Here is a 142,386-nt window from a genome sequence, read left to right on the forward strand (position 1 = left end):
TTAGACTTCTTTATAATCCCACTATTTCTCTAATCCGGTTGCCCTTCAAACAATAAACCCATTTTTTGCCTTTTCAATTTACCGGGTTGCCTATCTAACATCATCTAAAAATTATGGCCAGAAGTTGACCGTTTCAATTTGAGCGTAACGACACCATTATGCTAGCAGCTCTCTTCTCAAAACCACTTCGTCTCGTGCATAATCACAAATTGACACCTCTCACTCCAACTTCATTCTCTGTTTATGAAGGTGTAGATATTGATGTTCAAAAAAAATTTGTGAGATAAGAACAATAAAAGTGCCACAATCTTTTTTTTTCGCTCACTTCAATGACACAAATTTGAAAAATTGATTATTCAAGTATTATAGTGATTTATTATCAGAAAATCCGACGTGGCATTAAAAAAAATTAAACAAACTGATGTGGCATTAAAATAAATTAAATGAATTGACGGGGCATATTGACAAGCTAAAAACAACACTTAGAGATGTTAAACGACATTGTAGGACTCATCTAATTAAAGAACACTGGCCTTACTTCAACAAATTGGGGCAAACGACATCGCTTCATGTTCCGCTTGCTTCAGACCATCGCCGGTGTCACTTCAGCAAGCTTCCAGCTTCTTCCCACTGCCCGTTGCTTAGATCTGCAACTCCATACAAAGTAGCTCAGGCGATCTCAGGGCTAATGACAATATGCGACAAGATCAGCCTAGCACTCCACCGGCGACTGGACCAGCCCAGGCATCTTCCACAGGTTTTCCACATCACTCGCAGCACTCCTCCTCCTCCTCGCGTTGGCCCTGCACATCCTGCTCGTCCTCGGCCGCAACAACCGTGTCCCACCGTTCTGACGACCGCCACAATGACGCAATAGACCAGTCCCTGAGTTGATTCCAGCAAGCGGCAGTCCTCCACCGTCATGCTGCTGTTGCCGGCTCTTACCGGACGTACCAGCCGTGTTTAGTAGCCGTCCCTGCAAATTTCCTGCGCCTAACTGTTTCCTTTGCAGGTTTCTCCGGTGATCATCAATCCGTTTCATCACCTAGTAGTCACCGTTAGCTCTCCATCGCACCTGGCACCTCCTCACCAAGGATGTGTTGAGGAAAATTGAAGCCCTAATTTGTAATTAAAGAGAAAGATCGAGGGATTTTGGGCGCTCAGAGACGAACAAAAGGAAGGGAGCGCGAGTGAAACGACGTCTTTTCTGTTAAAAAAGAGAGCCAACAGATTGTATGGAAATGATGTCGTTTCTCTTCGGGTGAACCAAAAATTCCAAGTTGGGATGGAAAATTAAGTAAAAAATCCACATATTTGCTGAAAATGACACTCAACTGAATGATTTTACTCTAACGTGGCACTTCAATGAGTGAAAAAAATTATGGCCTCAAGTGAGCGCCATATAAAGTTATGACATTTATGCTATTCTTATCACCAAAATCTGCACAGACAAGTTGATGAGTGCCCAATTAGTCATGTTGCGATAGTCAATGAGTGATTCTATTGGTGGACAAGCCAGCGATTTGTGTGAGAACAAGACACGTGGAAGTCCAACATCATTTTGTACAATAGACAGTGTTAGGGAACTAATTGGTTAATAGTTTTTTTAATTTACTAGAACAATGATAGTCTATTATAAACCATGAAAAACTAAATAACAAATAATTATAAATCATTACGGAGCCCATTTCGTCAAGAATTTGTGCCTCATAACAAGTTGTTATTCTCGAATTAACCTAAAGACTGTTATGTTAGTAAAGTTTTAAGTTTTAAGTAGTGAGGACGCATAGGATCAAGTGGTGAAGGTACATGAAATGCTTTTGCATGTAGTGATGCTGTGTTGGACAAGCCCTTGCATATTGTGCCGTATCCTTAAGATCGGGAGATAAAATGGCTCCTTCACATCTTGGTAACAAGTGGTGCTAAGTGCCCCAAGAAAACTGATTCCTACCACGATGATAAGTTCTTCAGGCAGTCCAATTATAAATTAAACTAGTGTGCCACGGAGATGACGGTAGGACGGTGAGAGAATTAGAGAGAGGCGTGTCTTTAAGAGCAACTAGCTCGTGTCTTCAGGCAGTCCAATTATAATTGTTTAAGTGTCCTTGTATAATTTCAATATAGTTGTGGCGTTTATTTGCATATTATACCTTTTTCAGGTTTTATTACTATTGAGGTGTGGTTCATACTCTCCATCGACAGAAAGGTAGATGATTCTACTCCTCAGTGCTTGGACAGGGGTTCGAAAGCTGCCTTGGCGAGGTTCTTAGGGTGCAATGCCTGAGATTTTTATAGTTTGTTTGTGTCCAATAATAGTCATTGAAATATATAATCTATTTTTCGTGTAATTGAGAGTTGTGACAAAGAGGTGTTAGATGCTAATTATAGTAAAACTCTTTGCTGGATGTTGCCCTAGTTTATGGGTGAATTGGGATAAATTTTGTATCTCGATTTTTCTTTCACCTTTACTATCTATTTTATTGTGTTTGTGCGCTTAATCTCACTTACGTCGAGAATTTCTCCTCATACATTTGATATTACCTAAATGATGACCAAACTTTAAAAAGAAATTGTCATGCAGGAGACGTAAGTTAGATAGCCCGCGTCCCAACACGAGGAACTATTTGTTCTTCGTTCTTCGCGATTACCAACATCCGTTTTCGCTTGAAGCGGATGTCATCGTTCAATGTCACTTATGCGTACCTTTTGGTAAAGCCCATTCGGACCTATCGAAGTAAATTAAATTTCGCACACTTTTCTTTTTACATGTTTGGGTGATATGATAGAATGAAATAAAGTGGAACGGGATCGCTCTCCTGCCTTCTATCCCCGATCTGGTGGCCGGTAACTTTGGAGTCGGAAGGATGAGCACAGCCTTTTCTGCAAAAGAATTTCTCTTCTTTCTTCATCTTTAAATGCATGCAATTTCAACTACCGTGTTTCTCATATATACCTTTTCATAAAGACATTTGTTTCGATATTGAACATTTTTGACTTAGGGTTTCTCTGTCTTGCAAACGGACATGCGTATTTGAAAGACTCACTTTCATTTATTTAGTCCTTTTCCCACGTTCCCTTGTTATCACTGTATTGCACTTTATTGTGCCAAATCATGCCGAGCGAAAATGATGACTAGACTAAAAGGAAAAGGTGGATATGGAGATGCATCAATCGATTAATTGAAACTTTGTTTTTTTTTAATTAATTAATTCAGAGACATAAGCGCAGCGGCTGAACTACAATAAGATCCATACAAGACTGCGTATGCCTTTGGCTCATGATTGATCTTGATTCATAGCAATTGGCACGCAGTCGACAAAAATATGAATAGATTTATTGCATTTAATCAATATCAATTTAATATAAAACATTTCACCAAAAAAAAAAATATATAAAACATAGCTTTTCTTCAATATGGAAAGGCATCATTCTAAGGTGCATAGTTTTTGACAATTGATCATGGGATGCATGTAATCTATCCATCTCTCATTAATTCCACTCGCCACAAACTCTTCCTTATCCTATATAGGCACTAGGGACCGTATTGAATTAACTCGAGATTGTGAGATTTTAACTTGGTTAGCTTCAACCAAGCCAAAACTATACTATAACAAGTTTGTATTCTCATTTGAATAAGATGTCTCACATCTTACATTTGGAATAGAATCCAAATGATTTGTTTGGCCTCGATTGAATCGCTATATCAATTCAATCTATCTAGCTTTTGCTAACTTTTGTTACCCAAATCTATGAAATCATTTCCCAGAATTCAACATGTCGAGGTCACGTACAAAAGTGGTTCCCGAAAAGGGTTCGAATTCTGCTCATACAAAACTGCCGATTAACGCATGAAACCACTAAAGAAAAGAGTAAAAGTCAATTTCATAAGTTAGGCAAAGAAAAGCGTGAACTTTTCCGAGACAAGGGGTTTCTATATGATGTTGCTGTGGGGGCGTGCAAGAGATGATAGATTTTAACCTGATCACTTTGTTGCTCAACAACACGTACACGTAACAAGTTCGGATTGCATGCAACGCGCAAAGACAATCCTCGCATTTCTAGTTCATCGCATGTGGCCAGCAATTTGTAACGTGATCTTGTATCGTGGAAAGTTGGGACCAGTTGACCGTCGCCATTTGGCCATTATAATAGTAAAAAGTATTAAGAGCTTGTAGAAGAAGCCCGATACCAACGTAGGGGAAGATTGTCAAAAGGGAGCCCAAATTCGAGCACATCAACATATACAATTAGGTTTACCTTCACTCAAAAGCTTATGCTGATTAGTTATGGGCCAGCTTAGAAAATATTAATTACTCCAAATCATAAAAATTCTTCGATATGAGACCTTTTTTTTAACACAACTCACACCGAACCATGAGCCCACCTTCATCCCTGATCTCTTTTGTCATACCGAACCATGAAAACTGCTTGAAATCGAGTCGGTCATGAGATTCCTTTTGAAATATTCACCAAACACCTTAATAGATTGGGGGCCTACCAATTTGCCAACGGTTCTAATAGCATTTGTTGGATTGTATTACAGAATCCTAATACCTTAGTTGAGGGAGATCATAATTTCAATAAATGGCTTATGGACAAATTATGATATATTAACAGAAAAATTACCCAAAAAGTCTTAAATCTATTACACTTTTGCTAATTTGGTCATAAATCTTTTTAATTTTTTCGATTAAGTTCTAAATTTTTTCATGTTATGGCATTTGAATTCATCCAGCGAATTTTGGTCGAAAATTGCTAACATAGAAACCTATCATCCTATGTGGACGATTGGCTTTGACATAGATAGTTTCTAATAATATTTTACTATTCTTTTCAATTATTTATATATTTTTTTCTTCCCTTCTTCCTTTGCTAACTAGTCACTAGGCCTCAATGATGGCCGACTAGAGGTGAGGTTGATCTTGTCAGCCTCTAGTGAGCCTTGCTCGCCCCTAGCAAGGCTCGACCTCACACTCACTAGGCAAGGTCAGCCTCACTAATCGTAGAAAGACGTAAAGCCTCACCGGTGGTAGAGCGAGGTCAACCTTGCAATGGCCAACGGAGGCAAGCTTTGCCAAAGGCTAGCAAGGTTGATCTTGTCGATCTTCGCCCTTTGCTCGAGTCATCGAGGCCTAGTGACTAGCTAGAGAAGGAAGAATGAAAGGAAAAAAAAAAAAAAAGGAAGGAAAAAGAAAAAGGAAAGAAAAAAAAAATATAATTCCCAAAAATATTATTAAAAATTGTCAACATCAGTGTCAACCATATCACATAAAAAGGCCGACGTCAACATTGGAGATTTTCGATTAAAATTGCCTAGATGGATTCAATTGACAAAATATGAAAATGTTTATAATTCAATTGGTAAAATTTAAAAATTTAAAATTGAATTGGTAAAAGTACAATAAATTTAGGACTTTTTAGACAATCTTCTAATATATTAATTGCTTTTATGACATCATGGGATTTTTTTAACACAATTTACACGTGCATCTCAACAAAGAGCAATAACAGTATCCATTTGTTTTTTTCCTTTTTCGCTTCTTCTCCTCGCGTAGCTTATGATCTTTCTTAGTTGAATTGGCACGATGGAGATGGACTGATGAGCTTAGGTATTATCATGAAATTTGACTTCGTGCGGAGACTATGGTTATGCGGTGTAAATAATTCAGGTCATAGTTTTGATTGCACGTTGGAGAATGTCCCAGCGTCCTTGTCACATAAGAGGAAGATGCTAAGTTTGATGAAATGGAAACCAAATTGATCAATTAAGTGATCAGTAGTAATTCGATATAGATTGCAGCTTATTTATTTAAATAACAACTTACAGTCAGTCACATCACTCTGTAAATCAATTTTGTGGATCAATTTTTGTAAACCCGTGTTTCCCGTCGTGGAACAGGGAGCGATGATGCCATGAAATCAACCTCCGATTGATTGGTTATTCACTCAAGGATCACACGTAACTTTTACAAAAGAAAAGAAAACTCTGCAAGTGCCACCAAAGAAAAACTAACCCATCCACTCTCTTTCTCTCTCTGCACCACCGTCACCCCCGCCTCCGCGTTGCCCTTTTTGACAAGCTCGTACATGGACCTCATATCCAAGGTCAACGACGCTGACCTATACATCGAGATTGTGATCATGCATGCGTACATACATAGAATAATATAGCATACACTGTCGGTATTTAGAATCGAGAAAATGAACGATTATAATCCTCAAAGAATGGGTGGACAATGTCTCGCGTAAAGTGTCCTGTACACCAATAGCATATGACCTATCTTTTCACATGTGTGTGTTTTGTGTGAGTGAGTTAGGAGATCGGAATGCAGAAGGGAAGGTGCAAGGCGAAGCAGATGAGCTCCCCTACTCTTGTTGATGCTTCCATTAAATGTCTCAATGATCGAAGCTATTAATCAACGCTATTAATCAACGCTAATAAGGATAGTTATCAAAATAATTAATAGTCGAGATTTCTTGAGATACCGATAAAAGTGCCAAGTGAGTTGGGAATCTCTTGAAAAAAAAAAAGAGGAGAGGTGGGAATCTTTATCCTAATTATTATTATTATAAAATTAGGGAAAATTCTAAATAAAGGCTTAAAGTAATATTGTTTTCTCAAATAAGGATCCAGAATGAGTTTTGTTTCAAATAAGGGTCTGAGTGGCCAAATTATTTCAAATAAGAGTATGAAGTGGTTAAATCGTTTCAAATAAGGGCCTTTGGCCTGCTGATGACTATTCTTGTCATGAGAGAAAGGGTATTTTGGTATTTTTTTTTCCTTTTTTCTTTTCATGTCATGGGAGAAAGGGTATTTTGGTAAAAAAAATATAACCATGTATTTTTTTCTTTTTTCTTCTTCCCTCCCCCGGTCATTACCGTTGATAGCTAGCGGAGGTCACCCGCCTTAGGTGAGGGCAAGGGTAGCCCTCGTCGGATTCGACGAGGGTCGCCTCACCTAAGTTGGGCGGGGCAAGGGTCGCCTCGCCCAACGTCAATAGGGGTTACCTCGCCCGAGTCTAGCGACTTCGCCATGTCCGGCAAAGAGAGGGGGAAAAAGAAGAAAGAAAAAGCAAAGAAAAATAAATAAAAAAGTAAATTAAAAGATGAAAATGCCCTTCAATCTGAGAGGTTAGACCCTTTTTTGAAATTGATATGGTCACTTCAAGTCATAATTTGAAACAAGTTCCACTTCTAGTTTCTATTTGGGATGATTTGGCTACTTCAGGTCCTTATTTGAAATAAGATTCACTTCGAGTCCCTATTTAATAAAATGATAGTATTTCAGGTATTTATTTGAAATTTTCTGTAGAATTAGGGAAGGTGTGTACGTATTGTGTGTGCATTATAAAAGATAAACTTGAAATATTCGTATATTGTACCCTCTCCCTCATTTGTTTATTTATCCAAGAAATACTTTATAAAAGAAAAGAAATACCTATACTCTAATTCATGCACCTATAAGATGTTTTATGAGTTTTTAGATAACCAGGGTTTCGTGCTCGTGTCCTTTAATAATCAAAAGAAAATATATCTTTAAGGTGTTTAGCTTGAGTTGAAAGAATGTATATTCAGGAAAACGATAACACACACACACGCACACACACACATATAAATAAAAATATCTCGGGCCGTATAATTTCCCTTCCTGCCGTATAAAATGGCAAGAGTTTCAGACCTGTCAACTATCTAAGTGCTATTTATACGCCTACCAAAAGAAATGCTATTTATGTCCTTTTCTGTTTGCAGAGGATTTAATAAGTAAGAACTCCAAAAACTTTGCACTTATTTGACGAAAATAAGAATTAAATGGGGTCCGGAGGAGCGAACAAAGGGAAGAGAAATATCATACACTAATCAATTATCTCATATTGAGATGAACACAATCTGGTCATTGCCCATATAAAATATATATTGAAAATTCTGAATGCGATGATATATTCTCTTATCCAAAGTTATTTCGATTCTCGATCATGACACGATCCACAATCACATTCTTGATAATTTTTAGCCACCAGACTTTTCGTAGGCTTTCTTTTCTCTAGAAACGGAACATACCAAGGAAGCTACCATCAAGCTTATGTCATCACGTTAATTTACTCATTTCCATCGCACGTGAAGTTTCGCGATGCTTCGACAAAAAAAAAAAGGTTTGGTGGCATTATTTACAGGTACATGTACATAATTCTTATGGTGTCCTATGTCTCATAATCCCTCAAATCTTGAGGAATATTTGGTTTACTTTTCTGGATTATATATGATAGATCCAACAGCATCGTTCCTTAACGAGCGGAGAGCCTAACATCGTATAAATGAATTATATAGCCACGCGTGGGCTACGCAAAGTTCTTCGAATCAGTATGTTATAGCAAGCACATTTCCCTCGTTGGTTCAATGTCCATGCACTTATCAGACGAAGACAGATTGGAGAACCTTTTGCTCTAACATATATGCCTTCCACTCTCCAGAAAGATTGTGGTTCTTCACCGGCTTACGAGCGAATCCGAATCGCTTACCATTCACCATCATGTTCTCCTCCTGTTCAGACGATCGAAGATGCACATGCGGAGCATATACTTGAAGAGAAGTAACTGTTGGATGGCCAGGGTTTTTTATTTTTCCAAGAACAGATAAAAGGAAAGATTCTGCAACAAGTATGACGTGCTAGAATGCGTACGTTTAGAATCGTAAAGGGTATTTAGCGCGAGCATATGCCGGATTTATTAGATCATCTCGAGCTTCCTTTGAGGAGGAGGAGGAGGTGAATCGATCCGTTTTTCAAGAGAGAGGATGGATATTACCATCATTTTTTGTCCTTAAGAATAGGCGTTGGATATTCTCGTTTCGTTTTTGGTTTAGAACCTTAACTATTCAAGGTTGGCGGTACAGAACCTCGTAATCTGGAATCACATTCTCTTTGACAATCGATGTTTATGGTATTTTAAAGGAGTATAAACCGGACCCCCAATTGAATTATCCGAGTTTTTGCAGTGTCGATTGACCATTGGAACAGAGTGGATGGAGAATGGCATCTTAATCTGAAGAGATGGGACGCTGTGATATTCTAAGATGCAATGTTTATGACAAGATTAGAGTACTGTGTCGGCAGTTTTAGATGTTAAAGACGCATTGCATTGGTTAGGTTCGACCTTTTCTCTTCGATAGTCGCTTTATTCAAGTATAAATGATACTTTTATTCTTCTGATGCTCATGGCTGAAAACTAGGGATGGTAGATATATGTCGTGGTGGGGGACCCTCGAGATAATTTAAAATTGATATGTATCACCGTAGTGAAAAGTATAATATTTTGCGCATTAATCATATCTTATCAGAAAGTGGCGAAATTCTATCGTTCCATGCCCAAAAGTACGAATTTTTTTTTTTCCATACTAATAAATTGCAATAAATATTGTTAACTGTCAAAAAATCGTGGATAGAAAAATATGACCAATGACTGGGGTAACTTGTTCAAAATTAACTAGTACTTTTTCACATACCAATACTTTTATGAAGTTGCCAACTTATATATAGTTTGCAAATTACAAATTCTTGTACTAACTCGTCAACCTTTGATAGTGTAGCTTACATAAATTTCAAAAATTTACCAACTCTTATATGCAGCGACCTATCAACTTTTATCCAATTAAATTATCGACTAATATGAGGTTACTGGCTCCATTTGAGTTACTTATCAAGGTCTAAGTGTTGTTTTTTTAACATGATATCATGGTTGAAATTCAAATTCTTGTAACATGATCCCGATTAAGGAGTTGCGACTAATATGACCACAGAATCATGAAGAATTCGACAAGCTGCTGAACTAATCCTTTTCCGGGAGGAGAAAAGCATCCTTCCTTTTTTGGCGGGATTACAGTTTACAGACGTCCATCTCCTTTTATTCTTCATTGCGACGAGGATTCGGGCAAAAAAATTATACTTCGCACGTTGTCGATGTTTAACGAACGGTAAGACTAATCAAAAGGGAATCGTCTTTGTACGCATTCGCGTGAGACGAGCGACGTGGACCGCCACACGCGTGACGCAATCATATTTCCTTGCTTTTACTTAAAGTCAAATGAAGATAGAATAGCAGGCACGTGAGGAGGTCTGGTGACAAATTCATGTGTCTGACCCAGCAAGGAATGAGAGATGACAGAGATCATCATCATCGGATCGGTTGCGTAGCTGCGAGGGCGCAACCACGTAATGCGATCCGCATCGACCCCCAATTTCCATACGCAGCTTCCGATTGGCTCCCCATTATTCTTATTTGGTTTCCTATCCTTTCAATCGAGTCTTCCGAATTGTAAAAATTAGATTTCTCGTCTCATCTTTGCTTCGGAAATGAAATTGGTGTCATGTGCCAATGAAAATTAAAAGCAAAGTTAGGTATCGCGGGCGTGGTGTGCCGGGGCTATGAAGATGTCTAGATTCTCTTCCTGACGAGACACATTGTAAACATTGAGATGCCTCGCTTGCATTGTAAGATAACGTGTTGACCCTGATAGGCGAATTGATTCGGCATAGCGACTATGCTTTCATGTCTCCTACTCAAAGACCCGACCTTATCAATGTTTGCACATATCACCTGATGATGCTTTATCCATTTGATTGTAGTTCCGTCTCCCTCGCCATCTTATAAGAATGTCAAGAGTCGCATCTTGTCTGAGCTCTCTTGTTACGACGATCACTTTATGTCCTTGTCAATTTGCATATAGGTCTAGTAGATATACTGGAGAGGGTCCCACTCGATACTATCTATAAAGATCTGACCCAATCTACATATGTCGACTCCCGAAACGCGCACTCGAGCTCACCATTTACGGTGGGTCTTACTTTTGAACGACAATGCGAGCTCTTGTCCAATCTCCTGTGAGGTCTTCAAGATGTTACGCTTGAACTAAATTTGAAAAATGGAGAGTCTCGTCCCTTAAAGCGAAAAGTTCATTTGAGTTTTGTTAGAGTCAGTACGAGTCACGAACCCAATTAAACCCGACCTTGTTTTAGTGCCTGTTATCTAATTGGCAAAGAGACACCAATAAGAGGAGACGGCAAAAGAGAGAGACAGAGAGGAAAAGCAAAATGGCGTATCTTTGAGTCAGCCAACTTAAGCACGCTGTCATTTTTCCACAATGATAGTGCCGATGTTACGGTCCACATTCACATATACCCCACAGAGACACAGAGAGAGAGAGAAAGAGAGAGAGAGAGAGAGAGACAACGGCTACGGATTTGGGAATTTTTCTCGTCAGACAGTTTGTGGAAGCTTACATAGATAAAAATGCAATCATGTTGACAAGTGGAGTGTGAGAGAGTGGGGGGCTGTTTCACTCATATGGAATTTTAGAACTAGGAACCTCCTTTCCCTCCACCCTTCTTAATAATTGCTTCTTTTCTTCAAGCAGCCTAGGCATATTTCCATCTCTAAGCTCCAAGCTTATCCTAAAAGTGCACCACACCGTCTCCCCCAAGATTCTCTCCCCTCATTTGCTAATCTCCCCCCTCTTTAGGGATAATCCATTGGCCGAACACCCCGTTCCCCTAAAAAGTTAGGTGAATCGCACCATGTGCACAATTCCGATCCATTTATTCTTCCTCAGTGGAGGAATATGATCACGTCCTTAGCCATTGTTTATGGGGGCGAAACATAGTTAATCGCGAAAAAGAGGGTGGCATGAGGAAAGTGTGGGAGATAATCGGCAATTAAGCGAGATATTTAGTGCTCGTTATTAGTGCTGAACGTACCAGTGCCTCGGCTAGGATATTTGGAGGGAAAGATCATCGATGCCCACTTAGGAGGAATCATGATTATAACTATGAGATAAGGCATGTTAATGATGGTACTTGTGATTGGTTCAAAGTGCATACATATGCATAGATCTAACATAATGGAAAACAATTATAAAGTAGCCACCCTCCAATGAGCTCAGCTTGACCTCGATCCTTCTCTCCGGAAGTAATCACTTATAAGAACAGAAATACTCACTTAGGAAAATTATGCATCTAGAGAAAAGACCGTCAATTCATTTTACTAGCTTATGTATATAAGAATTACTCGTTCAGGGATAGAAATTTTATGTATGGAATGCGATCGAGTTTTCAACTTTCTAACTAGTGAAGTCATATCATATCTTTTTTTGAGAAGTGAAATCAAGTGCTTTTGATGGAACAGTCTGGGATCTGATTGCACTCGTTAAAAAGTTTACAATTTAATCGCATTCCGCTCGAATTTCGACGATAAATAAGATTATCCCGAAAACATGAATATTGTCCATCAAATGATGTAGCAATCCAATCCGATACGCCGGCATTTAAGTACATATCTTCCATGTCATTCCTTTTTGATATGCAAAAGGAATGGGGCTTTCTGGTTATCCTCAACTAGTGGAAAATCAGGCTGGTCTAATGGCAGGCAACCTTTGTGCATGGCGTGCCGATACATTGATTAAACCAAATGACCATCCTTCCCGCAAGCAACTTACTCCTCTTTATACACCCACTTTACCCCCCAAAAAACAAAGCCGCCCATCATTTCTGTGCTCTTTCTAAACTAAAAGAGGTCAATACGTAATCTGAGGATGGAAATTAAAAACTTTGCAACCTCTACATTACATGTTATATAATCTCCCTCCAAAGGGCCTTTCTTTAAATTCCCATAGTTTTCGCACGATCTTCATAGAATGCATACGCCGGCCAAGAAGCTTTTCGCGGAGGCGGCAGTCCGGTCAGTTTCCGGCGAATCGCGACTCTGAAAATCACCCCTCCTCCCCCTCCCGCCTTTCCCCTGTCAAGTGGGACGAATCATAGGATCGAATTAATGCTAGCCGAGGGGGTATTATATGAAGGAATGTGCCCACCAGGAATCAGTACTTGCTACAGCATCATCACACATCTTGAGCTCACTCTTTTTTCTTCATATAAATACATGATCATGAGCTTCGACTGAACCACTCAAGCAGCTCACTCCCAAAACAGGGCCTTAAGACAACATCTGTCTTTAGGAGCACATAAGAGAGGGAGAGAGAGAGAGAGAACAAAAAGATGGTGAAGTTCTCTAAGCAGTTTGAGGCTGAGCTTGTGCCTGAGTGGAAAGAGGCCTTTGTCGATTATTGGCAACTCAAGAAGGACCTCAAGAGAATCCATCTCCTTAACTCAGACACCCCTAAAACTGATAAGCACCACCACGACGGCTCTTCTCAGGGCAACTTCTTGTCCTCTCTCAGGAAGTTCTCTGTGCTGGGCCACAGGCACAGAGAAAATGGAGTCATTCATGTAAAATCCTGTCCACCATACAGTCTAATTATATGCCTGCGCATTAGCATGAACTCATTTGCCTGTTGTTTTTGGTGGTGACTTTTAGGTGCACAGAAAGCTCGCGTCTTCGGCTAGCATGAATGACGTCTACGAGACTGAGCTGCACGAGCAGTTGGCTGATTCGGAGGCTGCCAAGGAGTTCTTCGCATGCCTGGATTGCCAGCTCAATAAAGTGAACAAGTTCTACAGGACAAAGGAGGAGGAGTTCTTAGGCAGAGGAGAGGCACTGAAGAAGCAAATGGATGTACTGGTCGAGCTCAAGGCCACACTCAAGCAGCAGCAAAGCGATGGGGCTTCGAGCCAGGATTTCAAGGAGGATGTTTCCATTTCATCTCACAACTCCTGTGGTATCTAATCTTTAGCCTTTGGCTTTTTTAAGTCATAATACAACCTTGAAACAGGACTGGCTCTTCTTGGAAACCATTACTCTAGGCCATTGCGACTACTCCCATGCTCTGTTTTTCCTCATTAAAGAAACCAATTTCACTAACATCTAGGACAGATCAGTGACACTTTTCAAAATATACTTTTATGGCATGCTTGTGCTAAGTATGTTCGGCACAGTGGTGCATCCGTAAATATGATCACTATGTATTTCGTAGGGATTTATTGTAGATGATTGTAAATAATATCGGATTTTCTCTATGACTTTGAATAAAAAAAATGTGAAGGGGTGAAAAGAACAGCATTTTAGTAAATTTGGAAGGAGAAAAACATAGGGTTCAGGATCATGGCGCTTAGTTTTGACATCTTTTTGGGAAAGACAATTGTAAAGCAAGCTACAAGGAGATGATCGCTCAAGTTTTTGCTTTTATCTTGAAACAGAGGAGGACTCAGTTAAGGACAGAGCAGAACAAGAGCAGCAGCAGCAGCAGCAGCAGCAGCAGCAGGAAGCTAACACAGATGGCTCAGAGGCAAGCGAAATGCCATTCTCAGAGTTTCCAAAAGCAGAGGACATTGGGAATTCGAAGAGAATCAAAAGAGAGGACAGCAAACTGCAATCACTCTCAACTCGCTCTTTCAACTGCCAAGGAAAGAACTTGAAGATCAATATCCCTCTAACTACACCGACTCGTTCGTTTTCTGCCATCACTTACCTAGTTCGGGAAGACTTGATCAATCAGTCCTCTAAAAAGTGCAATTCAGATGGCGGCAAACTGAATATCAACAAAACAAAGTTACGCAGAGCAGAAAAGATGATTAGAGGAGCATTTGTGGAGCTTTACAAGGGTCTGGGCTACCTCGAAACTTACAGGTAACTGGATTTTTTTATTCATAGGAAAAAGATCACAAAAAGTTTATCGAATTGCCTGATTCAGAAGAGCATCTTTCGTGTTAACCAAGATGACCATTTACCATCAGGAACTTGAACATGCTGGCTTTTGTAAAGATCTTGAAGAAGTTTGACAAAGTAAGTGATGTTGGACCATACTTTTGAGTCTCTCTCTCCTGTCTAAACAAATCTCCCGATAACTTTATGTATAAAAGAAACAAGAAAAGTAAAATGGGTATTGGTTTCTTAATTGATTCAGGTGACCGGAAAGCAAGTTCTTCCAATTTACCTGAGAGTGGTGGAGAGCTCCTACTTTAACAGCTCAAACAAGGTAAACGTTTTCAAATCTTTTAGCAAATTATTTATCATCTACAATTTCTGAAACAGAACACACCCCATGAAAAACATATATTGGAGACCGCTTAAGATGATGGCCACAACATTACATGGAATATTTGCCGACAGGACAAAGTGGCCCATTCGTCCTAGATTTCATGGGTGTCGTGTGTGCATAACGAATGGCCTGCTTTGGATTCTGTCGTTTCAGCTCAGATTTTCCTGTCTAAACATGAAAGAAAAGAAAAGTTGTTTGCTGAAGAATCTGACAAATGACAGGTGATGAATTTGTGCGATGAAGTTGAGGAGCTATTTATCAAGCACTTTGCTGAGGAGGACCGTACAAAGGCCATGAAGTACCTGAAGCCTCGTCAGCGCAAAGACTCCCATGGCAAGACCTTTTTCATAGGTAACCCTCCTGATCTTTCTTTGCTAGAAAACTAATATGGTCCACCATAAACAATAGCTCCAAACTCGATAATTATTAAAATGACCTCTTTTTTCGGTAGTTAATGGAGATTTTTTTAGCTATCTCTTCTAAGAAAAAGCAGGAAATTGGGCCCCATCGGGCTAGTAGCAGTGGCACTGAGTGGTTCAGTCTTTTCTTTTTCCTGGTGGGATAGAAAGTGAAAGTGAGAGGCCCCATGCAACAACGTAGTAATAGTATCGAACCATTAAATGACGAAATCATTTAGAAATGCATCTGCTAGATAATGGGAGGTGATGAAACTTGGGGGAAAAAAGGTTAACCAATTTAATAGGTTCTGTCTATTAGTGACTTAAAACAAAAATTCAGCATATGCATGAATTTTAAGCTTCAATGGAATTGTAATTAACGACGGCAGAAACTAACTCAAGCATTACTCTGTCATAATCAGGGATATTTACCGGCTGTTTCATTGCGCTTTTGGCTGGATACATAATCATGGCTCACATGACTGGGATGTACAGACAGCAACATGACCCGGTCTACATGGAAACTGTCTATCCAGTTTTAAGGCAAGTGCATAATCGAATTTATGAGAACTCTAGAACTTTGTGATATCCCCATTTCAACTAAGAATGGTGAACTTATTTTTTGGTTTGCGCTTTGCAGCATGTTCAGCCTTTTGTTTCTGCACTTCTTCCTATACGGTTGCAATATTTTTGCATGGAAAAAAGTGAGGATAAATTACAGCTTCATCTTCGAGCTGGCCCCTACCAAGGAGCTTAAGTACAGAGACGTTTTCTTGATTTGTGCGTCATCGATGGCTGTCGTTCTAGGCGTTGTGTTTGCTCATCTGTCACTACAACAGAAAGGGTATTCCTCTGCTCAAGTTCAGGCGATCCCAGGACTGCTTTTACTGGTAATTCTCTTTTTTTCATGATAGCAAGAATGAAAATAATTACTCGTTTGGATTCAAATTCTTCAAACTGATCAGCATATTGCTTTTATTTGGTAACGCAGGCATTCCTACTTGCCCTCTTGTGCCCATTTAACATTCTCTACCATTCTAGCCGTTACCGTTTCCTTAGTGTGATGAGAAACATAATTCTGTCCCCTCTTTACAAGGTACTAAATTTTCCTGCTTCTGATTATAAAACCTAAGATTTTGAGCCCAGATTTGTAGGGAAAAAGCATGTGATTCTTAGTGGTTCCATCTTATGACCTAATGCAGGTTGTCATGCTGGACTTTTTCATGGCTGACCAACTGTGTAGTCAGGTAAGGCTTTAGGACTCGACCCATCATCAGGAATCTGGTTCCCTGATGAAAAATTTGTTCTGAAGCGTAATTTGTGAATCAATGACAGGTTCCTTTGCTCAGAAACCTAGAATACGTAGCATGTTACTACATAAGCGGCAGCTTCAGGACTCAAAACTACCACTATTGCATGAGTTCTAAGAACTACCGGGACCTGGCATACGCGGTGTCCTTCCTCCCCTACTATTGGAGAGCAATGCAGGTCTGTTTGATCACTGTGCTTCCATGGTTGATATGAATTGCATATTAGTGCTGTGATTCTCGTATTTGGAAGGGATCTGATCAAATACTGAAAACATTTGTTTCGCAGTGTGCTCGCCGATGGTTTGATGAAGGTCAGATGAGCCATCTTGTGAATCTAGGGAAATATGTGTCGGCAATGTTTGCAGCTGGGGCTAAAGTTGCATACGAGAAAGAAAAAAGCACTGGGTGGCTGTGTCTTTTTGTGATCATTTCGAGTTCCGCAACTGTGTACCAACTATACTGGGACTTTGTAAAGGATTGGGGTTTGCTCCAAATGAATTCCAAGAACCCGTGGTTGAGGAACGAGTTAATGCTACGCCGAAAAACCTTATACTACGTCTCCATGGTATATATACACATGCTTTCCCAAGAGAATAGCAGAAATTATAAAATGTCAACTAAAATTTTGGATTGATAATGTGAGAAAAAGGCTCTTTTTCCCAAATCAGGGGAAAAACAAATCCTTGTTTAACATGACAAGAGAGATTTTTCCAAACACCAACTACGATTATGGCAGTTACTGGGTTCTTTGATTGAAACAGTGGTATGATCTTTGATTTCAACATCATGTTGTGACAAAAGTTATGGTATGTCATGCAGGGTCTGAACCTCATTCTCAGGCTTGCTTGGTTGCAAACGGTTCTTCACTACAATTTTCAGCATGTTGATTCCCAGGTGACGGGGCTATTTTTGGCAGCCCTTGAAGTTACCAGGAGAGGACTTTGGAATTTCTACAGGTAACTTTGGTTCCACATGTAATTCTCAGTCGTATGCATTCTAATAATTTGCCGAATATGCAAGTAGATAAGAATGGTTCCATTACAAATTGCAACATCCGATAGATGAATTTTTCCCACTTGTATGCAGATTGGAGAATGAGCATTTGAACAACGCAGGAAAATTCAGAGCAGTGAAGATAGTGCCACTTCCCTTTCATGAAGTGGATGAGGAAGATTGATGCCAATTTTAGCTACAATCGCTTAGAGAATTCGATTCTTTGCGAAATGCACGGTGGAAGAAACCTCTCCCACAAATTCCTCGAGTCTTTAATGTCTTTTTCGACAAACTGATGTCACACGTTATCAGAATCTTCTCATTGTTCGGCGGCATACGTAGATAATTTCCATAACTTGTACACAGAATTTTTCTTTCAACAAAGATAAACAAATTAATGCCCAGTTGTTATGTTCGCTCATTGGTTGCCGCACGACTTGCCATAGACATCGGATTCGCCGTCTGTTTGCCTCAGAATCTGAAACGTTCCTCCCGACAACGAACTATCGATGACATTCATTCCTCATCGGCAACCTTTTTAACATTTGATTGAAGTCCCTTTTCGCAAGTAGCAGCAAAACAAAACATGTACGCATTCTCGATCAGCCTGCTGTACCATTCATAGTAGCAATGAGAAAGGACACTAAATACAAGTTCCAAGAATGCAAACAGCCAGTTCTCATATGGATATTTTCTCTAAGCTCGGGATGAGGAGCCTGTGGGCTCGGTTATCCCCTGCGACGACGCCAATGACGACGCCCGCGATGATCACCAGAGTAATCCCCATGACGACGATGTTGGCTATGTCCTCCATGCGCTCGGATTCATCGAGTGCGTCCATTAGGAATGACTGAACAGAGAGAGCTGATGAGAAAGTGGGCGGGCGGGGAGGTGAAAACAAGAAACAGAGGCTCGCTTCTCTTCCCTATGCCTTCGGAAATGCGAGGAAAGGGAATAGCTCCGTCCCTCGGCCTACGTCGCTTGAAGCAGTTTCATCAAGATCAGATAGCGGAGGTTGGAAAGACAGCCAATCCGAGTTCCAGACCTCTCATGAAGACCAGACCCCGAACAACAACTAGTCGTTCCACGGACACTCGCATGGCTTTTCTTGGCAGGTTTCGGTTAGTATGTACGATCCCAGAACTGACGATGGTTTGAACGACCGAAACGTCCGTGGGCTTTGACGACCTTCTGCACGGACGAACGATCCCGGTCCGTGTCGATAAACCTTCGAGCTCTGTTCCGTTTTGGGCCCCCGTATCGAGCTCGAACTCCCGAAACAAGAAACCAGAACTTGCGGAGGCCATACCATCAAATGGCTCGAGCAACATCGTTGGGCTTTCGAGCATGGACGGCGTCGACAACGTACCAAAAACCATATCGAGCAACGCGCGTTCAACATTAAATTTTTTCGGGAAGAGAAGAGCACGCGTTTAGCTCGACCCGGATTCTCACTTTCTTCACCGAAACCTAATAATAAGCTAAAAAAAGAAAACATTTTCTGGTGCTATATTTCTTAAGCCGTCAATAAATTGCCGCCGTCATTGTAATTTGTAACGCGGCCTTCTTAATCACAAAGTTATATCTATGCAAAGCCAGGCCGGTCACATCCCATCCAACGAGACCTCACCAACCCCTAGGCCCTAACTAGGCAAATTCTTCCAAAATAAGCAGAAAAAATCTCACCTAAGATAATCAATTCGCGCCCCTAATTTTCAATTCCCATACTCCTACCATCGTGTGGCACTAAACCTTCCATCCCGAAAGTCAACCATCGCGAACGCGACATGACGAAAATGATGGACACATCTAATGGGATAACGCCAGTTGCTAACTTGCTACCCATCGATTGCGTCCCTGCGTTTTTCACACCGTGGCGACGGCGCTACGTGCCGTTCAGCAGCCTGGCCAGAGACGTTCACGTTCGTCACGTTCGTTTTCAAGTATCGTGTTCAATTTCATCGTCTTTACCACGCACGAAACGGGTGACGTTCCCGGGGGCCAGAGCGCAATGATGGAACGTCTATCGCTGTCATACCCAGTCGAATTGACAACCACGTTTGGCGCGAGCACGAAAGTAGATGAGCCACTTTGACAACGTTTTCCACGAAAGGAACCCCACAAACCAAAAACGCCCCCCTCGTTCTTAGATTGGGTTCTTTTTAAAGTTATGTAACTCTTCTCCATTTGCCGTAGTCGGTACGATTATGGTTTCTTGTGGCTGATAATTATTCGTACGCTAGTGCAGGTATCGCCTAACCCTGATCTAGCACTTGGATCTCTGTTCTTCCGGTCTCGATCCGGAACAAGGCCAACCGCTAGCATGGATGGTTTAATTATTTGGTCAATGGGTTACCATTGATATCATAATGTTTAATGTGGAGATGCAAGAATGATCAGTGTTAAAAAACGTCTCACACCGGAGAATCGTTAATATATCTTGTTAGCTCATACATTGCCCAGCTCAAGCTCGGAAACCGATGGTTGGTTGACTAGTGCTTCACCCTTAATTTTAGGAAAGGAATCTTGTGACCATATTGCGAGGAGAAAAGTTTATAAAGAGTCTATAAATTCCATTGGTAATTGATATAAGATATTTTATTAACACAAAAAAGAAAAATATCACTTAAGCAATTTTTTCCCAATTTTCTAAAAGATAATTTCTGGGTAATTATTGTACTTATGTACACAAAAAAATCAAGTTGTCACATGGATTCCTACATGACTAATGCAAAATTGTAGTCACCAACATGATGCATTGTTGATGACCATGATGATCAATATTAAATTTAGCAATCAGCACTAGCGTACATAGGTAACGCACTTTGATGATTACTTATAAAAACGAATGGTTAACGATAATCGACCGAGGTATCAGTGAATAAGAAGGAGCAAACCATCAAGGTCTTTGAATGGATAGAGAGCATCAAGGGGTTGCAAATCCAAGGTTATTAGGGATAAAGAAATTGAGATCATGAAGCAATCGAGGTTCGTTTTTATGAGAAAAACCACTCATGAACAAGATTGGAAGATCACGAGGGCATGGGCGCAAGACTTTCGGAATTGAAGAAATATGGATGCAATAGCAAGAAACGCTTGAGATGAATGCAAGTGCTGGAAACCATTCAAGAACAGTTACCAGACCGCTACTATAGATACCACCAGCTGTCTATTGAGTACTCCCGCACAAATCAAATGAATTTATTATCTTTTAAGTTATTTTTACTTTTTTTGTACTGTACTTTCATTTTACAAATTCGTGTTGTTGATTAAATTCTGATATGTTTCTTAGCTATAGTTTCTAGATCAACGTTGTCAATTAAATTTCAACATGTATCTTTATCTTAGCGTGTTCAAGCTTTGTTGTCAATTAAATATCAACAAAGTTTGTTTACATTTGGTTCGTTTGTAATACTCATATTTCTCAAGCCTCGTTGTTGATTAAATTTTGTTACGATTTGTGTTCATACAGTCTCGTTCAAATCCAAATTTGTATCCTTATTTGCCTGTATATTTCAATTTGGAGTTGGCACAAAACCTATCTCTTCTAACAAAAATCAAAAATGACTTTCGATGAAAGATATTTATCACGAGAGAAATTCCAGCAAAACAATACTTTTGAGTATAGCACTGAGTTCTTGTCCTTTACATTATGGTGGTATAAAGGTAGACTTGAATCTCTTCAAGAAACAACCAAGAACGACTCAAAAGTTCTCGAGTTGCCAATTTTGTCAACCGTGGAAGTTTTTCATTGGAGAAATTCGGATGCGACATTGTCAAAGTTGTTACATTGGGATGGTTATACATTATCAGCTTCGTGGACCGTCGGCATGTTAAGGTATTAGGTGAGAGGGGTGACGGAAGGTGGGGCTGAAATTGGAGAGAAAAAATAATTTGCAAATTGACAAAATAAGGGCCTGGTGCCTTAAGAAAAGAACCCCAACTTTAACCCCTATCCCAATTTTATCCTAATTTTTTTTATTATTATCTCATTAAAAATACACATAACTTTTACTTGAGTCCCATATCTACCTCGTTAGCCCTTTGTCCAAAATTGCTTTAGTGATCCTACGTGGCATTTCCACATTTTTGTTCTAATTTTTCCCCACATTTCATATTCACATAAATGTCTTTTGGAGATGAATTTACACGTCAACCCAAATGACGTCTTCTTGAATCTGAAATTTGGGTAAAAAATTAAAACAATTTTGATTAGCTTTCCTCAATTGCTCTTACTTTTAAAGAGTCTTTCTTCCATCTTACTCAAAATTCTTCGATTTTGCACTCAGTGTTCAATCTCTTGTAATTGGGACTCTTCTATCTCTCACGGTTGGAGAGCTTGTGCTCGAGAGCTTGCGCCTAGGACACCCAGCTCGAGACGCTTGAACAACTCGTGTTCGAGAATTTTCATCTCTTGATTGTCAATGAGAAATTTTGGGTAGAGAATTAGTGATGGTTGATTTGGGACTTGAATAAAAAGTTTGCGATTTTGAGACAAAAAAAAGTGTATGCTAGAATTATGACTGGATCTAAATTGGAAGTTCTTTATGGAACAAAACGAAATTATGGTAGAATTGAGATTAGAGCTAAAGTTCATGATCTTTTAAGGTATTAGTCACAAATCATGGGATTATAATGTGATTGATAAGTGTCTATTCTCTTTCCTCCTTGTTTTACTAATCTTGGATCGATGTCCAAATCGCATCAGCATATACGTCACACATAATAAACGCGTCATATCAAACTAAACTCAACCCACAAAGTCGTTCCGTCCTCCTCATTTGAATACAAAGGATCGAGCTGACCTAACAAGTATTAATATAATCTGCGTTGACCTTAATCGTTAGCCGACTGATCGTTTTCGATTCTTAAAAATAACATCGAATTAAAGTTATTGAGGATCGTACCATTATTTGTACGCGCACATTTGTGCATAAAGAGAAGAGAAAGGACAGAAGGGAGAAGTGTTGAAATTGTCAGAAGTCTTCCTCCACGGAGCCCCCCGCGGCCGGCAAGGTCGCCGCCATGAGGACCACACGACCGCGGCTTAGGACAAGGACTTTGGTAGTTATCTTCCCCGCACAAAAGAGACGCTCGATTTCGTGTTTGACCGGTTCGTTTTTGTATTAGGATCCGCGTTCTTCTTATCGATTTGCTCAAATTGACCCCCATTTTCGTTTTCATTGCGAGTGCTTATTTGGTCATTTTTTGACATGTCCCAATCTCGTCTTCTCCATAGCACGAGCCAAGAAGGTTGGTCAAGAAAGAGAAAAAAGAATCTTAGATGCGTTTGGTGCACGTGACCCGAACGAGGCTATCCAATACTTGTGCAATAGCATCTAGACCCTTGTGGTCCACTTGGCCCGTTCAAGTATGAATGTGCATCGCATGTCCCTCTTGGAAACATCTAATTCAGTTCCATTGAATGTGAGTTGCATGTCCCTATTGGAAACATCTAAATCAATTCCATTGTTGCAAATGTTATCGTCTCTCTCTCTCTCTCTATGACATGGCCTGATTGGCCTCCACTTTAGGTTGAAAATTACCTACCCTAATTGAGATGGTGGTGCCAACAACATTTGCGGCAATGTTAAATAACATCATAGTGAAAATGATGACTAAGACTGTGATTCGAATATGATTTCTTTTCTTTTTTAAGAGAGAAAGAGAATGAAATAGGTTGGAGGTAAATTTTTTTAATTAAATATAATTACATTAAAAGTTATGAAACTTGTTATAAAAATGCAATTATGTTCTAAAATTCATGAAAAGTATAATCGGGTCCTAAAACTTATCAAATTTGTGAAATTGACTCATTTTGTTAACTCCGTCCAACTTCATTGATGAAAAATGTTGACATGACTCTTTTAATGATATTATATATTCTACGTGGCTAAAACAAAAAGCATAAAGTTAAAACAACATCGTTTTGGTCCAAATTTGATTTTTCATGCAATTTTTATTTAAATTTCATTTTAAAAGCTATTTAAAAAAAAATGAGAAAACATCGCCAACCATCCCCACCCTTGTGGGCCTTCTCGATGAAGGTGGGGCGGCAAGGGTGACGGCTGTGCAATCCCTCGCCCCTTTAGGGCGCGTATGATAACCATTATGTTTGAAAAGGTTTAGAATAGAAATAAATTTTTCTATTTCTATGACAACCATTAAGCAAAAATAACCGTTTGATAACGACATTAAATTTCTACTCTAAAAATAAAAATTCGTTTAATAACAGCATAAAATTTCTTTCTTTTGAACGGCGGCAAACCGCCGGATAGTGATGACGGATGGTGGCGGATCGACGGATGGCGCCGGCCACCTGGCCGGCGGTGGGCGGCAGCCCGTGACTAGCGATCGGTGGCGATCAGCGACCATCGGCGATGGGTGCGGCGATCGGTGGCAATGATCGACGACGCAAACGGCGGCGGCGGGCGGCGGCGACCGATGGACGGTGGTCGGCAACAACATATGAAGGATCGGTTGACGAATGATAATAAAAATTTTATTTCTCATTTTTGTTCCAGAAATAGAGAAGTAGAAAATTTATATTTCGATTTTTATTCCAAATCTATTTCGAAGTAGAAAAACGGAATAAGTTTATCAAACAGATTTTTATTCCGAAATAGATCCGGAATAGAAAAATTGTTTCGGGAATGTAAATAGACAGTTGTCATGCACCTCCTTAGTTTCTCGACTCTTTTTATTATTTTAAATTTAGCTTATTTTTATTATTAAATAAGATTTGTTTTGAAAATCAAATTTAGCACTGGGAAAAAAAATATTAATAAGAAAATAAGAAAATAAATATTATTAAAAATTATTTTCGTTGATACCAACTATGCTGCTATGCAAGATAATTGGCATTCATGTTAGCGATTTTCAGCCAAATTAATCGAATTGAGTCAATTGGCAAAATGCAAAAATATTTAGGATTCAATTGGTACAATTAAAATATTTAAAATCGAATTTGTAAAAATATGATAGGTTTGAAACTTTTTAGACTATTTTTTTCAAAAGTGGGGTCAACCATTAGAGTCTCTTATATCACTTAATGTATTGAATATATAATCTGATTTTAGTACATTCAATGCTATTCCGGCTAACAATGTTTCAACATCCACACCTATCAAACCCAACTGATCACAACATCTAACATTATTAATAACCTTCAACCTGTGCCGTAGGTTGCCACGGTTTCAATAATCAATTGCACTTGTATAATCATTTAGGTTGAGACACCTTCACCGAGACATATCAAAAGCCTTTTTCAATTGGGAGGATTACTTGAAGCAAAGCTGGATTAGCTCCACAAGAAATGCATCCACCATCATAACATCTACTCAGACTGATTGTTTAATATAAATTTCAATTCCATTCAAAATCAACATGAGCGAATCAGTACGGTTGATTTGAGCGGTAACATTTTCCAAATCAAACCTATATTTTTTATATCTATTTTTTTATCATTTGCAAGGCACCGACATATTGACCCGGCTAAAACATCTATCCGTGACACCGTTCGCTTGTCTAGTCTAGACCTAGAGCAATGAATATGCGTGACCCAAAAGTAAATAATATCGCATCTTTCTCGATGATGCAAGGGAAGAGATGATCAGTTTCCTCATTTCCACAAGTTGGGTTATTTTTTTTATTTTTTTTTTGGGGGGTGGTTGGTGTTATCTCTCTGGCCCAAAATGATGATGAGAACAGAATATTCTAACATCATCATCCGGAAGTATTCTTTTTTTTTTTCTTTTGTCCGAACGTAAGATATACTTTGGAATATTTCCCAATAGAATATAAAATAATCCCCTCTCGGCATTAAAAGACAAGTAATGCCAAAACAGGGGAGGCCGAGTGACTCCGATCATGCCCATGCAAAAAATACGAATCCGCGCACGTCACGAAGCACTCGCCCCTCCCCTTAATTAATGGCTTAGGCCCACTTAATCACTGATTGGATCTCGAGGGAGGATTATCTTCCTATTACGTCATATGAAGGGCTTGGATTCGCTTGAAGTACGCGACCTTTTTTCAAGGCTAGCTTTTTTCGTGGGGAGGGTCGAATCTAATGTGCGTTTTGCGGGTTGGTCGCTGGGAAAACACCCAAAAAGTTTGACGTCGATCGAGGGAAAATGGCGGACCGGCTCGTGGTATGTGCGAAGAGGTAAGGCTAACGTGGGACAGTCAGGTGATTCCTCCTCTTCTTCTTCGTCATCCTCGTCATTGTCGTGGTGGTGGATGTTTACTGAAGTAAGTCAAGATCAGCGATTGGGTGGTATTGCACTGATTCAAGATTTAGGTAGCGATTATTAAATTATTTCTTTTGTGAGTAGCCAACAAAAGGGTAATTGTCGAAAAGTCCCGAATCTATTATACAGCAATCAATTTAATCACAAATTTTACAATTTTGACCGATTCAGTTCTAACTTTTTGACAATTTATCAATTTAGTCATTTTAACTTATTTTGATTGAAAATTGTTGGCATGGCTATCGATACTAATGCGAATGATTTTTGAACAAATATGATTTCAAAGAACATTTGACTTAGAGAAGAACCCATGACTTGAAAAATTTTAAGTTTCTTGTTTGTTTTAATTCTTTAATTTGGATGTTATGCCTCTCAAAATAGTCTATTTTAATAAGATGTGGTTAGAACTACTCGTATTAGAGAATCATCGCCCGGCGGTTGATTAGTGATTCCATATAGTGTGCTGAATATCAGTATAATTGGTGGCTGGTCCTTAAATTAAATTTTTTGGATTGTTAATCATGACGATAATGATGATGATGATCAGCTAATTAGTGTAGGTGGAGAAATTAGATAGCAACCGCATGAACTCATCGACTTGAAGTGACCCACAAATGATGGAGGAGAAATTTTAATTAATTTCGTGAGACATGTATGCTCCCCCCCTCCCCCTTTTTCTTTTTTTTTTTTGGATCCGAAATTCGATATTGCGAAGTTGATTTATGACCCGATTGCTCTATTGCCGGCTATTGACCGTCTTTCCGTGGACTTTGTCCGCTCCCCTCCTTCGGCCATCTCTCTGACACGTTCAGCATCTCGCGGTACGACACGTGGATTCGCTAAGGACGCGGTCGTGTGGGATGCTCGTTCTTGTCGGGTTCGCCAACGTTGGCGGGTATATTCTTTTTCTCCAGCGTGGATTTTACGGCTCTTGATCACGACGTCTCTATTTTATCATATTTTGTCGATTTTGATGAACTTTTTTTTTTTAAAATTATATTTCGTCAATTCTGGTGAACTCTTTTTTCCTCCTGCTTTCCGTAGAATAGGCGATCGAGACGGTTCCAACGGTTAGCTGATCTCTTCGCGTCGGCAAGAATTCTTTCTCTAGCAGGTCAGTAAAATCTATTCTTCTAAAATTGCCTTGAATAAATGTGCAGGCATGGTATGGTGATTCAAGAGTTTATATTTTTCTTCGGTGCAACCCCTTCTTTTTTTTTTTTTTTATTTTTTATTTTAGAATGACGAGTTCCTTTCATAACAAGTGACTTGCAAAGAAATATGTAATAAAGATCACGAAACTTCAATATTAATTTTGTAACTAATGCATTTTGGCTGGATTCCGAACAATTTTTCTACAAATTGTTCACATGGTGGATAAGAGGCCAATTTTCAAGATGCCACGTCAATGCAATGTCGACAGTCCGTCCTTCCCTTGTCGCACCTTGGATCCCTAAAAATTTGGTCGAATTCCAGCCAACATGCATTAATTGTAAAACGATGAGAGTTTGGTGATTAGGGTACTTAGTCAAAGGTCCTAGAATCGGTTTTCAGCAATTTATTTGCGAATTTCACTACACTTTAACTGACTGCAAGAAAAATTTAGCCATTCTTGTCTCTCTCTCTCCCTCACCCTAGAAATCAATCCTAGAACCCTGGACTAAGTGCCCTAACCACCAAACCCCTCTGCCGACAAGCCATATGCCCGTCAACTTAATTTTTTTTTATATTTTATTTTTTTACCTCACAAAGAATCGAAGGAAAATATGACCACTTGTAGAGCCTAACACACGCTAGGCTCGAAACGCTCAGGCCACCTTTAGGATCGCGGAATCACGATTATGAGATGATAATCCTAAGTGATCTTTAAATTGCCGCGTGTGGTCCTCTTGAATTTTTCCTAACCTTGACAACAACTAACGCGTAATCAGTAAAGGTACATTACTTTCTAGACGTTGCATGCACGCTGTTTTGTTTCGTCTTCTCATCGTGGTCAAAGTCTTTATTTCTAGCAGGTTTATTGATTGATCATGAAAATTTCAATTCTTAAGTTTCCAAAAAACAAAAAAAAAAAAAAAAAATTAAGCGAAAAGGCTCTTGGAAAAAAAAGGACGCGTTCGTGTCTATATGAATCCAAAGTGACTTTGACCTCGATTAGGAAAAGTCCGTCAGAACTTCCGCTACGCGGATAGACCACAACCAGAAAGTTTTGAGGTTGAAAATTCCTTTATATATAAATAAAATCACATGGACAAAACTTTCAATTAATAAATGGATTGACTTTCAACCAATTCAAATTGAAATCGTCCTTCAAAAGGGTGTTCACTTTTCTCGAAAAGATGGTCACTTGAAATTGATTTGTTCAAGAGTCAAGATGGTGTCCCGCGTGAATCATCTTTGGAAAGTAATCATTCCTCCATCCACATTGAATTGCTACCGCATAAACCCGCTAGTTGTGACAAATGTAACAATGATACTATAAGGACCGAAGTTTCATTAAAGGGATATATAATATCGATTCTTTCATAAATCACGTTAACATAGTATATATCACTAGGAATATACGAGTCACAATAAAATCACACTGCGACTTTAGAGAATATGAATGATTGGAGATCTGAATTCGAAAAATCCAGCGCTAGAGATGACACCCTTTGCCGCTCAACTAATCCAATTTGGGAATTTTCTCTTCGTTGTCTATCTTGATAACATAAGCTTGCCTGCAATCCCCCTGTTCTAGCACCTTCCTGGATATTTTATTTGCATGCGCGTCGCTTTCCCGGTTTTTTCCAATATTTTGGGCAAGTCTTTTCTTTCTAGAAGGCTTAAGTGATATATGATATGACATTACGCGGGAGGAAACAAGTAAAAGGACGATAAGACGGAAAAGCTCAGGCAGCAACCGGACCTTCCGCATTTACATCCATTCCCTTTGATTCCATCAAAATTCTTCTATCCGCCGGATACACCCTGCTAGAACACTCTTCAATTATGATTCGCCTCGAATTTAGTTGACTTCCACGCAATTCACCTCAAATTTATTTAATCTTTTGACAAGAAACCTCCTTTCGTTTGATGACAATTTATCACAAGATTTGTTGAAACTTGATGTAAAGTGATTATTTTCATGAGAAATTAAATATCCTGAGATTCGTATGGCCCAAAAAATGAATAAGGACGTAGGAAAAAAATCAGATTCACACCTAACGAGAAAAGAGGAAAATGATTAGTTTATCGAGATAAGAAGTGTCATTAGAAATAATTTAAGGAAAGAAAAATCGATAGGATCGGATATGCAAAAAAAGACGAATAAAAATTTCGACTATTCCAAAGCGTTGGTTGGCATTTGGGATTAGTTTTTTTTTGTTAGGGGGCCTTCATCTGGCCGGCTATCACGTTGCAACTTCCTCCACCTCCACGACAACGCATTGCTTTGATCGGTTCTCCTCTCTATAATCACTCACTCCCTTATTTGTCCTCGAACCCTTCATTATCGTATCCCCCAACCCACGCTAATCTCAACCACGAAAAACAATAATTAAGGGAGAGAATTTCGAAGAGGAAAGGACCCCAGAAACGAAAGAGGGGGGGATATACAGAGTGCAGCTCCCCTATCTTTCCTTTTTTTTTTTCTCTCGACAATGTCAATGTAATTCTAGTTAAATGAAATTTAAAGGGATTTTTACGGTGCGATATTACCCAAGGCTTCCTTTCAGTAAAGACCTTAGCAAGGAGACGACAGCCAAACTCGACTTGGCAGCTCCCCCACGGACAGCCTAGAACATGGGAAATTTTATTATGGGAAGCGAGGAAAAAAGGAATCTGGGTTTTTTTTGTCTCTTTCTTCTTCTCGGAGGAGACCAAAGGCCCGACGTCCCTGATGACGTCACGGGTCGTCGTCGGAGGGGGAGGAGGCCTTTCCCGCGATATTGAATAGTACGCGAATACCGCCTGTTGTATTTGTTGCTGTTTTTGTTTTTATTTTTCATTACATCATTTTCCAAGAACATCCTCTGCTTTTTCTTCTTCTTTTCTCCATGTTCTAATGGTAAATCTCCCACCTTTTTATGACTTTTCTTTGTCTGTCGAGGAAATGGGTTTGTATGGGATATCGAGTTTCTTCCTTTTGACCTTTTTCGGCGGGAGGTGACGGGAATTCGAGCTTCCGAGCTCGTTCCCGTTGCTGATGCATTTGCCCAGAAGGGGAAATAGGAGAGAGAGAGAGAGAGAGAAGGGAGAAAAATATAAGGAGTTGGAAAGTCAAATTTGTAGAGCCAAGCCAAGTCTACGTTCAACGCCTTACGTTTGCGCTTATGTGTTTGAGAGAGAGGGAGAGAGGGAGAGGGAGAGGGGGGGAGTTAAACAAGAGAATATTTATTCAAACCCATGTCCGTGGCAGCATTTTAATCTGCTCTCGAGAAGGTTGATGTGTCCTAGTTTAAAAGGCCTCCTCCTCCTCGTCCTCTCTCTCTCTCTCTCTCTCTCTCTCTCTGTGGTAGTTGTTACTGTTATATGCTGCAGCTTCTCTCCCTCCCTGTCCCTCTCTCTCCCCCTCTCTCATAGCTCTTGTTCTTGTTTTTTTATTTTTTTCCCAATTTGCTTGGGATCAGTATTTGTTCATCGGTTCATTCAGTTTCTGGGTACTTTTGAGCTTCTGGGTCGGAGTTCTTTTCTGGTGCTGTGTTTATCTGGAGCTAGATCTGTCTTCGGTTTCGAGCGTTTACTCTGGAATTTTTTATTTTTATTTTTTCGTGGAGGTGGTGACTTGATCTTGGTTGGAAGAAGCTGTTTTCAAGAAGAATCTTTATCCTGTTAATTGCGAAATTTTCTTTTTGAGGTCTTCAAGAACTCATTTCGAGTTCTGTTTCTAGTGAATTTCCTCTGGAATTTGGCGAAGGACTGTCGGACTGGGCTTTGTGCAGCCTGGAGAGCTGCATTATTTGCTGGGCAGGATCAGAATTTTCTTTTGGTTCTAGAGTTTCTCAAGTGTAGTATCAAGTTGGGATAGCGGTAGCTTCTCTAGCTGAAGGGAGGAGGTGGGAAGGAAAACAGAAATCGAATGGCTGGTGGAAGAAGAAGAAAGCTGCATTTTAGCAAGATCTACTCATTTAGATGTGGGAAGGCATCTTTCGAGGAAGACCATTCGCAAATTGGGGGACCAGGATTCTCTAGGGTAGTCCATTGCAATGAACCGGATTGTTTTGAGGCCAATATTCACAATTACACCGGCAACTATGTCAGGAGCACAAAGTATACACTTGCCACTTTCTTGCCCAAATCCTTGTTTGAGCAGTTCAGGAGGGTGGCCAACTTTTACTTCCTGGTCTCAGGAGTCCTTGCCTTCACATCCCTTGCGCCTTATTCGGCCAGTAGTGCCATCATTCCTCTTGTCCTTGTTGTTGGCGCCACCATGGTTAAGGAAGGTATAGAAGATTGGCGGCGGAAACAGCAGGTAGTACTATTTTCCTTACTCCCCTTAATTCTGTCCATCAAACTTATTGTTATCATACTTCTGAATTCTCTCTCTTGGTTAGTGTAATCGAGCGAATTTGGTTGGTTCTGGGTCACTCTGGAATTCCTGGAAAACCGATTAAAATGAACTTTGTTTTGGACTTGAAAATAACGAATTTTTGGAACCTTACTAAGTACACTTGTGTGGAAGTACATTCAGATGTGAAGTAGATTGATCTTCTGGGACCTTATGCTTGCAATTGGTTGTATCAAATAGCTTCCGCTCTTGCTTAACTAATAGTGCAGTTCATACTCTAAATCTCTATGCTGCTTTTCTCCTTTTTTTGAAATCAATCAGAAAATAGAAAAGGCCGTACATTTGTTTGTGTGATTGTGTAATTTTGAATGCATTAGGAATTAAATAGAAAATATTGTTACTTGCTGATGTAGATTTCCACTTCTGCAACATCTTTGTTTCATGCCTGTGATTTCATTAAACTTCCAAACCTCCAATCTATTCACATCACCAATACAGTCTGTATCAGTTCTTTTGGTTTTGGTTGTATCTGTGGGTATTTTGTTTAACCCTTCACATATCATCCAGGATACTGAGATTAACAATAGAAAAGTCAAAGTTCACCGGCAAAACGGAGTTTTTGACTACACTGAGTGGAAGAATCTGAGAGTAGGAGACATAGTGAAGGTAGAGAAGGATGAATTCTTTCCAGCCGATCTCCTCTTGCTATCATCTAGTTATGAAGACGCTATCTGCTATGTTGAGACCATGAACCTTGATGGTGAGACAAACTTGAAAGTAAAACAAGCATTGGAGGTAGTAACCTTACGTTTGCATGAGGACACAGACTTCCGGGACTTCCGAGCAACTGTGAAATGTGAAGACCCAAATGCAAATCTATATTCGTTCGTTGGAAGTATGGAATTTGAAGAGCAACAGTACCCCCTTTCTCCTCAACAGCTTCTTCTTAGGGATTCGAAGCTGCGAAACACGGATTTTATATACGGGGCAGTTATCTTCACAGGGCACGACACGAAGGTTATACAAAACTCCACTGAACCACCTTCAAAGAGAAGCAAAATCGAGAGAAAGATGGACAAAATCATCTACTTCTTGTTCTTCATTCTATTCTTGATGGCTTTTGTTGGGTCCATTTTCTTTGGCATATATACAAAAGAAGATCTGCAAAATGGGAAAATGAAGAGGTGGTATCTTAGGCCGGACAGTTCGACAATTTACTTTGACCCTAAGAAAGCGCCAGTTGCTGCCATCTATCATTTCCTGACTGCACTGATGTTGTACAGCTACTTCATTCCAATTTCACTGTATGTGTCCATAGAAATTGTCAAAGTTCTTCAGAGCATCTTCATCAACCAGGATATTCACATGTACTATGAAGAAGCTGATAAACCAGCGCATGCCCGTACATCGAATCTGAATGAGGAACTTGGGCAAGTTGATACAATACTTTCTGATAAGACGGGAACTCTGACTTGCAACTCGATGGAGTTTGTCAAGTGTTCAATAGCTGGGACGGCCTATGGACGTGGTGTCACTGAGGTTGAGAGGGCTATTGGTAGGAGGAAGGGTTTTCCAGTGGCTCATGGGAAAGAGAATGGTGATGACCAATTTGAGCACTCAGCTGATCCAAAGCCATTGATTAAGGGATTCAACTTTAGTGATGAGCGAATTATGAATGCAAATTGGGTGAAGGAGCCTCATGCAGATGTTATTCATAAGTTCTTTTGTGTGCTGGCACTTTGTCATACTGCTATACCCGAAGTGGATGAAGAGACAGGAAAGGTATCTTACGAAGCTGAATCGCCTGATGAAGCAGCTTTTGTCATTGCCGCCAGAGAAATTGGTTTTGAGTTTTACAAGAGAACACAAATGAGTATTTCATTGCGTGAGCTGGATGTGGTAACTGGGCAGAAAGTTGAAAGGTCAGTGTCTTTTGCTTCATCACTAATTAAATATAAACCATGCTGCAGTCTACTGGTCATCACCAAGATTCTTGTGATCTTAGTGGTCTATACCCCTGAAGTATAAAATAGGAAACGAACTCAGATGCTCTAAAGTAGTTGGATTTTTCATCCCATCAAAGCTTGTAATTCAGAGGAATCGTGATAGATGGTTGAGCATTAGTGATGGTTCTTTTTTTCGCCCCTGGTAGGAGCACCTCTTTTCCTTGTCATTTTGTATGCTTGATTTTGAAGTCTACCCTTGCTGGTAAATATACAGATTTGATACCTCTACAGTTACTTTAATAAACCCACCTCTCCATGGATCAATCATATGATAATTGTTGGCAGGCTTTGCTTTTACCACTTAGTTATTTTCTTGACAGTATTAATTTCATCTGCAGGGTGTGCCAGCTTTTGAATGTTCTAGAATTCAACAGCTCAAGGAAGCGGATGTCAGTGATTGTGAGAAATGAGGATGGAAAGCTACTATTATTGTGTAAAGGGGCCGACAGGTTTGTTTTCAACTGCTTAATTCAAGGCTTTGTCCGATTCCTCATTCATGCACTTTACTGATGTCAGAATTTGCACTCTAAAATTCTATGCAGTGTCATGTTTGAAAGGCTATCAAAGAGTGGTCTGGACTTTGAAGAGAACACCAGGGATCATGTGAATGAGTATGCTGACACAGGCTTGAGGACATTAATACTTGCCTATCGCGAACTTGGAGAAGATGAGTACAGGGAGTTCAATGAGAAATTTAATGAGGCCAAGAATTTGGTTAGTGTAGAGCGTGACTCATTAATTGAAGAAGTGATGGAGACAGTTGAGAAGGATCTGATTCTCCTTGGCGCCACTGCTGTTGAGGACAAGCTGCAGAATGGGGTAAGACAAGAAATATCAAAATTAATGAGTTAGTCGGCCATCAAAGAAGTGAAAATGAATTTCCAGTGTCTTTGCTGGTAGGTTCCTGACTGCATCGACAAACTTGCTCAAGCTGGGATCAAAATATGGGTTTTGACGGGAGATAAGATGGAGACAGCCATCAATATTGGGTATAGTTTGCACATATTATCTTTAGGTCGATATCATTTGCAAAGTCCAACCTTGCTACAATGCTCTGTCCTTCTAATCTCTGAATACAATATATTGCAGGTTTGCTTGTAGCTTATTAAGACAAGGAATGAAGCAAATCATAATCACTCTGGAGAACCCTAAGATTCAAGCATTAGAAAAGGCAGGAGAGAAGACTGCACTAAGAAAGGTGCGCCAGAACATGGAGAGAGAGAGGGATAGAGGAGGGGAAAAGAGAAAAGGGGGGGGTTCGCAAGTCTAGAAAAGATATTCTTTTCCTAACATGTGCAACTCTTTGAAAACATTTAAGCCTTTCATTTACTGCATCAAGAAACACATTAGTATAGGGGATATGGACTTCTTTCATCTGTTTGCCACCTTCCTCTAAGTTAGTTTTTCCAACGCTGAAGTGGAAGTGAAATAAATTATATTTCTTACTGAACTATCACCAATTGATCCTTCAGGAATCGAAACAAAGTGTTCTTCAACGGATAAATGATGGGATGGCTCTGCTCAGACAATCAAGTGGAAGCTCTGAAGCATTTGCTTTGATCATTGATGGAAAATCACTTGCCTATGCTTTGGAGGATGATGTTAAGGATAAGTTTCTACAACTTGCAATCGGTTGTGCATCTGTTATATGCTGTCGTTCATCACCAAAGCAAAAGGCCCTGGTGAGTCCTTACGTTTAGTATGCATTTCTTACTTGGAGGGTTGCATCCCTTCGTAATTTTTTGCGCTTATGCCATTCCTGCAAACAATACGTAACCCAGTAAGTCACACATAACATTCAAAACTGGTAAATGCAGGTGACAAGATTGGTTAAAGCCGGAACTGGCAAAACGACATTAGCAATTGGTGATGGTGCAAACGATGTGGGAATGCTCCAAGAAGCAGATATTGGTGTTGGAATTAGTGGGGTTGAAGGAATGCAGGTAATCATCAGAATGTATAGAAATTATATTAATTTCTTTCCTTTTTCCAAGTTTACATCAGCTATCTTATCTTAATATTTCTTACGTATGTTATCTTTTCTCTGCTTCTCCAATAATCCAGGCAGTCATGTCCAGTGATATTGCCATTGCTCAGTTCCGTTACTTAGAGCGCTTGCTTCTTGTGCATGGACATTGGTGTTATAGGAGGATCTCAACAATGGTAATGCTCTTCTAAATCTAGAAACAGACATCAGTATGTCTACATTATGACCGATAAAATTATTGGAAACAATCCAATAAAGCCCTTTAATTTGTCCAATGATGATGCTGTCTTTCTGCTGCAGATATGCTACTTTTTCTACAAGAACATTGCGTTCGGCTTCTCTCTCTTCTTGTATGAAGCACATACCTCTTTCTCTGCGCAACCTGCCTACAACGATTGGTTTATGTCGCTTTTCAATGTCTTCTTCACATCACTCCCTGTAATTGCACTGGGAGTTTTTGATCAGGATGTATCAGCACGGTTTTGTCTCAAGGTATGTTCAAATCACAGGGAAAAGCAATGTAAACGCTTACCAATTTCTTGTGGCAAACACGTTAGATGAATATCACACGACTCTTGATAGTGACCTTATAAATTTAGTCCCCTTCTTTGGTGAAAGTTCTTTCCTCTTGCATTCTAATTCATCTCAGAGTTGGATAATTTTGGAAAATGCCTAAGGCTTTCTGCTGGAAACTCAAAACAAGATCAACTTAAGCCTTTGTACTGATCAGGAGCATCAAAATCTTTTAGGAAAGTGAGAGAACAAAGATAGTTATCTTGTTAACGAGTGAAGATAAGCAGAACGTGATGAAAATTTGCTATTTCCAATGCACTACTCTTTTGTTATGTGTAATCACTGCTTTACAAATCAAATATTCCTAATGGAATATGCTTAACTGGCACCCCGCGGGAAAGGACCTTTATGTTTCTTACAATACTTCCCCATGTAGTGGGAGGAAGTGGACCAAGTCTGATCATGGGGCATGACTTCTAGAGTCTCTGGATGAATCTTGCGGCGTAGAAATTAAATTCCACAACTGCAGCTCTCTATTTAATGGTTAACATATTTAGCCTGTCTGTTTGAAGATCATGATTTCGAATATGACTTTTCTCGCATTCATTTTGTTGTATCAGTTTCCTATACTGTACCAAGAAGGAGTTCAAAATATGCTCTTCAGCTGGCGTCGAATCCTTGGCTGGATGTTCAACGGGTTCATTAGTGCCATCATTGTCTTCTTCTTGTGCACAAATGCCCTGGAGCCCCAGGCATTTATCAATGATGGGAAAATTGTGGGGTTCGAAATCTTAGGAGCTACAATGTACACATGTATAGTGTGGGTTGTGAATTTGCAGATGGCGCTCGCCATCAGCTACTTCACTCTAATACAGCATGTCTTCATCTGGGGATCCGTTGCCATCTGGTATCTCTTCCTTTTGGCGTATGGAGCCTTACCACCTAAGCTATCAACCAATGCTTACCAAGTCTTCGTTGAAGCGCTTGCCCCTGCACCTTCCTTTTGGCTGGTCACAATCTTTGTGATGATCTCCGCCCTGATCCCTTACTTTTCGTTCTCAGCAATTCAGATGCGGTTCTTTCCCATGTACCATGGAATGATACAGTGGATAAGGCACGAAGGTCGAACAGATGATATAGAGTACTGCAACGTGGTGCGGCAGAGATCATTGCGGCCGACAACAGTTGGTCACACTGCACGTCTAGCCGCAAAATCTAGTCGTGTGCAAGATGGAAATCATAGCAGATGACTAGCCACCGTTACATCTTGGGTAGCTAAAGATTAGGATTTGGCAGACTGATGACCGGGAGTTCAAATACAAAACTCGCCCACTGTAGATGAGTTTCACAGGAAATATATGTTGATTAAATTGGCCTCCTTCAAAGCAGACCTTTGCCCTCGATATCACAATAAAGATGTATAGAAACACGGTTTGGTTGTACATTGTGAAATAGGCTGTACATTGTGAATTTTTTGGGGTGCAGCCTCCTGTATCATCGCCAAAATGTATGTAGCACCAGAGAGTATTCATTGTAGGTGTGAATAGTGTACAGAACATCTTATATGATTATCCAGAGGTAGTCTTTCATTTCTCCTTGGATGCTGCACTTGAAATTTCACATTGAGCTATTGAACTCCTGAAAGCGCTTTTGTGGACTGTAACATCATTACATGCGTTCATTGATTAGTTCTCCGTTTGAGTGAAGTTGAAGCAGAAAATTATGTGTAAGCGAGTGGACTGCAGAACTGCTCATAATATATATAGGAAAAAGGTAAATCATTGCAAGAAATAAAGCAAGGAGCATTATGGTTGGCAAACTTCCATGAGGTGTTGCTCCATTACTCATGGCAGTGCTGATGAACAGATCTGGAAATTAATTTAGGTTTCATTTGAATTTGCCGAAATGAAAAGGTTGTTGAGCATTTAATATCTTGCAGCATCATATCCGGTTGACCCATTAAAAGTCTTATGAGAATACTCTCTGAGGAATCAAAGCTTGGATTTGGTTTCAGAGAATATGCTTCAAATGATTGTCACTTGTGTTGACTTTTCGATGATCGTATCCATTCTTGATTGCAATACCTCAGTAACTTAATAAGCTGCCAGTGCTAAAACATCTGTCAACTGAGCTGTACAGAGTCGATGCAGAGGAAGTCAAAATCAGAATGGTCCAGGAACAGCCCTCATCGTGTATTGTTTTCCTGCTGAGCTTTCAAAAATCCATTATTCACGAACTCATAAGATATACTGTTTGACAGAGTGTGCACAAGCGATTCCTTAAGGAAGTAAACAGAATCATCTTGTTGGTGAATTAACTACTCTACTTCCGTTGTGCACTCATGATGTTTCATTTTTCTAAACTCGTGACCAACTTCTCTGGTCTCACGGACCTTGTTTGATGCGCTTAAGGAAGGAAATCTGAAAAATAAAACGAAGTGACTGAAGAAATAAGGAAAGTAGTATAGGAATGCTTTTTGTTATAAGTGGTTGTCCTAGCCTCTTGCATTGCTTTGATTTATTCTGAAGGAAAAAGGAAGACATCATCCTGACTAGCACATTGTGCCACCTTGCAAGGGAGGTGAATGCAATAGAAGATATCAGAAGCTTTGGCTGTCTTCTCAATGGAAAGAAGGTCGGAGATGTCGAAAAGAATTCATTGATTTGTGGCTCGTTGGCAAATCACGCATAAAGAATGGATTTACTTCCTCTGATATTTGTAGCTGCAGAACCAACAATTTCGATTAGATGAAGCTGAACAACGCTGGAATCAAATCCCTGATGATCACATACACATCCTGAGAAGCTCCCTCCAGATTCCCTGCCCCAAAAGCTCCCAAATCCAAACACACCCTTCTGAGACATCTCTTGCAATGCCTTCTCAACCTCCTCCATGCACCGCCCGCCTCTTTCCGACACGTCTATGAAAAACCCATCTTCCCCATCTCTCATAGAACACCCGGGCCCTTCCACGAGCTGACCTTCACTTAAATAACTCGTCTTTTCGAGGCTTTTCCTTCTTCTCCTGGAATGCCGAAACCTTTTCTTGGCGAATCGCTTTGTCTTTTGGAATAGCCGGCATGGAATTTTTAACAAGATGAAGACGGCAATCTGGAGGATCAGGCATTGGCAACAACACGACACAACGATGCAATCCGCAGCGAGCGCGTTCCAGTCTTCCATGACTCAAGGATGCGGTTTCGAGGCAAATGATTCGTGGAAGACATTATCTTAGGTTTAAGATACAAGGTTCTTTGTCTCTCTGGCGAGGTTATTGAGAAGGGTAAAGCAAACAAGCAGATATCATGTGGCTAAAGCTATTAAAGGTGGCAATGAGTCATATGGCTTTAAATTGCTTGGCAAATCTTAGGATGCAATCATTGCTTTCAGTTTTGCGTATCAAGGAATGAGAGGAATACTAAATTTCAAGGAAGCAACGTCTTTTTTGTTCCCTGTCAAGATCTAGTAATCTTGGAGTCTACTCTTCAGTTTCAGCTGCTACGGGATGATTCTTGGGTTGCCAGGTCTTTGCTTTGGTGTGATTCTCACGTCCTTTGTTTAAGGAGAATATAGTTTCCAAACAGGGAATGATGTAGCTATTACAGCTTTCGACTTAAAGATCACTGTTCTCATGTCTTCCTTCCAGTATCAAGCAACCATCTGTCCCATAACATTAACTTGATTAAATCCTGTCCGACGAAGCAGGATCATTAAGCGCTGTTCTTGTCTCTACTAACGAAAATATGAACATAATAGTATATTAAGCTTTTGTTAATACTTGATCTAATGGGTTCACAGCTGGTCAATGACTGGATTCTTGCAATTCAAGTTATTGACTGAGATACAGGCTTTGTCATGATTTCGATTACGCTAATCACACCAAAACTTTAAACACACGCAGATTTATAGGAACAGACGTAACAACTTGCGGGACTCATTGTAGCAACTAGAAGGAGCACCTCCTCATCCATGTCATTGTATTTGGCTTATCAATAGATGAATACGGATATGTCGTTTACAATCTCTTATTCTGTACAATAATAATCATACAGAAGAACATCAACCCGGAAAAAAACTTATGGCGACAAATTCCTTATAATACTAGCAAGGCATGTATTAAACGCATCTTTACCGAAGCGTCCATTGATAAGATCCCATGTACGTGAGTAAAAAAATTGAAATCACAAGAGAGATTTCCTAAATAAAAAACATACATCTCAAAGAAAAAACTAGAAGTCTTAAGATTTTGCACCATCAGTTCCATCAACCACCCAGGCAAAATTTCCTGCATATTAACCAAATGCCACTTTCATGTATACACTGGCACATGGAGCACCCCTCGTTTGCCCTTTTCTCCAGTGGACTCGGTTCTCATTCATTGTTTTAGCTAAACCAAGAAATCTCCTCAGAAACGTTCAGTTCAGAAATAGGTGCAACAATTCCGTGCCCTTAACTGGTTTTATGGACTTTCGAAGTACATTGATACAAAAGCGCAACCTCCTCCAGATCTCCAGATTATACCCATCATATAAACAGTAATGTTACAAATGCAAAACTATCGAGACTGATATTTAAAAGCTTATGCAATCATACATCATTCCTTGCAAACATGATCTCATAAGTTTTCGCATACAAGTCTTCAGACTCTTGTATATCAAACATTACTCATGCCAAAAAGAAGAAGAAGAAGAAGAAGAAGAAGAAGAAGAAGAAGTCTTCTTCTTGCAGATACAGTAATGTTATGGGATCTTCTACAAAATTCCCTTTTATACGGAGTCACAAGCTTGATTCTATTGATGCAGATGCCGTGACAGTTGGAGACTGTTCATTCACCGATGTGTAACATAATCTTCTCCCCCAATTTAAAGAAAGAGTGGGAAAAGGAACCCATTAAGATATTACAGAGATTAATTACACGAGTTTGAATTTGAATAAAATGAACAAAATTGAACCAATGAGATTTCACACCACCCTAAACCTCGGTGGCGATAGAAGATATGCAATAATACTGGCTACCCTAAAAAAAAATTGCGGTAAGGCAGTGCACAACTCGACTTTATGAAGAATCCTACTTACAGGCCCAAGAGAGTGAGTTTTGCCCTTTTCCAGCAGACAAGCCCTTGAGAGCCACAGCTCAGACAAGACAAACTCTCTCGATGCAAAATGAATCCTCTTGCAATATTTACCAAAGCCATCCTTCAACTATTCGAGCTACACCGGCTAAAGAATTCTGTACTGTAATCTTGGCTGCCAAAAGCCATCCTCTGAAACAATCTGATTTCTGCAGATTGTTGAGCAGAATTAAACACCTCGCTCTCTCCTAGTCTCATTCCATTAGTTAAGTCAGAAGCAGCCAAACTATCAAATGCTCTCACAATCTGCAAGGTATGATTTGACTCAGGATATCTTCACTGACAACGGATAATTCCAACCAGAATGTATATTTAGAACTTACCTGTCCCATACGAGGTCTCTTGGCAGCTGAATGTCGCACACAAGCAGCTGCAGCTTCCATCATCCGGAACATTTCGGCTTCAACATAATTTCTTTCAAGCTTTGGATCTGCCAAACCCTCAAATTCTTCATTGTCAAGTGCATGGCTCAGCAAAGGTCGAGCCTGGAAGATGGTAGGATATATTGGTTAATGAAGCAAATGTTTCATTTTTTACTACTATTCCATCGCCATGCTTGTGCATTCTGGATTAATCATTCATTGAGATGGACCTGAAAAACACTCAACATTCTAGAATAGAGGAGATGGTGATCCCATCATTCATGACAGGGTCCAGTCTACCTAAGTTCAAAGACAACCAAGATACATTTTTAGACTCGCATATGCTGTGAAATTATTATAAAACCCTTGATACAATGAGGTGAGACTAAATAAAAACGGTCATTGCCAAATAGAAGTAATCTAATATCCATTACCTTCTATGGAAAACAATAACTTAAGGGAAAGTAGACCTGCTAGTAGTTCCTAAATTTTACCAGAAGTTAGTACTTAGCAATTTAACCATGCGTACATAATAATTATAGATTAGGCACTTTTCCTGAGAAAAAGGTAAAAATGCTCAAATGTCATCTGCATTCTCAATCTTGAGGTGATTAAACAGGGTTGCATTGTTTTAAACCTTTAACGTATATAAGAATCTGTCCTGACTTGGGCCATAAACATTATATTACCAATTACATCATGTGATATTTCCAAAGTTCGACAAATGCTCAGGTCAAATGATGGACCTGCACAACTGATGTTGCTATGATGGTCTGTAAATTTCCCAAAATCTATTTTTTTAATTGTTTTCTTCCACTATGGACAGCAATGTCAGAATTGCAGTATAATATAAGAGTAAAGACACATCCCAACTATCATATCATAACGATAGAAAAGCATCATAGCCAATTCTAATAGATAAATTTTAAAGGATGCAAATAAATGCACAGTTAGATTGATCTGGCTAGGACATTTGTCTTATAAAAACTCCCACTGTTAAGGATAGACCCCTGATACATAAATTCTGTCCAAGTACTTGAGTAATGAACTCCTTCATAATTCAGGGCTATGAATGGCCCAACTCAGAGGATAACGAGTATGAACAAAACTACTAACAGATTCAACACATTGCTTCACGGGCTCCATAAAGACAGATGACCAGCGTCTATATTTGCTGTGCTAGATCTAACAGCTTTATCCAAGTCAATTTAATATGGCGAATCACCATTAGAAAACAAAAAGAGAAAACAAGGATTTATAACTAACCCATTCAACTAAACTCTCATCTCCCAAGGGTTGTGATGCATCCACAGGCTTCCGTCCAGTTATTAGCTCCAGAAGCACAACTCCGTAAGAGAAAACATCAGATTTCTCGGTCAATTTGCCACTTGTTGCATATTCAGGAGCCATGTATCTGAAATGTCACCATGAAGAATTTATGTTAATGAGAACATGCGCCGTAAGTGCATGGGCCAAACATGTGACAACTGGTTCTTGTAAAAATCAGATGGATGTCCTCTCTAAGCATCATAACTGAAAATGGACAACACTACATACCCGAAAGTTCCCATGACACGTGTAGTGATATGTGTATCTGCATCAAGAGCTAATTTGGCAAGTCCAAAGTCTGATACCTGTTAAGCAAAGGACTAGGCATCAGTACAACCAAACTTTCAGAAGAACCAACTAAAGCCTATCCAATAGGGATATTAGGCACACCCGAGCTTCGAAGTTATTATCTAGGAGAATGTTTGATGACTTGATGTCTCTATGGATAATACGAGGATGGCCTGAGCAAGACATCAAAATTCAGAAAAAATTACACATTAGTGAATCATGAGACAGAGAACATTCCATGATAAAATATACCAAAAGACATGTACTACTGCAAAAGTAAATCAAGCAAATTCACTCCAAGAACAAAAGCCTCTTGGAATTAAATCATTATACATCCTTTCATCTCTCAAGTGAATAAAACTTTGGTCAAGAAAAATAAGTGTATCTGTCAAGCTTATTTTCGTACTTTGCTTTCGATTTTAATGGATATCAATAACATGAACCTGATCCACAAGGAACAGTTGATTCTTTTTTTTTTCCCCTCCTTTTTCCAAATAAGATTGCAACAAGAAGAAAGGGATTTTACTTGTAATTCTCAGATTAGCTCAAGCTAATGTGCATTAAGTTGCCATTGACATTCAGTACTTCGTTTAATCAATGCTATTAGTGATCTGTCCAACAACAGTTTCTATGGTGAAATTCGTTGGACAACTGATGCTTACAGTCTTCATGAAGGTAAGCCAATCCACGAGCAGCACCAGCAGCAATCTTAACACGTGTTGCCCATTCCAGCACTGGCCTACCTTCTACTACTTGTCAGAAGGGAAAAACTTCAAATCAGAAGGGGCAGAAGACAATCTGCAAAAAGATACTTTGGGCATTGAAGCATTGAGAACTTTGAGATGAGTAATTACCGTACCATGAAGATGAAAGTAGAGGGTATTATTAGGCACATAGTCATACACAAGCAACCTTCTGGTGTCAGCAATGCAGTACCCGACTAATGACACCAGATGGCGATGGTGTATGCGACTAATGATTTCAACTTCAGCTTTAAATTCTCGATCCCCTTGCCCACCACCAACTTTTAGCTGCTTTACAGCTATCTCTCTCCCATCTGGAAGGAATCCTTTATAGACAGCACCAAATCCACCTTCACCCAATAAATTTTGGGATGAAAAACCATTTGTAGCCTTGCCCAGCTCTTCATACGAAAACAATGGCCTGGAATTTCCAATTCCCCCCTGCTCCTTTGGCGTGTAAGCATCACTCCCTGAACTACTTCCAAGGAGGGGTGCAGAAGAATGTGTCTTGATAACAGATGAATCTGGACACAGTTCATATTGTAAAATCAGTAAAGTTAACACCCACCACATATAGATCCCCTCTTAATTCCACACATACTTAAGAACAAGGATTAAAAGAAGTGAATCTCTTATGCCTCTCTACACCAATTCTGAACGATGTTTGGTCTTTCTTCAGGATACAGTTACAGTTTTAATGAAATTGAAAATTCCAATGTGCTAAATTCCCTATTAGGTCAAGCGAGACATCTGATATCATTTGATATATTCATGTCACCTCACTTATATATCTGGCGGCGCATGAATGCTTTATACTTCTAATATTAACAACCCCAAAAGAGAAGTACGTGTACTAACCATCATGCGAATTTGTAGTGTGGGTTTTTGTAAGATTACTAATGCACCAAAACAGAGAGCACATTTTAAGAACGAGATTATAGCTCACCCTCACAAATGATACGCAAAAAAGTACAAAAGATTTTTCAGAGGGGGGTAGCATCTCTAGAGTACCTGTTCCAGTGGAAGAGGCCCCAGGTGACGGCACGATGTAGACTCCAGTAAGTCCAGTAACCTTTTTCCTTCGTTTTTTCATGCACCAGACAGCAAATCCAATAAGGCTAATGAGGATGAATACTGCCACAACAATAGCCACTGTGCCAGCTGTTCCTATTCCAGAACTGGAATTCCTGGTGTCATTGGAACTGGAAGCTGAATTAGGATTGTTGCTTGCAGTTGGACCAGTTGATGCAGGGGTTGAAGGGACAGGAGTGGAAGGTGGAGAGAGACCTGATGAAGAGGGTGGAGATGCTGAGATTGAAGGAGAATTTGAAGGCGGAGTTGGTAGAGAACTGGGCGTGGGGGAACTAACTCTAGCAGGTGTAGGTGATTTAGCTGTAGGAACCGATGCCGGAGGGGGAGGTGAACTTTTTGGTGGATTTGAGGTTGGTGATGGAGGTGAACTTTTGGGTGAGGGCGACACAGGTGCTGGGGGTGGAGGCGAACTTCGAGGTGGAGTTGATGGTGGTGACAGTGGCGGCGGCGGCGGCGGTGGGGAATTTTCAGGGGATTTGGATGATCGTGGTGGTGGTGGTGGTGAAGGTGGATTTCCAGGCGGTTTTGCAGAAGGCGGTGGAGGTGAACTAGGAGGTTTTGCAGTTGGGGGTGGAGGTGGACTAGGAGGTTTTGCAGTTGGTGGTGGAGGTGAACTAGGAGGATTTGCAGTTGGTGGTGGAGGTGGACTAGGAGAATTTGCAGCCGGTTGTGGTGGAGGTGACGGTGGAGGTGGGGAAGGCGATGGCGGCACTGGTGATGGAGGTGGAGGCAGAGGCGGAGGCGAGCTCGTAGGAGGAGCAGCAACAGGTGTCGAAGGGGTAACTGGTGGACTAGGTGACGGTGGGGAAGTTGCAGGAGGTGAAGATGGGGGCGGACTTGCTGGTGGATCTGATGGTGGTGAGGAAGGAGTTGAGGGGGTGGAACTTTGGAAGGTGGAGGTGGAGGTGAGTCACTACTAGGGGGCGGTGCCGACGGCGGCGGGGACGGCGTCGCTGGAGGAGTCTGAGGTGGGGGTGATGGAGGAGAGGAAGGCTGTGGAGGTGGAGAGATGGTAGTTGATGGTGGCACAGCGGAGGGGGATGCATCCGGAGATGGCGAAGTACTTGCCATCTCTGAGATCAACACAACCCAGACAACAGATCAATCAATCTCCAGTTTCGCAAATCATGTCAAATCTTGAGGATTCAACTAACATACTGGACACCTCCACATTTCCTTTTCCAGCGAGGAAGACTAAATTTTGAGGACAACCCAAGTGACTAAATCAGTTCTTGAGCCAAACCCAAGTCCTCAAATTTAAAACCACAAAACAGAATCGCTAGACTCTGCCACTCAGAGTCCCAGGAAGACCATCAGTATCAGCCAATGAAGAATAGAACACAGTTCGGGGAGCGATGGGGCTTATGAACCCGGATGAAACAAGGTGGCAAACGTTATAAGAGAACCCAGATCGGCTCCAAGAAAAAGAAAAGCAATGACAGATCACAGTCTCCAAAAGAAACAATGATTCATGAGCTCCAACCCATAGACTGAGCCCAGCAAAATCCTAACTTTTTTCGCATTCGATTCGGGACTTGAAAAGTGAAAAAAACTACAGCCCGAATCTCCAGTACAGAAATGTGGCAACACCGACACTTTAACGAGCGAGCGCAGGCGAACCCGAGAAATGCTTCAGAATCACAAGAGCCGAACCTTTTGCGCTCCAAGCGAATCTCTTATTACTGGTTCAGCCGTTTGAAGTCATCACACTTTAGTTTCGAATTAGACGATGATGAATGAGTCCTGGAAGCTTCCGTGTGCCCCTCTCCTCTCCCTCTCTCACTGAGAGAGAAAGAGAGAGAGCAACCGCAATGGAGGCACACGGTATGTGGGGTCCGCGATCCAAAAACCGAGGTTGATGGGGACGTCAAGAGAGAATTACTTTTTTGAGAGATTGTCCGAACTCAAACGAGGACAACAGGGAAGGTCCACAATATAATTATCGAGTCATCATGAGAATAATTCAAGGTTCACGGTCAGCCCCGGCCTTCCGTATAAGGTTGCTTCATTGCAACGTCAAATCAGATCACTATTATTTTATCATTCCCTAATGAGGTGCTCTGCTGAGTAACGGCATGTCCTCCTCATTGCCAAGCCTAGATTTATGCAAAATCACAATTTTATTTTCTTAAAGGTGGTGTCTTTTCAAGGTAGTCTTTAAGATCCAGTTCATAGGCAAGTTGTTGACGTCTTTGGATTTGGGATAGTATTCAGTATTTAGGATAGTTAATAGAGATGCAAAAGGACAAATAAGGTCGATTGAGGATCGATAAGTTGGTGATTCGATTTTTTAATCGAGATCGTTTCAAGTTATGACTTCTCTTACATGAATTGAGTCTCGATTTGAATTGAACTATTGTTAGAGCATCTCGAGTTTCACTTTTTTGAATGCAAGTTACCAGTTGAATAAGTTTGTCAACAAGTCTACTTGGGTTTTAAATATTTGGTGTTAGCTCTCCTTTTTATTTTCCAATTCATTCAGATCATAATTGAATATATTAATGTACATTATTATATTGAGTTTGACTTATTTTGAGTTCATTGTAATCGAGTCGGGCTGATATCAAACTCTATATTTAGGGTTTGACTCATTCTTCGTCCAACTGAAATGCAAAACAAAAGAAAATTCCAATGTTCGATGATTTTCAAATTATCATAACAATCGTGAATTATGGGTGATAGGTTTATCACACAACAAACCTCTTTTATGCTAATCCCAAACCAAGATTTTAAGCTAAATTTTTTTTAAAGAAAAATATAATAACCCGAAAAGTACCTGGTGCCTTTTTGTATCCAATATGTTGAGGGAATTTTTTCACATGTTACTCCAGATCGTCCACAAGCAAAAATTATTAATCTTCAAATTCGAAACCAAAAATAGTACGATCTCCATTACAACATCAAAAAGCCAGCAGTTTATGTAAATTGGTCAATAAAATCATCAAACTTATTTATATCCTTAATAATAATATCTCTAAGTTGACGGTGTATGCGTGTGTCAATAAAGCTCATTTATCAATCCAACTGATATCACACGGCCCGTTATAATATAAATTATATATGTACTAAATTTATCAATCTAACCTACCGCACTATTCAAATGTTTTATTTTGTCTTTGCGCAGCATTTGATGCCCACAAATAAAATAAGAGATCACATTTCTATGGTTGCAAGCATTTGGACTTTTCCCTATCGGAGCCCGCATTTGACCAGGAATAATTAAGTGGGGGCAGATACAGCTTGCTCTGCATGGATTTCTTGTGCTGATCATACGGGTATTCTTTAATCTAGAAAAAAATAAACACAACCCACATATTTATTTATAGAAATAAAAAAAAGACCCAATTTGTCCTGTTCCATGACAAAGGACCGGGTCGGTGCATTCTCGACGGTGCATGGAACTTATAGATTAAAAAGCAAAAATTAGATGACACAGAATATAAGAATAAACAGCATATCATATGGGGTTCCCCACCCCAATCTTTTTTCATCTTAATTAAACATGAGATTCGCTGTGGTATGGTGTATGCACACACGAGTGACTAAATTATATGCAGAACGGGTCCCAAATGAAACTGTCGATCTATGAATAGGTCTCGCATTAAACCATGTAGTTAAGGTAACTTTTTACTATGTCAAGGCGAGAGCGGGAGCGTTCAAATCTGGTGGGTCTCCCCCGGTTCTTAGGACAATGGACCAGAAAACGACAGGAGTTTCGGGAGTGGTGGGTCACGATGTGTCCCGCTAGATTCACAAATCTTTTGTTGGGACGATCTTTGCGACCCGTGAAGTTCCCGTTAACATGCTGCCCCACGTTGGGACACCGTGATGGCTTTATGACGTTTCAACGATGCAATCATATGGCCATGGCCACCGTGAACTTATATGTACACGGTCGTGAGCTTTTCGTTCACTGCACCACACCATTCCAGCCCTCATGTGGGACTTTTTCTCTCCCTTTTCCCCTTTTTTAATCTTCCTCCTCCTATTTTGTTGACTTTCTTTTGCTCTTTTGTCCTGCCCTTTCTCTTTTCCGCACTTCTCTTGCTCTTTAGGGAAAAAACAAAAGATCTTTTTTACTGTAGCGGTGAACTGTAAAATTTGGAGTATGTGAACTGAGAAGGATGACATGGAATGCGGACATATTGTCGACTTTTAACAAAGGAAAAGTGTCGGTGGGCATGCTAGACAAGAGGGAGAGAGAGACCGTAGATTTGGGCGCACGCGTCTCTACGATTTTCACCAACACTACCATGCGTAGAGACAACCTTTCATCGGCACATGTACCATCATCATTCGGGCTTTTCTTGGTTGGTAGCCATATAGACCAAACGACAGGTCCATATCTCCAGCTACGTAGTCTGGGAAATTCTTGCCCAGATTCGGACTGCGGCCAGGTCTGAAATAGTGAATGGTGGCGTGGAACAAGTTTGGTTTTCCTACCTGGGCTAAGAAGGGGGAAGGTGCATCTAGAACATTTGGTGCTACGCTGTTTTCCCCGTCTGAAAACGCATGCGATTTGACAGAGTGAGAGGCCCTACTCCAGATCAGAATGGTCCGCTTCGCAACAACACCGATCACCACCCGTGTGCTCAACTTTTCAAGAATGTGAATGCAAAAACCCTTCACAGATAAACTGGAAAATCACCCAAAAAAAAATCCTAAATCAATTGCACTTATACTAATTCAATCGTAAACATTTTCACATTTTGTTAATTAAGTCAATCTAGCCAATTTGAATCGAAAATCGCTAATGTGGACACACCAACCATAATGCGTGACATGACCAATGTTAACGTAAATAATTTTTTAATTTTTTAAAATATTTTTTCGAATTCTTTCATTGATTTTTCTTGTTTTTTCTTTTATTTTTTCTTTTTCTTTTTTTATTATGGCTGACAATTGTCGTCAAGCCATTGCCAATCCTTGGGTGAGGACAATGAAGCCCTTGCCAAGCGCTAGCGAGGACCACAATGGGTGAGGCCATCGCGATTGCGGGTGAGGCAGCCTAAACCCTTGTCGGCCAAAGTAAAAATAAGTTAAGGATAGAAAAAAGAAAAGGAAAGGAAAGTTAATAAAAAAAGTTATTAAAAATTATCGGTGATAGTATTGGTCACGGCCAACATTCACATTAGCAATTTTTAATCAAAATTGATAAGATGAATTCAATTGAAAAAAAAGTGAAAAAGTTTATGACTTAATTAATAAGTTAATGATTATTTTGGTAATCGCTAGAGAGTTTGGTCAGTGAGAAGGGACCGGCAACAAATAATAGTGCTAGATATTCATGGATGAGATTATTTCGCAAAAGCTTTGACAGAATTTTGTGGACCAATTCTCGAGCGTATGACATACGTATGACCTTTGAGCCAACGAAGCACGCTCAGACTGAATCATTGCGCACTTATCTGTTCGAGGTTCGACGAAAACCAGTTTAAAGTCACCCCCTTTAACATCAACTTTTTCTTCTCTTCCCGATCATTCGAATTCTACAGACGTGACACTCCCGCACTCCGACCGTTAATGTGAGAGCTTTTAGAAAGCGCAGGCTTCGGGAACGGATGGCGGGCCGGGGAACTAGGGCATTTGGTTTGGGCCAATGAGGACCGAGTCATAGGGATCTTTCCGCTCCATGTCGAAAGATTGGGTCCCGATGATGCACGGTTTTAATAGCGAAAGAGCACGAATTGGCAGTACTCTCATAATTCAGCGATGGAATTTTCTGGCTTTCTAAGTTTTGGAATCCTACCATCCCATTAATTTGGTAGTTGACATTTGACCTCAAAACTCGTGCAGTACACTGGGCCACGACATCGGGAGGAGTTATTACTCTACGCGCTTCTGTACTTCGCGATGAAGACCGCACGCCCGATGCAGATGCCCGTTTGACTGTATTATATGCCTTTGAACGATGAATGAAAATAGGGTGCTTGATCATCTTTAGCTTGGTCTATTGGACCGAATCTTTTTACCAGGACGGTTGCTGCTTTGTTTGGGAGATGGCGGATAGAAATTATGCAAGGGAAAATTTGCATTTCATCACCCTCTACCATTTTCCCTCCCCTTCACCCCCGAACAAAGCACTCGATAAAGGGGTGATACAGAAATGGAAAATGCAATGGTAGCTACGTAGCGTATAAGAATGCCAAAGAATTGGCAGTTGGAATTAAGAGTTGCTGGATTGAAGAAAGCAGATTTCCAGCATGCATATGACCTGAAAAGGCATCGGCACAGATTTTTCTAACCGAAAGTCGATCGTCAAATCAATGAGAACATCGAGTGTGCTTTTTTGAATTACCCTCACTGATGTAAAAGCCGCTGCAATAGTAGCCATCGTCAACTCTCTGGCTTGCTCGAAGTATAGCAGTGTCAGCATGTCAGGTTCAGAGACAGATATACCATGAGCAAGGGCAGTAGGAATTCAGTACTCCACATTCTCCCAAGAAGGAAAAGGCAAAGAGCATCGGCAGATATAGAAAATATCCAAGAAAAAGAATACTATTGATCAAATCATGTTTTCCATTGCTATGGCAGGTTGAGCACCGAGTCAGAAAAATTTATAAGGCTACTTATCGGGTTGAAAAGCACAACATCAAAGGAACCTTCATATCTCTCTATTCTATTTTCATTTGCTACATCCAATTCTCACACATACAAATTTGTGAGAACGAAACAGAAAAAAGTAACATGGGAACAGTTTTTTTCCCTACAGTTCATGCAACCATTGAAGGGATTCAGTACCTGTAGTTGTAATGGTGAATTTCTGAGTTAGCACTCCTGCTGGTTGGTGTTGGCAGATGAAATTTGGGACTCTGCTTCTAGGAGAAGAGCTATCAGTCTATACTCCCAATGCTGTGGGAGTAGCAAGAAGGACGTAACCTTGAGATGATTGTCCATAAGAAATCTTAATCCAGAAAGTTGGCCCCAACTCGATGCAAAAGAAAGGGACTTATTAATGAAGAATGAAGCAGTTAGCTCAGCCCATTCGATAGCCTTGCATTCCTCCTTGAAAGAACCTCGGCTGCCCAGCTCTTTCCAATTTCAGTCTGAAACTTACCTACATGATTAAACATAACGAAAGAAAGACAACATTAAATTTTAAATCCTAACATAAAGTGAGAAAAGAATTGGAAGAAAAATCTACCTGCTGTTGAAAGGAAAAACTCATCCAGCACCATCCCATGTTCTGCATGTACATGGAATAACCTCAAATGAGATAGGTTCTAGGGAAGTGTATATGTAGAAACTGAATCAAAACCAGAAATAGATAGGACATTTATGCAGTTCCCAAATCTAATTGTATGACTAGAAATGAGCATTCAGATGTGAGTAGAAACTTCCAAAAGTTGGACGCCATTGAGTATGTCGTGTCATTCAAGTAACAAAATCTCATTCAGCACAATCAAATATGGAAGAGATTAAGAGGGAGGGCGAGGAAGAGAGGGGGAGAGAGACAGAGACAGACAGACACAGAGATGAGACAGAGCTTGACAAAAGAAACAAGAAAAATTAGACATATCACATGACTTGACCATGATATCTGTATACCCGTTGTCGTTGATTTTCCATAGAATCAATGAAATTAAATCAACAAAAGCAAAAGGCAGAGTTATAAGAATGGAGAATCCATCACATTCATTGCAAGAGCTCATTATGAACTTTTAGCAGATCTGATGATAATGTCAGCTCATGAAATCCCAGAGTAAAACTTTTTGCTCTTCTATCTCCACCCACTAATTGTTCCATCCTATGCCATTAAAGTGATGGACTCCTGGTCAGCACAATCACAAGAATGATTTAACCACTGCCTTCAGCAGAGAGGATCAAAGTTGAAAAGTATATCACAGCCAAACAGTCTCCCATCACGTGCAAGTTAACTCGTCATCTTAAGGCTTGGCTGTTTGCTAATTAGCAGCATGTTGGTAGAGGACATAACCACCTAGATTGGTAAATAAGGAGCCAAAAAAATATGAAAATGTGATTTTCAAGCGGTAGAGAGATGAAAATATTGACTGGAAAGATTATTCAAGATCAAAGCAATTAAAACTAATTGCTCCTAAGCTCTAATCAGCTCATTTGGAATCAGAACTTTTGAATCACCCCATGGAGGTTCTCCAGAAATGTTAATGTCAAAATTTGAGCTTTGATTTTGAAGCGGTCACAAACTCTTCTGTACTGTTGATGATAGCAGCTCATTTTCTTCCAAGTTTACCAAAGCATGTTATGTACAAAATCATCTTCATAATTAACTCAGATAATTTGATTGGTTGGCCAACATGAAACACCAACAGGGAATAGGTAACTACTACACACACAGCAGATGTCTGAGGGGTCTGCACACACGTGGAGAGACAGTAGGAGGGTGCATTACCCATCTCATATTCCAGGGCTTGCAGAATCAACTCGACCTGGAAAATGGCATATGTTAGTTTACTTGAATTAAGGAAACCATGCCATCAAGAACACAATCTGATTTCAACAAGAAGCTCAATAAATTGAGAAGTCCTGAAAAATTGGCAACCAAATGCTTCATATCCATAGATAAATAAGAAACTGTTTCTGTTATGTGTGAGCGCTATGATAGACTTGGAAGCATTGTGCAATCTTGTGCCATTGAAGGCAAAATATCTTGCTTTAAATTATTTGCAAGGAAAATATCAACATCAAAGCATAGCTATGAAATGACGATCCACCAGCAAAGAGCAAACAAGGCTACAATAGAAATTTTAAAATTCTGACGTGTGCCCTGCCTACAAACAGTAGCTCATAAAGTATTACACGCCAGCAAACACATACTTTGTCAAAATCTTTGACCAAATTAGCCTCTAGAGAAGAATTGTTCTCATACTCAGCCCAAAGTTCCTTGATCTCTTCAGCTACAGAAAGAGAATTTGAATTGGAGTCAAACTCAGGAGCGAAAAGGTAATCCAATATCTAAAAGATGAGAAGATTAGTACCCCTCATCCCTCCACCAAGAACTTGACACATTTCATCTAAAGCTGCTTGTTCTCTCCTACTCTTTTCCTCTTTAGGCACGCCATCTGCTGGTGTTATATCTCCAACAATAGCTACAGAATTCAAGATGCAACTTCATTCAAAGTGATGACACAAAATGAAGCCTGTGATGGTCTTGGGAGAATGAAAACTACACGAAAAATCCAAACTAAACTATAACCAAAGCACTTCATATCCTTTCTCTTCTTTTCTCTAGTAAACATCTAAATCAATTCTTTCCTTTCAAACATGCCTCTTCCAAGTACGAAGATATTTCCAAATAGTGGGCTAGACAAGACAAGAAAATTGATATATCTTTAAAGGTGCTAATTCTATGCAGAATAACATCAACAGTAGCTCCCCAAATAAAATACTTATCCAATTAGAACGGTCTTTGGAGATCCAATTGTAAGAATAGAAACAAGAATTAATGCAAGATCAGTCCACGTCAGCCATTAGCATTTACAGTCATAGTAGAAAAATTTGCATGAACCAACAACAGCAACAGGAAATCAGAAAAGCACAGAATGGGCCAACATAATCACAAAATTAAAGAAAATGAGCATGAAAATCAGACAGATAACTATACCTTCAGCAATATCATGCACAATCGCTATCTTGATGCACCTGTGGAAGGGAAAAGAAGTGACGTGAGAACACGAGAAAGGCATAAAAGTGACATGGAATATCAACTGAAAAGTTGGTATGGATGCATGTGCCATTTGGTTAAGAGCATTATGACAAACAAAATCTTGACTTTATAAGAAAAAGAACATGCAAAGTTCTTTCCTGCCAATTAGCTTGAACAGTCAGAGACACATTTTTAGGAGGAGTTTCATTGGGATGTAAGGTTGAAAACAAGTCATTCAAATTATAGCTACTTTTCTTTTGACATGTAAACTACATAGCCACTTTCTGTTTTAAAAGCTTAAGCTATTAGATGAATGCATGATTTAATATTAAATATACTAATACTTTGCCTTTAGCTGTTAGATGAATATGTAGCTACTAGATGAATGCGCGGTTTAATTTTTAAATATTCTAATACTTCCCCTTCCCCTCACAATAGACTAGACTTTGGCCTAAGTCAAGCATTAAAATATATAATTGAGAAGGCAAATAAAAGCATTAAAGATCTGAACTCAGGAGGTCCCTACTCTTATACCATCTAAGAAAGTCCAGCCAAAAAGATTAAGCTGATAGATGGAGGAAGACCACATAAACATAAAGAGTATTTAGGACTCCTCGTCAAGTGATGTGGGACAATATTTCAACACTTCTAAAATGGTTCAAAGTGAAATTACTCCATCACTCACCTGTGAGAGAACATAGAGACTGCATGGGCGAACAGGGAATAACATGAAACTTTTATTCAGGTCACACCACATACCACATCAACTTTTCTCTTAGATTTTTGACAAATGGTTTGGTACCAATTGACCATATGGGCATCATTTCAGAAGTACAATAACATCATTGGGAAATTTAATGGATTATACAGAAAAAGATGATGAAAGATGAATGACTGCTAATCGATGTCACTCTATATTTGACAAACACAGAGTTTCAAGAGCATGACAAGGGTCCCCAACCTTTCCCTATCCAGTCCAGGAAGATCATCAGCAATTAAAGCCATCAATGCCATGCGGTACATATGATCAGCAATTGACTCAGGACCATCAATCCCTTGATTGATCCACCCTTTCCTTTTGGTGGTCTGTGAAAAGAGCAAAAAATTATTTCTACTGAACATACTTTGTCGAAACATGTCACAAATTCCTACTTAATGCTTGTCCCCTTGCTTTCACTGTCATTTAATTTTTTTTATTGGAATTGATGAGATCCCATAGAGCCCAAATACACATACACAGAAATCTGTCAAGGTGTAAACTCACGTTATTGGCCACATAGAACCTACTACAAGTGCAATGTCATGGCAGATATTTTGCCCGACGTCAACTTACAATCAATCTGAAGAGCAGAAGTAGGTGTGATCAAGGTATGCAAACGCAAGTTATCAGCACTACTACCTCGAAGCTAGATGTTACCCGCCCAGTAGATCAAGCTAAAGTACCATGACCACGAAACAGTCACGTGCAAAAAATCCTCATTCAAAGTTTGAACAATGGAACATATTGAACTAGCTTCAACAAGCTAAAGTACCAAAGAAAGTAGAGCATAGCAAACCACACAACTCAGCCGTGCCAAAAATCAGAATAAAAAGGCAAATCTAATGCTCGAAAGAACCTAAACTTCGGAAAAAACAGATATGAGAGATGCAAGCTCATGCTTCAAGAGTTTCCACAGTCACTTCATTTCACAACAAAATCATAAAACACGAGAGACCAAAGTCCTTCCTACTTCACGACTAGAATTTCACTCGTCAATTCTATCGAGCACCCAAAGTCAGCTGGACCAGAACCATAACGCAACCCACTTCTACAAGGGGAACACAAAAATCAAAACTTTCGACGAACAGATACGAGAAGCAGTCAGCACAGCACAAAGCGCATTCTTCGCAAAATCAGCTCATGCTCCAAGACTTGCGGACACTGACGAATCGCGATGAAGAAGAGATAGAGAGGACCTAATTGCTTCACAACTTAGATTTCACCTTCCCTCAGACTCGTCGCGAGAGCAAAACGAAATCAAAGCCGAGACCGAGAGTCTCGCGGGCGTACCTTGAGCCGGTGACACAGCGTGAGGAAATCAATGGCCGAGGCCGAGGAACGGCGAGCGGGCGATCCAATCGGAGCGCCGGAATGCTCCGTCCGGAGCGAAGGTTCGAAGCCATCCGAAGAAGACGAGCGCTTGCGAGAGCGCGAGAGGACGATCCTCGGCGCGGCTCCGAGGCGGCGGCGCGGCGTCGGCCCGAGGGCGGCGCGATCGCGGAACGGCAGAGAAGCGCGGGGAGCCACGAGGGAATGGAACGTCGTCGGAGGAGGATGAACCGCCATTGCTCCTCCCGCGTGGGCGACGGGGGTAAGTTGAACGGCGGAGAGGGGAGGGGAATATGCTGGGAGAAGCAGCAACGTTTGTTCGGTTCCTACGATGTGGTCCGGGCGAGGAGGATCCGGTTTGAGTTGTTGTTGTTGTTGACGTTGTCTGTGTCCGCCGCTCCCTATTTATACGACCGACCGGAGAAGTGCAGCTCGCCCCCTGCGTCGTGCTACTCCTGCCTTAGGCATCACTCAGTAGACTCTTCTTTTTCTTTTCTCTCTCTCTCTCTCTTTCTATTGGAGAAATATTTTCTAATCAAGTTTTTTTTTTTCCGTAATTAAGTCCATGGTACGTCTACGTGCCGATTATGTATGCCTATAAAAATGTAGCATGATTTCTCAACGTTATTTGAGATTTATCAATAATTTAAAGGGCGAACTTGATTAGAGATTTTCAATATTAGCAATTTTTTTTTTTATATGTTGAGAAGAAAACACCGAATGCACATATTATTCTAAGCCTCCCATGCCACCGTTTAGATGCTCGCATGCACATGTTAAGGTCCGTAATTCTTCCGTACTCACATGCCCTTATAAGTGGAGACTGGAGTTATCAAATGAAAAGTGAATGATACAAAGATGATGCATGCAATTAGTTCATGAGGATAGTATTGAGATAGTTGGTTTTAAGGGTTCCAAAATAGAAAGATTAGATACGTTTGGTTCAGCATTTCCAATGGACTTTCAACCTTCAAAGGCCATTGGAGAAATTCTAAACTATTTGACAACCATTTTAAAGTGTTTTTAAGTGAAAGTCAGTATTGAGAAGGTTGAAAGCTCAATACTAGTAAGGATTAATTTTGAGCTTAAACTTATTTTTTTATTTTTTCCAAAACTATCATCACTCATTCTTCAAATTTCTTATTTTTCCCTCGTTATTATTTTTTTAAATGCCAAAATAATGCTAAAAAAATCAAATTTATATAAATGCTAAAAAATTAAATAAAATTTTGGTCTTTTTTTAAAAAAATATTTATATATTTGATTTTTTAGCATATATATTTAATTTTTTAGCATTATTGTCAAAATATATATTTAGAAAATTACATACATTATTTTTTAATTTTAAATACATAAAAATTAAAAACTCCGATGAAGGGTTTGGTCTTTTTTGAAAAAAAAAAATTATATATGTGTGTGTGTGTGTGTGTGTGTGTGTGTGTGTGTGTGTGTGTGTATTTGATTTTTAGCATTATTTTCAGATTTATATTTAAAAATTTATACACATTTTTTTTTTCAATTTTAAACAAATAAAAATTAAAAAAAAAATTCGACGAAGGATTTGGTCTTTTGTTTTTATAGTTATATATATGTATTTGATTTTTTTAGTATTATTGTCAAATTTTATATTTAAAAAGTTGCATACATTATTTTTTTTTTCAATTTTAAACAATTAAAAATTAAAAATTTCCAATGAAGGGGTTTGGTCTTTAATATATATGTATTTGATTTTTTTTAGCATTATTGTCAAAATTTATATTTAAAAAGTTGCATACATTATTTTTTCAATTTTAAACAAATGAAATTAAAAAAATCTAATATTAATCACCTAAATGGCTTTTTAAATGTGTTTTTTATCAAACGACATTTATCTCAAAGTTACTTTTCAAAGCATAGTTTACCAAACGGCATTTACATTTGCTTAAAGTTCTTTAGGTTAAACTACTTTGCATTATTCTTACCTTTTACCAAAAAAAAAAAAACTACTTTGCATTTTTCCAATGAGCTTAATACACTATATATCTCTTAAGAGCTCTCAAGATGGCATTGGCCTCTTGTGCACAAATTGATCGAGAACTAATACTCCTCTTCTGGTGAGGTCATGGCAGGCGAAAACTAGTTTTTGTGCCTAAAGTGATTCATTATCTTGCTCGATGGATAAGACGTTTAAGCTAAGTCGGGCGCAGTACGATCCAATAAGAAAAAGTTATTAGCCGTATTGTTTTTTGGAACAATTATAGAAGAAAAACTAGCGTGGTGTTATTTGTTCATCAAGCATCACACGGGCTATTTAGGGGTTAAAGAATTGCCGGCTTATGACACACATATTATCCTAATGCAGGGTTATACCTGTGATGAGCTCCCTAATGATGCCCAATTTGTGTTCTCAAGAAATCGGAATTCTTAATTACGGCCAATTTAATATCGTGACGTCAATTCTCCGAATAAACAATTCAAGACTCCGATTGCACTAATGAAAAGTCCAAGACTGCATTCATCGCACGAGTGGGAAGAAGCCGGAAGTATTTCTTATACACCATTATTGCCAGGTCAAAAGTCGAGAGTATCTCACTTTCCATTGAATTTCGGTTCCTTCACGGTGTAGCCACTATATAAAGTTCCACGCCGATGTCCTGTTCAGACTTCGATTCGTTTCCCAGAGCTCACGCAAAGGCGAAGGCGAAGGCGAAGCCCTGCGCCACACACCCCGAAACGAAATGAAGAAGACGAACGCTGATCCGACGGTCATCCCCGACGACCTGCTGATCGAGATTCTCAGGAGACTGCCCGTCAAGTCCCTGTGCAGGTTCAGGTGCGTCTCCACGCTCTGGCGCTCCCTCATCTCTGACCCGCGATTCCTCGCCGCGCACCTGGCTCACTCCGCGACCCGTCCGAGGCTCCTCGTCACCCTGCCGGTCCAGCAAGTCCCCTGCCCGCAAGGGCGGTGGCTCTTCTCGGCCGACCACCCCGAATCCGGAAGGGACCGTCCCCAGATCGCGGAGCCTCACCTGCTCGTCCATGGCTCCCCCGGACGCTACGTTTCGCAGTCTCTCAACGGCCTGATCTGCCTCGAAGTCGGAGGTTTGATCATTGTCTGCAATCCCAGCACTAGGAAACTTGTCACTTTGGGACAAAGCAAGGCAAGGTCGGGCCGGGGCTGTTCTTATTGCAGGCATTCGTTCGGGTTCGATCCAGTCGGGAAGGAGCACAAGGTCTTCGAAACATGGGTGAGTGATTCAGGTAAGCCTGACCGCGGATTGATCATGAATCAATTTGTGCTCACTCTGGGATCAAGCGGGTGGAGGGGTATCGAGGGCGGTCCTCCTCATCTCAAGCATGACCCGGAATTTTGCTTCAATGGGGTCATATATTACATAGCCTGGAAGAGCTTGGTTGCCATCCCCAGAGTGGAGTACTTGGTCGCACTTGACGTCAGGACGGAGAGCTTCCGAATGATCGTGAGTCCTAGTGGTGTCCAGGTAGATATGAGCAAGAGGCGCCTCTTAGAATTCGAGGGGCGCGTCGCATTGGTCGATTGCTACAATCTTAGGTCTGATGATGAGATTGCTATATGGATCTTGGAGGACTTTGACAGGGAGATCTGGAAGAAAAAAGTTGTCGTCTTGCCACCGTGTTGGAAGGAGATTGTTGTAGACCATGAAATGTTCCCAGCTGGTATCGTTCGCCAAACTGGCGAACTGTTGTTTGAGCCCTGGGTCCTGTCGAAGCCGATGTGCCTGTTTTACTACAATCTGAAGACCAACAGTTTTAGGATAAGCGAAATTGGTGGATTCCCCGAATGCGAATCAGGGATGCCTCCTGAAATGTATGGTTTAACGTTTACTGATCACATGGAGAGTTTGCTGCCGCCGATGAGTCATTCCAGTAAAAACATAGCCAACCATTTTCCTTCAGGCTGAGCTCTGATGTGCAGCTTGTTCATCCATTGGTTCTGCAATTTCTACCTTTATACTATCTACATCACTAGATTCCGTACATGGAAGCTGAACTCTGTAATTGGATGTTGACTCTCTGTTTTGATAAACCAGTAGCTAGACGTACATTGAGGCGACTGAAACTTGAATTGTTTTCAATTTAGGAACCAGGCGGATAACTTGGGTAATCTCATTGTTATTCGCTTCAATTTGCAGTGTCTTGAAACCAGGGTACTAGGTCAACTCGTCGGTCACAAGACACTATGTGAAGCACAGCCTTACGCGTTTTCATCTTGTCATGTCAGGTGTAGGAGCTATTATATTGGCCTACCTAACGGTAGCCCCACTCCAAATAATAGGGACTTGGAGTCTACCTGCCCGACCTAAGCCTCCCAATTTCCTAGGCAAATATTTTTCTTCCCAACCAAAGGGGGATACCCCGAATTCTCAAAATTTAGATGAAGTAGTTTAAGGACTTGCTTAGGTCCAGGTGGGCATTTCTAAGAGCATAGATTATGCTGTCTGAATTGGCAGCTTTCATGTGAAATTTACCTATCAGCCTTGAATAACATGCCTAAGAGCTTGCATTTTGCTCTCTGCACTTGCAGCTTTCAGGTGAAAAAGTACCCATCAGCCTTGGCTTGTAGCTGAGAAGTGTTGCCCTCCATCATGTCATGGTGTGTGCTTTTGTTTGAGAAGCAGGTCATGCACACAAAACATTGTCGTAATTTGAAATTTCTTAATCTTTGATCTTTCAAGTAATCTACCAACTATAGTTTTGAAGAATCCAAACTGACATTTTCTCAAAAGATCAGATTTTTATTTTCGTACTTATTCTCAAATTCTCAATGGGGTTTTACCCAAAAATGGCCCCAACTTTCACCTGGGGGAACAATTTGGCCTCAACCGCTTCCCATATGTAACACTCAGCGTCTGTCAGAAGGACAAGTTGGGCCACTTTCAGACCTTGCATGCGTCCTCCTCTCCCTTCATCAAAACAACTTGGTCCAGCAATTTAGCAACTGGTGCCTCTGTCATCCACGTTAAAGACCAAGAGCTTTAAAATAAAATCAAGTCGAGTTAGACAGAGAGACGCTCGATGTGGGCCCTTATGGTTCTTGCCTCCACTCATTTCGTTGCTTGAAGATATCACACATCTTCCATCATATTCGGATACCATCTATCGTCGCTTCGCATGATTTTCTTCTTTCGCATTGTTTGCTTCCAGATGGAGGCAATTTCACTGTATATTTAAACCTGGGTGGAAGAATAGATTTTGGTGCGAATGCCAGGTACACTGGTAAGATCAAACAACCATTAAACAACTTGGACGCACGTAGGGTAACATATGATTACCTTATTGGAGTGAATTTCGATGGATATATAGCGGATCGAATGTCTTACTGGATTCCTGGATTGAGCTTAAAAGAAGGGGCTGTTTGGATAAGATAAGAGGATCCGATGTTGGACTTCAAGGGTCTAGCAGCAGCAGCAAGCTTTTATTAATGTGTTTGTTGAAGGGCAAATTCATGCCAAATGTTATGGAATATGACATTGTCGATGATGAGGATGGTGACATTGAGGGTGTTCCTAATATGAATGACCAGGGAAATGATTGGGATAGTGACAATGAAAGTGATGATCCAAATTAGGCATGGACGGATGAAAGGGCGATGATTTAATTATCCTTATCAGATGATGATTCAATCGTGTTGGGTGATGAAGAGTTTGTGCACTACACAAGGCTAAGGCAGCAGCGCCCATAAACTAATGTTGGAGATGCGGCAGAGGGTAATGAGCTTCTGAGGGATGTTCACGTTGCTGCTGTTGCAAATAGCGAGGTTGTTGGATGGTCTGAAGCAGGTAATGTAGGGGATGATGAGGAAGGATTTGATGACTGCTTGAGTTGGTACTAGCCCTAATGAAGAGTAGGGACTTATACATATCCCAAATGGTGACCACGAAAGCGAATTGTTGCAGGTCAAAATGAGATTCACTGGTGCTGCTGAATTTCAGGCAGTATGAAATCTTAAATGGTCTCAAGGGAGATGGATGGATGGCAGGTGCATGCAGGGGTTGATTGAAAGCTTTACGCTGGTCGGATATGGATGGAGAAGAGATTGGTCTTAAAGGAAGTTCAGGAAGAACAAAAATGCACTAGAAGCCTTGGGAAGCAATTGCTCAATTGGCTTGGCTAGTAGGAAGATGAGTACGTGCCCAAGATAAAGCGCCATCCCAGCATATTAAGAGCTTCAGATAAGTACGCCTTTGCTAGAGAGAGAGAGAGAGAGAGAGAGGCTGGCGCTTCTTCTTATTACAAAGAAGAAACATAAACTGAGCAGATGCAAACCCCCTCCTTGCACTCCCTCCTCCTGGCTGTGTCTCTTAGCGTCTGGACGACAGCGACTACCATTGTTGGTAGCGAAAACAGAGGAGGAGACAACGAGGTTGAATTAGGAGAAATTAATAGAGTCGAATCGTCAAAGGAGGCTGACGATGTGAATGGTCATGACAGTGCGTCCGGTGGAGGAGGAGGAGGAGGAGAGGTAGGTGAGAAGGTCGGTTTCAATTGATTCTCCATTTCGAGTAATCCAACTATGATCGAGTTGAGAATGATTGACTGACCATTCAATGGTGGATCAATTGGAGATTAGAGAGATATTTGCTAGGAGTGATAAGAATTGTGAATTTGTCGTTGATGTTTGTGAGATGCCTCTTTATGTCGTTGGAAAATACCAAAGATTGTTATTTTATTTTTAAAATATTTTTATTTAATTATGTTTTATTCCACAATATGTCAAATTTCTTATCCAATATCTTTTTAAGGTATATCCAAGTTCATATAGTCCGGAGGATGGTGATTGATAAGACAGTTTGTTACTTATTTGAACTCAAATTTGGACTATTAAAAATGCAACGGTTAACAGTTAAAACAAAGTAGGAATTTGGTATGATGGTCAAAAGTTTAAAGTAAACCTGAATTACTCAAAAGTTTTAAGGTGATTTTGCGCCATTTTCCCAATATGAGTTTTGAACATCTATAATGAAAATAATGTGAATACTAATGGGCTTGTTCCTTTGTCATCCGATGATCAAGTAGGTTTTTTCTTATCTTTAAATTTTTACAAATTCTTTTATTATTGCATTTCTCTTTTATATGACGAATATAATATATACACACACATATATATTGTAATCGTATAAATATAGAGAGAGCCGACCTCAACAGTCAATACAACCGCACAGAGCCAACTATACTATTGCCAACTATTCTGTCGCCTTTACCAAAGAATACCGTGTGCTCGCCGCAAACAGCGGCGATGGAGGAATGCCTCGGTCCGAGGAGTCCGAGGAGGAGGACGACGACGACGACGACGACTCGACGATCGTCGTCCACGAAGACGCGTTGATCGAGATCCAGAAGAGACTCCCTGTCAAATCCCTTTGCCGGTTCAAGTGCGTATCCCGTCGGTGGCGCTCCCTCATCTCCAGCCGCAGCTTCATCGACTCCCATTTCGCCCACTCCGAGACTCGCCCTAAGCTCATCGTCAGCTTCCCCGCCCGAAATCCCGACGGCAGGTCCTTCCTACGGCTCTGCCTGGTCGACCAATCTCATCCTCGGAACGGTCGACCCCAGCTCGTTAGACGTGGCCTGCTAGTCCCCGACTGGTCTGGTTATTACTGTTCGCCATCTGTCGAGGGCCTGGTCTGCCTCGAGGTTGCTAGTGGAGTCAACATATGCAATCCCAGCACTGGGAAGCAAGTGACTTTCGAATTGCCTCACGCAGCCGCGAGTTCTGCACATTCGCAGGCAACGCACTCTTTTGGGTTCGATCCTGTCAAGAGGGAGCACAAGGTTTTGAGCACAGTGCTCAGGCCGGAATCGGGCCACCCCATCATGGAGTCGTGGGTGCTCACTCTGGGGACGAATGAGTGGAGGCCGGTCGAGCACTGTCCTCCCCATCACAAGAAGGACGGCGAGTTCTGCTTCGATGGGGTGCTCTATTATACGGCTTGGAATTGCTCACCGGTCTTCGTCGAGTGCAGTGAAATTTACCTGGTGGCGTTCCATCTGAGCACGGAGAGCTTTCGCATGATCGTGACTCCCGCCAGAGCCAGCAAACAAGCGCTCATTAAATTCGAGGGGCACCTTGCGGTGGTGGATTGTTCCAGTGCTCTTTCTGGTGCTGAGGTGATTATGTGGATCCTGGAGGACTTTGACCGGGAGATTTGGAAGAAGAGAGTCTTTGTCTTGCCTCCGTGTTGGAAGAAGATGGTTGGGGACAGTTATGTTTCTGCAGTGGGCATGGTTCGTTCCGGCGAACTCTTGTTCGCTGAAACCCAAACCGTATCGGCGTCGTTTTTCGATCTGAACGCGTTTTATAAAGTGTTTTATTACGATCTGAAGACCAACGGCTTTAGGCGGAGTGAGATTCATATATTGCCTCCCCCTGAATCTTTTGAATTGCCTAACCGTATACCTTGTATGTATTTTTTACTTTGTCAGCTGAGGTTTTCCGATCATGTGGAGAGTTTACTGCCGCTGGGAAACTAGCCAGCCAACTCTTCCCTGCGGCCTGAAGTTTCAGTTCATTCGTCGATTGGTTTTGGAGTATGCGCTTAAATTATGTAATGGCGAATTATTTTGAACCTGGAAGATGAAGAACTGCTGTAAGCATTCGGCTTGTTGTTGAAGTGTTGACTGCTGCATTTCGCTGTTGATTTCATGTTTTTTCCTGGATGACAATTGATTTCATTTGCCTATCTGAATTTGCCGCTTTTGTGTGACTCGTTGCCATTGCCCAGCTGTCTCCGGTTTAATTGACTTGCATTTAACTCGCTTCGCAAATCACAAAACTCGAGAAAATATTTAGTAGTATGATATTATCACCTCATGCAACGATAGAGATACGGCACTATATGCTTAGTCAGATCCTGACACTCGACAAGTAATTTGAAATTAAATCCAGGATATATTGAAAGTTTGTCAGAACAGGTCGAAAAATAAAACAAACTAATTACGTAGATTTAATAAATGCCTTTGAAATTGAAACGGCCGTAACTCACTCATCCTTTGCCCTTTCGCTCTTTTTTTATGTTTAGAAATGTCTTTTCATTAACTTTCTCCGATTCCTATTTCGTTTATGAAGGAAAAACGAAATTAGAGAAACTCATGAGAACTTCTCTCTCATAATTTCATGAGTATCGCCTTGAGGGTTTCACGCATTAGAGAGGCGCGAAAGTTGAGCACCCTACTCTTGATGCGTGGAGCAGAGTGTGAAGCTTTGGTAACGTAGCAAGAGGAGCGCAGCACTCCGCTCTAGTCGGTGCAGAATAGAGGTGCGAAGATGAGCACAACACTCCACTTCCGCTCGTGTTGCATAAACTGGAAGGGAGTGGTACTGCTTGACTTTCGCATCTCTCTGCTGCGCGAACTAAAGCGGAGTGCCGTGCGAACTAAAGCACATTTCTAGGCTGCGTGTACTCAACCCTCACCAATCGGGACGGAGTGCCATGCTCGACCTTTGCTGGTGTGCTCAACCTTATATCCTCTTTGCCGCGCGAACGCAGCATCGCATCTCTCTACCGTGCGAAGCAGAGTGGAGTGCTCAACCTTCGCACTTCTCTATTATGCAAAACCTTCATAAACGAAAAGGACTTTGGGAAAGTTAATTAAAGGACAAAGATCCTAGACGTGTAAAAGAGTAAAAGAAAGAGCGGACAAAGCTAAAATAATGAGTTGGCGGTCATTTCAACTTTAAAGACATTTATTAAAGCCGCTACTGTAATTAATTTGTCTTCTTTTGTAGCCTGCCCTAGATAGTCTTTCTATTTGCTCTTATTTAATTTCATATTGCTTATCTAATTATGGCGTATACATGTCACATCATGAAATGATGGTATAGAATATTTTCTCCTCAAAAGTTTCCATGACATTCCCTACCTCATCTTAGGAGGGCTGCTTGATAGGAATTTATTTTAGAATGGAGATATTTCCTATGATATTTTTCCTTAGCTATTCCCAAGTAAGTTTTACCGAAAGTTCTTAGCTTCAAACCACGAAATACTTCCGTGTGCCATTTTCCTTACCGGCCAGTTTTCGCCACGGGCTTTGGAATCGGGGCGTGCATCTTTTACTCCAACAATTCGAAGACCAGCAGGTTTCCAAAGAGTCCAACTGGGGGATTAAACTGAAAATGAGATGACATTTTCTGATGCCCATCGTTTTGCAGCTAGAACATGAAGGATACGAATCTCTTGCATATCCATGATAAATGCAGCGTGGAAGAGAGCATTTCTTGCAAAGAGCATGTTCTGTATTTGCTCGACAATCTTAAATGCAACTCCCGCATCCTTGGGGAAAACCTGGGAGTGGTATGAACTTCCATTGATTCGGTGCTGAATCTGCTGCTGATCTGATCCATTAGCCTTCAAGTTGAGTGGTTTATCATCCTCCTGCGATAGACTTAGGATGTGAATGCTAAGTATTTTGTTTTTCTATTAGTCTAAAAATAGGTTTGGAACATAAATGAAAATTAGATTTTTTTATTTTTTTTACTTTTCAATTTTTGGAACATAAATGAGACATAAGACTATTCTGATCGCTCATCTTGCCACTAGTTGGTCGCCCATCTGTAGTCACTAACCGCCTGTTAGGGATATATTTAAAAAGGTTTATCAAATGAAATTATGCTATGAGAACAAAAATTTTGCATCATTATCAAACGCATATTTTTATTCAAAAATTCATATGAAAAAAAAAAATCTTGCTATAAATAGGGTCCGGAAAGAGAATGGTTATTATTCGTGTCTTTAACATGAAATTTATTGAACAATCCCTTCACCTTTATTCTTAGTTTATGAGGTTGTCTTCATGTCTCTATCATAATAAGCATTTGCATAATAAAAAGTGCAATATATCTCGTTGAGCGGTAGAACCGGAGTCGTTAAAAGAAAAATCCAAAGGGAAGACACTACACAATTTGAGAAAGCTGAAGAATCCCGCATTTCCCTATTCCACTGCTGTCAAATGTGCGCATCTTTTTTCATTAATCTTCAAGTCATTCACGAGTAACTAGAAATGAATAAATTTTCGACTTTCGTTTTAATGCTAAATTTTATTAGATAGCTCAGAGATAATTCTTTCATGAGATGAAATTTGTCTTAAAACAATCTGATGTGTGAATCTCTTTCTTTTTCATATCCAATTGAAATTTATTACTAGGGGTGTGCAAAAGAACGGGACCCACCTGGATCGCCTGGAACCGGATCGGAACTGCCTGAAACCGATGGTTCTTGAGGGAATCGGTCCGGTTCCCGGTTCTAATTTATGGTAACCAGTGGGTACCAGTCCCATTTCCGGTTCCATGGATGGATCCGTCCACCCGTCCACCCGGACCGGACTGATTATATTAAAATAATAAATTAATTTTTAATATTAAAAAAATTGAAATTACTAATTAATAAACCTAAATCAAATAACTAAAAAAATTAAGTCAAGATCGCGAAGAAGCAAGGCTAGGTAATCTCTAGTCAAACCAAATGAAGAGGTCCAGAAGCTAAAAATTCCAAAGCGCATGTTGAGTCCTTGAAAAAACGCCGAGCAATGAGTGGGCAAAAAGCAAGCGCGCGAAGGAGTAGGGTTGTAGGAGGAGGAGGAGAAGAAGAGTAGGTTGGGCAAAGAACCAGCAATTTTGGTTGAAAACCAAAATTGTTTCGCGTCAAGATCGGTTCCATGGATCCACTCCAGGAACTTGACCGCCCGGTCCAGTTCCCGGGTGGATTTATGCAACTAACGGGTGGATCCCGATTCCCATTTTTCCAAACTGTCCTTAGCGGGCGGTTCCTGATTCTAGGTCGAGAACCGCCCGTCCAGACCATGCACACCCCTACTTATTACATCATTTTAGTAAATGAATAAATTTTTACAAAATTTCCTAATCTGGCAATTTTCTTTTTTGATTATGCGGGCCTACATTAAAAAAAAAAAAAAAAAAAAAAATCTTGTCTTGACCGCCTGGAAGGGAGATATGACAGCCAAAGAGAAAGAAGCCAAAGCCCTTCGAAACCTAGGACGGTCGTGGTCTCGTCGCCGGCGAGAGTCGCTGGTTTCCGATGGTCATCCCGGAGGACCTGCTCTTCGAGATCCTCAAGCGGCTGCCGGTGAAGTCGCTGTGCAGGTTCAAGTGCGTCTCCACCCTCTGGCGGTCCCTCATCTCCGACCCTCGTTTCGTCGACTCCCACTTCGCCCACTCCTCCAACCACCCCAAGCTCGTCATCTCCCTCCCGAGCCACCCTCATGCCGGCCCGCGGGCCCGCCTCTTCTTCGCGGCGAACCTATCCGAACCCGGAAACGACCACCGACCCTGGACCGTTTCGCCTTACTTCTTCGCGCTCGGCACGGCCTGCCGTTACGTCTCGCAGTCTATCCACGGCCTGATTTGCTTCCAGGTCGATGGTTACGTCGGAGTTTGCAACCCCACCTCCGGGAAGTACATGACGTCGAGGACAGTGGAGGCGAAGGTCACCGGGGAGTGCGCTTATCTGCACTACTCGTTCGGGTTCGACCCGGTGGCTAAGAAGTACAAGGTGTTGCGCACGTTGGCGACCCGCAGGTCGATGCCGGGCGGTCTTCGTGAGTTGATCATGGAGCAGCACGTGCTGGATCTGGCATCCGAGACGTGGCGGAGGATCGAGGATGGTCCTCCTCACATCAAGAAAGAGGGTGAAATTTGTTTTAACGGGTTGGTATATTATAGGGCTTGGAATGGCAACATTACCAATCCAAGGCAGGACTACTTGGTGGAATTCGATGTCGGAACGGAGAGCTTTCTAATGGTTAAGTTCCCCGGCGATAATGGTCCCCGTGGAGGTCATCACAAAGTATGCCTTATTGAATTCGAGGGTCGCGTCGCTGTGGCCGATTTACGTAACCTTAAGCGCGATGGCAGTGATGACGTCGTTTTGTTGATCTCGGAGGACTTTGAGCGGGAGATCTGGAGGAAAAAAGTTATTGCATTGCCGCCGCGTTGGAAAAAGATTCTCGTGGCTGAAGAGGTTTTTCTGGCTGGTACAGTTAGTACCGGTGAATGGTTGTTGGTATCACAGATAATGTTGAAGCCGCCGCGTGTGTTCTACTACAATCCGAAGAATAACAGTTTTCGTGGGATCGAAATTAGGGGGTTACCTAAATATAGAATAGTACTGCCTCCTGCTGTTTGGCAAACGTTTACTCATCACGTGGAGAGTCTACTGCCGCTGGAAGGCCTTCATGACAGGCACATGCCGTGGAGGCTTTAGCTAGTTGAACACTGAATCACTTTGCCATCCACACATTTTATACTATGTTCAAAGACGTGAAATTAGTAATCGTCTCTGGCTTCGTCTCTCTGAATTTGTGGCTTTATGTGACATATCTATCAGCCATGATTGTAGGAAAGAGGCATTGCCCCTTCTTGTATTGCTTTTGTTGTTATTTGAAGAACTGACCAGCTATATTAGCTAATAAGCATTTTCGTTTGCTTGTTGGCAAGCAGGGATATATCCTGCTTATTGTGACATTTCTTGGAATGAAAGTTTCAAGACAAGCCGATGCCTTTAAAATTTATGCTTCGTGAATTGATGTTGTTCTCATGGAGATCATATAGCTTCTGCTTTAGTACGATTTTATCACTTCCCTATCTAAAGTCGTGGATTTTTTTATCGTCAATCTACTTACCCTGTTTATAGGAGAATGATATTGCCTCCTTGTCACATTCCAAAAGCTTTTGGTAATTCTGAATCTATCCATTGTGCATAAGCAGGAAGAAAATCTTGCTTACTGTGGTGAGTTCTGGAGAAATAGAAAAACTTTTAAGACCAGTGGAAGGATTTAGAACGCATGAACGAGATGAAGGGCATATTGCTCCGGCTGATTGCCGTAATCCTGTGTATGATAAAGGTAATTACGATGTTATATGGGTGTCAGTGGACTTAAATGGGGAGACTTGGAAGGAGAAAGTTTCATCTTGCTGCCATGTTGGAAGGTGCTCATTGCAGACGGAAGTGTTTCCAGCCACCGTCATTGATACTCATGAACTGTTGGTCTCGCCTCTTATCTTATCGAAGTCTATTTGTGTGTTTTACTATAATCTGAAGGCTTACTCGTTTAGAAGTGGAATTGGTGGGTTACCTGAGTACGAAGCTTCAGTGTCCCCTGAGTCATGTGGTTTAACGTTGACCAATCATGTTGGATGGTACAACTCTCCGTTAATGGGTCAAACCCAACTCTGACGAGACCTCTGAGGGCAATCCGAGTTTCGCTTGTGCAAGTGGTCCTTTTGGTATTAGTCATGGGAGTCGGTGACATGTTATGATGGTGTGATTTAGTGAAATGAACTGGTGTTGGTTTAAAAAAAAAAAGAAAAAAAAGAAAAATCAGTAGCCATTTGACTCTATTGGCTTCGTCGCTTGTGCTATAATTGATGAGAATTGGAATTCTGGCTTCTTCACATCATGGGGGAAAAAAATATACAGTTGGAAGCTGAACTTTCCCCCCTTCCTCTTGGTTTACATGTAAATATTTCGGGGCAGATGGTATCATTCCTTTAACAAGAGACATCATCTTTACGAAAGACAAAAACTTCAACTTTACAACCTCAACTGTCAAAAATTTCCACTCTCAGGTCAATCAAAGAATGCTCAATACCTACCGCTAGAAACCTCATCTACGGACAGAACAAATACAGAAATCTCTGAAAGAGACTTCTCAGCGACCAAGGATTGCTTGAATAGTAGCGTGTTGAGACTGCGTTAGATTCTGCGGATTCAAACAATAATCACACATGGAAATCTATGCGTTAAAGCAGATAAAGCATATTAAGACACATATACAGCTAAAGAGTTTGATAGTCAACCTGGCAGAGGTGATCAAACAGATTTCTGTTGCTCTCGGAAAACTTCATGAGAAAGTCCCCCAGGTAGTTGGCCAGATTAATCTGTATTACACAACAAGACATTTGAGAATGTTGGTCATAATATGCATAAACCAGATAATGAATCTCGGATGTAAGATCCATTAAATACCTCGTTTAAAGGGTCATCAATACTTGAAAGGTCGTCATCATCACCATCTTCCTGTTGAAGCTCATAAGACATGCAAGAGTATGAACAAGGAAGTTTAGGTGATAAGTCCATTATTCTCCTCTTTATTTAGCGTATCGCTACTTTTCAGGGGAATGATCAGTGTTCCATCCCATATTTCTGAAGTAAAGGGAAAATAAACAAGAAAAAACAATTGAACCTCATCAAATACTCTGGCCATCGCCTCAAACTGTGCATATCCTGGTCTATCGGATGATACAGCAGCAGCTGCGTGTAAAATGTCTTTGTCACCATCCACAGGTTCCACTTCTTCCCACTCCGAATCCTCCTATAAATATGAGTTTAGGGTGAAAAATCCTCAACCCTTCATACTACTGCAAAACCAACTGAGTCAGAGCAATGCATCCTACCTCTTCATCACCAACTGGAGCTTGTTCTTGAATTTCAATCAAAGCATCAGCAAGCAAAGCCAGTATCTACAGTGTGAGGTAGTAAAGCAGATGTGTGAGCTTCTTAAACAATATAATTCCTAGCTGGATCATGAAGGATATACTGTAGAACAGTAATAGCCACGAGTCATAAGTGACAATTTAATGACATTATTCAACCAAGAAAACGCGAGAGGTAATAAATCAATGTATGTCAGCAGAAGATATGTCCATTCCTAAGATTTGGCAACCATAATTATTGATTAAGGAAAATATAACAAAATTGCTTTCAAGACCACGTTCCACATTCTCCTTGACAATGAATACATCTTATAATCTGAGGACATTGTCAAAAAAATTACTTTCGCAGGGAGTGGCATCAAAGTCCACTGGTCTGGAGCTGACTTAGCCTTTGAGCGAGTGGTTATCCCTGTGGCAGACTTCACATGAAGTGCGATAAGCCAAGGAGCTAAGATGCTTCTAAATCAAAGTAGGCAGCAGAAATGGGAACCTGAATTAGGTGGCCTTGGACATTAATTTTCCCCAATTCACCATGCATTGTGGAAAGTACAAGAGCCAAAGCAGTGGTCGTCACTTTAATTTGGTATGATCCCTGAATCTCCCCTGCTTTTTAAATTGCAGATCTGAGTAATATATCTAACCATCTTAAAAGCAAGAAGCATCCACATGAAAGGTTTGAATAGATCCACTTCATAGTTTAAAAGTATCACAGAAGTGCAAGTCCATGGAACAATCCCACAGATAGCATAGAAGCAGCGGAGTCACTCTGAAGATGAACAGGACGTGCAGTTCCACTCCTACCTGGATCTCCAGTGCATTTTATTCCTAATAGTACCTCATGTATTGTATAGGAATCCAATTATCAGACAGAAAGAAAAAGTAAACAACTATCCTATACCCCTCTTACAGGAGTGCAGCACTGCCACTTTAACCATGCTCGGACTTCAGAATCTAGCAAGAAGCAGTTACCTTGCAGCTTTGTCCATTCAGACATCACATATGTGAAGGCATTATCATAACCTTCGGCTGGGACTCTCATCAGCATGTCAATAAACTGATGCACATTAGGAACACTCATGTGAACCTGCAATATTTTGAAGAATTACAACCAAGACACTGCCTGATATTCAAGTCAAAAAGGCTAAACATACTTTAGAGAAGCATAGTGGCTTGTTTGAGAGCCCCCTAATTAATGCAAAAGTTGAGTCAAAATAATGTTCTTCTTGAATGGCATATTATACTTTTAATAGATGCTTTGGGCGGACAGTTGCTGCTGGTGCACACAAGTCTCTCCCTAGTTAACAAACCACCACTTTTACAGATTAATCAATGCTTTCTTGAAAGGAATAATATCATATCATACCAGATCAAACAATTTTAGAAGGTGGGAGGTGGAACGATATAGCACTATCATAGAGTTTTGAAGGATGAAACACCTTACCAATCTAGCAAATATCAGTATCAAGGAAGTTCTCAACCCAGCTATTTCAGCAGACTGCATGCGTCTGACCAGGGCAGCTGCCATGTCCCATATATGTGGCGCCATTTGCTGTGGCAAGTGCAAAATAAGTTGCAGAATATAGTTCCCAACAAAAAGAGACCCAGAGCTTTCCAACGCAGGATCCAGAAGCCTGCATCATGTTCCCAACAATAGATTTAGACCCACTGGAAATACAAATGCACATGCAAAATTCAAGAATTACTGAAACTGTGTAATGAGTTATTGCAACCAGGACATGACATTTCAAGTGATAGCCACTCTTTCCATCATGTAAGTTCAAGATCAAGTAGCATTTCATTCCACATTGCAATTTACAGAACAAGTACTGCAGTAATTAACAAGAGAAGAACCATTGAAGTTTGACCCGCATAGAGTTGGCCAAAATAAGTTTTATTTTCATGTAGCTACCATAAACGAGTACACATTGCAGAGTAAAGACATGTCACTGCAGTAGTGTTGTCACAGCCACATGCTGCCGTTTCACTCTACATTGAAAAAGTGAACAAAATTGATTCTTACAGTCAGCATTTTATCATTAAATCTCTAAAAACCAGGATGATTGACATTCAATGATAAATTTATATAAACTAAAGAACTAAACCAAAATACTTCAAAACTGCATCTTACGCATATGCCATTGGTTTTCTTCTATTTCTTTCTCTCTTTCTTTTTGATTGGCAATTTCGACTAAAACAACTAAATACAAAAATGAAACATCAAAATACTTCAACGACTCCTAAGAATTCTCTCCACAATGCTGATCAATATAAAGCCAGAAAACTGGAAGGGCATTGAGAGAAAGGAAATCTCCCCAACCTCGAAGCTACATCTAGCAAAGACCTCATTGTGAACCCAGAATCACCACCCCAAGCCAGCACATCCTGTCTTCCTCCCGAGACAAAAGCAGCCAGGCATTCCGTTGCATTCTAATAAATGGCATTGCAATGCAGAAAATTACTTAGATATAAAGAGAATGCAATCAGGGTCCTAGCAGAAAAATGACAACCCATGAAACACTTGAGCACCTGCATTTCACCATGGTCTTCACTTTGAAGTGCTATACGAACGACAGCATCAAAACATGCATCGTACATCAATTTCACTGCATCAATAGGAGAATTCTGTACATTGCAGCACCAACAGTAGCCAAGAATATATAACAATTAATAAGAATTATCAGCAGAAAATTAAAGCTAACATATCAGTGAGATAGAGAGGAATGAAAAATTGAGCCTTAGAAATACCTTTAGAAGCATGGTCAACAGATCCAAGGATCCAGCAACTAAACCATCAGGTTGTTGTTGGGGCTAGACATTGCCATTGGGATATGCCACAACCAACAAATAATTCAACCTCTGAGATCAAGGCATGCTAAGATGTATCATAATAAAATGAAACGAATTAAAGTCCTACCTTATTTAGGACTGGACCTACAAAAGGCAGAACCCGGGAAATCAGTGGGTGGACGCAACCAGGAGAATTTTTTATTGCCTGGTCAAACATTTTATAGAAGAGAAAGAACAAGGGAAGTTCCAATCAGCAGAGATATATACCAATATTAAAAGAATTATTTTGTCAATGGAGTCATCAAGCTTCTTGTTTCAGCAGAATGACTTGCCATAAAAAAGCACCACGACTAATAAAAGTCGAATTAAAACGTTCTGACATTTTCAGAAAATTTTCTTTCTCAGCGGTCCACTATAGGAAGTAAAAGCATATTAGCAAAAATACATAAGACTTTACCTTGGATATTCTAGTTTTTCAACATCACAATCACCTATCAGTGATTCTCTGTATAAATTATTTAAGTATGAAGCGATTGGAAACAGCTAAGTTCGGGAAGGATCACATCCATCAATTTTACAAGTTTTTGCTTAGATTCAAACCATCATATGAACTACCAATTAATGTGCTTCATTAGTTACCAGCACCAATCCCACAGAAGCCACAAACCAAGCCTTATGTGCAGTGCCTAAATGCAGAAAAACTAGAAATTCACAAGCATTTTATATGATTTTCTGACATTATCCTCATAGTATAGTCATCAAGAACATAGGGAAAATGAATCCCATGAGGCCATGATCCTCACAATTCATCTCAGATGTCTGAAATGAAATCATAGATTCTTGAGTATGGAGAAGTTGGAAATTTCAATGATTCAAAGCAGGTATTGGCAAATTTTCAGATGGATTTCCAAAGTCGTAGATAAAAACAACACTCCACATTAATCAGCAGAAAAAAACTAGGTACAGGAGACGATTAATATACAAGGAAATTGGAGTAGAACCAACAAGCCATTTTTAAGATAAGGCTTCCCTTAATTAATGCTCTACTCCTTACTTAGCAACTAACATAATAAACACCATCATACTCAATAACTGAATATGATTAAGTGAAATAACAAAGAAAATAATAATTAACTATAAACTTAGCCAGACCAAATACCTAAGGACGACATTTCAAAATGTAGTTACCTCCAAAACCTCAAGTGCCTCGCCACTGACAAATGGATCTGAAATGTTAGATGCCCAAGTGTTCAAGAGGATGGGAGAAACATTAGGCTCCACAGCAGCTATAGCTTCGCAGCCTAAAGTGAAAAGGAAAAACAGAAGAAAAAAGAAGAAAAAAAAAACCTAGTTTAATGGCATCCAACATGAAAGTGTAGATTGGAAGCAAAAAACTAAATAAGCAGTACCTGCCATAATTGCTGCTCTGATTGTTTCAAGAACCAAGTGCAATGTCTCATCAGATGCCTGTGAAGAAAAAACAAGCAATGTTGCAGCTTGAACATCAGAATAAAAGAAAGCATACTAGCTAGTCTTACTTGACTAAGGAGATTTGTAAGTGATGAAAGCAATCCTATTATGTGAGGGAGAACATTTCCGTCATTTGCCTTGGTAAGGAGTAGAGAAAGGGCATGACATGCCCCTACTTTGACAGGTGGGGGCCTGTTAAGAGAGTAATATTACCATTAGACAACTCAAAATTTCTTTCCCAAATCAAATTGTTGAATAGAACCACTTACACATCCATGCTAACTGTTGTAATAGCTGCATAGAGAAAATTATCAAGAACTCCACGACTGATCTGAATGGTACAAAAAGTAAGTAAGAAAATACTCAAAGATGACATGGCCTAGTAATTTACAAAGGAATTAGAATAATTACCACAGAGGAGAACTTAGCAACTGACACAAAAATACGCGCATATAGAAATGGATATTCATGTACCCCTGTTACCAAAAAAAGAAAAGCTCTGTCTATTCCCTGAATAACAGAAAAGTAGGATGAGAAGCAAAGGGTAGAATGTTCACCAGCCCCAATGTCCTCAGAGATCATTTGCTCAATCACGCTTCCTATGTTGCCACTTGCCAATCCAGAAACCTGTCACAACAAATCAGCAGAAAAGACAAAATAACACTGAAAATGAATTACTTCTAACAAGCACAACAAATTCATCACTGTGTCCACTGGAATGTAATTAGATGTAAAAGATGGTGTCCACACACGAGCATGTGAGAGAGAGAGAGAGAGAGAGAGAGAGAGAGAGGAACAAACCTCAGCTTCAAGCAATTGGTCAGATAGTGACGCCAAGGCAAAAAGAATGGCCTCCCTCATCTGGGAAAAGAAGAAGAAGAAGAAGAAGAATTACCACAAGAATTGAAGGGTGAATGAAGAAAGCAAAATTGGGATTGTATGTGAAAGGACATGGAACCTAATTAGAGTTGAGAATATAAGAAAGGTACTTTCCAAGAAAATACTGTGCAAAGAAAGGATGACCAAATGACCAATTAGGAAAAGAACATCACTATAGAATAGCATTGCTCATCTCTTCGTGTCACAAATTTCTGTGATTTTCCTCTCAAGGTTCAGAATGATAATTCTCCTATGCTATCAGGTGGCTTCTATTTTGCTTTTAACTAGCATAAAGCAGGCTAAGGAAGATATTTGTAAATTGGTAAATAAGCTCACATCGTTGTTTGTTGTGAATGCAACTTGTTACCTACTGACAAACAAGGTGTGAAGTTGTGATGTAAAACAAAAGAGGACGTAAAATGTATTCAGGTACTTAAAATGATTTTTCATATTTCCCCAAGTATAAATTCAGAAAAAAGACAACATACTCTTATCACTTACAAATAATTAAGACCCGCCACATTAACAAAGTAAATTACTTCTTTAAAAAGAAACAAACTATAAAAAGAAATTTACCCAAAAAAAAAAAACTATAAAAAGAAAAGAACTATAATCTTACTCTCCACCAATCAGCAGAACCAGCACTTTTGTCTTGTATGGACTCAGCGAATCGTCTTTTTGCAGCTTCAATAATGGCATCAACACCTTCTCTGCCACAGGAACTAACCACCTCTTCTAGCAAAAGTGCACCTGCATACAACAGATGGAAGAATCCAACTGTAAAGTTTATCTAACTACAGTAACAATCATATATGGAACATCAGATTTAGTTACACTACGGTATCAAAAATTTAGTGAAGGCATGAAAGAAATGACTAGGTCTTTCTTGCAACTGAAAGTAGCTGACACTGTGTAGTTGACACAATTTATGACCAGAACACCATCATAATCCCCACTCATTTAACTACACATTGCGTATGGCTAATGTAACAGTACTCAGGGGAGAAAATATCATATGGGCTTCCTAATACATCACTTCCACTATTGTTATTATGTACATAAAATATTTTAAACAGAAGTTTAGCATGAAACACAGCCATGTTTGTCACTTTTTTACATTTGCAACTAGGGGCTTTTAAAGCGTGTATGCTATGTGCATATAACTTTATAAATCATACCTGTTCTAAATAAATAATTTACAAGACTCCACGCTTGTTCCCAAGCATCACAAGAGTGCCAGTACTCGCATCACACTGGTCTTGGTTTCCCGAAAGAATTCTAACCCAAGAATGACTTTGAAGCCATCCATCACTACAATAGAAAAGTGGGCTCTTCCCCCAGGGCAATCCACAACTTCTTTGTCACTTTTTATAATAATTAACATTTTCATAAAGTGATCCATGCTCTAGGAAACTTTGGTTAGACCCATCGATGCAAGAGACACTGATGAGTGTCTACTGTTTTTCCTTCAATTTCTCATATTTTATCCTAATGTAGTTCCTTATGACGAACTGAGCTTATGCAGATTCAACAAAAAGGTAGGAAGATCTTTTTACTCCCCTGGGTGGAGACTCATGCAATCAACTTTTTCAAGTTCTGTAACCGCTGAAAGGCACTGGTAGAGTAAAAAAAATGAAAATATGACATTGCTTTCAGTTCGCATAATTGACAAAAATCTTAACACAACAGCACTTAAGTAACAAAAGTTACACCAGACCCAAGATCCAGCATGGACAGACGCCTATCCTATAACTCTAAATCATTATGATGACATGATCCTTGCAATATAGAGGAAACAATTGTTCAAGCTCAAGTACCATGATATAGTATACGAGTCAATTTACCAGCATTCTACAATGTTACATTGAATGTATGTAAAAATATGAACAGCTTACCAGAAACACGACAGCTATAAGTAAGATCATCCTCATTAGCCACGAATTCGTTGGCATCCTCTGACCACGTATGGACCTAGAGAAACACAAGCACAAGAAAAGTACTCGATTTAATCTGTACTAATAATAGATCAAATAATTGGTACTACTGAGGTCATAGGTAGCTGAATGATCTCGACTTAAGTTTTCTATTCAGTATCACACTCAGATAGACGATTGTATGGAAAAAGTATAGGGCATCTGCCTAGGTTTAAGCAAAAAATGCACAAATTGCATGGTACCTGTTGTTCTGTCATTTGCAGGAAAGCCAGAGTGTCATATACCAACTCATTGATATTATTCATCATAACCTACAGGGACCAATTCTCACATATACAACATGGAAAAAATGATAGCAAAAGAAATATCCAACAACCATGGGGGTTTGGGTTGGCAAACCTTTACAAACTTCCTGCTGCCCATAATAGTCAATAGAAATTCAAACAACTGTAATCAAATGATGAAAGTGAGAATTTGAAGTCAAATGATAAATATGTAGGGAAAATGCAAGAGAAAAATATATGAAAATAGAAAAATGGTTCTTGCACAACGTGGGCTTTGATTGACCCACTACACTTTGAATAATTAGGATTTTTATTGATATTTCTCCATGCAAAGTCAAAGATGAGACGCTCGACCAACTTTTTCTCCATTATTCATGTCTCTCGTGAGATAGCAAGTTTGGGAATGAGGAAGTTAGGACACTGAAACATCTAGGCATGTAAAAGTTAGCAATAACATAGAAAAGATCCACGCATCGCTTGTACTGGGAGAATTCTTACAATGAACATGAATGGTGTGCTAATACTATAATCCAGAAACAATTCCATACACAAAGACAGTAACCTGAATGATAAAGGAATCAAGGCTCTTCTCTGCACCATCCGAGTCATATCTTCCCTCATAAGGATCTTCTTGACCTTTAATTGATGATTGCAAATACACATTAAGAGTGGATACAAATGTTTGCCACAATGGTCCCATGATAACTGCATGAGAAAAGAAGATAATAAGTCAGTCAATAGAGAATCAGAAAAGCTGACAAAGCTAAAAGATACATTCACAAGATAACTTTAAGTAACATACCCACAAATTCACCTACACCAATGCTGGGAAAACTCTGAATTAGCTGATTTAAGCACTTAAGAACCTGGGTGGAGAGATGCAGAATATATGCAACAGTTAATTGTTCATTCAACTTGAAAAGATACACATCCAATCCAACATATCTCATGCTATTTTCAAACTGACCTCCATTCTAATGCTCCAATCATCAGGATCTTCTAATGGCACTGGCTCTCTTAAGATATTATTGAACTCATCCATCCATGGTTTGAGAAAAGAATTTATCATCTCATTGGTCTCACTCTGGAAAATAAACATTGCCCAGATCAGATAACCAACACTAGAGTTAAAACTAGTTCTAGCATATTCCAAATGATGAGAAAACAGAAGAGAGGTCCGTTATTACCTTATAAACACCACTCATTGCCCCCAACACAGAGACACAAGAATAAACTATCGAAAGGGCCTTTGAACGCAAATGTTTGTCATAAATCTGAAACAAATTCACAAGAAACAAAAGACAAATTATAGAGACAGAAGATGTTTCTTATTTCATCATCTTTTGAGAAAAACATGCCTTTAAATGAAGTGACAGAAGTCACAGAACTTTAATCACCTTAAACATAGGGGGGAAGTTCAAAAATCTTTTTGACTTTTGTAAATTACAAGTTCCAGCATCGAATTTAAAGAAAATATCTCATAAGCACTCTGTGGCTTCCTAGTTTTCATAAAACACAAGATTCAAAGGTTTATAAGTTATATATTTCGCACAAAGAATTAGTACCTGCCTGCAACTAACCATGTGCAAATGAAGTCATCAAAAAGTTGACAAGCAAAGTCACCCAATGACACTGTCACATTTGAACAAGTAACAACATAATACAGACATACGCTAATAGTAGAGCAAGCAACACAACAACAAAAGCTGTTGTAATCCATAAACAATTCTAGAAACACTGGTATATGCTGATCAAATTGAAGATCTGCAAGCAATGAAAATCAGTTAAATTAAGGTATTACTCTCAAATGCATGCATACAAAATTGCAACACGATTTCTGAAAGCTAAGCTCAATGGACAGAGCGTCCTACTGGTCCTTATTTCAAACTCCAAAAGTCCCTACTAATTAAAAATCAAAAACAGCAAAAGTCTGAGAAGAAATTGAAGCAGAACATACAATAAAAACAAACCTTAGATGAGGATACAATCTTATGCAGAGTAGGGAACAAGATTGGGACTAATGTGGGCACCACTGTATCATCAAGATCTCCGGACAGAAGTGACAGGCATTTCAGAGCCCCTTGCACTACAACATTCAGCAAAATCCTTTATGTCGATCAAAAGTTTATAAGACCAGGAATAACAAAATTTACAAAAAGAAAGAACAGCAAATTAGAAACTTTATAGAACTTCCAAAAATAAGTAACTATAATTCTTTCTCTAAAGTTGCTAGGGGATTGCAATTGGATCAATGTATAACCTCAATAGTATTATCCTGTAGAAGCTTTTAAAATTCAACAATATTCACGAAATAGATATCCCAGTTTAAATGATAATTAACAACTCAGAAGCCCACAGCATACAGGTAAGCAAAAAGGATTCACATAAAAAATATGATGGTGAGAAAATGGAACACCCTACCTCGATTCATGTTAGTTTGATCATTAATCAGCTCCAGAAGGTTAGGCAATAACTCAGGCCAATCCTCTGGCCAATCATAAACTGCGATGGATGCAACTGCCATACTAACTGCCGTGCAAATTTTTCTTTGAGAGTCATCCAGTGTCATCAGAAGATATTTGCGTATAACTGCCTGATAATTGATCAATAATGTTATTAGTTTAGACATTCAAAACACAGCATCTATTGGTTCAATATCATCATTGAAATAGCAAGTGGTTCATCGTCTTAGATCTTCCAAAGACACGTGCTCAAGTATTTCATCCACGTCCATCATGCATATCACAGTTATTAGAGACGTAGAGGCACCCCACCTCCACCAAGATGGGGAAAAGACTCAATTGTTTGATTAAGTAAGAATTTTTTGACCTAGAGAAGTGAATGGAGGAGACAGAAGCAATCGATGCGATTGGCTGTCGTGAACTATATGATTAAGGACAGCATTCTTCAGACATCCACTCTAAATCTACGACCAACTACAGGCATCATCTCCCAAAAACAGCCCCATCTGCACCCGTTCATCTCACAGCTTGCAAAGCAACATTGACAATTGAAGAACCCTAACTCATGACTCAACGTACGACATCTATGAGAATTGGATTAACAGTTTTGCACTATTGCACCAATGACCATGGCATTTCTGGCCCAACCTCTTTGGTACCACTGGAGGTATTGCAAAACAAAAAACTTCTACCCTATTGTTCCTTGAATCTTTGCTCATTGTGTCAGGTGGAAGATTCACTAGACAAGCCAAAACGATAGAAGTAGACACACCTGTCCTTGGGCCAAAAACTCAAGAAATCTAGTAACACTATTCAAGCACCTGCTTTAACCAGTAATGCCTCTTCAATACACACTAGAAGGTTGGTAAAACTTACAAAAAATTCTAGAAATGAATGGTTGGGTGGACCTACTCACAGAAAAGAAAATGTTGTGCAATCTAGGGAACCTTCTAAAATGAGGAGCTAAAAGGACAAAATATGAGTTTATTGATCCAGAAAAGAACAAGAAATAAGTCTACTTGTTATCAGTGGATCGACTAAAGATTACCTTTTCCTCACTTGAAACCACAGGATGCTCAAAAGATTCCTCACCTTCTTGCCAGTGTTTCTTGATGAACTGCTTCAGCAGGACAGCAGCTAGGTAGAAGTATGTTAACTTTTCACAACATAACTGCCCAAATAGAAGTTACAATACATGATGCAAGGTTTAACACCTCGTGTTCTTGAACAGAATAACTCATTGATTTCCCTCTTTTTATGAATAAGACGTTGTTAAGACAATAATCGCTGATCATTAAGGGCATATCCTCTTTTTCTGAATAAGAAGAAAGGGTAATATTGCTTTCCTGTCAAAATCTAAAATATTATTCCAATTTCAAATAATTATGAGAAATTCATATGCGAATGTGCATGTCAATGTTTGTATGTTATGAAGATACAAAGAAAGCAAAAGGCAAAAATTACAAGTCATTCCAAAAACACTGGATATTATTAGCTAGTTAACTAAAATAACATGTATTTAGCTCATTCCAAAGCACGGACAAGATGTTGATAAGATAAGATAAACCAGTATGTGATGCGAGTACTAATATAAGGATATCTGGCGCAATCCAAATGGAAGCTCCCGGTTGGCTGCTACTTTTGATAATGCACTTCCAAAACCTGTAAAGTTCAAAAGATAAATGCTATTAATAAATCATCTCAAACGATGAGAGCTAGATAAGTGACTTAAAAGGCTAGAGTGAGGAAATAAACACAGCATGGAAGTTATTTGCTCCTTCCAACAGCTGATAGTAAAAACTTAGGCAGGTCAACCATCTGCGAGATTAAGGAAGACAAAACTACAACGACCTCACCAAAAATGAATCTTCTTTATTTTGCAAAATAGTTAGCATTCTTTTTCTAAAGATGTTTGACTAAATGAATCCTTTCAGTTGTGAAATCCATAAACTGAATGCTTCATTTGCCTTCTTATGTTATACATGCCCCTTTGACATGAGCCACTAGTGTCTCTTGACTTTCATCTAGGTATATTTATTACCCACTAAAATTCTACAAATTCCCTGGCAAAAGGATTACCAGAATCATTTGCGTTCTTGAGCTATAACTTCCCCATTTGACATAAGCTGCTTACAACTACGTCTCTTGACCTTTAATGAGGTATACATACTTCCGCAAAAATACCATCACCTCCCTAGCAGTGACCTACATACTATAATTCCTAGCTCTCCAGCCAAAGGTGCAAAAGAACATGGATGCCGAACAGTGTACCTAAAAAGCAAACAAAACTGTACTAATCACCATGGACACGACAATGTGGGTATCCCTTCCCATATTTCTCCCAGGAGTTTTCATCCCTTCGCACGATGCCCAGCACAACATCTCGAAGATTTGACTCATGCTTCATTCAAAATTCCAGAGATTCTCAACGTCTGCTTGCCACACTACAGTTTGACATCTCTTCCCATGTTTCCCAAGCAGTTATTAATTCATAACTGCCCCTGCACACGATGCCCGGCACAATAACATCTCAACAATTCGACCCAACCTCCAATAAATAAATAAAAAAAAATACACAGATTCTCGACGTCGTCTTCTTGCCACGGCCAGTTCACTCTTCTGACAGCACATTAAAACGCGAAAACTAAGGCAGCAAATCATCCCTCCCCCCACCCCGGGAGCTACTACCTACATCGACACCCACAACGACAACCAACGCCCGAAACTCATCCCCGCCAACATTCCCGGAATTTCGTCAATTCAACAAACATCAGGCAGGCGGAAGCCAGTAACGGGGCTGGGGAAACAACTTCAGCACGGCAGACAACGAACGACGAGAGACGTAGAGAGAGAGTAGCGATTGATCGGAGGATCACCGGACTGCAAGGACGCTTGCTGGAGCGAGGCCTCGGCGAAAGCGCGGACGTCGTGGTTGGGGTCGAGAGTGGCGGACAGGCAGTTCAGCAGCCATTGCTGGTCCTGATCGATCGTCGATGACGCCATCCACTGCAAAAACGACGGAGAAATCCGCACGAGAAGAATGGAATTCGACCGCTCTTTCGCCTTCGCCGGTTTCGTCGCTCTCCGGCGAAGGAATCGCCGGGGAGGAGGGGCGGAGCGCGGGTTTTGGGGGTATTGTTTTGGCGGGGGTTTTGGAAATGGCGGAGGAAGTGCAGCGAGCTATGTTTTTCTTCTTTAGGGTTCAGATTCAAATTAAAAAGAAAAAAGAAATTGAATTCTTATTCTCTATCAGTACAGAATTTAAGGAATTATTGTCCGAAAGGGGGGGATTTAATTTTGATTTTGCGGTCGGACCGTGATCATGATGATGTCCGTCCGGTGTCCCTTTGCGTAGATTTTCTGCAATGTTTATGTATTGACATTATGCGTGTAGATATCATCGTTTGAAAATTTTAAAATATGCCAGCTACTTCGTGCAAAATAAAAGAGAACGCGGAAGTGCCACGAAATGAGTAAGGAGCTAAAAAGTAGGATTAATGTTTGGGTTCACTGCTAATATAATAAGAAGAAGGACATAAATATTAAGTTAAAGGGGTGTGCAAAATATTCGGGAACCACCCGGAACCGGACCGGAACTGCTCGGAACCGACGGTTCTTGAGGGAACCAGTCCGGTTCCCAATTCCAATTTTTTGGAACCGGTGGGTACCGGTTCCATGGGCGGATCCGCCCACCCGGATCGAACCAAAACCTTTTTAATATTAAAAAAAAACTAAAAGAATCCCTAGATTAGATCTCATCTTCTCACTCCCTTCGTCTTCGGTTCTCTCTCTTTTTGTCTCTTCCTTGATTCCTCCTAATCCTATCGCCATTTTGATTCCTCCCCGAGCGTCGATGCCGCCGCCGTTGTTCCTCTGCCGCTGCTGTTTGCCCTCTCGCGTCGGCTGCCACCCGCCATAGCCACGGAAAATTGTTTCGCAACCGTTCTATGTTGAAAACCCGAGCATAGACCTCCTCCTCTCATTTCCAACTCATAGACCTGACCGTTCTATGTTGAAAACCAAAATTGTTTTGTGTCAAGATCGGTTACATGGATCCACTCGGGAACCAGACCGAATCAACGGTCCGGTTCCCGAGTGGATCCATGCAACAAAATGGTGGATCCCAATTCCAATTTTTCGGAACCGGTCCTTAGCGGGTGGTTCCCGGTTCTAGGTCGGGAACTGCCCACCCGGACCATGCACACCCCTATTAAGTTATATCTATCATAACATATTTATCCTAATTTTTTTTGCGTGACGTCAAAAGTTCTCAATTTGTACATGTTTAATACATTTATCACTTGTTAAAATAAAAAATCTGTCTATATAAACATGATGAGATAAACATTATTGACATTACACCCACATGGCTTGAGTGGAATAAAAAAAAATATTATTTTGACTGAAAAATCATCTAACACAATTTTAATGAATAGTAAATATGTTACATAAATTCAAGTTTGGAACATTTTACATCACAAGGAAAAATTTAGGGTATTCATGGTTGGCATGGTTTGGGAATTTTAATGTTGCAAAAAAAAATCATGCAGCTTAATTTGGTTTTTTTTTTTTTTTTTTTTTGTAGTTTTTTTCCTAAAAAAATCCTAAACAAGTGTGTCCTTCTTGCATACTCGCTCAAAACTCATTAGTGGTTTGCTCAATCTACCTGCCGATGAAGTGGGTCGGGTGGCAAGTGATGGCTAAGGGCGGGATTTACATTTATCATCTTCATCCAACAGTAATTAAGAATAGCTCCATATTAGTTCTATCCCATAAGTAATGGCTTGTGACTAGACCCATCAAAATTGATCATAATCCATTTCTTAACCTATATTTAATGGGGTGGGTAGTTATATAAGTTGGTTATATTCCGTAAATAGGTTATAAATAATTTTAGAATGGTATAACCCAAAATAAAATAGATGTTAAATGGGCTCATAATTTACTTAGATTCAATCTAATTCTATGACTCTCTCTTCACACACTCTCTGGCTCACTCACATTGTGCTCTTATCTCAATTTATATATGAATTTTCATAAATTAAGTTAAATATAGAAGTACCTTAATAATAAGGATTTGATATGGGCCGAGTTGGGTACGGGTCATTAAATTTGTATTGCATAATAAATTAAAACAAGTTAAATGCGTCAATCTGTATTTGAGCATTTTTTATCTAAGCCAAATTTGACCACACCTACCTATTTGATTGGTTTAGTTAGGACCCAAGCTTATCTAAGGTATTTCAATGGTCTCGTGGCTCGTGCACCTGTATAGCTAGTCCAAGAGCACTTCTACAAAAACAAATTTGGCGGTCATTGGTCAAGTCTGGAGCATTAAAGGGGGAAATGTTAGAATGCTATTCTACGGTGCAACTACTCAATCTCATATCCAAAGTCCTTTGCAAACTTATACTTTATGCTTTTATTTTTAGGGAAAATGTCACAAATAGTCCCTATATTTTCACTCAATGTCCAATTTCGTCCCTGAACTTTCGATTGGCTCAATTTGGTCCCTGAACTATTGATAAAATGTCCGATCTAGTCCCTGAACTTTCGAATGGCTCAATTTAGTCCCTAAACTATTAATAAAATGTATGATTTAGTCCCTGAACTTTCGATCGGCTCAAGTTGGTCCCTGAACTATGATGAAATGTCCGATCTAGTCCTTCGTTATTATTTTTCTTTTTTTCTCCTTTTTTTTTTTTTTTTTTTTTTTTTCGCTTTCCCTCGCCGGAGTCGGCGGAGGGCCGGGCCGTCCGGCGAGGGAGCCCTTCGCCGGATCGGCGAGGACCCTCGCCGGCGCCCCCGCAAGCGGGCGAGTCCCTCGCCGATCTTGCGAGGGAGCCTTCGTCGGATCGGCGAGGACCCCTTGCCGGCGTCCCTCGCAGCGGGCGAGTCCCTCGCGACGCCGGGCGAGGGGCTCTCCCCGCAGACGCCGGCGAGGGGCCGTCCCGCCGGCATCTGCGAGGGAGAGCCCCTTGCCGGCGTTGGGCAAGGGTGAGGGGCCCCCCCGCCGATCTTGCGAGGGAGCCCTCGCCCGACGCCGGCGAGGGGCTCCCTCACCGATTGGTGAGGGCCCCCGCCCGACGCCGGCGAGGGCGAGGGCCCCTCGCCGGCGTCCCTCACAAGCGGGCGGGGCTCTCCCTCGCAGATCCGGGCGAGGGAAAGCCCCGCGCGACGCCGACGAGGAGGGCCCCTCGCCGGATCTGCGAGGGAGAGCCCCTCGCCGACGCTGGCGAGGGAGAGCCCCTCGCCCGCTTGCGAGGGACGCCGGGGAGGGGCTCCCTTGCCGGACACCGGCCCTCCACCGGCTCCGGCAGAGGGAAAGCGAAAAAAAAAGGGAAAAAAAGGAAAAAAAAAAGGAAAAAAAGGAAAAAAAAGGAAAAAAAGGAAAAAAAGGAAAAAGAAGAAGAAAAATAGTAATGAAGGACTAGATTGGACATTTCATCATAATTCAGGGACCAACTTGAGCCGATCGAAAGTTCAGGGACTAGATCGGACATTTTATTAATAGTTTAGGGACCAAATTGAGCCATTCGAAAGTTCAATGACTAGATCGGACATTTTATCAATAATTCAGGGACCAAATTGAGCCAATCGAAAGTTCAGGGACGAAATTGGACATTGAGTGAAAATATAGGGACTATTTGTGACATTTTCCCTTCTTTTTATGATCTAACACTAGTGGAATTTCGTTCACAAGTAACATAGGTCATTGCTGGCCTTTCGGTTTTACTTACTCATGCTTCTAGTGTGGACACTCACTCAATTATTTGGCCATTGCATCCTAGAAACTGTAGCTCTTTGGTTTAAGGTATTGACAAAAAGTATGTACAACTTTTAGGGTTGGCGTGTTGAAGGATTTTTAGCCAAAAAATAAGGAGTCTCAATTGAATCTCGCCAACTGGACACAAATTATTTTACGTTGGCGTCACTTGCATAAATAAAAAAAATCTCAAAAAGAAGAAGAAGTATATGCAACTCTTTGAAGTGGATTTTATATGGTACCTCTAGTCTTTCAAGAAAGCACACTGGAAATTCAACTAAGATGTTCTCTCGTCTCACCTTTAACCCAGAATTCTTATCCTAACTTCTTCTTTCTTTCGTTTCTCCACTGACCACTCTTCATGGATGGACATGGACAACAGTGAAACCCAATACAAAACTTCTCAAAATAGACGGATGAACAACATTTGAACAAACAAGTACAAACCAAGCATGTCTAGCATAAGAACTTAGCTAGACTTTCATGGACACCAGTCACAGAAACAACAAAAGATTAAACCAACAAAAAACAGAACAGTGATGAGAAAATCCGTCACTCCCATTTGCTCCTCACTTGGTGAGTGTGCAAGAAGTCGTAAGCCAACAGTTGGTGAGTGTGTGGAGTCCCATCCATCCTCTTCTTCAGCACAAAACTCTCCACCAACACATAACAGCCAAACCTCTTCCAATTCTCGCTCAACCCGCTCTTGATGAACTTCTCCATTCTCTTCACCCTAACTCTCTTCTCTCCCTCCTTCACCCAACCCACTCTCTCTTCCTCCCACCTCATCCTCTCCACAATCGCCATGCTCAGTCCTATCCCTCCTGTCCTACTCCTAAACCACATCACTCCATCACTCACATTGCCCTCCCCAGCTTCCTCACCAAACACTGTGATGGCCTCCTTCTGAACAATCACATCCACTTCCACAGCATTGTCTTCATTGGCTGGATTATCACAGGCATGGACCTGCTCCCACCTCTGTTGCAACGTCATCTCGTAGAATGCCGATGTTTTGATCTGGTCCCCGACCTCCCCGTCCTTGATGAACATGAACGGGCAGTACCACTTCCCAACCACCACCGGGTCCGAGCTCTTCTTGTCGATCGAGAAGTCAAGGCTCGGGAGCTTTGACCTCTGAGAGTCGTTGACTCCTGGCGCATCGTCATCCAAGGAGAAGTACTTGGGCGTTTTGCCATGGAGGGTCCAGCCTTTCCTCTTTAGGAAACTTGGAGGGTACCCATCTGGGGCGACGGACTTTGCATGGAAGCCGCCGAACCCACACATTGTCTCACGCCGGTAAATCACGAACTTCTGGTATATGTCGTCGGGATCCAAAGGGCTTGGTTTCTTGTCTCGAACGTATCGGAAGCACAAGCAGGTGCCCTTGTCTTCTTCCGTCGAATTAGCATGCGCTTCCCTACACACCATTCCAGATAGAATGATTTAGACATTCTGAGAAGCGCCGCGAATATAAATCATGCATTAACGCTTGGTTCATTTTCGCAGAAAATGAAATAAAACATTTTTTTGAATTTTCTGGTGTTCTTTTTCACGAAAAATGAACTAGTCATTAAAAATATTTTCCATCAAAGAAAAAAAGTCTTCTAAAAGACGAAATTTTTTTCTCTTTTGAAATTGGGGAAACATTTCCCTTGCTCATCTCTCCTATCTCATACCTACTAACCTCCGTCTTTCTTGTTTTCTTTTTTAATAATTCAAATTTTATTATTTTTATTATTTTTTCTTTTTCCTTTATTTTTTTCCACCTTCTTCTTTGGCCGGTCATCAGTCGGCACAGCTATGACCGACGACTGGCCATAGGAGAGCCTTGAGCTCGCCATCGCCGGCTTTAGGCCTCGCTTAGCTCACCAACCTTGAGCTTGCTAGATCGACAAACCACTAGCGAGCGGCGAGCTCGAGGCATGCCGCTCACTACTTGTCGCTAGCCAGATCGGTGAGCCAACGGCGAGCTCGAGCTCATCGCTCCCCAAATCGGCAAGCCGACGGAAGTTGGCATCTGGCTGATTGTTAGCCATCACCGGCAAGAGAAAAAGATTTTCCTTATCAAATGGGGAAAAATATTTTTTACTTTATTTTCAGGTTTTACACGAGTACAGGAAAATAATGATATTATCCTAAAAATGATTTTTAAAAAATATTTTTCGAGTAGCTAAACTTTTACTAAAACCTATTTCCTAAGAGACTTGATAAGATGTAACTTCAACCACCGGAACAAAAGTGAGTTCTTGCAGAGATTTTTTCATGCCCCCACATCATCCATCCAGTGATATTCCTCTGTCCTATTTATAAATATCAATTTATTCATCACCTAATTCAGGAACAGACAAGAAGTGAAACTATTCAAAGTACTTAGAGAGATCATACCCTTTGTGCTTCCCACGACGCCGAATCGCATAGTATTGATTGGAGGACAAGGGCTGGCCGACGACTGGGATCATGAACACCTCATCGTTGTAGGACACCGTCCTTGTGCCGCCCTGGCCGTTGCTGCGGCTCTCCGTGTACCGAACGGTGAGGTCCTTGTTCTGAGGGAAGGGGAAGTCGTAGAGCTGGCTGTCCTCGCACAGCCCGAAGCAGCAGAAGTTCTGGGCTTCCTCGTCCTGGATCACCAGGTATCCAGAGCCAGGCCCCGCCGGCGGAGCCTCCGTGAGGGCCTCGGGATGCTGCCGGTACATGGACAGAGGCCGCGTCACATACATCTTCAACAAAAGAAAAAGAACTTCTGATTTTACTACCTAGTCTTGAAATGTCGGAGATCTGTTCATTTGCGTGAGAAACATGAGTTTCTTGAAGTGATGCCCCTATTTAAGAAGGTGGGCAGATATTTTTCTCGGTTGAACCCGCGAAATTGACTGGATGTTTTGGTCAGCAAGCAAGCGAATCACGTATCGTCGCGTGCCGGACTCGTCTTCTTTGATTTGGCTCCTTCTGTTATTGTCACGCGCTGGTCCTTGAAAATTCCAAGTACATTTTCCATCAGTTTATGTTCATCGCCTTTTTGGATTTGCATGGGAAGGAACGAATCCGACGATGAATCTATGTTTTCTCTAGTGAATCTCACCGGGCCAAAGTCTTGGACAAGCAGTTCAGCAACCATTCCGATCCTGATCGACTGTTGATGACGCCATTAATTGGTCAAAAAGGAGAAGAAAAGTCGTACAAGGGGAAGGAAAATTCAACAGCGCTATCGATTTCGCTTTGTTCCAATAGATTTCGTCCAGATGTTACCATTTAGTACAAATATGTGCCCACGCGTCAAAATCTTTAGGAGAGGTCATTTTTCGAGAAAACACTAATAATGTAGATTGGAAGTCTTTATGTGAATAGCTGATTAAGTTCATTAATGATGAAACGATGTAATTACATGGATCATGCAAGTTAAAATATTCAATTGCGTCTAAGAATCACATCTAATACAAAATTAAGGCAAAACTTGAAATGATTCCTTTTTGTCATTTTACGGAGACGCCAAGATCCTTGTTTTGCGAACTAGAATGATAGTTTGCTAGGTTATGCTTGCCCAAGTTGATTCACTGTACTCGGTGAAAGCTAATTTTCATCGTCTGAAGAAATTTCGAGGTCTTATCCGATGATTTCTTGGCATATTTTGTCTCTCTTATGTCTTCTTTCGCGAGTCCCAGTTAGATATTTGGGGTGATGACGAACCGAATTCTGACTAGCAAGTGGTCAATTTACAAAACGGCCATTCTCCTGTCACTCCATCAAAGAGTTTTTGCAAGAGAGGGAAAGAAACTGTTAAAAGTGACAAGTGAATATCTGTTCTCTTGGGGTGTTGTGAATATCGCAGGATTGAGAACCGCACCAAAAGCAATTTCCCTTCTTTGTCATGATTTTTCGAATTCCATTATGGCTTTGTTTTGTTTTAGAAAAGTGCAAGATCAAAGATTCTCAGATCATTGCCCATTTATCTGCATCAATCTGGACAGCTCCTCTACTTATAAAGATTGACCCTTGAGCGAAATTGACCGGAAATGATCTCTGGAGACAAATATGATCCAATCTGCTCTCCCAGATATAGGTTTAAAAAGAACGAGAAGCAGCAAGAAAAAGATTTGGAGAGGAAGATAGACCAGATATAGTATTATATGCCTTAAAAAGCTCTCTATTCATGATTTCCTGAATCGTATGAACATGATGACAATCATCCCGCAAACCCAAAAAGAAAAGTGAAAGCACCACCATCAAGAACAACCTCTCAAGAACAGCCTCTCTCAATGAGTGACCCGTGCTCTCTCGCGTTCACTTGAACTCCGACTTTCGCAATGCCTAAAGAAGATCCGACCAGCCCAATCGTGCCCTCCGGACCCCGTCTCCAGAGCAATGACGTGGAGCTCGCCCACTTTGCCAAGCCGCCGCCTCACCGCAACCAGAGGCGTAGCAGCTGCAAGTGCTTCGTCTACGCCCTCGCCCTGATCGTCATCCTCCGCGCCGCCTTCCTCGGGTTCGCCCTCACCGTCTGCGTCAAGAGCCCCGAGCTCAGGCTTCGCTGCATCGACGTCAAGTCCCTCGACTACTCCACCGCCACCTCCTTCTTAGCTCCCTCGACCACGTCGCCGGTTGGGGAGGCCATCCTCCGGAACACCAACTTCGGGGGGTTCGAGTTCTCGAATAGCACGGCTGTGAGTGTGATCCACGGAGGGGCAGCGCTGGGCGGGGGAAGATCAAAGGAGGGAGAGGCCAAAGAGAGAAGCGAGCGGCGCGACGAGTGTAGAGAGATTTTGAGATTCAAAATTTTGAAACCTCCGTTGGGCGAAAGAAATGGGAAATTGTAATTCTCTTTCATGGAGAGCAACGTAAAGCTTTGCTTCTCTTTCCTTCATAATAAATGCAATGAGAGAGAATGTGCAGGCTAGGAGAGGATAGGAAGAAGGCTAAGGAGAGGAGAGAGGGAAAATTGCAAAAGACAGCAAGGGGCCACACTTTCACGTGGCGTCGCGTGAGTGGTTAGGGACCACGCTGATATGGTGCTTCCGAACCACCCAATATTTTCTTATTGATTGAGATTGCTTTGTTCCAATAGATTTCGTCCAGATGTTACCATTTAGTACAAATATGTGCCTACACGTCAAAATCTTTAAGAAATGTCATTTTTCGAAATCTTTAAGAGAGGTCGTTTTTCGAGAAAGCACTAATAATGAAGATTTGAAGTCTTTATGTGAATAGTTGATTAAGTTCATTAATGATGAAATGACGTAATTACAAGGATCATGCAAGTTAAAATATTCAATTGCGTCTAAGAATCACATCTAATACAAAATTAAGGCAAAACTTGAAATGATTCATTTTTTTTCATTTTACGGAGACGCCAAGATCCTCTTGACAACAACAAAAAGAGATGTTTGTCTAATTTTTTTCCTAAGAGTGAATTTTTTTTGGTTGCTAAAAAGGTTATACTCTCATGCATATTTATTTAATAATCTAATATGATTAGAATTTCATTCACTAATAATGTAGGTCATTGCTTGCTTTTTGGCTTACTTAGCGATGCTTCTAGTGTATGCATTTACTCAAATGTTTGGCCATTGCGTCCTAGAAACTATAGGTTCTTGTTTCGAAGCATGGATGGAGAGTCTGTACAACAATTTTTGTGTCGATGTGAAAAGTGGGACACTTAAGTGCCACATTCGGTGACCCTTGCCGGAAATCCTACGTGGCAATATTTTATTATTTTTTATTGCCTATGTGGCTCGCCGGAAAGCTGAGTTGGCTCTAACTCACCAGAAATGACATCGTATGCATAATGAAAGCCCCGAATATTCCAAAAACGATGTTGTCTCCCCAAATGCCCCAAATCTAAAACCCTAAATCGGCCAAAATCCCTATTAAAGTGCTCGAATCCAAGTCTCGAACCCTAATTTTCATTTGCCCAAAATTCCTTCGTCAAATCTTGGAAATGGAGAGCAGGACTCGCAGCAACGCCTCAATTTTTTCTCACCGAAGCGAAGGAGAAGGCTAGCGTTTCTGTTTTTATGGGTTACCGAGTCCAAGAAGAATATCGTGGACTCGAATCAATCCTGGAAGAAGATTTTATGGATGCGCCCGATATAAAGAAGCGTTGAAGTGCAAATACTTCAAATGGGTCGATGCGAAGTTCTCTGACCGAGCTACAAAAGTGATATTGGATCTACTTCATAAAACACAGCAATCTCCATCTGTGTTTGTGGACGACTTGGACGACGTTGACTCAATGCAAGCTCAAGCGTCTTTAGTTAAACTTTTCAAGAATGAAGTCTCAATGCACGCTCAAGCATCTTCAACTAAACATTTCAAGAATGAAGTTTCAATAATGAAAATTGAACGAAAGTGTTACCAAACGTTTATTACGGTGTTGTTTTGTTGTTTATTATACTTTATGATGAAATGTAAAGCACTTGAAAATGAGAAAAAGTTTCTCCGACTACCATAGTTAAAAATGGTGTTGTTCTGGATTGAACGTAGGCTTTTTTCTTTTTGAAAGATACGAAAAAGTTTGTGTTGTTCCACAAGATCATTGTGGCTTTGTTGTTGTTTGTGCTGTCATATGGAGTTGCCATAAGTTAAATTACCATCATCTTTTCTGTTTTGATGTAGACCAACATATACACAAGATAAACATGAGTGATTACCCAAGTGCCATAAGTTGTATTTAGTAATCACTTAAGTGCTAGTTGCGATGAAAAAATGATCACTTAAGTGTCAAGTTATTATTAAAGTAATCAGTTAAGTGTCACTTGTAGTTAAAAATGAACAATTTAGTGCCAAGTTTTTTAGAATATGACTAGTTAAGTACCAATTTTTTTGTGGGTTTTCTCTAAAAATTGCACCAGCCACCACCACCGGCTGCACCACCAACCATCACCACTAGCCACACTACACACTAGGCGCTCCAGCCACCACCATACTGGTGGTGTTGCTGCACAAAGTACTAGTTCAAGCCGAGCCTTGAACTAGCTTGCACCAGTACACATGGTGTAAGATGTGCAAATTGCACACTTGTACTAGGTGTAGGTGCAGCATAAGCCTATAACCCCCACCACAAACCCATAATCACCGGGCATCACCACCAGCCACACCAGCACCCTAGCCACCACATTAGCACCCTAATAACAAACTCACTACCACCAAACATCACCATCCACTACCACCAGCCACACCAGCACTCCGGTTACCACCATAAAACACCAACAGCAGCAGCAGCAAGTAAAAGCAGAATCCATGACAAACAACAAAAATTGACAAGCATCGCAAGATCATTTCATTGATATTGAAATTAAGTCTCACAACATCAATAAATGACAAACTAAAGAAAAAAAAAAGATAACCATCCATAGCAAGTGTTATTATAATGTTAACATTTACATAATTGTTTTGACCCATAAGCTCCACAAATCCTATCACATCTCATCTCATCAATCAATATGTACGACACCCCCTGTTCGTGCTCCTTTCGATGGGCCTTTCACTTGATTCATAATTCTTGCACTCTTTCTAACTGGATGTGCAACTTCTTCTTCAACCTTCTTAGTATCCGCTGACTCAGATGGAGCTGCAAATGTCCTAGGCCGAATTGATTCAAAAGTAGCTGGAGCTGCAACTGGGTTCTTTCTCTTCTTTCTTGTTGGCACAGTTGATGTTTTCTTTTTTGTTGGTGCAGCCATTGATTCTTGAGTTGGGCTTGAGATAAGAACCTTTGAACTTTTCACAAGCTACAAAAAAATAATAAATTGTCAGCAAAAGTCTACAGCATAAATTAAATTAAATGTAGCCAATAAAATTTACATTGAGAATAATTGTTCCAGCACGCTTATTTGTATAAAGGCCATAGCCATATCGTCTTAACCTCTTCCCTAGTGCCCCTCTTGTTTGAATATGGGCGTTACTTTCAGGAACTTGTGATTTGTTGGCTCTTTTTCTTGCTTTCTTGGGCCCTTCAGCTACAGCCGGGGCTTCTTCGACCAATTCTTCAGCTAGGCGTCTTTTAGATGGTCTTTGTGTAGTTGCCCCTTCACCTAGCCTTTTTCTAGTTGTCTTTTTGTGTAGCCCTTCAACTTCAGTGACACCTCATTTTGTTAGGCCTTCTAGTGGTACTGGTGATGGTACTTGTGGTGCCCCTTGTAGTGATTCTTCTGGTGGCGATGACTCTTGAGGTGGCTCTTGTGATGGCCCTTCAATTGGCAATTGAGTTCCAACTTGCTTTCTTCGAACCTGAGAAAGAGGCAAAATGCACCATAAATATAATATCGGGACATATAATAATGTAAAGAAAATGAAAAACTGAATACAAATGGTTGAATTTACCACTGGGTATTTCTTTCGCTACTAAAGAACAGTTGACTGAACTGGCCGTGATACTGCTTGGGCTAATCCTTCGGCTGGCCGTGATGCTGCTTGGGTCAATCCTTCAGTTGGCTGTGATGTTGCTTGAGCCAATCCTTCAGCTGGCCGTGATGCTGCTTGGGCCAATCCTTCAACCGGCCGTCTTCTACCTTGCCTTCTTCGAAAAGGCTGTTCAGTTTCATGACTTATTGGAGTTCTTCTTGTGACCTAACAAACACATTATATACAAGGCCAAATAGGATATTATGTATATTTTTATGATAAACGACAAAGCAACATAAACATAAAATAAATTTCATGACTTACCGGGGTTCTAGTTGTTGACTGAAGAACAGTCGACTCACTTGGCCCTACTGTTTGCATATTTCCAACTATCTCTTCACTAGGCCCTTCATCTTGCCTCAACAGTTGTTGTTGCTTCCTCAATTGACAACCTTTAATATTGTGGCCTACTAGGCGATAATAAGAGCACGTTATCTTTGCACCCTACCTGCCCATTCTTTGTTGACCCGAGACCTCTCCCTCTGTCATTCTTCGTCTTCGTTTTGTCCTTCCAATTTTATTCTTCAGTGGCAAAGGTTAAGGTGCTTCATGATCCGTGGGCTCCCAAAACTTGCTACTTCTAATTGGCTGCATCATGAATTGATAGGAAGCAAGGTATTTTGATTTATGGTACCAATCATCAATGTAATCATCTGTATTGTCGCCCTTCAACTGGATGGCACATATGGCATGTGCACATGGAATTCCACTTACTTGCTATGCTCTACATGAACACTTCCTACTTCCTAAATTGACAACATACTTATCAGCACCCTTCATCATCTCATATCCGTCATCTCCATTCCAAATGGGATGACAATGCCTACTTGCAGCCAAGTTCTCATCCAATTTCTTGGCAATCCTAGGACCATATTATCTAGTCCACTTTGCAGCCTCATCTCTTTGTTTCTGTAGCCGAGTCATAACCACAACTTGTATATCTTCAAGCATTAAGATGACTAGTTTGTATCTGGCATCTATTATATTCAAATTAAATACTTCACAAATGTTGTTGTCGACGTTATCACACTTGAACTCCTCACTGAAGAATGCCCTGCACCAATGCTTTGGTTCTAGTTGAAATAAGGTAGCACAACCTTCCTTTGTCAATTGAAGCAGTTTTTCTTTGACTATCCTAAAGTCAGCCATGTTTGCACTCTTTGCTAATTGCCAAAATTGCAATTGTAGTTTATTCCCTTTGTAGGTCTTTGCCCAATTTCCATATATGTGCCGCACACACATTCGATGTTCAACATGGGGTAACAACTTGACTACTGCCAGAACCAATCCCTGCAATAATTCAAAGTAAGAAATACTAGAGCAAATTACATGTTCATATTACAAAGCAAACTATTGACTAAATTTTTCAAAAAGCAAGCATTACCTTTTGTTGGTCGCTCATGAATGCCCACCCTTCCCCGTTTGTTATCTCCAAGTCAGCCATAAGATTTTTCAAGAACCAAGACTAATTGTCCTTGTTCTTAATCTTTACAATAGCCCAAGCTAGTGGGAACATTTGGTTATTCGCATATCTTCCAATCGTCGCCAACAATTCTCCCTTGCATAAGCCCTTCAAGAAATAGTCGTCCAATCCTATAATCCATCTACAACAAGCTAAAAATCCTCGTTTGCATGCATCAAAGCACACATAGAACTTATCGAACTTGGTCCCATGATCAGGAAGTGGTCTCTTAACCACCTTTTCATACACTTTACTTATAGGGTTTTGCAGCCTACACTCCCAAGCATACTCCCACACCTGCCCATATTCCTTAGCATACTGACTAATAAGTATCTTTATGACATTTTGCTTTGCTCTTTTGCACTGATTCCTAGATACATTGATACCTACACACTTCTTCACCAGCATCCTAAAGTGAGTAATTTTCATCTCGGGCATCAGCTTGATCAGATCGAAGAAGTGCTTGGACAACCATGCACTTGTTACCCTTTTGTTTTGAAAATTAATGGAACAAGTGCGTTCCTCTTGGTAGGCTCTAATCTGGAAAGACCCTCTCTTCTTAACAAACACGCCGTAAATCTTCCATAAACAGTTTTGCTGCGAACACCTAGCTTTTACAAATTTCTTGATATTTCTAATGAAATCAATATTTCTTTGTGCAGCAATGGAGTTCTTCAGTATAGCTTCCCTCAATTGTATCGCATCATGGAATTTCATACCTACTGATAAAGTAGGAGAGGCAACGGATGGATCATAGGAAGGAAACTTACTTTTCCTTCTACGCACAACTCGTTGATCTTCTTCAAGTTCATCCTAGGAAGTAGCGGTGTCGATGCTTTCTTCATAATCTGTCTCTTGGCCAGCAACACCAACATCTACAAGGCATTTGTCTCTGTTTGGAACTTCATCAGCTACCTGTAAAGTTGCAAATCTATCTGATAAAAAGTCAATTTATTTTTTCATTGACCGTGTAAGCTCTTCATCGTCGTTGTCACTTAAGATTAATAAATTTTCAATTTCAGCAACCAACCCTTCATCGTCATCGTCATCATCACCATCACTGGATTTAGTTACTTCATAATCTAATTCAGTGATGGTGACATCACCTATGTCACAATTGCTCTGGTGAACAACATCTGCGCCTATCTCCTCCTCGTTCTGTCCATCATGCCCTGCTTCATCCCTAACCTCAATACTAGCTTGAATACCATCTCCTCCTTCTCCTACTTGGGTGCTATCTCTGTCATCATCTTCGTCCTCACTATCACTATCGTTTTCAACAAGTACTTTCTCTTCTTCGCCATAGAGATAATGATATAAGACATCCATAAAACCATTATCATCTTCCAAAACTTTTAAACCATCTCTCAAGCCTTTCCTAAGAACATAGTACAGTAACTTTTGTACTCTACAAGGCAAAAATGTCATTATATCCCTAACAAATCCAATATCAGATGCCTTCTTTATATCTACAAAGATAGTACCCTCATTCCCATCCTCACACTCCCACTCATCCTCCCCAATCACAAAATCCCCACCGTAGTAAATGATGATAGCAACATAGTCTTTATTATGAGCCATTTCTACAATAAAAGAGGACAAATATACAATTAAATTTTGGGACCACATTCACAAAGAACGGACAATTGCAAGTGGAGGTCCCTACACTCTTTATTAAAGAAAAGAAGAAAAAAAGAGGGAAGATGCATAGGTCAGACGACAGTTGTAGCTTGAAAAGAGGCCTCAGGATAAGGACAAATAGAGATGGGATCCGACAACTACTTTGATTATGTCATTGCATTCCTTTAAAATATAGAGAGATCTCTCACCATGGGTCATCAACGATGCGATTTATTAAAAAAATACCCAGAAGTCCCCATCCCCACGACAACAAAAGATTCGATTCAAACATGTCCAAGGTCCAATACTCTGAACCCTAACAATTACCAATCACCATCGCACATTTCACATCCGACCACTACAAATTACTTTCATACATCACAATTTAACATCAGAGCCATAAATCACACATCACAGTGGATGAGGTGACATCGAGCCCTACATTGAGCCCTAATTTTCCCCCCACCGAGCCCTATACTGAGCCTACATTTCGAGGCCAATCCTAAACTGTCAATTCGAACCCCCTAATAGGATTGTAGCACCACATCTGAGCTATAAATCTCACATAATACCATCTAAGCTGAGCTTTCCCAGCCGACCCCCAAATTTCAAGTCCGAGCCCTAATAAACGAGTCGGAGCCCTAATTTCACCATAGAAGAGAGGAAGAAGAGAAAAAACCTGAGTAAATTGATGACGGTGAGCGACGACGGTGAGTGATGACAGCGAGCGATGACGGTGAACGATAACTTGCGAACGGCAACCTGCGAACGGCGGTGGAGAGGACGTCAAATTTGGTGTGAACTGATGGACGAACGGTTAAAATCCAAATAAGCAAAACGACGTTGTTTAACACTAAGGAAAAACGACGTCGTTTAGTTTGGCCAAATGCACAGTAGATGGGGCGACGTCATTTTCCTCCTTCACGTGTGTTTTTTTTTTTTTTAATAAATTGCCACATCTGTTAAGCATGTCGCCGGAAAATGCCAGTTTGCATTTTGGCAGGTTTTTGGTCGGATTGACACTTAAGTGTTCCATTTTATTCCGATATTGGCACTTAAGTGTACATTTTCAAAGTTATGGCACTTAAATGTCCCTCCGTGCCAAGTTATGACACTCCAGGTGTCCCAAACTCAATTTTTTTCCTAAGAGTGATTTTTTTTTGTTGCAAAAAAAGGTTATACTCTCATGCATATTTATTTAATAATCTAATATGATTAGAATTTCATTCACTAATAATGTAGGTCATTGCTTGCTTTTTGGCTTACTTAGCGATGCTTCTAGTGTACACACTTCCTCAAATGTTTGGCCATTGCGTCCTAGATACTATAGGTTCTTGTTTCGAAGCATGGATGGAGAGTCTATACAACAATTTTTGTGTCGATGTGATTGGTTGTGGTGTTAGCTTCTACATAAAAAGTTGGAGGTTCTCCCTCTGAATCCCACCAAATATTTTCAAACTAGAGCGCCGAACAACTGAAACGCCAAAACTTGACATGAAGAGATATTTAAATATCAAAAGTTACGAAAGTGACACATACGTATTTTTTTTTTTTAAATGAGACACTTAAATGTTAAGTTCAACAAAGGTGGCCAAAAATTACGTGATAATTTTTTAATAATATAACTCACTTACATGACACGCCGGAGGGCTGAGTTAGCAACGAAAAATCAAAACGACGTCATTTTGTCTTTTTTTTTTGAATTTCAATATAAATATTAATTAAATTAAAATATTTATATTTACAAAAAGAAAAAAAGAAAAAGGAGGAGACAGAAGGAAGGGCTGAGCCCTTGTAGTTGTTGCCACCTCTAGGGGTGAGCAGCGGTTTAGGGTCGACCCTGGACCGGCCCAACCCTGCCGGTCCTGGTCCGGTTCCCAAGGGGACTGGGTCGGTCCTTGGTCCTGAAATTCCAGGACTAACATTGTGCGGGTTGGTCCTCGGTCCTGAGAGTTTTGGGTCGGTCCAACCCTGGACCAACCCTGTATATTATATTATATTATATTATATTATATTATTTATAATTCTTTTATATATTCAAACTTAAGTAAAATTTATGTTATATTATATTATATATAATTCTTTTATATATTAAAACCTAAGTAAAATGATGTTAAAGTTGTTGATTCCTCATGCTCACAGTCATGGACATACGGCATCTAATTCCAAAAGGCGTGAAGTTTACGCTGTAAAGGTCTTCACGGCCTCCTCCTCCATAGTCTAGACTCCAGAGTACATTCTTCACCGTGAGGACCAAGGACTCCTCATAGTCATGGACTTGCGACGTCCAAAATGGCGCGAAGTTTATGCCGTAAATCTCCTCACAGCTTTCTTCCCTAAAGTACGTTCTCTTCCATTTTGTCTTCTTTGTTCTTCAATTTACCAAAATCAAAAGTAGCAACATCCCGCTTGCCTCTAGTTGCCCGCGTCGCTCACCTTTGACCGTGCGCGCTGCTTGTGCCGCTCGCCACTCACCACTCGCCCTTTGCTGTCATCGCTAGCCTCGCTAAACGCTCGCCACTCACCACTCGCCGCTAGTCTCGCTCAACACTCGTCGCTTGCCACTGGCATCACTAAACGCTTGCCGCTGGCCTCACTAAACGCTTGCCGCTTGCCAGTTGACGCTCACCCCACTCAACACTTGACGCTTGCGCTCGCCACTCGCGCCGGTCGCCTCACTTATCGCCGAGTAAATCAAAAGGAAAAAAGAAGAAGCCCTAATTAGAAACCCTAATGCTCAGCTTGCCCTTGCTTTCCAAACACAACTTGACTAGTGATATCTACTTTGTGCTTTATTTGAGATATTGTATTGGTATTTATAGTTTAGTTGCATAATGCCACATTGTCGATGGATGTGTAATTTGAATTTGTAGGTTTACTTTTTTAGGGAGTATAAAAAATAAGACGAAATAAATTATCGATCGGTCCCGGTTGACCATGGAACCGGACCGAACCCATTGGGTCGGTCCGGTCATTGGTCCTGTGCTCGGTAGGGTCGGTCCTCGGTCCTAAAAATTGAGGACCGACACCATGTACGGGTTGGTCCTAGGGTTAAGGGGTGGCCCGGACCAACCCGGACCATGCTCACCCCTAGCCACCTCCCCACAAGTGGCTCCATAGGGCTGCGGTGAGGGCTTAGCTCTCAACCGCCTGCAATTTTAGTCTTTTTCCTTTTTTTTGATAAATATATAATTAAATTTAGTTTTTAATTTAATTTAATTAATATTTATATTAATTATTTAGCTATGTCAGCAAGACAATGTTATTTTTGCACTTGTCTAGCTATGTCAACATGCAAAACGACGTCGTTTTTCACTTGTTTCGTCGGAAAATTTCTATGTCAGCATTTTTGCTGAATTTTCTCGCTATTAATACTTAATTGATCAATTTTGCTATGATTTTACCACTTAAATGTCAATTTTATAACTTTTGGCACTTAAGTATTCCTCATGCTAAGTTTTGACATTTTAAGTGTTCTTTTCTCTTACAAATTGCTTTGCATTAGGACGACTTACATATGCCAAATATTTGAATTTAATCCGTTCGTGGTGCTTCCAAAGTGTTGTATTAGTTTCTAAATAGTCATGTTTCCACACCTGTGCCCCTGAAATATGTGTGTACAACAATTTCAAATAGATACAAAACAATTTCAAGTGGATTGTATATGGTGTGCTGTGGCCAAATATCTAGTCTTTTAAGAAAGCATTCTTGAAATTCATCCGAATGTAAACTCGTATCGCCTTAGAAACTGAAATTCTTACCCTTATTTCTAGCTTACATTTCTCTATTGACAATTTTTGACGGATGGACATGGGTAACAACAAAAGCTGAAAGCTAATACAAAAATTCTCACTCCTTGCTTTATAACGGTAGGAATAACACCGGTAATATGTTTTACAGCATAGACGAATGAACCACACTTGAAGGAACAAGTACAAACCAAAGCATGTCTTGCATAAGAACTTAGCTAGACTTTCATGGACACCAGTCACAGAAACAGCAATGATAAAGCCAACAAAAAACGATGAAGAAACCCGTGAATTTCTCTGAATTTAAGTGTGATGTTCCCATACTGAATGGTGAGAACTATAAAGTTTGGAAGGAATTAGTTTTTCTTCAATAAGGGTGGATGTACATTGACAATGCTATAAGGAAAGACGAACCACCTGCTCCTACTAATTCGAGCATTGTAGCTGAGATAGCCCTTTATAACCAATGGGAGCAGTCCAACCGCATTTGTGCTATGTTTATAATGGCTAAAATATCTCATAGTATTCGAGTTCGGTTGCTCAGCATAGCAATGCTAAGGCTTTGTTGGAGGCCATAGATGCGCAGTTTGAGAGTTCTGAGAAGGCGCATACCATGACCCTAATTATGAAGTTTTCATCATTAAAGCTCACTAGTATTAAAGGTGTGTGTGAGCACATCGTGCAAATGAGGGACATTACGGCTCAGCTTAAGAATCTTGAGGTTGAGATATTTGAATTATTCCTTGTGTATTATATTCTAAACACTCTCTCGCATCAGTATGCATCTTTCAATATCTCTTACAACACACATAAGAATAAATTGTCAATTAATGAATTCATGACCATGTGTGTTCAAGAGGAAGAAAGACTGATTATGGAATTAGGAGAAATTGCTTATTTGGCAATATAAGGAAAGAATAAGGGTCATGGCAAGCATAAGAGAAAAGGTAAAATAACTCCCAAAGCTGACATTAAGAAAGAATTCAAATGTTTATTCTGTAAAAAGAAAATGCATATAAAGAAGGATTGCGTTAGATTTAAAGCTTGGCTTGAGAAGAAAGGTAATCCAATCTCTTGTGTTTGTTATGAATCTAATATGACTGATGTAAGTCACAATACTTGGTGGATTGATTTCGGATCTACAATCCACATTTCGAATTTCTTGTAGGGTTTTCAAAACCTTAGGAAGCTAGTGAGAAGTGAATAAATAATCTATTTAGGAAATAAGATGCGTTCACATGTGTAAGCTATTGAGACATATAGATAAGTTCTCAATAGTGGCTTTATTTTAAATTTAGAAAGGACTTTTTTTTTTTTTTATGTTCCTAGTTTTTCTAAAAACTTAATTTCAATTTCAAGACTTGTACTTTTAGGTTACTCTTTTAACTTTTCAGATTCAAACTTCTATCTATCGTTTAAATATGAAATTGTTGGAAGTGGTACTTTGTTTGATGGTTTTTTTCGAATTAATTTACAATATAATGCCTATTATGATGCGATACATGTTCATGATAACGTTGATATGAAACGATGTGTTGTGAAAGAACATTCCTCTTTATTGTGGCACTAGAGATTGGGACATATCTCTATAGAAAGAATTAAACGATTAGTAAATGATGGAGTACTTAATACTTTAAATTTTACTGATTGTGATACTTGTGTAGACCATATAAAGGGAAAGCAGACCAATAAGACAAAGAAATGTGCTAGGATGAGTACATAAATATTAGAAATCATACATAAGATATTTGTAGTCCGGATATAGACTCGTGTAGTCAGAAATACTTCATCTCTTCCATAGATGATTACTCACGTTACATGTATCTCTACTTGATTCATAATAAGTATGAAGTGTTATATGCCTTTAAGGTATTTAAGGCGGAAGTAGAGAAACAATATGGTAGGCAAATTAAGATTATGAGATCAGATAAAGGTGAAGAATTCTATAGTAGATACACTGAAGATGGACAAACATCTAGTCCATTTGCAAAGTTTCTTCAAAACATGGGATAGTTGACCAATATACTATGCCTGGTTCTCCAGACCAAAAGGGCGGAAAGAAGAAACTGAACTTTATTGGACATGTGCGAAGTATGCTTAGCGGCTCCAAACTTTCTAAGTCCTTGTGGACCGAAGCACTTAAGACGGCAGTGTACATATTAAACTGAGTTCCAACCGAGGCTGTCCCAAAGACACCTTTTGAGTTATTTAAAGGTCGGAAACCGAGTTTGCAACATGTACGCGTTTAGAGATGCTCGTCTAAAGTGAGAATTTACATTCCACAAGAAAAGAAGTTGGACCTAAGGACCATAAGTGGGTATTTCATTGGATATGCCAAAAGGCCCAAGGGATACATATTTTATTATTCATCTCACACCATTAGGATTGTAGAATCAAGAAATGCTAAATATCTTGAAAATGACTTGATTAGTGAGAGCGATCGATCGAGGGACCTTGTTCCTAAGAAAGATCATTCAGACACTCAACCTTCCACCTCAAGTTTAAGATTGGTTGTTGCTCATAATGCCCTTTCAGTTCAGCCGGCTATTGAACAACCAATCGTTGAAGTTGCACAATATGTTAATATTGATCTAGTAGATCCAGTTGTTCAGCAATTACTAGAAACTGTTGAACAACCTGTTGATCAACACGCTCCTCAAGAGAGTGTTTATGCAACATTGAGAAGATATGCTAGAATAAGGAAATCGGCAATTCCTAGTGATTATATTGTGTATTTACAAGAGTCTGACTACAATATTGGAGCTGAGAAGGATCCTGAAACGTTTTCACAAGTCATGGATAGTGATAAATTCAATTTGTAGTACAGTGCCATGAAGGAAGAGATGAATTCTATGGCATCTAATGAAGTCTGGGATTTGGTTGAGTTACCTAATGGTGTGAAGGTCATTGGTTGTAAATGGGTCTTTAAAATTAAGAAAGATTCATTGGATAACATTGAAAGATATAAAGTTAAACTCGTTGTAAAAGGATTCACTCAAAAGGAATGAATTGAATACATTGAGACATTTTCTCTTGTATCTAAAAAAAGATTCTCTTCGTATTGTTTTGGCATTGGTTGCCCATTTTGATATGGAATTACATCAGATGGATGTGAAAACGGCGTTCCTCAATGGAGAATTAGAGGAGGAGGTTTATATGAAACAACCTGAAGGATTCCCCTCTAGTAAAGGTGAGCATTTGGTGTGCGAACTGAAGAAATCTATATATGGCTTGAAACAAGCATCCCGCCAATGGTACTTATGGTTTCATGATGTCATCTCTTCATTCGGTTTTGTAGAGAATGTCGTGGATCAATATATATACCAGAAGGTCAGTGGGAGTAAAATTTGTTTTATTGTGCTATACGTGGATGATATTTTACTTGCAACTAATGATAATGGGTTGCTACATGAGGTGGAACAATTTCTCTCTGAGAGTTTTGATATGAAGAATATGGGTGAAGCATTTTATGTCATTGGCATTAAGATCCATAGAGATAGACCTCGAGGAATTTTAGGACTATCTTAAGAAACCTATATCAATAAGGCTTTGGAGAGATTTTGGAAGAAAGATTGTTCACCAAGTATAGAACCTATTGTGAATGAAGACAGGTTCAATTTGAACCAATGCCCAAAGAATGATCTAAAAATGGAACAAATATACAACATTCCATATGCTTCTGCTGTTGGAAGCTTAATGTATGCTCAAGTTTGCACTCGACCTGACATTACTTTTGTTGTGACAGCCCAAATTTTCGGATTTCGTTTTTTATTAAATAAATCGGGCCTTTCATTGATGCACCAATATTGCTATTATTTGAGCTAATCACTCACGAGATAACTGGACTATCTAGGGAAGTAATTATGGAATCTAAATGCAATTGGACTTGAGAATTCGACCAATAATCGACTGCTCAACCGTGTTGATATGCAAGGGTCATTACGGCATCGTCAAAGATCGGTCAAAGATCAGAGATATGTCGATTCGACTGAGATATGTAATCAAAATGTGGGTGATTCCACTTAATTGCAAAATTCTCATTAATCGGCACTAAATTGTTTTTCTGTCGTTTTGGTACCCGGTGCCTATAATTAAAATCTTGAGATTTTCACAATAACCGATGGTCGCCAATGTGTCGGAGATGTACATTGTGACTTGAGATAAATCGATCATGGGTCAATTGCGCTAAAAAATCCTAAAAGTTACATAGTAGACTAAGTCATGCTAAAAGCATGCCGAATTGAAAATGACCACGAATTTGAACCCGATTTCATAAATCGAAAGTTTTGTGGTGTCACGAGTTATTTTAGGGACGTCGACTCATTCTCCAAAGAATTTTTAGAGATTTCGTGATTTTTATGGAAAACCGTTTTGAATGTTGCGAAAAATTAGCGGAAATTCGGATGGGCCAAATTAAAGGAAATTTGGACTTCCAAGCCGAGTCTTTGAGTGTCGGGGACTTACGGAAAATTATTTTGGATTTTTCTTCATCGAAATCGAACCTCAATTTGGGAAATTGAATGAAGAAATTGAAATTAAATTGGTGAAATTCGGAATTGGACAAGGGCAGCAATTTTGAGCTTCAAATTTTAGAGTATTTGGTGGATTTTATGCAAGAAAATATTGGAGACACTTAGGATAAGATTGAAGATAACTGGGGGGACAAAGCCTTCAATTTAATGGATAAGTGTGATGACTTTTCTTTCTTTTCTTTGGACTTCTTCAGCAAGTCTCGCCGGTCTCTCTCTCTCCGCTGGCTTTCGCCCCCATTTCCCTCTTCCTCACGTCTCTTACCACATCATCATCATTTTTTTTTCATCCACCCATAAACCACTGAAATCCTTTGTCCCATTTTCACGCGGTCACCCCCATCCACCAAGTTCTCTCTCTCTCCGTGCATTTCTCTCAAACCCATAGCTCCCACTGAGCGAAAACTCCACTGCCCATAGCTGCATTTCCCCTCGTCCACGCCATCTGTCCACGATCCAGCCTCACTCGGTCAATCTTCAAGCCCACACCGAAGCCCCCATTTGTTGACTTCTTTTACCATCAAGCCCACGCATCCGCCAAAGATCAACGGAGCCAGCTCGCCCTCTCCTCTGTTCCCCTTTGCCACGCCAACCCACGTGTCTCCCAGCTGCCAGCGTTGGTCAACCAACTGCCTTCAAAGCTTGTGGATTTCGGCCTGCACGAAGATCAGCTGCTTCCTCGTGTCTTCAGCTGGATCAGTCAACTTCTCCAATTCCTTTGAAGACTAGCAGATCCATGGCTTCAGCCCACAATTCACCGAGGCGTTCTACTCAGTCCAGCAGCTCCAGTCTTCTCCAGCAACACGTCTTCGGCCCAGTCCAGTGTGCAAGTTTCGGTCCCTACCAAGGTCAGCCCAATTCAAGCCAAAGAAATTCTTCGGCCCAGCTCATTCGTGGATCAACCCAGCGAAATTTCCAGCCCGTTCTCTACAGCCCAGTTCGTGCAATTTCAGCCCATCCTCATTTTCAGCAGTAAGCCCACGCCATTTTGAGGCCCATCAAATTCTTGAAGCCCAAGCCCACGATTTTGAGGCCCAAGCCCAGCGTTTGCAGCGAGCCCAGTCCAAGTCAGTAACAAATCTCAATTTGGGTTGAGATTTGTTGGGCCATTTCCAGGCCCGACCCGAGTGTCCATCAACGCCGCCGAAAATTTGGATTTCGGCTGCTGTCGCGTCGTCGTTGCAATGAACTAGTTTCTACAAATAAGCCGGTGAGTTTTTGCACTAAACCCTTCTTAGTAGGCTAATTACGTCTAAGGGGTGTTTAGATTTATTTAATTAGGAATTAAGTGGTTAGTTAGATTAAATTAGAAATTTAATTATTAATCGAGCATGTTAGGTGGGTAGCATGTTTTAGCTAAGGCCTAAATAAATTGTACTATTTATCTAGAAGGGTTCGGGAATTTTCTGAATCCGTATTGGTATTTAATTTAATAATTTTGGCATAGGTTAGTATTTTTAGAAATTAAATTGAATTATTTTATTGATTTTCGAAATTAATTAATTATTAATTATATTTTCCAGAAATTATACCGGGAGAGCCGCTCGATAGAATTTTGAGCTGATCGTAGTGATGTATTTAGTTTCTGCAATTGAATGTTGTATTGTTGAATTGAGTGATGATTGTGATATATCTATATTTTAATTAGAAAATACCGGGTGTTAGGTGTTGACATCGAGAGTGGGTTTTAAGTACCATTTCAGCTCAGGTGAGCATTAATCAGCTTAGGTGAGTAGTATAGATCTATAACAGCTTCGGGGAGCATTAATACTATTATAGATCTCTAGCAGCTTCGGTGAGCAATGGCAAGTAATAATGCTTTAGCAGCTTCGACGAGCACTTTAGATATCAGCTTTGGCAAGCACATGTCATCTAGCAGTTTCGGTGAGCATTGTTCGATCTAGCAACTTCGGTGAGCAAATTTTAGACATCGGCTATGGGGAGCACTGTTATATAAGTATCTATTTAAGCTTAGGCGAGTAGTGTTTGAATTGACATAATTTATGGATGACATTGATGACATGGAGTTGAATGAATCGACAGATTGATGGTGGATTTGAATTGAATTGTTTAATAGAGTATTTGAATTGTACTGACCTACATGGTGGAACTGAGGCAAGGTAAGTCATCTATGCTAAATGCGTGATTGTGTGGTTATGACGCTTCTGGGCATATTTTTCTCATAATTGGGGTTTAGCGTGCGAACTCGTTGAGATTTATATCTCATCCCGTCGTGGGCTTAAATTTTTCAAGGTCGTCGAGTGGAGGACTTGGAGTTGAGAGGAGGTGATCGGAAGCATAGGTCAATTAGGACCGTTTCTTTTTGAAAGGCTAGTCTTTTGTAGTCTTTTGGCCATAGACTTTTGTACATGACTTAGTGTGAATATAAAAACATGTTTGTTTGTGAATTTGTGGTTCTAATTTTCTTTCCCAAGATGATTACTGTCAGGGGATTTATTTTCACTTCCGCATGTGTAATAAAAAGAAAGGGTCAATAACTCGTCTTGGGAAATCACAAAATTTTATCGACTAGAGAAGGATGGGTGCACGCTCAAGGATCGGGGCGTGACATTTGTTACGGGAATGTTGTGAAGATATTAGAGTAATCCAAGTATAGACCACTGGAGAGCTGCAAAGAAAGTGGTGAGATACCTTCAAGTTACCAAAGATTACATGCTTATGTATAGACAGACTGACAACCTGAAAGTAGTCGGTTATTCGGATGCGGACTTCATGAGCTGTGTTTATTCACAAAAATCAACATTTGGATACATTTTTATGTTAGCGGGCGGAGTAGTGTCCTGGAGAAGTGCCAAGTAGACTTTGACTACTACTTCCACTATGGAGGTTGAGTTCGTTTCTTGTTTTAAGGCTACCTCACATGGTGTATGGTTGAACAGTTTCATTGCTGGATTTAGAATTGTTGATTCTATTTCTAAGCCATTAAGAATATATTGTGACAATTCAGTTATGGTTTTTATGGCTAAAAATGCAAAAAATGACAGTCGAAATAAGCATATCGAAATTAAGTATTTAGCCATAAGAGAACATGTTAAGGAAAATAAAGTGGTCATTGAACACATTAGCACTAAATTGATGATAGCTCATCCTTTAACTAAAAGCATGCCACCGATGAAATATAAAGATCATGTAATTAGTATGGGAATAGGTCCCATCATGTGATTTGTCGTCATATGAATGATTTCTGTTGTATGAAACTTTTATTCAGTTGTAATGTCGATTCTCAATTTTGGTGTACACATTTTGTTGTTTATGAAAATAACATTTATCCTTGGTTCTGGAATAAATATAGGGTTTATTCATTAAGATATGTTGTCACATATATGCTGACATTAAAGAAATAAGATGCATTGTAATATATGAAAGATATTACTCACTCTTAGAGGACATGTCGCTATGATCCACGCGTTTTGTTTATTTTCTTATAAAGTTTTTCGTGGAATAAGTTGAATAATCCGTATAATGAAAATGATGAAATCATGTGGGAGAATGTTATTTATTTTTGTGATCCCACATTTCCGGACCCCCATTTTCTCTTTTAAGTGGCGGTTATTCAACATACAGTTTTTTTTTTTCACATTTTGCTCATTTTTTTGACAACCGCCCATTTGATAACCGTCTTAATGGAAGACGGTATATAAAGGAATGATCGTTCATTCTAACAGGAAAATTACAAGGTCTAACACTAACCCTCTATTTTGGAATACACCATCAGTATATGTGAGGGAATTGTGTTAGTAGTGTGTGCCCAATTTTTCCTTTGATTTTTCAGGATTTATTGATAAATGTGAATACGAACAATGATTGGAGGTTTTTTTTTACCAAAAATAAAAATAAAAATAATGGTTGGAGGTTTGTCTATAAACGATCCTGGCTTCCGCATTATGAATTTTTATGTATTACACTTAGACCTCTGCGAATCGTTGACTCCCGGTGCATCATCGTCTAAGGAGAAGTTCTTGGGCTTTATGCCATAAATGGCCCAGCCTTTCCCTGTCAAGAATCTCGGAGGCCACCCATCCGGGACAACGGACCTCGGGTTGAAATCGCTCGACTGGAAGCCGTGCTCAGTCTCGTTGTGGTAGATCACGAACTGCTGGTACATGTCTTTGGGATTCAACGGGCTAGGTTTCTTGTCTCCATTGTAGCCGAAGCACAAGCAGGTGCCTTCATCTTCCTTCGAATTAGCATGCGCTCTCCTACATGGCAATTCAAAATAGAACGATTTAGACTTTTTGAGGAATGCCATAAACTAAATCATGCAAAAAGTGTTAGAGAGCACCGCCTCTCTCTATTCTGGATTTTTCCTTCTTTCTCTCTCTAGATTTCTCTTCATCCTTCCTGACAGGTCCAGCCTTCTCTCTTATCTAGAATGCTTCAGTCGCTTTCTTTGACTAGAGCTACATGCAAGTTGGCAAGTTGGCAAGTTGCTATATAAAATAATAAGAGAAGTGTGTAGAAGGAAGGCGAGGTGGTTAATGCACCGACATTTGCAGCTTATAAATAGGAGCTAGTGCTCCATGTGCATGTGAGTTGAGTGGTAGAGTGTAAGGGTCTTGTGAAGTAGAGTAAGAGGCAGAGAGTGGTGTGAGAGTGTTTTGTGTGGTGTGCGTGTGGAGTGAGAAGAGAGATGAGAAGAAAGTAGAGAGGTCCCACAAGTTGAGTAAAGAAGAAATTTAGAGAGAAAAGAAGGCAGTCCGTCCGTTAGGGTGAGAAAGGGGAAATTGTGGGAGTCTTTGTACTCTGAGTATCGTGGGAGCTAGTTTGCTCCGAGATTGTACGTGGTGTGACAAAAATGTCGTAATAATTAGAGTAATATTTTGTGAGTTACATTTGTAGCGTGTTTTCGCAAAATTCAACAAAAAGCAGCTGAACTTTTACTAAAACCTATTTGCTAAGTGACGTGATAAGCTGTAACTTCAACTATTGCAATAAAAGCTGGTTCTTGCAAAGATTTTTTCACATCCCCACATCATCCATAAGATAATATCCCCTTGTCTTATTTGCAGACATCAACACATTCATCACCTAACTCAAGACCAGACCGAGGAAGTGAAACTATGCAAAGTACTTAGAAAGATCATACCCTTTATGCTTCCCGTACTGATTGCAGGACAGGGGCAGATTGTGTTAGACGCAAATTGCGCAACCCCAAGATCTCCATAACCAGAACAAGAACATGCACAATTGAGTAGAAAGATTAACACACCTGGATCCATCAAATATAGAGCGGAAGCAGAAAAAGGATTACCCACATATATCAAGGGGATCCACGCATCAAGTCCTTCTCCTCTATTGCCCTCCGTATCACTGGCTCAATGAGGCGGCCCCCCTCACGTTTAGCGTTAGGTAAACGCCCCTTAGGTGAGGATACATGTGAGAATTAGGGTTAGAGGAGAGACTTGAGCACTATTTATAGAGTTTCCAGCCAGTCCCTCTCATTACGGGCCAGGCTCAACTCGGCCCACACTAGCCAGCCCATATTAGACTAATTAAGAAGCCTTCTATCTCATCTTAGACCAAACCCCGTAAAACGATAAATGTTAAACGGTAAATTACAATATCAATTAATGTAGTCCACAATTAGAAAAACTCTAACATTCTCCCACTTGGACTATATTAATTGAAATCGTACCTTATGCGCGCACATTGGTCCAGAGATAATTCTTAATAGTCAATCATATCTCATAAAGTCTTAAACATCGAATCATGGCGGTAACTGCGTGTATACACACAGAGCCTTCCATGGTCACGAATGTTCTCAACTTTATTGATATGAATTCAATATGGTAGTGTGTCAAATGGATAACGTCTCTAATAGAGAGATCTCATTTGTCAGTCACCATTCTCTTACCTTAGGTGTCACAAAAAACTTGTGCCACTAGAGAATGCTTTATGGTTCCAATGAACCCACATATGTCTTGTCATTATGGTTAACATTTCTTTATGTATCACAAGACATATGCACAAGGCTAATAACCGGATGCCCCTAGCCTTCACTCAAGGTCTATACAATCCCTTGAGACTTTATCAATATGTATTCAACATAATAACAACACATTCAAAATATTTTATTGAATGCAAAAATTGATACATATCAAACCGTTACTAAGTGTAACGAACCACAGATGTGAACTCTATCAGAGTAAAGCCAAAATAGCTCCCACTAAACAACGGTATCCGAAGATACTCCTAGGCCCATGTTAACGATATGTTACTTAAAATACACATGGGCGTAGGCCTTTAGTTAATGGATCTGCAACCACATCATCTGTGAAAATATGTTATATTATAAGTCACATTTCTGTACCGTTTCTTTATGGTCAAAAAAATATTTGACTACCATATATTTAGACCCCTTGAGACCTCTGTAGTAAATAAATAATACTACAAATTTTTTATCTCAATACAACCGTATGGGTCTATCCATAAAGTTAAAACAATCAACTCCTTTCATGAGGTTCTGGAGCCTAAAAGCCCAAGTAACAACCTAAAAGAATGTTACTAACACTGCATACATAGTAGAAGATGAAATAGAACTTTATTTATTGCACTTACTGCTAACATAAATATGTATTCTGTTATTGATTGCATGTCATCAGAACAGCCAGCAAAGTTTACATCTAAATACCCTGCAAGAATTGAACATGTCTATAAATTCGCATATAATCTCTTGTTTTCTTTAAGTACCTTTAAAATCTTCTTGGCAACAACCCAGTGATCACGTCATGGATTTGACTGATATCTTCCTAGAAGTCCCGTCACAAAGACGATATTTAGTCTAGTGCAAATTTGAGTATACATTATACTTTTAAGTGCACTGACACAAGGTACACCATTTAATTAGATTTTCTCAATATCTAAATAAGGACAATGTGATAGATTTAGTCCATCACCCTTAACAACAAGAGCAATTCCTGGTTTGCAATGATATATATTGAATATTTCCAATATACAATCAGCAAATGTTCTCCGAGAAAATCTAATATAATATGGAAAAAACAATCCTTACAGACCTCAGTACAAAGGATATAAGATGTCTTAAGGTCACAACTTGTAAGCAAAATATCATGTACATAAAGTATGAGAAAAAATAAATTTCCTCCCACTGACCTTGCAGTATATTGAATTACTTTATTCCCAATTGAACAAAATAACAACACTATGAAACTTTAATAATATTGTCTAGAAACTTGCTTAAGACCATGAATTAGAACTTTTCAGTCTATACACAAGTTTACTTGAATCTGCTGCAAAATCATCCAGTTGCACAATATAGATTTTGTATCTATTTGGCATAACTTTATATCAAAATAAATTATTAATGCCACGTTCACTCTGAAAGAACATTTAAAGAAATAATTATTTCTTCACTATAAACAATCCACCCCTCTTTCAGAGTTGAAACGTTAGTTACAAATTTGGCTTTAAATTCCACAATCTTTGTTTGAAATTCTTTTAGTTTTGTACGCCAATTTGCAACTAATAAACTTGTGATCTTTAGACAAGTCAGTAAGTTTCCAAACATGTTTCATAGATTGTATATCGCATTTTATGGCATCTAATCACATACTTAATTGAGAATAAGAAACGACATTTATAAATATGTCATTACATCAACCATATAGTGGATATTGTAATCATGCTCTCACAAATAGACTATATAGTCTGATGGTATAACTGATCGTCTTTCCTTAACAAATCTCCTTAATAAAGCTGCAACCACTTCATTCTGCACTTGAGAGGTTTAAGAAATTTCATTATAAACTATATCAAGAATAGTACCTTAAACCTCAACAAGTTTAGTCTATGGTACATGAGATTCCATAATTATCTGTATAGGTAAAGACAAAAACATAGTAACCTCAATCATACTATTATCTTTAATAATCTGAGAGCAGCTATCATCTATAATTACGTCAATATTTAGAAACTTTAGAGTATGTGATTCTATAATTCTTTTACCTTCTTTAGGGTCATAAAATCAATACCCCTTTTTGTATATGAAAAAAGTGCTTTCATAATATCAACCCACAAAAGACCAGATAAATTAGTCTTACTAATCATACTCATCACCATGTTCAATATGACGCATTTATGCCTTTCGCCCAAATCTTTTTGTCAGAATTTTCAGGTATAGTAATTAAATTACCACCCCAGAATCTACCAAATATTTGACAAATGACCCTTTAAGCTATTTCGCATTGTCATACTTGCCAAAATACTCATTGTCACTGTTAAACCTGACAACTTTTTAATCATATACGAGATGTATAAGTCCTTATGACTTAAACACAATTTTTGCAGATGTGTCCTAATTTCAATATCAGACAAGACATAATTTCAAGCAACTAAGGCTTCCTTTATCTTATAGCAGTGCAGTCCATAGGAAAACCTCTTTTCAAGTGTTCTAGAATGGAACGCTTCATGGACAATAAGCAAATTCAATTGCTCTTTTCTCAAGCAACAAATCATATGTCCACAACTTAAAATTTGAAGCAGTAAAAACCTCAATAATAGTGGAGTTATTAATTACAGAAAATGTGACTGAAAAACAAGCAGTATATAATTAGCATCATGTGAGCATTGTGTAACTTGACGTACAAGTACACATCTAGAGAGTTACATGCAAAATCACATAATCACCTTTGGGCAGAATACATGACATGCAATTGTACACTCCTCACATGATAAGGGTTATGAGAATATGTTCCAATTCTTCGTGAATTCATCACCTTTGGGCATATGAATCACTAGAATCAGTCAATCCTCCACCACACTATCATGTATCCCTCCATGAACTAATACACAATCACCTCCTTTGGGAGTATAACTATGCATTAGACCAGGAGACATCCCAATCATCATATGAGACCGAAATTTCTCAAACACAATCAAGCGTGCCACTTTGGCGGTCACTACTCAATTGAATCATTGAAATTCTCTCATACCAGGGATATAAATTTTACTGCTCACATACATCATATACATGTGATTTTATCTTTAGTGATAGGGGCAGCATATCACCAAAATCACATATCATGCTAATTACATTGATTTATCAATTAATAAAAAATTAATCATACATATATATATAAATATATATACAGTGAACCTGAAAGACAGATTCCAATGAGATCACCGATCACAGCAACACAAGAAACTTCTCATAATAGAGAATGAAACATCTCTTATGCACCCAAATTACATATTACCATAACAACATAAAAAGAATGATGATCTATTATATCTCTAACAAATTAACATCAATAGTAATACATGGTACACCAAATCAACAAACACTATTGCTCATGAGTTTCATATGGCAAAACATGACTCCAAGGCCAACATCTGATTTATTAGCCAATTTTAAGCAACAAATTATCATTGTAATCAACCAGTGGCCTATTAATTGAGTCAAACCAGAGAACCAAATATCTAAAATTTAATAGTAGATACTATTGCTTTGCGTAAATATTGCCATACTCCTTTACCATAAAAATATTCAACTTGATAGACATTAACAAGTGACCAGATGAGTTCATGTACAATATACAGTAATTTAATTGACATGCATTACCCATATACAGCATATATGTTAATCAGTACAATCAGTTTGGTTACGAGTTCTTAAGACGTCTATCATTCAAAGATTACCAGCGTGTAAAGAGTATGCATGAGCAATAAAAATTTCATGACTTTACTGTTTCTCATCATCTCAAGATATATTTAATTAATATCTCATAATGATTGTATGTGATAATATACCTATAACCCAACACTTGTATTTCCAAAATCACAGAAAAATACAAGGAAAAATACGCAAAAATTCATTTAAAATACACGTATTTAGGGTTCCGTATGTATTTTCACATCCATAAAATTATCAAATATATAAAATAAATATACCACGAGATAGGAAATCACCATACAAGCCCAACGCCGCCAGACACGCGCCGATCCGACACTCCACGCGCCCTCACGCGCCTCTTGAGTGCGTGGCGCGTGGTTCTCACGCGCGGCGCGCGTTCGACGCCCAGGCGGCGTGTGGCCACGCGTGAGGGCGCGTGCGGACTTTTCCGGCGACGTGCAGCCGACCGTCTTGCTCGTCTTGTCGAACCCAGTCCGAATTTGTGATTTAATTTAATTTTTATTGAACAAAAAGTCTCGAAAATCGCAAATTAGGGCAAGATCCGCACTAATTAGGGCTAATCCGTACAAATTAGGGTAGATCTGTACAAATTATGGTAAATCCGTACAAATTAGGGCAAAACCAATTGCGTTCGAGTTCTAAGGTTATGGTTGCTTTGATACCACATGTTAGACGCAAATTGCGCAACCCCAAGATCTCCATAACCAGAACAAGAACATGCACAATTGAGTAGAAAGATTAACACACCTGGATCCATCGAATATAGAGCGGAAGCAGAAAAATGATTACCCACATATATCAAGGGGATCCACGCATCAAGTCATTCTCCTCTATTGCCCTCCGTATCACTGGCTCAATGAGGCGGCCCCCCTCACGTTTAGCGTTAGGTAAACGCCCATTAGGTGAGGATACATGTGAGAATTAGGGTTAGAGGAGAGACTTGAGCACTATTTATAGAGTTTCCAGCCAGTCCCTCTCATTACGGGCCAGCTCAACTCGGCCCACACTAGCCACCCCATATTAGACTAATTAAGAAGCCTTCTATCTCATCTTAGACCAAACCCCGTAAAACGATAAATGTTAAACGGTAAATTACAATATCAATTAATGTAGTCCACAATTAGAAAAACTTTAACAGATCGACGATGGGATCATCAACACCTCATATTTGTAGACCTTTGTGCTCTCGTGTGGGTACCAGATGGTGAGGTCCTTGTTCTGAGGGAAGGGGAATTCGTAAAGCCGCCTCTCCTTGCCCAGCCCGAAGCAACAGCAGTGGACGTCCTCGCCGTCAATCACCAGGTATCCATTGCCCCGCACCCCTGGCGTAAACTCCACGAGGACCTCGGGGCGGTTCCGCAGGTGGTACATGGACAGAGGCCGGATCACGTACGTCTTCAAAAAAAGAAAAAGAGCTTCGGTATTTTACTACCTAATCTTGAAATGTCGAAGATTTGTTCATTTGCGCCAGAAACATTAGTTTCTTGAAGTGATGCCCCCATTTAAAAGAAGGTGGGCAGGTATTTCTTTCTCAGATCCGTGGTCGGTCGTGATCAGCTCCGTTGAGCACGCAAAATTGATTGGACGTTTTGGCCAACAAGCAAGCGAATCATATTGTCACGTGCTCCTTCTCTCATCCTTGGCGGTCCTCGAAAATTCCAAGAACATTTACGATTCCTTTCTGTTCAGGGCCTCATTTTGTTTTTGCATGGGAAGGAACGAATACGATGAGAGCCCAGAGGAAAATCTATGTTCTCTAGTGATTCTCACCGGTCCAAAAGTCTTGGACAAGCAGTTCAGCAGCCATTGCCGATCCTGATCGACTGGTCTGTACAAGAATGAAAGTCATGCACATCCTTTAGGAAATGGCAAAGGAAGTGGAGCGATATTTTTCTTAGGCTTCAAATCTTTTTTGTTTCTTTTCACAAGTACGGAATTTATTTTTATTGTCCGACGGAGCTTTGTATTGCGGTCGGCCGGGGATCATGGAGTTCGGTATCAGTTTGCGCAGATTTTCACTTAGTTTTTGAAAAAATCTATGAAAATGATATTTATGAATGTGAATACAAATATCAATACGTAAAACTTTTCAAAAGTTCCAAATACTTTTGGTACGGTAAAAGATAAACCGCAAGTGCCGCAGGCTAAGTAGCTAACTAAAATTAGGGTTAATGCTGGATCCACCGCTAATGTAACAAAAGTCGTTCTAAACAAGCCTGTCCTTTATGCACGCTCGGCTTACATCTTGTTGTTGGTTTGTTCAGTATAATTATGCCAATATTTGTTTTAAAGCCAACGTAGTCACACTTGACACATATCAGAAATTAAACGATATTTGTTTCAGAAATTAAACGATGTTGAAGAGCATGATAATATTATGCGCATAATCTTAACATCGAGGATTTCACTCAATGCGATTCTACATTTGCTTCTACATGACTTCACCCTCCTTCAGTATTCGCATTGAGTGAAATCCTCGATCTTAAGATTATGCGCATAATATTATCATGCTCTTCAACATCATTTAATTTATGTATTTAAAGGAATTAAAGTGGACGAGATCATAGAGAGGGTGATCGTAAGATTATGCATGCAATATAACCCTAGAACTCGAACGCATAGGATTTAGCCATAATTTGAGATTTTCGAGATTTTTCGTTCAATAAAAATAAAATAAAATTATATATTTGGACTAGGCTCGTCGAGACGAGCAGAACCATGGGTGGTGCGTTGCTAGAGGAGGCCGCACGCACCCCCATGCGTGGCCACGCGCCGTCTGGGCGTCGAAGATGCGCCTCACGCGCCTTCATGTGTGGGGTGCGGCTCGCGCGTGTGACGCACGCGCTTTGCTAACGTCACGATGACGTCAGCGACCAGACCCAAACCGATCCGTTGACCCAACCCAGGACTGTTGATCCGTTGAAAATCTGTCTGTATAAACACCATGAGACAAACATCATTGACATTACGCCCACATGGCGTGGAATAAAAAAAAATATTGTTTTGATTGAAAAATCATCTAACACAATTTTAATGGAGAATAAATATGTCACATTCAAGCTTGGAACATTTTACGTCACGAGGAAAAATTTAGGGTATTCATGGTTGGCACAGTTTGGGAATTTTAATGTTGCGAAAAAAAATCATGAAGCTTAGTCTGGTTTTTTTTTTTTTTTTGTGTGGTTTTTTTCCTAAAAAAAACCCAAATAGGTGTGTCCTTCTTGCATACTCGCTTAAAATTCATTAGTGGTTTGCTCGATCCACCTGCCAATGGAGTGGGTCGGGTGGCAAGTGATGGCTAAAGGCGGGATTTGCATTTCTCATCTTCATCTAACGGTAATTAAGAATGGCTCCATTTCTTTACCTATATTTAATGGGGTGGATAGTTATATAAGTTGGTTATATTCCATAAATAGGTTATAAATAGTTTTAGAATGGTAAAATGCAAAATAAAATAGGTGTTAAATGGGTCCATGAGTTACTTAGATCCAACCTAATTTTATGACTCTCTCTTCACACACTCTCTAGTTCGCTCACATCGCGCTCTTACCTCAATTTAAATATGAATTTTCGTAAATTAATTTAAATATAGAAGTACCTTAATAATAAGGATTTGATATGGGTCAGGTTGGGTACGGGTCACTAAATTTGTATTACATAAAAAATAAATTGAAACAAGTTAAATGGGTCAATCTATATTGGAGCATTTTTTATTTGACCCAAATTTGACCCCATCCACCTATTTGATGGGTTTAGTCAAGGCCCAAGCTTATCTAAGGTATTTTAATGGTCTCATGGCTCATGCACTTGTGTAGCTAGTCCAAGGGCACTTCTACAAAAACAAATTTGGCGGTCATTGGTCAAGTCTCGAGCATTAAAGGGGGAAATGTTAGAAGGTGCAACTACTCAATCTCATATCTAAAGTCCTTTGCAAACTTATACTATATGCTTTTCTTTTTATTATCTAACGCGAGTGGAATGTCATTCACAAGTAACGTATGTCATTGTTGGCCTTTTGGTTTTACTTACTCATGCTTCTAGCTTGCACACTCACTCAATTATTTGGCCATTGCACCCTAGAAACTGTAGCTCTTTGGTTTAAGGTATTGATGAAAAGTATGTACAACTTTCACGGTTGACGCAATTGGTTGGAGTGTTGAAGTTTTTTTAGCTAAAAAATAAGGAGTCTCATTTGAATCTCGCCAACTACACACAAATTATTCTATGTCGGCACTTGCATAAACAAAAAATCTAAAAAGAAAAAGAAAAAGAAGTATATGCAACACTTTGAAGTGGATTTTATACGGTACCTCTAGTCTTTCAAGAAAGCATACTGGAAATTCAACTAAAATGTTCTATCGTCTCACCTTTAACCCAGAATTCTTATCCTAACTTCTTTCTTTCATTTCTTCATTGACCACTCTTCATGGATGGATATGGACAACAGTGAAACCCAATACAAAACTGCTCAATAGACGGATGAACAACACTTGAACAGACAAGTACAAACCAATCATGTGTAGCATAAGAACTTAGCTAGACTTTCATGGACACCAGTCACAGAAACAGCAAAGATTAAACCAACAAAAAACAGAACATTGATGAGAACTTCTCACTTGGTGAGTGTGCAAGAAGTCGTAAGCCAACACTTGGTGAGTGTGTGGAGTCCCATCCATCCTATTCTTCAGCACAAAACTCTCCACCAACACATAACAGCCAAACCTCTTCCAGTTCTCGCTCTACCCGCTCTTGATGAACTCCTCCATTCTCTTCACCCTGACACTCTTCTCTCCCTCCTTCACCCAGCCCACTCTCTCTTCCTCCTACCTCATGCTCTCCACAATCGCCATGCTCAGTCCTATCCCTCCTGTCCTACTCCTAAACCACATCACTCCATCACTCACATTGCCCTCCCCAGCTTCCTCACCAAACACTGTGATGGCCTCCTCCTGAACAACCACATCCACTTTCACAGCATTGTCTTCATTGGCTAAATTGTCACAGGCATGGACCTGTTCCCACCTCTGTTGCAACGTCATCTTGTAGAATGTTGACGTCTTGATCTGGTCCCCGACCTCCCCGTCCTTGATGAACATGAACGGGCAGTACCACTTCCCCACCACCACTGGGTCTGAGCTCTTACGAAAAGTATTTCTGGTAAATGAGCCGGGTTGCAAAAAGATTCTGTATTTTGATTTGTGAAATCAATATGTGATATATATATTTTGTTTTGACTTTGTGAATTGTGGAGGTTGTTGTGGATCGGTATTGATGCTCAATATCACCGTGAGCCCGACGAGAGGCTTATGGGTATGCACATATTACTTTAGGATATTCTTGTGAGTCGAGCCATTAACTAATAATATGTGGAGACAAGAGGTGAATCTTGGTCACCTTGTCACGGGTGTTATGCATAACCATGGTTTGGTATTGAGTAAAAGATTGGTCAATGGATGTATTATTGATATGTGGATTTATATGAAATGGAACAATGGGTAAGACCATTGATGCATGGTATGAGATTAACTAATGGAATAGACCATTGACGTGTGTTTTTAAGAGATTGGTCAATGGAATTGACTATTGACGTGTACTTTTATGAGATGACCAATGGGTTGGACTATTGATGTTTGCTTGTTATTATCTTAAATATTCCTTCTTTGAACATATTATGTTAAAGTAAGAAATATTGCATTTTGGTCATTAAGGTTTGCTAAATTTCTAGATTTAGCAAAAATGAATTATGTTTGTGTATTAGATGTGCATAGTGATTACTCGATCCGTTAGAAGAAATGTATCACTCATTGGGCCGTGGTAACTCATTTCTTTCTTCTCATCATGTTTTTCAGGTCCCTTAATTAGCTGCTGTTAGAGCGAGAGCGTCATCATGGGGGCTTTCGGGAGTTGGACTTTAGGTGATTTGAGATTGCGTCCTTTAGATGGAAAGATGGCCGTGTGACCCCATTCCTTTAGGATTCGGGGTGTGACAGTTCTTCCTTCAATTCCCTTCATTTCCGTTTTTTTGATGGATTAATTCGTTGGGTTTGGGGGTACATAAGGAGAAGTAAGATTTTTTTTTTTTAATAAATATTACGGTGTTTTTGGTCAAGGAAGTGTAGTTATTGCCACTTGCAGGAGACAATTCGAAGATAATTTTTCGTGTGACGAAGTCTTGTTGGTAAAGTGCACGTTACATTTTCCAAATGCATGATCTCTCTGACATATTTTTCTTGAATCTTCTGTGGCCACCCATCGAGAAGAACAAGAAATTTTCAGCCAGCGACTAGAGTACTCCTTGTCTCGAGATGAGCGTCTCTTACTTTTCAAATGATAACTGAAAGATTAATCTAGGATTCGAGAGTTTTAAGAAGATGTTTCTCCCTCCTGTGAGAAAGAAAAAGTGTGGTCTTCTCCTTTCCCAATCGATCTTTGATACTACGTATATTCGGGGATGTGAAATATGTCTATGGCAATTTTTTTTTTTCTTTTGGGGCGTCTTTTGGGTCAAATTTTTGGGGCGTTGATTAATGCAAGAAGTTGATGGAGAAAGCAGAAGACCTGTCCCCTTTTTTTTTTAATTTTCCTTTTTTAAGAAAAAGACTTCTTGGTAAACTCTGTTGGAGAAATCCTCGTGAAGAGTTTTGAAGTTGACAAAACGTTTCCATCAGTCTAGTCTGAAGGTCTACAGACTCTGTTAATTAAAGTCTAAAGACTTCCGGACAGCCAGACTCAAGACTCAAAGTCTATCCTCATTGACAATCTCTGATCCGTTGAAGAAAGGTTATCCCGAACTAAGATGTTTTGTTCAGGATTTAACCTTATCATCTGGAGAAGATCTCGTGGCTGGAGAAAACGTATCGGAATCCATTGATTGATCAAGTTTGATTCAATGACTGAAGATTCGATGATTGTCTAAATATTATTGGAAGGTTCTACTTATGGAAACCGAGATCCTGATTGTATGGGTGAACAGGATTGATGGGCTATCAACACGTTCCTTTAATAGCTCGAACGATCTTCCTAATTGATTCCGTCCAACGGGTAGATTGGAGGAATTCCTTTGGTAAGTGCCAACGGGTATGATTGCATAAAGGAGTATATAAGGAAGACGTCCTTAGTTGTTCGAGGTGTGCGCGATAGAAGAATTCTAAAGTCTGAAGCTCCTATTTGTTTAGATAAATCCTTTGAGAGAATACTTGTATACAAAAGAGAGTCTATATTTGTGAGAGACCTTGAGGAGGTGTGGTAGTACATCTACACTGTGGAATCAAAGCAAAGTTGTGCTGTAACTACTCTTTTGATCATAGTGAAATCCAGCCGGTGGGCTGTCAGTGCGGAAGAGTGGACGTAGGCTTGGAAAAGTTGAACCACTATAAATCCTGTGTTCCAATTTCTCTCTTTCTACCTTGATCGTATTTCAATTTGTTAAGAATTGCTTCCGTATATCGACAAATTGTTTGTGCACCTATTCACCCCCCCTCTAGGTGTTTATACTAGCAATATCAATTGATATCAGAGCCTGTGTACTTACTTTATTTGAAGTGTTTTACTTCATAGTAAAAGATCCATGGCTAGTATGCTGGCACCAGGGCTGATGGAAGGGCAAAGTAATACCAGACCACCCTACTTTGATGGAAAGGATTACAACATCTGGAAGAACAAGATGAAAGCTTTTTTGCGATCAAAGGATCCTCTGGAATGGGACGTTGTAGAAAAAGGAATTAATCCTACCATTGCATCAGTCTCTGAAAGAGGAAAAGAAACTGAAGAATCCAGCGGAATGTCTCAGGAAAAAATAACCAAGAGACAAACACTCGATGCAAAAGCAATTTACTCCTTATATTGTGCTTTATCACCAACTGAATATAATAGAATATCTTCTTGTGGTACAGCAAAAAGAAGTTTGGGACAGATTGCATATCACCTATGAAGGAACAGTCGAGTGAAGGAAACAAGAATCAACATTCTTCTCGGTCAATACGAAGCCTTCAAAATGAAACCAGGAGAATCAATATCGACATGTTTAGTCGTTTTACGAGATATTGTGAATAGTCTTGAAAATCAAGGTCAACCAACTTCGATCCCATGAAGGTAAACAAACTACTGCGTGGACTCTCCGGGGATTGGAATCACATAAAGACTTCGATAAGAGAGACGCAGAGAATTATGCCACTATCTCGTTGACGAGCGATTGGAACTCTTCAGTCCTATGAAGTGGAAATGATCAATGAAGATGAAGATCCAAAAGGTAAGAAATCCATTGCATTAAAATCAAATGATGATTCGATGATACAGATTCGAAGATGATATGGACGATGAGGAGCTTGCTCTCATGATAAGAAGATTCAGAAAACTAAACAAAAGGAAGAAGGTTCAACTCAAAGAAACAAGGCTTTCAAAGACAGCAGACCAAGTCTGTTGATGATGAGGAACCAAATAAAGATGTAGTCCTGTTTTGAATGCAAGAAAAAGGGACACATCGGACCAACCTGTCCTCTTCAAGAAGAAGAAGAAAGGAAAAGCTGAAAAATTTCGAAAAGCTCTCAAAGCTGAAACACTGGAGTGATGCGAGTGTGAAGAAAGTGATCATGAATATGCCAATCTATGTCGATGGCACAATCGGACTGGATCGACTCGGGATCGGACTCGGACAGGTGAATTTGAGGCAAGTAATTTTAAAATTCCTGTCAAAGTTTCTAAATATATTGATGATCTATGCTTTAGTCTTAAGACTTCTCTCAAAAGAATTTCCAAACTGAAAAGAAAACTCTGCTCTAAAACAAAAAGAAAATGTTTTAGAAGAAAGAGTTAAAAGTCTAGACGTGTAATGCGTTACCAATCTTAAAGAAAATAAAGAAAATCTTTTAAAAGAAAATGCTTTTTTAAAAACAGACTTATCAAATATATCAAAGAAATTTTCAATAGGGTCTGAAAAACTTGAGAAAATTCTTTCAGCGCAAAGACCTTACTTCAATAAGTCTGGTCTAGGTATGACAGAAGAAACAATTCCCTTGATTGATTTTCCTAAAGTAAAAGAAAGAATTAAGAAAAGGCTTTGAGTGAGGTTTACAAAAATCACTTCAAGAAAGTTTTTGTTAAACCCGTAGGAAGAAATGCTCTCAAATGTTCAAAGTGCAACAGTCAGGATCACTTTGAAAAAGAGTGTCCTATGGTATGGAAACCTGTTAAGAAAGTATGGGCTAATCTTGTTTATCTTACTAACACCAAAGGACCCAAGAAAGTTTGGGTACCAAAGAAAGCTTGAGACTTTATTTTAAATGCAGGTCTCTGTCAAGAAACAGGTAAAGTGATATCTTGACGGATGCTCAAGACACATGACAGGAGACTCAAATTGTTTTGTAAAGCTTGCTCAGGTAAATGGTGGAAAAGTTTCATTTGGAGGAAACAACAAATGAAGTATTGTGGGATTTGGAACCGTGAAAATTGGTACTCTCACAATAAGTAATGTCTCCTTAGTGGAAGGACTCAATTACAATCTTCTCAGCAGTAGTCAATTGTGTGATACTGGTTTCAAGATCTTCTTTCAAGAAGGAACATGTTCTGGAATCAGTAAAGACTCTACTTAGTCTTTCATGGGTCGAAGACATGCAAATATCTATCTTCTGGATGTGAAACCAAATGAATCGCAATGTCTTATCTCAATTCAAGACGAAGCAATCTTATGGCACAAAAAGCTTGGTCATGTCAACATGAAGCAATTAGCCAAAATCTCATCAAAGCAGCTTGTTCGAGGTCTACCAAAATTACCATACCAAAAGACTGATTCATGCACTCCATGTATTCTGGGAAAGCAGGTAAGAAATTCTTTTAAGCCAATAAATCATGTCTCTACTAATCATGTACTTCAGTTGCTACATATGAATCTCTTCGGACCAACCAGAACTCAGAGTATTGGGGATCGAGTTGGTAAGTTTGAAGAAAGATCAGATGAAGGTATCTTCCTTGGATATTCTACATCAAGCAAAGCCTTGAGTCTTTAACAAAAAGAGCCGATCTGTGGAAGAGTCAATGAATGTCAAATTTCAAGACTCAACACAAGATGAATCAAGTCGACTCATCAAGAAGAATCGAACTCCCGGACCCACCCTCCAAAGTCTACATCTCAAGAAGCATCTCGGACTCGGAAAATCAGCATCGGGTTGTTAGTGAAGATCCAAATAAAGAAAGAGATCATCAACCAGACAAATCAACAAGTAGCTGGAAGCATAAGTCCGGTCATCCCAAAGATCTTATAATTGGCGAAATTAATGAAGGAATTCGCACAAGATCCAAAAGGCGAGAAGAGTCTAGTCTTTGTGGCACTCGTTTCTAAAATTGAACCAAAGAGCATAGAAGAAGCTTTATCGATGAAAGCTGGATTGAAGCTATGCAAGAAGAGCTCGAACAGTTCAGCATAAATGATGTCTGGGAATTGACATCCCAACCAAAAGGTAAAACTGTTATTGGAGCCAAATGGGTGTTCAGAAACAAGATGAACGAGAAAGGAAAAGTCGTACGAAATAAAGCAAGACTCGTGGCCAAGGGATATACGCAAGAAGAGGGAATAGACTATGATGAGACTTACGCTCCAGTGGCAAGGTTAGAAGCTATTTGATTATTACTTGCTTTTGCTTGTTATAAGAATTTCAGGTTATTCCAAATGGACGTCAAAAGCGCCTTCCTAAATGGATTTATCCATGAGGAAGTTTATGTGGAACAACCACCAGGGTTTGAAGACCCAAAGAAGCCGGACTCGAGTCTTTAGACCGAAAAAGGCTTTGTATGGTTTAAAGCAAGCACCTCGGGCTTGGTACGACAGATTAAGTAAGTTCCTAATACAAAATGGTTTTATCAAAGGTAAAGTGGATACGACTTTATTTATCAAGAAAGAAAACAAAAGTTTCTTACTTGTTCAAATATATGTGGATGATATTATTTTTGGATCCTCTAATGAAAGTTTGTGCAAGAAATTTTCAAAGTCTATGCGGGATGAGTTTGAAATGAGTATGATGGGAGAGTTAACATTCTTTCTTGGTCTTCAAGTAAAACAATTGAAGGAATGTACTTTTATTTATCAAGAAAAATATGTTAATGATCTTGTCAAAAGGTTTGGACTGGAGAAGTGCAAAAAGACCGACATACCAATGTCAAGTTCTTTAAAGATAGATAAAGATGAAGAAGGGAAGAAAGTTGATCAAAAGCTGTACAGGAGCATTATTGGATCACTTCTTTATCTTACCGCCTCTAGACTGATATTTTGTTGAGTGTTTGCATCCGTGCTAGGTTTCAATCGGATCCTAGAGAATCCCATCTCGGTGCTGCCAAACGCATCATAAAATACGTTGCTTCATCATCAAGCATCGGTCTTTGGTATCCTAAGAAGGAGACTTTAAACTTCCGAGATATTCGGACGTAGATCTAGCCGGTTGCGAGTTGATAGAAAGAGCACTTCAGGGAACTTGCTAGTTGCTTGGAAGCACGGGATGGTGTCTTGGTTTTCAAGGAAACAAAGTCTTGTGTCTCTTTCAACAACGAAGCGAGTATGTAGCTCTTGGAAGCTGCTGTTCGCAAATTCTATGGATAAAACAACAGCTAAGAGATTTTGAAATCGAAGACTCATGCACGGAGATTAATTGCGATAACACCAGCGCTATCAACCTCACAAAAAATCCAATTCTCCACTCAAGAGCGAAGCATATAGAGATTCGACATCACTTTATTAGAGATCATGTTCAAAATGGAGATGTTTCAATTCATTTTGTTGACTCAAAGAATCAACTGGCTGATATACTCACGAAGCCTTTGGAGAAAAATCAATTTGAGTCTATACGATCCAGACTCAACATTTTGAGGTATAAGGATATCAAAGTCTAAAGACTTTCAGACTCAGGATTACAAGACTTTATCTACAGTCTTGCCTCGACCTTCAGATTGTAAGTCTTTCTCTCTCCAATCTTATCTTGAAAAGGTACAATCATCAGACTTGTTTAAATTGTTGCTATATTTAATTGACGTAAATATTGCATCGATTCATTTTCAAAAAGGAAGTTATTTTTGAAATAGCTATTTTTGCGGATAAAGACAGTTATTTTGAAAAAGGCATATTTTTATTTCCTTTGTGACGGTTCGTTTATTCTTCTTTTTAACCGAACGAGCACTGTCGATTTCTCTTCACTTTTCTACTCACTTTCCTCTAAAAAAACCCTAGAAAGCATCAATCCTCCATTCCCGTTTGTCTTCTTCGCTAAATCTTCAAAAAGTTGTCATCTTTTCTGGGAAAGTCAAGCAAAGGAATCTTCCAAACACTGAGAAAGATGTCTTCTTCGCGAAAGTCCTCAAGAATCGCAAGCAGGGGACCACAGAGAATGAGTGAGGGGCCTACGCACTTCGATCTTACTGAAGATGAAGTTACTTCAGATCAACAACCGAGCCCACAACATTCTCAGCAGCGTCATTCTCCACTATTTAGTCCTCAAGGCGTTGTTGATCAGCATCAGGAAGAAATCATCGAGGATGCAGACCCCGTAAGAGTTCAAAAGCCCGCTTTTATTTACAAGCTATATCGTGCTTTAAAAGGAATTCGTACTCCTTTGAACTATGTTGATGAATTTCTTAAAGACAAAGGATATAGGAACGAATATATCTTTCTGCAAAAAATGGAAAGTTTGGGAATCGCTCGTAAATGGGTGGCTGAGGAAACCCTTGCGAATATCCTAAGTGATCCTCATGACTGGGGGCCGAATCCTGTAGATGGGAATGACGATGACAATCTGTTCAGTCTATTTCAACCGAAAATGGGTATTGCGGCTGAAATTCAAGGAAAAATGGGAGATTTGTTCAGATCAAAGGAACAAAAAGATCTGTACTCGAAATTGCTGAAGCGTGGGGTAATAAAACCTAGAAGTGTAGACTTTGATTTTCTGGATGCTGTGAAAGTGAACTTGAGGGAAAAGTTCAGTATTCTACAACTTGAAAAGTTCTGCTCTGACACAACAGAGGCTTATGCTGAATTGACTGCATATTTCTATTCGAATCTTAGCTTTCTAGATGCGAATAGATTCTCATTCAGTGTTAAAGAACAAGATTATGTTGTGGATATGAATATGCTGGCAGACGTGTTAGAAGTTGAGAGAGGCAGATTTCAACCAATAAAAGTTTCCATTGCTCGGGCCACACTTGAACTGGTGAAGGACAGGAGAACGGATGAGAAGATCACCTACTCAAGGATGAATGCATTCAACATCTTGCTTCACAAGGCGTGATTAATTGCCTTCGGCCGAAATCAACTTCCAAAACCGATGTTTCAAGCTCGAGGCAAAGTTGATGTATGCCATCCTCGGTGGAAGGAAGTTCTCTCTCCCTCATACCGTTATGTTTCACATGTATAGAGCGGTGATGAAGGACAGAGGTCAACTCCTTACCCAAGCCTTGTTACGAAGTTATTCGGACATCTCCGAATATTCAGCCTCCGCAAATCTTTTGTGTTCGACCATGCGATCATATGGTGGTAGGACTGAAAATGGTGACCAAAATGCGTTTGAAGGAACCGAGCAAGGAATTGGAGAAATTCAAGGAGAAGACTCTGCCAAATCTCATCAACTCTCTTTCGCCGCTAAGAGAAAAGGGAAGGAGCCCATGGTTGCTCCATCAAAGAAAAGAAGAGCTCTCCTCGTTGAGGATGAAGATGATGACGATGACATCACCATCTCTGCAATGGCTTTGAAGAACTTAAGTCATCCTGTTCCACAGAAAGAATCGGAACAAAAGACGAAAGAAGCAGAGGAGAAGGAAGAAGAAGAAAAAGAAGCAGAGGAAGAAGCAGAGGAAGAAAGACCTGAAGAAGAAAGAAGAGAAGAAGGAGAACCCGAGGAAATCTCTTCTCCACCGTAGGCATGGAAACAGGGGGAGATAAGGAGAAAGGAGTGACATCTTCACATCCGGATGCAAGTGAAGGAGTCGTCGCTCGCCCGTGCACCCGAAGATGTTTATGCATCTCAATTTCCAGAAAAAGGACATGAAGCTTCATCGCCAAACCTGCGAGATTATGCTAATCCACCATCGTCTGCTTTTACTCCAGATCGAGCCGAAGCAAGTACTCAGACTGATAATGGAGCAGATTTTCGCAGAATCATGGATATTCTCTTGGAGATGAAAGGTCAGATTTATGCCTTGGGATGCGAAGTTCAAAGCTTGAAGAATGAAGGTCAAGCTTCTTCCTGTTCATTGAATGAAAATATGCAAGCCCTCTCTATTCGAGAATCAGGCCAATGCCAAGAGTGAGGAGGTTGTACACTGAAGGAAGACTTTAAAAGGTGGAAGGCATTGTTCGATCTATGGAAGATTTCCAGCTTGTCCGCGTTCCCAAGCAATCTTGATTTCATCTCATCCTTTTAAATGATGACAAAAAGGGGAGAGATGCATGATTTGATCAAAAAAACTTTCAATCATTTTTTAACTGTTTGTTGGATTGTGTTTAAGCATGCATTTTTGACAGACTTGACTTTGTTTTGTGTCCGGATAAGAACCTGTCTAGACTTGGACTTGACTTTACTGCTTCTATTAATCAATATTGATATCTTATGAATGGCTAAATCATATCTTTGGACTAACCTATTTTCTGTGGTTGCAGATTCTAGTGTTATTCTATTAGCCATTTACTTCCATAAGATATGCATATGTGTTTGAGAAATGTTTTGCAGGTCAAAGTTATCCAAATCTGCAAGAAGGTTTTGTCACCATCAAAAAGGGGGAGATTGTTGGAGAAATCCTCGTGAAGAGTTTTGAAGTTGACAAAACGTTTCCATCGTCTAGTCGAAGGTCTACTGAGACTCGGTAATTAAAGTCTAAAGACTTCCGGACAGCCAGACTCAAGACTCAAAGTCTATCCTCATTGACAATCTCTGATCCGTTGAAGAAAAGTTATCCCGAACTAGGATGTTTTGTTCAGGATTTAACCTTATCATCTGGAGAAGATCTCGTGGCTGGAGAAGACGTATCAGAATCCATTGATTGATCAAGTTTGATTCAATGACTGAAGATTTGATGATTGTCTAAATATTATTGAAGGTTCTACTTATGGAAACCGAGATCCTGATTGTATGGGCGAACAGGATTGATGGGCTATCAACACGTTCCTTTAATAGCTCGAACGATCTTCCTAATTGATTCCGTCCAACGGGTAGATTGGAGGAATTCCTTTGGTAAGTGCCAACGGGTATGATGGCATAAAGGAGTATTTAAGGAAGACGTCCTTAGTTGTTCGAGGTGTGCGCGATAGAAGAATTCCAAAGTCTGAAGCTCCTATTTGTTTAGATAAATCCTTTGAGAGAATACTTGTATACAAAAGAGAGTCTATATTTGTGAGAGACCTTGAGGAGGTGTGGTAGTACATCTACTTTGTGGAATCAAGGCAAAGCGTGCTGTAACTACTCTTTTGATCATAGTGAAATCCAGCCGGTGGGCTGTCGGTGCGGAAGAGTGGACATAGGCTTAGAAAAGCTGAACCACTATAAATCCTGTGTTCCAATTTCTCTCTTTCTACCTTGATCGTATTTCAATTTGTTAAGAATTGCTTCCGTATATCGAAAAATTGTTTGTGCGCCTATTCACCCCCCCTCTAGGTGTTTATACTAGCAATATCAAACTCTACATCCGAGCAATTCCAAAAATGAACCATTCATTTTTATTTTTTTTAACTGGATGTCTTTCTCTTCCGATTTACAAGAAATCAAGAAAAGTGAATCAAAATAAAGAAAGAGAGTCGTTCACATCCGAAATTTTCGTCGACATGTTTTTTGCAAAAAAAAAAAAATGTAAAGAAAACGAAAAAAAAAAAAAAAAAAAAAAGAGAAAAGAAAAAGAAAAAGGCGGATTCTCGCCAGGGGGCCATTTCACGATCATTTTTTGGATTCTGTCGGTTGAGGAGCTCTCGGAGTGAACGGTTTTTCTCTCGCTCTCTCACTCTCTCTCTCTCTCTCTAAAATGCTCGAACGCTGATTCTCTCTCTGGCGCTCTTTATCACGAACTCTCTCTCCGGGGGACTCTCTCTCGATCGAGCGTTCTCTCTCGATCTGCGGTTCTCGTAGAAGGCTAGGGTTTTCCTTCGTCGGTGCACGATTGGAGGTGTGTCCTCTATTCGGCGAGGAGTTTGCTCGAGGATCAGGTTTCCGAAACTGATCGGCGTCGGTAGCAGCGACGGCAGAAGTAGCGGAGCTTGATTCGACCTCTTCCGTTCGTTATCAACCGCCTGCTCGCCTCGGCGCTGACTCCGTGCTCCGAGGATAGAAATCCGAAGCTCAATCGACGGCGGTGACGGCAGCGGTTTCTGATCGCCTTCTTGTTCATCAACTACCACTGGGAATTTTCTCTCGACTCTGTCTCTGAGGATCGGAATCTCTCGATCCGGCTGGCTTGAGCAACTGCCGGTTGAGGAGTTGGAGGTGCGAGGCTTGCAAGATCATAATTTTGCCTAAAATAACTTGACCATTAGTAGTAATTTAGATGAAATTCATCTATGATCAATAAGGTGGAGTTCTTGGTTGATAACACAATAAATCCCACGTTCACAAGTTCCAAAAAAAAAAAAATGTACCTAATGTTCACTGATCATCAAATTGGTGTCTGGCTCTATTGCGATACTGCCATATCACATTTTCTTCCAATCTAAATGTGAAACCACAATTTAATAGTCCGAACAGAATACGTTGTTAAATATATTACACAACACAATATGTCTAAGAAATTGACTCTCATATTTGAACAAGAAGAACAATTTACACATACATATATTGAAATGCGTACAGACATATTCTATGATGCAAACAATATATTCACCATACCTAATAAATGTTCGTGTTTGAACTCATATTTCATTCATTCAATAGATGAAAGAAGCAAACCCAGCTCTTTGTTAAGGGGTTGTACCATGGATTGTCAGCTCATGCTTCTAATGAGCACTTTAGAAACTATAAAAAAAGGTCTCATTCAAATAGGAGAGACTTATATGGTTCTTATCCTTATTGTCCTATGTAGATAAATCCTATTGTAAGTATGGATTACATTTCAGTATTGATAGTTCAGTTTAATCTTCAGTGATGTAAAAATAAATGGCATCTTCCAATGAATCGATCCTTGCTATGTGTTCATGTAGTTAGACTCCATTAGATTATTGTGTTAGGAGCTTTCTTCTTTTTTCTTGTTTTTAAGATTCTCATCAATTAATTAAGGTAGGGTTATTCTTTTAAACGAGAAATGCGAAGAAAACATTGTGGTCACTATATGGAAAGTGACGGTTTACTTTGACCACTAAATCATTTCCTTGGACACAACATGTTCATCCGGTTTCCATGGATGGCCTTCGAGGCACCAAATAGAATGTTATTTACCAAAGATTACGCACAATTAACCCCCCAAAAAAAAAAATTGCTGGATCATAGCCAACCCTCCTGTGAGTTAAAAAAACAATGTAATTCCGGTTAGTATTAATTAGATTAGAATTCCAAGGTTTGTCTCATTCTATATTGTTGCTAAAACATCATAATATATAAAAGGCAACATAATCACGTACCTGACTACCATAACATTTTTCATGTGTAAATATCCTCATGCTTTATTTTAGAGCCACATGGTACTGTTACGCTGAATTATTGACAGTGCTTTTGTGGCCTCATATCTTACATCATGCCAGTTGGACTCATAATGGCAACTAGAAAATAATACTTCCAAAATTAATTGTCAAATATGGCCCAACGCTAGACCCTTAACATAACACTGCACCGTAACTCTCGTTAAATGACAGTGATTAATTAAAAAAGCTAACTAGTTAATTATTTTCACCAATCGAAAGACAACAACATATATTAAACCTTTGAAATTTGTCTCTACAATGTCCTAATATTTCTTTCGATATGTCATTTGAAAATGGGAATATTACTAAAAAAATCTTAAATCTATTAATGGATGGCATTTCAATTCTAAAATTTTCAATTTGAACCAGTGATTGCTTACGGATGTTGGCTATACTACGTGACACGGTTAGCACTGACGGGAATAATTTTGCATTTAAAAAAATTTCAATTTTTTATAATTTTTGTTTTCTTTCTTTTTTTTCTTTGGCCCAGCGATGGCATAACAGTAATTCAAGCACAGTTTATGGCAGTTTTGCTTTTGGACTAGAATGCAAGAATTCCTCGTATTACTGTGAATCCTTGTGGTACTCAAAACGTGTCCCCAATATTTTTCCGCCAAGCAAAATCTTTGTCAAAGTGGGACAAACTCTCTCCTCGAGCAAACTCAAATCTGCACTCGCTTACCATTCAGACTAGTTTATGACAACATTCGGAGAAAAAAAGGAGGAAACCGTTTCTACATTGGGTCACGACTAGATCCAATGCTCTCGGGTCGCCGCTAAATGATCCTGCCCTGATAATGTAAAGAACCATAAGATTTCCACTTATGAATCACAACAAAGACTCCATTACAATGTATAGGAACTCCAGATCCAAATTAAAGATAAAGACTCAAACCACGGCAGCTAAAATGGAACTCCACTAGTATGCCATCAACAGTAATATGCCTATATTACGAGGGCTCACTACGGTAAATTGGTAATCAAGAGTTCTCTTAAACGCCTAAGAATCCCTTGACGAAGAAGAAACAACCCATCGTTGTTCTCATCTGCCACTATTGACTGGTGGCATGACATGGTTCTCCATGCTATCCAAGGGCCCCGTGTTCATGGTGTTCGTTCCTCCCAGCAAATGAATCGCCTCTTCTCCATTCAAATTGACAGTACTCATCCATGGATGGCTAGAATTCGCTTTGAGTCCCTCCAATTCAATCGCCACTTCCTTCATGGTTGGCCTCTCCTCGCCATTTAATCTCAAGCATCTCTTTGCAACATTGGCAACTTCCCTCACTTGCTCCTTGTTCCCTTCATCTGCAATAACTCGATCAACAATTTGGAACAATTGATTGTTTTTTGATGACAAGAGAAAATGCATTGCTAGGCCCCTCTCTTTTTCAGGTCGATCAAAAGAAAGTGCCTTCTTCCCAGTTATCAACTCGACTAGCACAACCCCAAAGCTGTAAACATCGCTTTTTTCTGTTAATTGGTTTGTTTGCAAGTATTCAGGGTCCAAGTATCCCAATGTCCCCTGAACTAGAGTGGACAATTGAGTTTGATCAAGTGGGACTAATCTTGAAGCTCCAAAGTCAGAAACTTTGGCAATGTAATTGTCGTCGAGAAGGATGTTTGTTGACTTGACATCACGATGGATTATGGGAATGGAAGCTGCCGAGTGCAAGTATGAAAGGACACTAGCAATATCCGAAGCAATTCTCAATCGGGTATCCCAAGGCATCTTGGAGGACTTGATGAGATTGTGAATGTGGTCAAACAGAGTTCCATTGTTCACGAACTCATACACTAACAAAGGCACTTCCGTCTCCAAACAACATCCCAAAAGCTTGACCACATTACGATGATTAATCTGAGAAAGCACTATGACTTCATTGATGAACTGTTCGATTTGGGTCTTGTCCACAAGTTTGGACTTCTTGATCGCAACAACCGTGTTATTTGGCAACAATCCTTTGTAAACTGTACCGTATCCACCTCGGCCGACTATTCTGCTCTCGTCATAATTGTTGGTAGCCTTCTCTAGCTCTTCGGCTTTGAAGACTTTTGTGGCGTTGGTGGTTCTGTCACGTTCGTGTAACTGTTGCTGCAAAAGCAAGCCACCATTTTGTTTGAAGTACTGTTCTTTGAGCCTTATGAGTTTCCTATTCTTGATTCCCAGATACAGAAAGCCTGCGCTGAATAGCAGCACTATTGTCCCCGCACCAGCACCTGCATGACATAACTAGTTCCTTTATAAAAACCATTGTTAAGTCTAAAATGCACCATGAAGAGGAAGCTTAAATTTTAAAACTTTTCTTTAGACAACATTATACAGCTTCCTCGTTCAAAAGGGAACTAAGCTATTTTTGAGACAAATTAAATTTTAAAAAATCTCAAGGCAGTGAACGATTTTCTATTATCAATGAAGTTCAAGTAACCGTATATATGAAAAGCCTGTCCTTTTTCAGGATATACAAGTATATATTTTATGATATAAATGAGCAATCTCTTAGAATCAAACTATTTCATTTTGACACCGTGTATGCAATCTCCATCTAGGGGTCGTTGCAAGACGAGAACTATTCTACATGGCATTTGGTGATGAAATTTGGATAGGATGGATCCTTGTAAAATATTGGACAACTACACCGGACCAAGGAAACGGGCCATACCTGGATTGCACAAATAAATTAAAATAAAAGATATTAGTAATGAATTGTTCATTTTCGATCTGAGCTGTGCTGCCATAAATGCTGCTGGCGTCGCCGCTTGTGACCACCGGGAGATGGTTACTGCTCTCAAGAGACCACCCCAGTTGCTTCTCTCAGGGAACATCGTCGAGGGACTCTCTCTCTCTCTCTCTCTCTCTCTCTATAGATTTGAGGTCGTGCGACCACCGCGGTGTCGCACTCCCAAGGCGGCAACAGGAACCACCGTGGTATATGGTCGTCTACGTCACCATTTTCTCTTCATTTTCTTTCTCTATTTCTAGCCAGCTCTCTTTCTACGGGTTTAGTTTCTTTCTTCAAGTACTTTCTTTTTTTTAATTATTTATTTGAAATCATTCCGTTGAGTTTTGAGTTCTCTTTATTGTGACAGAGAGATCAGTTCATCATCAAAATCAGCTGATTTAAACAGTGCCGTTTGAAACAGACACCCAACTAAAATGAAAGAACATACCAGCAAGTATCTGCACCAAATGTGATGGATTAGCATTAGCAGTGCATCCTTGCCCACCCTTCCTGCCATCGCCATGATAACCCTTTGGGCATGAACAATTATAACTCCCATCGAAGTTATGGCAAATTCCATTGCACTGGTTCTTATTTGGATCGGCACATTCATCAATATCTACAAACACACACATATCCAAAGTGATGAACTTAAGAAGAAATGAAAGGGATAATAATGAGTAACGTTTAGTCTTCCCGGATAATATAATAGTAAGGACAAAGTAAAGAATATCAATATGAAAATACCTTGACAGCCATTCGTGAGATACGGATTGCCATGGAAACCTTCTAAACAAGTGCACTTGTACCCCTCCCCATTTTCAGCATCGGTACAATTGGTATTCTCGGTGCACATGTAGTTCGCACTGCTCTTGGCGACCTCGCAATTTGTCTCCCCTACTGCCCAGTCGAGAACCAAGGTAGCCTTCTTAAGTTCAAGTCCCGAAAGATCATTAGAGCTGAAGTTGTAGAAACCATTCTCCGCAACAAAAGCATAGCTGCAAGGGTTGAAATGCAAGACTTCTGTATGGTTTCTATAGCTAAGAATGGAGATATTGTAGTCGAACGAGTTCCTAGGTATGCTCGTCTCGCAGCAACCAATACCTGAGCACGAGCCATTAGTCACTTCAGAAATTTCATTGCATATCGACATACATCCAAAGGCGAAATTGCCCTCGCGGTCTTGGAAGGTCGCATACGTATCGCAACCGACAGCTATGAACTTGTTCTTGGTGTTGGATATGGGGAATTCTGTGAGGGTGAGTGTGGGAAAGTTGCTTGAAGTGGCGTCATACCCTGAAGAGTTATAGCAGTGTCGGCCGATCCACATAGCTACCCGCATCTCGTGATCCTCGAGAGAGATGGAGAGTATTTCCAAGGTACTTGTTCTATTATCCATATAAGGCGTTGGATGGTTAGCAGAGTCATCACAATCAACTCTAAAAGAGGAAGGTCCAATGCCGCAGTGGGATTCACTGTCACTCGAACTGAAGGGATATGGAATCGAGAGGTTTCCACAAGTGCTTCGACATCCGGGCTTCGTTATTGAATAATCAGCTTCTGCCATGTGGATGTGGTATGCACCCAATACGATGGTCCCAAGCACGACAACTCTCGAGAGAAGCTCATGGACGAACATGGTTCTTCAAACTCTTACAAATGTCTTTTGATAAATTAACTTGATAGGATCGAGGGCATACACATAAATAGAAGTAAGATGGCCTCTTTATATAAAACCACATGTGATCCGAGATCTGATCATTGCTAAGTCAAAAGGACTTTGGGAGTCCAAAATTGATTTTTAGAAATTTCTTGAGGGTCACCTGTAAAGTTTCCGGGTAAATGCCAAGTCAAGGGGTCGGTTTCCTCAACAACTTCTCATGCACGACAACACGTCAAATCGGGATTTTTATTGCCCGCCAACTTTGACCTATGTTGTCCGTGCTTCCGTGTCGTGTCCGACACGTGTCCGACACGTGTCGGAGCGTGTCGGACACGTCGACACGGTTGGACACGTGGTCAACTTTTATCGACACGCGTGTCGACGCGTGTCCGAAAGACTGATGGAGGGTGGAGGCGAAGGAGGGTGAGGGAGCAGAGGCCGCGAGCGCCGGCGAGACGAAGCCATGAACGGACCACCGCGACGGCGAGAGACGACCAGAGAGAGTGGTGAGGGCCGCCACTGTTGCGATGGATCGGCGACGAGAGGAAGAGGAGAGGAGGGGAGGGGGTCGTGCGGCGAGCGGCAAGGAGGATAGGGTCGTGCGGCGAGCGGCAAGGGGAGGGCTCGGCGGTTCGCTAGGGTTTTTCGTAAAGAAATCCAAAAAAAAAAGAAGAGAAAGGAGGTCTGATGGCGTGAGAGGGTGGGGGGGGGGAGTGACAGCTCACCTGTTACTGTCAAGTGGGGGAGGGAAAAAGTAAAACAACTTGGGTGGAGGGAAAAAGACGAACGAAAGAAGGGGTGGATTTTGGGGATTTTTTTTTAACCGGAAAATTAAATAAATGAAATTAACAAATGATTTTGACAAATAAAAATATTAAATTTTGAATAATGATAAATTTTGGTCATTGTAAAAAAATCATGGATTTATTTAAATAAATTGATTCTAATTTCTTATTAATTATTAGTTTCATCGACAATTTTTGTTAAAATTTTAAAAATATTTCGCGTTAATTATGAATATATATTTCGAATTTCAAATGAATTGATTTGTTAATATTATTAGTGTAAATTTATTATAGGCTCTTTTTTAATTAATTAATTATTTATGAATTTGAATAAAATTAATTAAAAATTAAAAATATTAATTTAATATATAACGTGTCGCAACGTGTCGCAATTCTCTATTTTTTAGAAATGACGTGTCATGTCGTGTCGCATGTCGGTGCTACATAGACTTTGACAGCATTGTTAAAAGTATCAACGATGCTGGCTGCTGTCATTATAAGCGTATGCAGAGCAGGAGAGATCACACCCCAAAACAAGAGAATGAGAAAGAAGAAAAATCAACAATCGCAGACTGGTTCGAGCTGATGATTGTGTTCATGGAAATGTGTTTCAAGGTGCATGGATTTAGACTCAAAAAAATTGTATTTTGCTGTTATTAGATTATATAAATGCACTCTAAAGAAGAATAACGGCTAGTTTCAAAATAATTAATCAACTAGTTTCAAAGAGATAAAATATTAACTTTTTCAATTGCTACGTTGCAAAATTAAGATTTCAAAATAAGATTCCATTATATACTTTTAAATTAAGAAAAGATACGTCGCATGTGGAATATTTTTTTTTCTTTTTTTGGGCTAGGATTTCTAATTAATATGGATTGCGGTTGATACGTATTTTCGGAGAATTATCATCGCAAAGAATTTTATTTTTCTTTTAATCTAGTACCCGTGTTGTAAATATTTTGTTACATCTTCATAATCTTGAGGAAAGTCCTATCACGCCTGGATCATACTCCCTAATTAACTCTATATATCATTCAAAATGAAATCTGACCAATGTATATTTCCCCTTTGTAGGGCCGTATACTCTCATAATGATGCATGACAAATAAGAATATGTTCTATGCATATAATTAAGTACGAAGAAGCTGGTCTAGGTTGGACTTCACTTCACCAAGATTCAATTTCGCCGAAAATGCCGAGAACACCAAAAAGCCTATCCTTCATTTTAGGCAGGGGGTCATAATTTAGTAATATTTTCATTGTTCGCATGGAAACGATGGGGGTTTGGGTAAACGACATGCATGTGTCTCGGATTGAACCAGCTTTAGATGCCCCGTAAGTCCAATTCTCTAACTTTCCTTCAATGATGATCGGGCTTCTCTGCGATTCAACAAGAGTCTCATTCGTGGGCTCAAAAAATTCGTGCCATAATCATAACAATACAAATATAAAGAAGTTTAGTATTTGATCGCATGGTCTTATAATTCGTAATAATAACCTAATGTACAAGG

The 142,386-nt window shown here is 40.0% G+C and overlaps 11 protein-coding genes across 14 annotated transcripts; 5 read left to right on the forward strand and 6 right to left on the reverse strand.

Moving 5' to 3' along the window:
- Positions 1 to 12,870: 12,870 nt before the first annotated feature.
- LOC104433320 (phosphate transporter PHO1 homolog 1) lies at positions 12,871 to 18,087 on the forward strand. Its single transcript, XM_010046009.3, has 14 exons — positions 12,871 to 13,273; positions 13,362 to 13,662; positions 14,141 to 14,570; positions 14,678 to 14,726; positions 14,848 to 14,919; positions 15,204 to 15,333; positions 15,803 to 15,923; positions 16,021 to 16,270; positions 16,372 to 16,476; positions 16,583 to 16,627; positions 16,716 to 16,868; positions 16,977 to 17,255; positions 17,510 to 17,646; positions 17,777 to 18,087. The coding sequence occupies exons 1-14, from the start codon at positions 13,043 to 13,045 to the stop codon at positions 17,865 to 17,867; spliced, it is 2,394 nt and encodes a 797-aa protein (XP_010044311.2). The 5' UTR covers positions 12,871 to 13,042; the 3' UTR covers positions 17,868 to 18,087.
- Positions 18,088 to 30,010: 11,923 nt separating this feature from the next.
- LOC104433321 (putative phospholipid-transporting ATPase 9) lies at positions 30,011 to 37,524 on the forward strand. Its single transcript, XM_010046010.3, has 11 exons — positions 30,011 to 31,387; positions 31,991 to 33,345; positions 33,768 to 33,878; positions 33,972 to 34,248; positions 34,330 to 34,418; positions 34,519 to 34,627; positions 34,902 to 35,111; positions 35,247 to 35,372; positions 35,494 to 35,592; positions 35,717 to 35,908; positions 36,550 to 37,524. Exons 1-11 carry the CDS (start codon positions 30,995 to 30,997, stop codon positions 37,177 to 37,179), a joined length of 3,591 nt encoding a protein of 1,196 aa, XP_010044312.1. The 5' UTR covers positions 30,011 to 30,994; the 3' UTR covers positions 37,180 to 37,524.
- A 145-nt stretch (positions 37,525 to 37,669) lies between these two features.
- On the reverse strand, positions 37,670 to 39,314 carry LOC104433322. Its single transcript, XM_010046011.3, has one exon. The coding sequence runs from the start codon at positions 39,109 to 39,111 to the stop codon at positions 38,611 to 38,613; it is 501 nt and encodes a 166-aa protein (XP_010044313.2). The 5' UTR covers positions 39,112 to 39,314; the 3' UTR covers positions 37,670 to 38,610.
- Positions 39,315 to 40,469: 1,155 nt separating this feature from the next.
- LOC104435574 (proline-rich receptor-like protein kinase PERK9) lies at positions 40,470 to 46,720 on the reverse strand. The gene is made up of 9 exons (XM_039307616.1): positions 45,792 to 46,720; positions 44,794 to 45,723; positions 43,899 to 44,306; positions 43,702 to 43,788; positions 43,142 to 43,212; positions 42,980 to 43,056; positions 42,689 to 42,836; positions 41,384 to 41,545; positions 40,470 to 41,306 (listed from the first exon to the last, which is right to left on the reverse strand). The coding sequence occupies exons 1-9, from the start codon at positions 45,943 to 45,945 to the stop codon at positions 41,127 to 41,129; spliced, it is 2,217 nt and encodes a 738-aa protein (XP_039163550.1). The 5' UTR covers positions 45,946 to 46,720; the 3' UTR covers positions 40,470 to 41,126.
- Positions 46,721 to 51,375: 4,655 nt separating this feature from the next.
- Positions 51,376 to 57,028, reverse strand: LOC104433323 (5'-deoxynucleotidase HDDC2). Its single transcript, XM_010046012.3, has 8 exons — positions 56,550 to 57,028; positions 55,461 to 55,585; positions 54,458 to 54,495; positions 53,832 to 53,942; positions 53,671 to 53,750; positions 53,246 to 53,282; positions 52,019 to 52,060; positions 51,376 to 51,931 (listed from the first exon to the last, which is right to left on the reverse strand). The coding sequence occupies exons 1-8, from the start codon at positions 56,823 to 56,825 to the stop codon at positions 51,846 to 51,848; spliced, it is 795 nt and encodes a 264-aa protein (XP_010044314.1). The 5' UTR covers positions 56,826 to 57,028; the 3' UTR covers positions 51,376 to 51,845.
- A 2,151-nt stretch (positions 57,029 to 59,179) lies between these two features.
- Positions 59,180 to 60,752, forward strand: LOC120290194 (F-box protein At1g30790-like). Its single transcript, XM_039305956.1, has one exon. The coding sequence runs from the start codon at positions 59,306 to 59,308 to the stop codon at positions 60,506 to 60,508; it is 1,203 nt and encodes a 400-aa protein (XP_039161890.1). The 5' UTR covers positions 59,180 to 59,305; the 3' UTR covers positions 60,509 to 60,752.
- Positions 60,753 to 63,749: 2,997 nt separating this feature from the next.
- On the forward strand, positions 63,750 to 65,287 carry LOC104435576 (F-box protein At3g49450). Its single transcript, XM_010048301.3, has one exon. The coding sequence runs from the start codon at positions 63,852 to 63,854 to the stop codon at positions 65,076 to 65,078; it is 1,227 nt and encodes a 408-aa protein (XP_010046603.2). The 5' UTR covers positions 63,750 to 63,851; the 3' UTR covers positions 65,079 to 65,287.
- Positions 65,288 to 68,592: 3,305 nt separating this feature from the next.
- LOC104433324 (putative F-box protein At1g50870) lies at positions 68,593 to 70,110 on the forward strand. The gene has a single exon (XM_010046014.3). The coding sequence runs from the start codon at positions 68,639 to 68,641 to the stop codon at positions 69,821 to 69,823; it is 1,185 nt and encodes a 394-aa protein (XP_010044316.1). The 5' UTR covers positions 68,593 to 68,638; the 3' UTR covers positions 69,824 to 70,110.
- Positions 70,111 to 70,987: 877 nt separating this feature from the next.
- Positions 70,988 to 85,062, reverse strand: LOC104433325 (importin-9). Of its 4 annotated transcripts, none has more exons than XM_010046015.3 (33): positions 84,747 to 85,059; positions 83,471 to 83,532; positions 82,919 to 83,011; positions 81,830 to 82,001; positions 81,379 to 81,494; positions 80,596 to 80,682; positions 80,376 to 80,492; positions 80,211 to 80,274; positions 79,971 to 80,113; positions 79,524 to 79,571; positions 79,367 to 79,435; positions 79,086 to 79,161; positions 77,810 to 77,940; positions 77,113 to 77,172; positions 76,869 to 76,938; positions 76,723 to 76,787; positions 76,581 to 76,642; positions 76,380 to 76,503; positions 76,251 to 76,308; positions 76,030 to 76,142; positions 74,969 to 75,046; positions 74,800 to 74,862; positions 74,581 to 74,676; positions 74,372 to 74,481; positions 73,496 to 73,685; positions 73,024 to 73,138; positions 72,545 to 72,657; positions 72,396 to 72,473; positions 72,016 to 72,081; positions 71,805 to 71,933; positions 71,588 to 71,656; positions 71,419 to 71,499; positions 70,988 to 71,321 (listed from the first exon to the last, which is right to left on the reverse strand). In XM_010046015.3, the coding sequence occupies exons 1-33, from the start codon at positions 84,871 to 84,873 to the stop codon at positions 71,271 to 71,273; spliced, it is 3,096 nt and encodes a 1,031-aa protein (XP_010044317.1). In that variant the 5' UTR covers positions 84,874 to 85,059; the 3' UTR covers positions 70,988 to 71,270. The 4 variants fall into 4 exon arrangements, 2 of the variants coding, with proteins under 2 accessions (XP_010044317.1, XP_010044318.1); XM_010046016.3 differs by having other exon boundaries at positions 71,588 to 71,638; positions 84,747 to 85,058; XR_005548508.1 differs by lacking the exon at positions 70,988 to 71,321 and having other exon boundaries at positions 71,420 to 71,499; positions 71,588 to 71,657; positions 84,747 to 85,060.
- A 3,952-nt stretch (positions 85,063 to 89,014) lies between these two features.
- Positions 89,015 to 91,700, reverse strand: LOC104433327. The gene is made up of 2 exons (XM_010046021.3): positions 91,025 to 91,700; positions 89,015 to 90,056 (listed from the first exon to the last, which is right to left on the reverse strand). The coding sequence occupies exons 1-2, from the start codon at positions 91,357 to 91,359 to the stop codon at positions 89,189 to 89,191; spliced, it is 1,203 nt and encodes a 400-aa protein (XP_010044323.2). The 5' UTR covers positions 91,360 to 91,700; the 3' UTR covers positions 89,015 to 89,188.
- A 44,796-nt stretch (positions 91,701 to 136,496) lies between these two features.
- LOC104433328 (wall-associated receptor kinase 2-like) lies at positions 136,497 to 140,115 on the reverse strand. The gene is made up of 3 exons (XM_010046022.3): positions 139,172 to 140,115; positions 138,873 to 139,043; positions 136,497 to 137,921 (listed from the first exon to the last, which is right to left on the reverse strand). The coding sequence occupies exons 1-3, from the start codon at positions 140,061 to 140,063 to the stop codon at positions 136,744 to 136,746; spliced, it is 2,241 nt and encodes a 746-aa protein (XP_010044324.1). The 5' UTR covers positions 140,064 to 140,115; the 3' UTR covers positions 136,497 to 136,743.
- Positions 140,116 to 142,386: the final 2,271 nt, after the last annotated feature.

Source organism: Eucalyptus grandis, chromosome 2, assembly GCF_016545825.1.
Source record: "Eucalyptus grandis isolate ANBG69807.140 chromosome 2, ASM1654582v1, whole genome shotgun sequence".
Classification (NCBI taxonomy): Eukaryota; Viridiplantae; Streptophyta; class Magnoliopsida; order Myrtales; family Myrtaceae; genus Eucalyptus; species Eucalyptus grandis.

What these genes read in the sequence shown, in the direction of transcription:
- LOC104433323 (XM_010046012.3), bottom strand. Translation starts at nt 56,825, where the DNA reads ATGGCGGTTCATCCTCCTCCGACGACGTTCCATTCCCTCGTGGCTCCC. An exon ending in CGCTGTGTCACCGGCTCAAG is followed by an intron (nt 55,586 to 56,549) that starts GTACGCCCGCGA and finishes CTCTTTTCACAG; the next exon opens with ACCACCAAAAGGAAAGGGTG. An exon ending in CCTGGACTGGATAGGGAAAG is followed by an intron (nt 54,496 to 55,460) that starts GTTGGGGACCCT and finishes TCCCTTCCACAG; the next exon opens with GTGCATCAAGATAGCGATTG.
- LOC104433327 (XM_010046021.3), bottom strand. Translation starts at nt 91,359, where the DNA reads ATGTATGTGACGCGGCCTCTGTCCATGTACCGGCAGCATCCCGAGGCC. An exon ending in CGTCGTGGGAAGCACAAAGG is followed by an intron (nt 90,057 to 91,024) that starts GTATGATCTCTC and finishes AATGGTGTGTAG; the next exon opens with GGAAGCGCATGCTAATTCGA.
- LOC104433328 (XM_010046022.3), bottom strand. Translation starts at nt 140,063, where the DNA reads ATGTTCGTCCATGAGCTTCTCTCGAGAGTTGTCGTGCTTGGGACCATC. An exon ending in TCTCACGAATGGCTGTCAAG is followed by an intron (nt 139,044 to 139,171) that starts GTATTTTCATAT and finishes GTGTGTTTGTAG; the next exon opens with ATATTGATGAATGTGCCGAT. An exon ending in TTTGGTGCAGATACTTGCTG is followed by an intron (nt 137,922 to 138,872) that starts GTATGTTCTTTC and finishes TATGTCATGCAG; the next exon opens with GTGCTGGTGCGGGGACAATA.
- LOC104433320 (XM_010046009.3), top strand. Translation starts at nt 13,043, where the DNA reads ATGGTGAAGTTCTCTAAGCAGTTTGAGGCTGAGCTTGTGCCTGAGTGG. An exon ending in GAGAAAATGGAGTCATTCAT is followed by an intron (nt 13,274 to 13,361) that starts GTAAAATCCTGT and finishes GGTGACTTTTAG; the next exon opens with GTGCACAGAAAGCTCGCGTC. An exon ending in TCTTGAAGAAGTTTGACAAA is followed by an intron (nt 14,727 to 14,847) that starts GTAAGTGATGTT and finishes TAATTGATTCAG; the next exon opens with GTGACCGGAAAGCAAGTTCT.
- LOC104433321 (XM_010046010.3), top strand. Translation starts at nt 30,995, where the DNA reads ATGGCTGGTGGAAGAAGAAGAAAGCTGCATTTTAGCAAGATCTACTCA. An exon ending in AGGACAAGCTGCAGAATGGG is followed by an intron (nt 34,249 to 34,329) that starts GTAAGACAAGAA and finishes CTTTGCTGGTAG; the next exon opens with GTTCCTGACTGCATCGACAA. An exon ending in CAGCACGGTTTTGTCTCAAG is followed by an intron (nt 35,909 to 36,549) that starts GTATGTTCAAAT and finishes TTGTTGTATCAG; the next exon opens with TTTCCTATACTGTACCAAGA.
- LOC120290194 (XM_039305956.1), top strand. Translation starts at nt 59,306, where the DNA reads ATGAAGAAGACGAACGCTGATCCGACGGTCATCCCCGACGACCTGCTG.
- LOC104435574 (XM_039307616.1), bottom strand. Translation starts at nt 45,945, where the DNA reads ATGGCAAGTACTTCGCCATCTCCGGATGCATCCCCCTCCGCTGTGCCA. An exon ending in GGCCTCTTCCACTGGAACAG is followed by an intron (nt 44,307 to 44,793) that starts GTACTCTAGAGA and finishes AACTGTGTCCAG; the next exon opens with ATTCATCTGTTATCAAGACA. An exon ending in ATAATAACTTCGAAGCTCGG is followed by an intron (nt 43,057 to 43,141) that starts GTGTGCCTAATA and finishes TTTGCTTAACAG; the next exon opens with GTATCAGACTTTGGACTTGC.
- LOC104433322 (XM_010046011.3), bottom strand. Translation starts at nt 39,111, where the DNA reads ATGGAAGACTGGAACGCGCTCGCTGCGGATTGCATCGTTGTGTCGTGT.
- LOC104433325 (XM_010046015.3), bottom strand. Translation starts at nt 84,873, where the DNA reads ATGGCGTCATCGACGATCGATCAGGACCAGCAATGGCTGCTGAACTGC. An exon ending in ATTGGAGCATTAGAATGGAG is followed by an intron (nt 80,275 to 80,375) that starts GTCAGTTTGAAA and finishes CTCTCCACCCAG; the next exon opens with GTTCTTAAGTGCTTAAATCA. An exon ending in TGTTTGATCACCTCTGCCAG is followed by an intron (nt 71,322 to 71,418) that starts GTTGACTATCAA and finishes TTGAATCCGCAG; the next exon opens with AATCTAACGCAGTCTCAACA.
- LOC104435576 (XM_010048301.3), top strand. Translation starts at nt 63,852, where the DNA reads ATGCCTCGGTCCGAGGAGTCCGAGGAGGAGGACGACGACGACGACGAC.
- LOC104433324 (XM_010046014.3), top strand. Translation starts at nt 68,639, where the DNA reads ATGGTCATCCCGGAGGACCTGCTCTTCGAGATCCTCAAGCGGCTGCCG.